Raw genomic sequence first — 144,179 nt, forward strand, 5'->3', positions numbered from 1 at the left:
ACTGTACTCTCTCTATTTCCACCAAATCCACAGACAGACACACTGCCATAATCTCAATCCAACATTGTGAGCAGTAGATTGCTCACAGCGTGTGGTGGATGAATGCACTGGAACACTCTTGTGGAAACAGAAAACATAGCATCGATCATATTCCCTGTGCGTGAATGTGTGGGCGTGTGTTTGTATGAAACTTCTTGTAAGAGCTACGGTATCTGCTTTGCATCAGCGAGCGGCCTATTCATTTCTTTCACACCTCGTTCTTTATCAGTTGAAGAGAAGCGGCAATGAAGTGCTTTTAAAGACGGTAATGTGTCTTCTTCCCCAGCCTCGCATTGAAAGGACTTCATTCCAAGTCGCTGTGCATAATGGCGTCAACTAAATGGCCGAAACATAATGTAAAACCTGCCGGTCACATGACTATAGCCATCCACGGTCCCGTAATTCATCCTCGGGATGATGGGTCGTCAATATTGATTCATGAGCGTAATGGTCATGGACTGATAGAAGGGTGGGATGGGGGAAGATGAGTTAAGAGAAGATGGAGAGAAAGAGATAGAGGAGGATAAAGGAGGTGCAGAGGTGAAGGTGGACGCAGATTGCTTGCAGAGAAGGAGAAGGAGGAAAAGGATGGCATATCCCTAACAAAGACTCCAGGTTCCTGGGAGATGGTTAGCTGCAGGTACCTGTTATTACAGTTAGGCCTATTAAAAAGAATATTCAGTGATATTTTGCATTACAAGTGTCCTTGCACCTATTACAGGTGTAATTAATTATACAAAAACAGTGATAGTGGAAAGCAGCGGTGCAGTTTACATGTTGTCCATTAGTATTGCTTAGTATTACTGACATACTGCTCTTGTTCAGATTGAATACCGAATTAAAGGGTAAGTTCACCCAAAAATGGAAATTATGTCATTAATGACTCACCCTCATGTCGTTCCAAACCCGTAAGACCTCCGTTCATCTTTGGAACTCAATTTAAGATATTTTAGATTTAGTCTGAGAGCTTTCTGTTCCTCCATTGAGAATGTATGTACGGTATACTGTCCACGTCCAGAAAGGTAATAAAAACATCATCAAAACAGTCCATGTGACATCAGAGGGTCCGTTAGAATTTGTTGAAGCATCGAAAATACATTTTGGTCCAAAAATAACAAAAATTATGATTTTATTCAGCATTGTCTTCTCTTCCGGGTCTGTTGTGAGTGCGTTCACAGTATACTGTACATACATTTTCAATGGAGGGTCAGAAAGCTCTCAGACTAAATCTAAAATATCTTAAACTGTGTTCCGAAGATGAACGGAGGTCTTACGACATGAGGGTGAGTCATTAATGACATAATTTCCATTTTTGGGTGAACTATCCCTTTAAATATGATCTAAAAAACCTTTTGAGCTACACTAAATAATGATATAACGTTGTTTAAATCTACACGTTAAAGTTGACAAGCGACGGCTGAATCTAACTTATTCATGCTCATTTAGTCATATAAAATAATTAGTTTGACTGAGGCGAATTTCTGTTGCCTGCAACGACCTTGAAAGAGCTTTAACCTGACCAACATTTCTACATTCCCTTTAACCTACCACAGGTCAAAATATATTCAAAGGAAGCATCCCTCATAAGCGGGTTAACAACCTCCGGGGAACCCACTGCTATTACATAAGAGCTCTGAAGGACTCTTAAAGGGTATTTTAATAGGAGCTGTGACCTTTCACCTTCCAGCACTGACATTAAGCTCCTGACCCCACTGACACTACCATCACTTCAGTTCCTTCCTGCTGTCCATCGTTCTCTCCATCTCATTAAAACAGCCTTGTTTACGGCTTATTAGGCGCTTGTCTGTTAGCCCAGTTTCTGTTGGTTAATATTTGATTCTTTTTATGTATTATTTTTAACATATGAATACACATTTATATAAAAGAGCGCAAAACTTTCATAAACAATGTTTTGATAATAATAATAAGATATTTTAAAATGTTGAATTGTGTTAATACCCACATTATTTTGCAACTGCAGAAGTAAGAAGTAAGAAATTTAATACGAATGTGCGATACCTATTCATAGCGTAGCCCAGTGGTTCCCAATCCTGGTCCTGGAGAGCCCCCAACACAGCACGTTTTTGGTGTATATCTCTTATCTAACACACTTCCACTCATCAGCTCGTTAGCAGAGACTGCAAGAACTAAATTGGGTGTGTCTGGGGGTCCTCCAGGACAGGTTTGGGAAGCACTGTCTTGGAGTCTTTGCTTATGAGCTGAATCAGGTGTGTTTGAATAGTGAGACATCTAAAAGGTGCAGTGTTGGGGGTCCTCCAGGACCAGGATTGGGAACCTCTGGTGTAGCGTATAGACAAGGATAGGCTAAAAAAGTGGAGTAAATGGTAACACTATTTGCGCTTGTGTTTATGATTATGATAATAAATGAAAACAATATTGTAGCAAATAGCAGTTTGCAACATAAAGCAAAATAACGGACGGCTTTTATACAGGTAAAATAACTGGAAGCATATGACACCGGAAGACGCGCGCATTCAAGGCGCTCATAAACAGTCTGAAGAGGTAACCATAGCAACAGTTCGCTGTTACCGTAACGTCTACAACACAGGACGCGCCAACGCGACCGTTGAAAATCATTTGAAATTTGTGTCAGTAAAAAGTTTAACGTTGGGAATTTGTCCCCCGCGCCGTGCCGCGTCCAGTGTAAGTTAGACAGTATTTTGTGCGTCGCGCCGCTCGCGTCCGGTGTAGACACGGTGCGAGTCTGAAATACAAAACTAAACGGCTTGATTATATTTTTAAATATCTCAAATAACGTCATAAAAATGGTCTTCTTTAAGACATTTGATTGGGTTCTGTGGCGGGAAAACACGTTTTGTTTTCGTGAGAGGAGCGTCGATCTTAAATGCGCCCTGAAAATTACTGACATATAAAAAAAACATTTTTTAAAGTCGATCACCTTTGTATAATTTACACGCGGACTCACCTTTAATTGGGCTTTTCTGAAGAATGAATCCGTAAAGACGCTGCCTTCAAGCAAAGATTCTGTTCGTCATTGGCTACAACATGTCACGTCACAAAAAAAAAAGAAAAAAAAATCGGAAGTTTTAATTATTTTTCAATGTTTTAGATCACTGTCATTTCTGTCTCTTATATACCTAATCATTTCTGCATTTAAAGCATAGGTTTTTTTGTTGCCATATCACATTGATATGTCACAACTGGCCAACATTGTTTTTCATAATACCAGAATCATTTGCGCATGCTCATTGCATTCAACACGTCAGCTTGCTCAGGAAATAGATCTTTGAGATAAATTAACATAGAACACATTAAATTGGACTAAATATAGCATTATAAGTTTACTGGCAAAAAAAATGAACACAATGCTTTTCTTTGCTTGCAGTTTATTGTACAAACTTGTAGGCCTTTTACTTAAATTTATTTGCATTTAATAGAACAATTATTAGGACATTACCTTTTTATAGTATTTTTAAAAAATGGACTTCTACCTGCACAGCTGCATGGAGAACAAGTCTGTGAGGAGCTGTTTGGCTTTGTGCAGTAGAAGAAAACACGGTTAGTTATACCATTACAACTGACAGAGGTTAAGAGATGTCAAGACTCTTGTAGAGGAAAGGAGGACTCTCCAGCACTAGGATTAACACCCTACAGGACCTCTTGGCTGATTAGCTGCAATCACACACATTTAGCACAATGACAATAAGACATGTCGTGGCACACAAGAGTCCTTTTCTCGAGATGTTGCGATACAACGCTGCGACACCTCTGCTTCTTGTTCTTCCTCACTCTGTCGGGAAAGCTGTGACCGTAACAGCCAATGTCCACTCTCTCACATGAGCAAGCAATACCATGGGGTGTTCAGCTGAAGGTATGGATCTCATACACTATTACCCGAGGTGTGAGGAGCCCAGTGGTCTCTCATAGGAAGGCCTGGCGCTACAGAAATGGATTTCTCACACTTCAGATAAGTGATGGGCATATGGACAACAAGGTGTCAGCTCATGTACAGCTGTGTCTTACAATGTGCGAGTGACACAATATGCTTTCATCTAGCGGTTTTCTAAAATACATATATTATAAAACATTACACACACATACAGAATATACAAGTCAGTCACAGACTAACACTAATAACCCATTTGTATTGTCTTTATATACATTTTTAACTAATTTTATGTTAATGTTTATGTTTTTTTTTTAAATGATGCATTTTTTTTTAGGTAAAATGTCACTAAACATGGCCAATTTGAATATAGTTATAGTTAAGTTAAATGGATTGTTAAATGGATGAAAACCATAATTTCTTCAAATAATGTGTTCTTTCAAGGTTAAAACAAAAATGTAAAAGCTTTGAAAACCCTTGTGTCAAATATCATTGCAGATTATGTGGCCTTTACGGATCCATGTAGCCAATTATTCCATAAGGTCAACATCTATGTCCTTCCAGGTCAGAAGCAGGAAGCCAAGACATTATAATGTATTGAGATATTGGTACTTTCATCTTTTGGCAGATACTTCAAACACTGTGCTGGCTACATCCTTGAAGCTTCCTCAAACTGAGACTAATGACTGGGTAAGTACCAACCATGGAGGAGAGAAAAGCTTGCAAACAAAACTTTCATATCTGTATCTCCAGGATTTTTGATTTAATTTTCTAATCGATGAGTCCCGCAGGCCAAAACAAAAAGGGAGAGAGATTAAAGACCTGCAAAAAGTAGACCCGCAATATTTATCAATCCTTCTTCCTCTGGGCTGTGATGTAGAAAATGCGAGGATGCAGGGAATGGCTGACAGTGATAAAGAGAGGAAGGAACAGATAGGGTTGTTGGGGTGTGGATGACGGTTCTCCACACCTTCGCTCGGTTCCTTCGCTTTCCCTCTCTCGAAAATGTTTTTATTAGCCCCGTCAGGTTGCAATTTGCCTAACTGCAAATACACATAGCAGGCTTAATAAAGAATTTTTGACCAGGGAGACTGTCAAGTCCGGAAACATTAAGGAGATGAAACCAGGTGTCGTAAAGATAGATGGACACAAAAATGGAAGGATGAGGGATGAGGAGAACAGAAAGAAGGGAGGGGGAGGAGTGCTCGTGGAGTACAACAACGTGGTATTCTTCTGTTGCTCTGGGCGTCCAATTGAGATGGGGAGGAAAACATAGGGGACAAACGATTTTTTATGCATTAACAGCCTGCCGGTGGAGAGCAATAACAAGGACGAGATCGGCACTAAAATGTTTGACATCCTGCATAGAGATCAATGCAAGTCCAGCTTCACGCATTAACACACCATACACACGTATCACCACACATCCGCCTGCAATACCGGCCCAGATAACATAGCCTGCACCCCAAACACTGCAAAGTGCAGGCCAGTCGGCCTCAAGGATGGATCAATTGGAACTCCCTATCAAATGCTGAGATAAAGGTGTGATAGTACTTGTAATTTTGTATTTCATGCAAGTTTTTGTAGAGTTAACTGGTGAGGTGGACAATATGTTGAAAAACTGTTTGTATCCATAAAATGATATTTTGTGTGGTCAAAGACAACATTGGACCCCACTGAGTACCACAGAAGAAGGAAAGTCAGACAGACAGTGATTAAAGTTCACATAATGTGTTTTGGCAACACAGTTAAAGGAGGCGAACTATGCCCCATGAGTCACCCAATCCCACAATGCACCAGAACTGTTTCAAAACAGGCAAGTATGAGGAGACAAACAAGATCACCTGCTTCCAGTAGGAGCATTCATCTTCTAAACAGAAGATTTCAAAAGCCTGCATTTCACAGTCAGCCCCCACCGCCTCTCTCTTTCTTCCTCGTTCGCTTTCTCTCAATTCCCCCAACTCCATCCAATGAAAATCAATAACCTATTGATCAGTTCCCTCCATTTCCATTATGCCCCGACGACAAAAGAGCCTGCGATTGCTGCGGCAAAATTATATGCTTTTCATCCATTTTGCAAATGACTAACTTGCAAAATTCATAGTGTACTTGAATGGGATTGTCTGGTAAAAGTTAAGCATGTCAAATCACTCCAAGGAATTGAGGATGCGTTGAGGACCAAAGCTGATGAAGATGATTGTGTGGTGTCTGGCGATTCAAGGATTTTATTAAAAATGGAAAAAACAGTATTTGAACCCGTTTTCTGCTTTAATGTTGGCACCCCCCCCCCTTACCCCCATAAAACACATCCAAAGACTCACTCACTCTCACACACACACACACACACACACCACAGACAATGCTACAGGCAAAATCAATATTTCGAGAAAGAAAGGGAATATTTTTAGCCGTGTTTGATACAAAATGTTTGGATAAATCATGACTGTGGTAAACGAAGGGAATCTGAAGTGGAAAAAAATAAAGGATGCAAAACAAAGAGACAGAGAGCATCTAAAAGATCCCTAGAATAGAAACTGGAGATTTCAGCAGGTCAGCATTGAGGGTCAGTGGGACATTATGCAGGACGCAGCTCTATTATGCACAATATGTAGATGTACAGACCTTAGTCGGGGGAAACGGCCTGTTTAAACTGTTTAAATTGATGCCAATGAGAACAAGGCAAAACAAAATGTTGGAAATATTTATTTTCAAGAGAATTCAAGTGGCAAAAAAAGAAGATAATATTGGTTATATAAAAAAAAGAAAGAAAAATACTATTTTAACAATGTCCTTACTACCTTTCTGCCTTGAACGTGGTAGTTGCATTGCGGTCTGTGCAGGGTCAAGAAAGCTCTCAGATTTCATCAAAAAACATATTAATTTTTGTTCCGAAGATGAACAAAGATCTTACAGGTTTCGAATGACAGGGTGGGTAATTAATGACAGAATTTGCATTTTTGGGTGAACTATCCCTGTAAGTATAAGACACAAAGATGACACAGAAAAAGCATAGACTATGCCTTGGGTATTCCCATGAAATTTTTAGACCCCATTGACTTACAACAACATATAGACAAAACCACAGACACTTTAAGCTATATAACTTCTTTTGTGTTCAAGAACAAAAACCATGGATGGAACTAAATGAGGGTGTATGATGATGACAGATTATTCATTTTGTGTTAACTGTTGTGTTAATTTTAATTTAATTTAATTTAATTTAATTTTAAATTTAATTTAATTTTAAATTTAACTGTACATTTCAAGTGGAAAAAAAAGATTGAGGCAAATAATAGGCCTTAAAAATAACAAATTTCCATTTGTACTAACATTGAATGTCTTAACGCTGTATGTTGTACATCTTTTCTTCTAACTTGTGGATGTAGCTTGTGGCGAGGAAGAGTATTTTGGGCGTTAAGTCCAACTCCCTTGCCAATGCCAGTTTGATTGACTTCATCCAACACTGAGCGCTGTCAGTCAGCGCCCCGTCCACCTCCTATTGGCTGAGGAGGTCCATTGATCCAATGACACCTGCTCTGATTGGACAAATATATGGAGGGGGTGAGGACATTGATTTATCTGTGGTATTAGGAGATCAATTAATCCCCATTGTGTGTGCCAGCACAGATAGAAACCAGCGTCTTATTGCTTATGGCTTGTTTCTGCATGGCGAATAAGGATCCCACATCGCTTTCCAACTCAAACTCAACTCCGATCTGACTGAAACACATAGCTATTTCGATGCTACCACAAGAGCAACATGTAGAGCTATCAAAAACAGCCGCAAATAAGAAAGAAAGAAAGAAAGAAAGAAAGAAAGAAAGAAAGAAAGAAAGAAAGAAAGAAAGAAAGAAAGAAAGAAAGAAAAAGAACGGTCAAAAAGCAGGTTGGTTGGTTGGTTGGTTGGGGGGGTGTTGATTCCTACTTTTCAGTTTAAATAAAGATTGGCGCTGGATAAGGGCCATTAATGGAGGAATCAGACAGGCCTTGCAATGTAGGACAAGAGCTGACTGCAGGGAGGTGAGTGGAAGGATCAATACACAGTCGATACACTCAACACTGCTCTGTGCAGACACACACTGAGGGGTGTGAGCGCGCGCGCGTGCGTGTGTGTGTGTGTGTGTGGCTTGCAGAGGGGGGGTGGAGGGGCATCTGCTCGGATCTGTTCAACCGGGCTGTGAATTGTGAATTGCACGTTTTCAAAAATCCCCCATCAGTTGGGACGTATTCGAGGCAGGTTTTGGGGACAGTTTTGAGGTCACTCGGAAAATTGCGGCGGTAAATGTTTTAGCCGTAACGGATGCTGGTCTACAGAAGGACGGTTTTTAACTGATCTCGAAGATTGCAGTATGATTTTGGCCGCGCTCTCTTTCTGTGGGTCACTCTCTCCTCTTTCCCCTCACTCTCTCCGGAATTGATCGAGTATGCCTTTTCAATCCATCTCTCCTTCGCCTGTCGCCTAGCAACCGGTGCTTTCTCGGCTGTGGAGGCTGGGAAGGTTTTTTTCCTCTATTTCTCTCCCAGTCTCAAGCCTCGTATTGAAAGCCGAAGGTGCGCGCATACACACACGTACACAGATATCGATGACTCTAAATTCACTGCTCTGTCAGGAGTTATTACATGCTATAAATGAATACAATTTGCAACATATACAGTGTGTTGACTTGGCATAATAGTATAATGCTGAATATGATTATTTTAAGACCACAAAACTATATACATGTTCTTTTTACATGTTCTCAATCCAAAATTCAGTTTGGCTGTTTTATTATTATTATTATTATTATTCTTTTTAAATTATGAAATAGTTACAAAGTTACCTACATGTCTAACAAAGAATATCGCAAAGTAGAATAGGCTACATTTCAAAAACAAGATATTACATTTTAAATCTTAAAACATAATATGTGAACTAATAATATCTAGAAGAACAAAAAATAATAAAACATACCAATCCGACTATCAGTGCGGTTTCAATAAATTACAATAAAAACTATTATGATCGACCACTGATAATATCGCATCATTATTAATTCGCTTGATGTTATTATTACAGTGTAAATGATATTAAAATAAGGGAAAAGCAGCACTCTCAGAAAAAAAGTTACAAAAGCTGTCACTAGGGCGGTACTTTTTCAAAAGGGATACTTTTGTACCTTTTAGGTACTAATATGTACACTTTAGGTACTTATAGCCTATGTATCAATATGTAGGCTACATTTTAGGTACAAAGGTGTGCCTTTTGAAAAGGTACCGCCCCAGTGACAGCTTTTGTACCTTTTTTTTCTTAGTGAAATTGGACAAATTACATATAAAGAAGATATTTTTCTTTCATGGCTTTAGTTGCAAAAGTCTAATACTAAACGCTATCAGCCTACATGTCAACGCACCTTATTGAGGTAAAACTTAAAGAAATAGTTTGTAATTTAAGAAATTACTGGAAATAATATATTGGGCTAAATATTAATATACAGCAGGACATAGGCTACCTGACAAAGAGATGTTGCATGATGATCTCATATTTTTGTTGCTGCGTTTCACATACTTCCAGTCTAACAGCAACGTAAACATAATTTTCATTCGGAGAAATAAGAGGTCAGATAAAAAAGGAAAGCATGTGACATCTGTGAAACACAATAATCGATTCAATCGACCATATTTTAATGATGATGCTGGCTATCCGTAGGACTGAGAAGGATGAGACTTTTCTGGGTGTTTAAAAATATTTATTATTCGGAGTGCAGCTGTGCATTAAGAAAAAAAAGGAGATATTAGATATGAAAATAGTAGCCTATAGCTGGGCTACATACAGTGGGAAAAGAACATGCGATATAAAAACTCAAAAAAATAATGAAAGCTGTAGCATATGTCTGTTAATTTGGAAAATATTAAATAAGCGCAAATTGAGGGTAAAATAAGGGGAACGCCTAAATTTATTTTGATTTTATATGAGAAAAAGAAAAATAGCAAAAGTCTAATAATGTATTAATCGTTTATCAGCGTTAGGCCTACAACTGTATTTTTAAGATACATTGACATTTATGAAACAGGAACAAAGACAAAACGTAGCCTATGATAGGATTTTTTTTTAAATACTCAAAACTATTTGATACATTTATTAGACTGTTATTTAAAGTATTACAAACAAAATTGCAGAACGCACATTTCTAACAAGATTTAAAATGCTGACTAAAACACATCTTGATTTTTTTTTCTTCTAAACAAATAGTTTTAAATGCCGCGTTTGGCTAAAATTGGTAATTTTCTGATGGAAAGCTTTATACGGGTCCCTGAGATTTCTGCCATACCAATCGATCAGAATGCGGATATATCGATCAGAGACAGAGCCATAGATCACATGCTCTCTTTCGCAGAGCACTTTCAAACACACAGGTCTCTAAATACACGGAACACACTGACAATTCGGTTGGGCTCAGTCTAATGAGATGATATTATCATCGCAAGATACTTTAACCATAGAGTTTAATAAACAATAACTGAAAGTGGTTCACAGACTGAATGTATTTAACGTTCAAAGGTTCGTTTATAATTCTTAACAAAAGGAAACATGAATTGCCGAACAACAAGAACTTTCAAATATCCAAACAACCACAGCAGCTCAAAAATATAAAAGTAATTATTAATATATTTTTCAACCCTTTTGCTGTGTAGAACATAATTTTTATTTTATTTTAAATAAGGTATTCGATATATTAAACTTCTTAATATATCGTGCCAAGAGCTCTATAATACCTACATCGTATGAATACCTGCACGTTGTTCAGTAATCTCCAAAACAGAAATTATTGTTTTAGGAATAAATAAAACTTTTCGAGTTACTACAAGAAAATCCAAAGATCTTGTTTATAATTTAAGTTAAAACGACACTGCAACAAAATATTTTGTCAGAGAGTTCTACTTTTTGCTCCACGTTTTAATTTAAGTATTAAGGTACAAGATACAAGTGTTTGTTTAACAACTATAGGCCTACAATAATAGACTATCAAAACGTCGGTGATTAAAGTTTTAAGGTGGAATGAGGTGTTACAGATCCAAAGACATTATTGTCCGAAAAGAAAATAAATTTCAAGTCTCACCTAACTCCATTCTGCAATGGTCAGTTTCAACAGGACTGCTTGACTTCTGCCAATAAACCGATTCAAGTAAATTTACTTTAGGGTGTGATCGATCAGCCAAGTGATACTACTAATGCAGTCAAGCAAATTTGAGTCTATCTTTGTCACACTTTGTGATAGAAAGTGATCAAACCCATAGAAAGAATGCTTGGACTTTTAAAGCACACTAAACACAAACCTTTTTATCAGCAGTACAACACTTTTAAATGAACAGCTTCCCATATTCGATTGACAGGATTAAAATGCAATAACTAGGGAAATAAATTGATTAAATTATTAAATATATAAGAAATACATTTAAATAAAATATTAGATTTAAAAAAAAAAAAGAAAGAAATTCAGGTGGGAAAAAAAACTTAAAAGGTTCGTTTGAAGTTCGGCAAGTTAACATTGTTGTTGTCTTTTATTTGTTATTGTACTCTGAATATTTCAGGGTAATTCGTTTCCAAAAATATCGATTATTGATTATTGGAAGGCCTAATGCAATTTAAAATAATCATTTGTCATTATGGCTGAGATCAATTTTCAAGAGATTATTTCTGACAAAAAATTCTCTATCTAAAGTGCAAATGGCTATTTTATTAAAATATAGGCCTACAGATACATAATTATAATGCAACCGGTGCACACTCTTATTAAGCAATTGTGTTTTTCGACTCACACTCTTAGAAATGCAAAAATAAAATATCGAGTCTCTATGGCTTTCCTAGTCTCTATTTGGATATCGACAGCTTTAATATTTCATACTATGTGAGCCACAGGGTACGTCTAGCTCATTTGAATATTCGAGCGAAAATTAAATCAGGGTCTGCTCTCTTATAATTTATGCAAGCAAGTACAATGTTACATTATAGGCTCCTAGACATTATTCAGAGAATCAAAACACTGTTATTATAAAACAGTACAAAACTGTACCCCCTAAAGATTTTCAATAGTAGATTTTAAATATTCAAAAATACACAACCACCAAACCCACAAACCACCAAACAAAAAACAAAAAAATAAAAAAAAAAAGTATAAAACTAGTTTCACCATTTGCAGCAAAAACACAAAACATTTTTACAATTTAAACAGGCCACTTCCTCAAATCTCACTAAAATACTTTTTCCCCCTTATATTTATATATATAAAAAAAGTTTGATTCAAATTATCAAAAGTATGTATAATCTCATTCACCATGTGTTCGGCACGTTTATATAATTTAATACGATAAACCATTGACATTCTTTCCTAACTTTATTATTTATCGCCTTTTTTTATCTTATGTTTACATTTAGCAAATATAATAACTCGTAAATATATCGACAGGTAGGTAAAGGCACTGTAGAGGATGAAATGTCAATATCATAAATGTAACGATATGCAGAAAAATACTTATCATAAAACTGCATGATGTCCTCACCAGCAAACGCATCAGCTGTTACCGTTCATCTCCACATGAAACCGCATTCAATTATCCTATCATAGCAAAGCATGGTTTTGTAAATAGCACGTAACAAATCAATGCAATAATCAATTGTGGTTGTGTCCAGTTATATGAGCCAGAAATATTTGAACCCTTTTTGTCGTGTATAGCTATAGCACACACGGCCGCAACATAACATTATCGCATCACTGACCCTTAAGTTCATTTAGATGTTTGGAATTAATATAGCATTCAAAAATAGCCTACAATAAACATTGGAGTTAAGGATTATGTTGCATATGGTCAAACACCAACTAGTTACTTCACAACTACTTAAAATCTAAAGAAAAATCACATTTTAAGTGTACGAGGATAGAAATTATGGCACCACGAGTAAAAATCTGCAAGGCTGCAGCAAACAGATTTGTGAGCGGCCTAATTTATTTTCAATAACACTGATTGCAAGGATCAATAAGAAAACAGCAATCCCAAAGGACAAGGCTGGTTTTTCTAATGTCATGGTCCTATTCATCATTATAATAAAATTATAATTTCCTATCTGGATATTTGCAGTGAGACTAAATGGTGAAGGTAAGCTAATTGCTGCATTGGGTCTTTTAAACACACAAAGATAACTGTTTTGCTGTTCCTCCTCCAGCGATTAAGATCAAATGAAATTCGACAGAAAAGAAAGTAGTCTTTTTCTGTATATAGATGTTTTTCTTCCATTTTATTTATTGACAGAAATAAATATAGTCAAATAAATGAGTGGGCCTATGATAGACAGTGACAATGGGGATTCACCCTTCGCGAGTCCATTCTTAGAGAAAACAAATATATTACATTCATTGCCCATCCCATTCTAAATGATCAATGTATTGATCGATGACTGAGTGCATTAATAATAGGCGTGTACCGGAAGCGATCATCTGGGGAAAAAACAATAACGGTTAAGCACTGTCCTATTCATTTCATCAAATTAATTTTAGCAGTGTTAACTATTATCTTATAAAACTATTATCCTATAACTATTATCTTATAACATTTTAAATACATAGGCTGTAATCTCACTACTTTTGGAGTAAGCATATATAGAGTGTTTTTTTAAACAGGCCTACTAATAAGTAGCCGAGCTGAAAACTGAAGACCAGTGAAACACAAAGCCAGGCCTATATGCAAATGTAATAACTACGTAAAGAAATCAATGTTATACATTTGCATGTTATCCTTATCCATACAGCATCATGGAAATACAAAACAGAAATATCTCGTTGAAACTTGTCTAATGAAATTGCAGCCTAAAACTTAAGTGAATGTGAAGTTTGACTTTCCCCCCTTTTTTTGCCTCACTTTCTTTCTCTGTTTTAATACGTTTGTTTATTTTATTTATTTCTTCGGCTATTCAACTTGTCAATAATTACATCACATGAGTTTCTGCCACAACATAAATCCTTGTAAAGCTGCAAATAGCCCATTTGGTTGATAATGAAATTTCGTTCAACTTTCAAACACAAATATGATATGATCAATCACGTGATCTCATGTCGTTCAAAAGGAATTTGACTATCTTATCTACTGTGGGTTTGGGAAATCCATTAATATTTAACCATTAAGATGTTGCGCGCTGGCGCCAAGTTAAGCAACTTTATCAGGAGAAACCGATGAATCATGTCCATAAAGGAATCCCCAATAATTTAAAACAACACCGCTAGTGTTGAAGTGTGCAGATGTCACGCCATATAAGTAAAAAAAAAAAAACTCGCTTTCGCTCTCTAATTTAACGACAGGAGAGGGACGAATTGTGAGAGTATAAGTGAATCACCCATATTGGGTGTCTCTCGTCTGTAGCTACAACAGACAGTGCTGGTGACGTCAGCCCAGGTCTGAAGCAGAGTGAGGGTACACCCTTTAAAAAGGCTTTTACACCTTGATGAAGTTTCACAAGGATATCTTTATCCTTTAGTTATTTAGAAAACGTCTACTTGCGCTTTAAACAAACCAGAAACCAATAGGCTCAAGAACTTGTATAATGAAACATTAAGACTTTTTTGAGCTACAAAACTACCTCAAGATTTCCACATAACCATTTGTTTCTGACTAGAAAAAAAAGCTTTTTGGTGAACCTAAGAATCGCCGAAGAACCTTTATTTTGTGCGGTGCGCGCCCCCGTGCACACAGGCACAGCACATCTTAAATATATTGCGCGGTCACGAGGCAGACACTCTCCCTCGGTCAGCTTCGACTGTCTTTAGTAAGACGCGCGCCACGGCGATAGATACAAGCGTTTAGACACCAGGCGTACGTACATGTGCGCGGTGAAATGCTGGATTGACTAACACTGAAGATCGCGGGGATCAATGGCGCGCGGCTTTGAGATCGTTTAAAATTTATTGGAAGGGAGAGTGTGAGAGAGAAAGGGAAGAGAGAGAGAGAGAGAGAGAGAGAGAGAAGAAAACAGTGTCTTCCAACAATGGAACTTACAATGGAAAACATTGGCAATCTGCACGGCGTGTCACACTCCCATCAAACGGGGGACTTGATGAACTCTCCACACGCGCGACAGTCGGCGACACATAGGAACTTGGTGTCATCGCATGGGAGGTCAGCGATGGTGTCCAGCATGGCCTCGATACTGGACGGGGCTGGGGAGTATCGCACGGACCATTCGCTGTCCGGTCCTCTGCATCCAGCGATGACCATGTCGTGCGATTCGAGCATGAGCCTGAGCAGCACTTACACCACCCTTACGCCGCTGCAGCACCATCTGCCTCCCATATCCAACGTCTCAGAGAAATTTCACCACCACCCGCACCCTCACGCTCATCACCATCCCGCGCACCAGCGTCTCGCCGCCGGGAACGTCAGCGGCAGCTTCACGCTGATGCGGGATGACCGGGGCCTCGCGTCTATGAGTAACCTATACGGCCACTACTCCAAAGACTTGTCCGGGATGGGACCACCTTTATCGCCTCTTTCTAACGGCCTTGGGTCTTTGCACAACTCTCAACAGACTCTGAGCGCGTACGGTCCGACTGCTTACCTGGGGAACGACAAGATGATTTCTACGGGAGGCTTCGAGACTCACGCTGCGATGCTCGGCCGCGGTGAGGAGCACCTGGCGCGGGGTTTAGGGGGCCACGGGGCGGGCATCATGTCTTCTCTCAACGGCATCAACCACCACCACCACCACCACCACAGTCACTCACACTCTCAGGCGAACGGGTCGGTGCTGTCGGAGCGGGACAGGCAGGCAGCAGGAGGCGGCGGACAGGGTGGTGGGTCAGGGCAGGTGGAGGAGATCAACACTAAAGAGGTGGCTCAGCGGATAACGGCAGAGTTAAAGAGGTACAGCATCCCACAGGCCATCTTTGCCCAGAGGATCTTGTGTCGCTCTCAAGGAACTCTCTCGGACCTCCTGCGGAATCCCAAACCCTGGAGTAAACTCAAGTCAGGTCGGGAGACGTTCAGACGGATGTGGAAGTGGCTGCAGGAACCCGAGTTCCAGCGCATGTCGGCCCTGAGGCTTGCAGGTGAGTGAGGGTCACTTCCTCATGCAAAAGAGGAAATCAAAACAATTACTCAAAATCTATATGTTTTACTCTTATCTCCTTCCATACTCTTCAATAAGGTAATCAATCCACTGTACATGGACCCACGAATACTCTTTGTTCTTAATAGTTGTCCTTGACTTCTCACAGTTCACCTAAAGGCGTCTGTTCCTATTCAGAAAGACAATTAAATTACAGATGACAATGATTAAAACGTTTAGAAAGCAGACAAACAAGCCGTGTACCCTAAAATTAAATAAGTATTTTAGCGACATCTAAAATTATTCAACTGACTATATTTGCTGATAATATATTTGCTGAGCAAATATAGGTGATTAATTATAGCCACTGTCAAATTATTAGAATGTGTTTAAGACTGAGGGCAGGAGAAATTAGTTAGTCTGTGTTAAAAACTAAAAATAAAAACACACCATCTGTGGCCTATATTGTAGGTGTTTAGGTTTGTTGAAAGGCCTAATGTATCATTTAGTGACTTGCAGGTCAATACTGTAAAATTAAAAACTGAAAAATTTTATTCTAAAAAAAAAATATTACTTCAAAACTAAAAAATATTATTCCACCAACCTCAAAAGTCAAAATTCAAACTAAAATCAGTTTTACACCAACCCATAACAAATAACAACTCAAACCAAAAAATTTTCTTACTAAAAATTAAATTAGTAAAACTTAATAAAAAGGTGTGTGTAGGCTACTGGACATTAAAAACTCAAAAAAAACGCTTACCCAAAAACTGAATAAAAAGGTGTGTGTAGGCTACTGGACATTAACTTGGCAGAGGGGCCGCTGACCCGTCCAAACCTATCACCTCACGTCGTATTTCAGTTGTGGGTTCAATTAACCAGGATATAGTGGCTTATTTTAGTTCCAGTCAATGCCCCGTTGAAAAGCACTTAATGGAATGTAAATGGTTCCTTTGCGCATTTAAAGTTCTGGTAAATAAAGATTTAAACGCTATGTGCCGTTCCACTTAAATCCAATTGCTCAAAAAGATAATTTTCCACCAAAACCTATTAAAACTTCCAAACCACACTAAAAGAAAAACAAACTAAACGAAAGACAAACTCTATACTGCTACAGGTAGTAACTTAACTGTGTCTTTCGGGCAACTTAACTTTACACTTTACAATGCGTCCATATAAACAACGATTCATGATGCTATCATTACACAAGCACTTTAAAGTGTGAGACTTTAAATATATATATATATATATATATTATATATATAAATATCACATGTATAAATTATTTTAAAACGTCTTACATTGTAGCTTTTAGTAGACGTGCTGTTGTTTAGGTGTATTAACTATTGTTAAAATTGTAATTTGACAAACCCCAGCATTCTTTTAATCTAAAATAATACATTTTATAAAATAAAAGCCCTTGCACGTCCCGGATCTATAGTAAATTCAGCTCAATGAGGAATTACTATGGTATGCAAATAACAAAAGCAAGTGCATTTAAACGAGCCATTATGCACTGAGCGCATATAGAAGTTGGGGGGTTGTGTTTCATAGAGAGTCTGGGAATACTCGTTCACTACATCAATCAATAAATTCAAATTACTATTCCAAATTCATCACAGTCACAAAAATCAATGCAGTTGCACTGCTTGGCTAATGTGAAAATGCCTGTGTCTGTGGGATCATTTGGTAGTGTTCTTCTGGGCCGCTAAAGCGTCCTTTTTTTGGACAGTAATGCTAGTTTAAAAAAAAAAACACACAAATAATATTTTAGATTAAAAAAAACGATAAATTAGGCGGCGTATATATGGCAAATCAGACATGCCACGCATAAATCTGACTGGAAAATTGCAACCCTCAAATACTGCGCAATGCGCAGTGTTTAAAGATTGCATTAACGATGAAAAACAATTCGTCTCAGCATCTGTGCTGTATTCCACACTCCATCTCAATGTATTTGGCCCAATCAATACAGCGATCAATAAAGATAGCCACTACATCTATCAATTATACCGGCTCAGCACTCTCTCCCATTGGACTCTGGACTTACCTACTGTTTCGTTTAGCAGGAAGGATGCAGATTTTACTGTGTATCATATGGAGTCTCCATACTAAACATAACACCAAGAGAACAAAAATTTGCCATTTTTTCTCTTATATATAAATTTAAACTAAATTTAATTCAAAGCATCCTCACTAAATTTTCTCTTATATATAAATTTAAACTAAATGTAATTTAAGGCCTTTTCTCTAAATTGCTTGCATAGCATCCTTATGGGAATTCTACCCACCACCTTGCCCTTCTGTGTTTTTTTTTTTTTTACTTGACAATTTCTTTTAAACTACACAGATAAGAACTAGTCTCTCGCATGAAATTGAGCCCAATCAATCCATTTAAGATTGGTACTACATGTTATATCCTAAATACACACTTTAACACTTTGAAGTGAAGTGTTTGCTTTTCACTCAACATCATCATCCTCCTCCTCCTCATCAAAATGACTTCCAGTCTCGCTTCCAGTTCCCAGCCCACGAGGATGGACGCAATTGATTTAGGATTAGCGAATCGAGGCATTTTCAGGGGAGACGGGTTTTTGCAGGCCAAGAAAATGATCGATGTTAACCTTAATAATTGATAGAGCCAGAAGTGAAAAATGAAGATGCGGTCACCTGTTTGGTAAACACATGCATGTAAGCCGTTTTTAAATATGATTATTTCAGGATGTTCGAAGATAATCTTTTACTGTAAAGCAAATTCCATGACCAAGATAATTCCACGATCTTTAGATCCAAGGGTTGTATATGCCATATGTGACTTAAACGGTCTCGCATTATAGTTTGGGTCTATTTAACAAGCAGTGAATTTGTATTGATTTCCATTGCTTGGTGTGCCATTTCAGTAGCTTGAGTTGAACCGAATGGGAGAAACTTCACTTTCGTCCCCTCCCCCTTTGGCCTACTGCCTTATTCTAATTTTAAAGATAGGGGTTTCCTCCATTATGCGCATCTTTAATGACTACAGGGAGTCGACTTTTAAATGTATTTTTCATATCTAATGTTCTGTTGAGGTTCGTCTTGCGTGAACCCAATTTGTTTTCTACTACTAGCTAAAGGTCATCTATTTGAAAATCATAAAAGGAAAATCTATAACAATGACGTTTTACCTGATATGTTTGGTGTAAAAAAAAAAAAAAAAACAAACAAAACAAAAACGCGTGTATAGTAAAAAAAAAATAAAGTGATAAATAATGACAGTAATTTTGTTCTGACATTGCACTTCAAAGGGAAAGGGCCCTAACCGCGAACTGTTGCTATGGTAACCTCAGTATGCGAAAGCTACTTTCCTTCGTAGGCGTCAATTTAGTGAATTCCGACTTATCTGTAATCACAACTTTTGTTGTTACTTAAACGCTGCTCACCAATCTATGCGTACCTGTATATAAAACAACACACGAATATAAGATTTTATTATTCGCAGACAATGTGGATTTCCGCATACCCATTGCTAAAGATACATGCGTTATTGCATCTAATAATGTCCAAATATGACAGATGTTTATTCTACTTTACATCGTGATGTTAACCTTATATTGCAACCTAACATATGTCCTAACATATGTACACGCCACCATAAGATCAAACACTGTTGCTCTATAATGCGTGCAGTACTGTCTCCGCGAGCTTAGATTTTCATGATCAATCTCTGTGCTCGCCCGCCAAAATGGATCGATAGGACAGAGTGACCTTTAAATCAAATTGCTAAAAGACCATGCCGCCTAGGAGGAGAGCATCAAAGGGTTAAATTGCATTGCGTCACCACTAATTCTTACCAAGAGGGGGTTTTAATAATTTTATCATAGCTGATATTACAGAACAACGCCTCCAACTCGACTGAGTCACGGCACAAAGCACTTGGGCATGAAGTAAACTTCACTTTCTGTCTTATCTGATTCATCCTCGAGTGACCTGAAAGCTAGTTCCGCTATAAGCACAAATGTTATTTTTCTTACATTCCCTGTTAGAATAATTTATTTGGTCGCATCATATTAAAGAACTCCTGTAAATCTTTCTCGTGCAATATAATTTAAATTATTAAATTAATTTCCATTTACAATTAGACACTATGCAATACATGCCAACTGTCTATCATAATGGCAGACATATAAGAACATAATTCCAAAAAATAATTTTCTTAAATAATTTAAATTATATAATCAATGCACAGCCTTTTATTTGTAGAAACAACAACAACAAAACCTAACCCTATAGTAGGCCTACATTAACAAAAAAAAAAACACATTCAAACTGGTCAGAAACCACATGTTCCCTCCAGAGGCTGAGAGACTGGCTGATTACTGACACATCTTGAGGCATCAAGGGCCATTTAACAATTCAGTGACTCCATTGGTGTGCCATTACACCATTTACAGACGCATTGAGCCCACAACATGCTAATAGTCAATCAAACCAACTTGTAACAGCTGTGAAACCCAGAGCCCAACAACGTTTAGTGGCACAGCATTCAAGAGTTTTAGTTTAGTTTTAGTCAACATTTTAAAGTGTTCCTTGAAATAAATCTTACAAATAAAGATTGTAATAATGGTCCTTTAGGTTACCCAACGGTTTTTACTGGAATCTTTATTTATTTTATTTTATTATTTTTTCTGTACAGTGTAGCTGAGCATGTTCAATGACAGCTTGAGTCCACAAAATAAATAAAACCTATTGATCAATCCTGTGGTATTTTCAGAGGTTTCAAATGTTCTTTCAAGACTTTGTAGAGAGTGTTTGGTCCCTCAACCCTTCAGACCTCTTAAACTCACTCCACTGTAATTGCAGGTAAAGCAGTCTTTACAACCAAACACATGCCAATGTGTCGATATGCCTACAGAGAGGATGTTTAACTTAAACAACAGTTTTATTAGACCATTCAATTATTGATCTCACCACAATAGTCCTGTGTTATGATCCTGTCAACATTAATGAGAAGAGTAAGAAATGCTTAGATCTTAAAACAAATTATTTGAGTACTAACTTGTACAGTAGTTTACTCATAGGTTTGTCCCTTTACTTGCCCATCACCCTCTTTAACGGTTAACTCAGCAGAATCGGCCCCTGTCAAAACATCGACCTTTGAGATGATTAGCACCAAGTTACACTGATAAAACCAGTGGACATCCAATAAATCAAATCAGAGAGAAAGATAAAATCAATCCATGATAAGTCCTAAAGAAATGGTAGCCTACCAGTGGGTTGTTTTAAAGGTGAGAGACTTTTAAAAGTCATGTGCTTGTTTAGTCAGGCCATTGACAGAGAGAACTGGAAAAAAGCGGAAAAAGCTGTAACCTCGTTAGTAACCTCACCCACATCATACTAACCCCACCAGCTGTTTACATTAGTGTTTCACAACACACAACTTCCAACAGATAATCCATTGTAAATTCAGATTTCCATACTTATTTGCACTGATGTTAAATATATTTAGACTGTACACAAGCATACTCATGCAAAACACACCCCAGTTGCTGATGAAAGCAATTCATATTCATACAAGGGCAATTTCATGACACACTGACTTCTTAACCACCGTTTTCTGCTACCAATTTCAGCTCAGCCACACTCTATGCATCGATCCTAGGCAGACTGGTCGGCTGAGCGGCGCGGCCAGTCATTGATCCTTGCACTCCCTCAGTCCTCCCACTTGAAATCCAAGAGAGTTCACATACACCTCCAGCTTTGACAGAAGACACCATTTATTTATTTATTTAGACTTTGTGAAGTCGTGAACCCTTGGATTGAACCCTTGGAGTTTGGTTATTATACTAGTTCCAATTAGACATGATGATGAACCCACGTTTAACCCTCAAAGACAAGAACCTGTCATCGGCCTTTAAAGTGAAATGTAGTCCTAACATGTATGTACATGCCTTTGATGGGTAGTGCATTTGTTTGCCCTTTACATTTCACTGTACCTTCAAAGACACACACTGTATTCTGCAATATCAATAATTTATTATATGGCAACGATTCATATTATAAGCTTTAAGATAACCATCTAAAACGTAGAACATAGTTTGCTGGTTTAAACACTGCACTCAGGGTGCAACAATTAAGGTCATTAAGGCAACAAAGGTCAAAAAGTCTGTTGTTCTTTTAATATAACTTTAAATTTCCAGTCATCACAAAAGTTACCATAGCAATAGAACGTTGATCGAATGCATTCCATTGGAATCGGTATCGGACGTTATGTCGACCAACATAGAAATAGCCCTCCGCTCCTATTAATCATTGTGGGCCATAATCCGCACGCACACCGACATTACGCTTTACTAAATGTGTAGCCTAAACGACATATTTGTGTCGCAGTTAATAACATTTTATAAATGCGGCTTGGATTTTCCTTGTTTCAATAATGTCCTTAATATCCTCTTCGTCAACGCAATGATTCTGACTTAAGTTCATGGCTAATGATCTGCGATAATGTGTTGGCTTCAATAACTAACCGACTTCTCTTAACAGGTTGACTTGTTATTTCAATTTACTTGAACATTAGCATACTGATCTTTCCTTATTGCATTACACTAAATTTAGTCGAGTATTTAGAAAGCCTTAAGCACAATCTTGTTTACAAGAAGAGCACACCAATTAACACAACTATTCTAGCAAATAAATAAATAAATAATAATAAAACTATTTGGCAAAAAAAAAAAAAAAAAAAAAAAAGGAACAGCAAGAAACGGACGCATAAAGGCCTGTTTTTATATTTCAAACAGTGGTCTCGTTATTTTACTTTTTTTTTTTCAATTATTCAAATAAGCCTATTTTAGACGGAATGTTTATACGATTTATATAAACTTGTTCGAATCATAGTTAATGGACATGATGAACATTATAGGCTAATCCACTGGGTCATACAAATAAAAAGGCATTTTAAAAAATAAAATGCTAAAAGAAAGATTAGAAATGCTTAAATCTAAGTGCTCTCATTACAAAACGCACTTGAACATAGCCGAATAGATTAAGTCTCATAAAAAAAAAAAGCGTTAGGCATACATTTGCGGTAAATATGAGTAATTTAAAGACGTACCTGCGGTTAGCATATGTTCCACATTGAGACTAATTAACACTATCATAGGCCATACATAAATTAGGTTTTCTGGACGCTTGTAGCTGTGTTTTTTAGTCATTATTCAGAATCATACTGCAGTGTGTCCTCATTTGTCATTCCCCACACTGCACAGCACGCAGTGCTATTAAATTGGTATTATTTCGAATTGAGTCTCAGAGCCCCATTGGTACAAGGCAGGCCTAACATAGTTCCAATTTTCATGGAACTATAATTAATTAGATTAAATGAATTTCAAAAACGAATTATATACGGATTTATCGACCGGTATTGAACACCACAGGACTACCCCGCTATCACTGGTGTGTTGCAAGGCAAGTCAGAAACTGCCCTGCTGGAGAACATAAACAGCCGTAGAAAAGTTCGGAGAATGTTTTTACTTAACCATTTTAGAAATTTGCCATGAACATCTTGAGAGTCATTTTCACGAAAAGGGTGTCCATTTTACGTGTAAACAATGAAAAGCTTAAGTACTATGTGTATCATACAAAATAAATAAATAATTTGCATTTTTTCTTACTATTATCATTATTAAATAATGTACAATTCCATCCTATGCGTAACAATATGAACAAGAACAAGGGTCTTCTCGTTTTATCGCTTTGTAATATTTTTGGTCAGCAGTCAACTCTATTATCATGACACTGTAAAATTAACTACTTATTATTTAAAAATTGATAGGCCTATTTACAAATATAAGATTTAAATTATTTTTCAAATGAACACACTGACCTTGAATACAAGTCTAGCAATGGCTAAACGAAATTTAACTGTAAAACTGTCAACTCTGTTACCGTCAAATGTTCATTGTTAAAGACAGCTATATAGCAACATATATTGTTACATTTAACTTAAGAAGGCACAACACAATTTATTCATATTTAAAGGCATTCCTCTGTATAACAGAATGTAAAAAATCTTAAAGAAATTTGCATCTTAAAATATCACCTTTTCAAAACGAAAATGCACCTATTTTGTGCAACGACCTGTAACCTGCAACAGCAGAGGTGCCAGGTGAAAACCATTCAATATTTTGTTTTGTGTAATAAATTCAAATAACTTTAAAATGACGTTTGTATAATGTTGTATAGCTAATCATAGGCAGCAGAACAAGATTCTGCCAGTACATCATTGATCATATTGAATCTTTATAGATCGCTAATGAGAGAAAGAATGAAAGAAAGAAAGCCTACAGTCAGTCTTGTTTTATTTATAATTTGTTAAATTTATCAAACGTGCTAGCCTAATGAGCGAGTAGAAACTGTCAAAATCCCATCTGAGTGTTTCAATTCACTCTGTCACTCATTAACTTATTTTATTTATTTATTTATTTATTTGTTTATTATTTTCTGTAGCCTACAATATATTTCTGCTTCTGTGCCACTCTCTGCTCACTGTAGCTCTAAAGTCTGCTGCTATCGATTTTTTCCTTTTCTACGCCGAGCCTGGTTCAGTAATCAGGGCCCCCTTCCCAACCGATCGATCAATATTGATTACAAAATCTTACGCCTGTAAACCGTTTACACCAGGGAATAGCGCCAGACACACCTGCAGATATAAACAAAAAACACACACAATCTATTTTTGTATAAAAAAAATTAAAAGAAATCTGTAGTGTTTGAGTACTGAAAACCACTGTCAAAAGGCAAATGACGTTCAAAAAAACGTCAGTCAGAAATGCTGAGGTCTTTTTCAGGCGTGGTTATTTCAGTCAAGAAACACAAGACGATTTACAATTTAAAAGGCTTTAAAGCTGCATCATTCACTTAAGACTCAGCACTCCGAGACACCTTTATGCGATAGGAGTAATGTTATGCGAAAACAAATATTACAGTCACGTTAAAGTACCGTAAATGGTACACTTCAAGCAGTAGCCCCTCACTGCAGAACACAAGATCCAGGGGGCATGGTTGAATCCACATCTAGGGGGTGGAGATTGGTAGGTTTATAAGTGGGTTTAGGGATCAGGGGGTAGAGACGGGTAGGTTTAGGTATATGTAAGGTGGGAGGAGTCGGATCTGGATGCAACCACGCTCCCTGGATTTTGTGTTCTGTAGTCTTGCGTAGCCAGACCTTCAGACAGATGGCTGAAGGTCTGGAATTCATGGTAGCTTTCTTTGGCCAAGGCCCGCCCATGAGGCCGTTTGACAGACATGTCAAACAACCAATCACAGTTTGTTTCATTCAGCGGCACATTTCGGGGTGTGGAAATGTTGCCACAATAACAGACCGGTGTGTAAAACTCTCAGACGTATTTTAAGGATTATGTGCCGCGAACTTTAAACATTTTACATACTTTTGAGAATCCAGCATTTGGTTGATCCTGATAAGTGCTCAGCATCACAGTTGTAAACACGACGGCTTTCTTCTTTCGTGAGGGGGTTTGGTGCCACGGTATCTTTGTTTCCAGGTGGAACATTAAAGAACGCAACACACACATCTCCCAGAAATCCTGTATAATTAAACCAATCCGATGATGACTTCAAAACTCCTGAAGTGTTTCCACTTTAGTGTGCTGTATGCATCAGAATGACGTCTGAGACTATGTGTTCTGTAGTGAGGACCATCTCACTTCAAGTGTACAATGCATTTAATAGTGTGTGCGCGCCCGCCTGTGTAAACGCAGAGTGGCTGATATGGAATCTGAATATGATGGATGCGGTCCAGGCAGTTAGACGCCTGTAATAAACAGATTTGACTGCGAGAGGTGACGTGATCAATGGGCCTCAGCTCAGTGTAATTAGATACATGGCACCACAGTTTGGCTCCAGTCACTCCACAAACCCACACAGACAGAAAAAATCTAAGTAATACGCAAAGAGCTGCTGCTTTTACAGGCTAAGAAATGAATGATCCATTCACAAAAAAACGCTGAGAGAAGCAAAAGGTCTGTGAGTGCATTGGAAAACAAACCAATAATAAAACATCTAAATGTTTGCTATATTTAGATATATCTGGATATATATATATATATATATATATATAATAATATAAATATATATATATATATATATATATATATATATATATATCTATCTGGGAAAAAAGGCATTTGATTTCCTTTGCACATAATAAAATTATTTGTACGTGTGAGCTGAAAACGAACCAAAACATTTCTTGGCATACTCATGTTTCCTAACACTTTGGAACAACACTCGCGGTGTTTACTGCCCTCAAGTAGGCAGCCAGAATCTCTCTCTGCATTGCCAGGACATAAACATATACAGGGAGGTGGTGGTGTGAGTTAAAGGCAGTTCGAAAATACTCTGCCTCTCTTAGGTCCGTGCCCTCCAGTGGCCCCTGTTTGAAGTCGCAGACTACAGACCTGCTGGAGGGGCATTCAGACCAAAGTCTCTGCGGACAACCCCACCTCCAAAAACAGACACATACAAAAAAAAATAAGACAATACAACACCCCCCTCTCTTCCTTCCTTATTTTTCTTTTTTTCTTTTCTTTTAATTTCTCTATCTTTCTTTCTTTTCTCTCTCTCACACAAAGACCTCTACTTTTGTATACCAGTCCCTCGCTCTCCTACTGTGAGCCCAAACTGCATTAATATTGAATCAAACAGCAGTGTCTCCAACGACCAGGCTGAGGTACTCACCGCTGGCCTGCTCTGTCTGCTCTCTTTAAAGGAATGATTTTTGACCACCAGGGAGATAGAATAGATTTGTCTTAAATCACTATTAATCCACAGCCAAACAGGAGAGTCTGAAAATTTAGACTCCCTGCAAATCCGTTCATCTGTGGAATTTGCTCTGAAACAGGGCATTTCAGTATGCAGAGCAAACACAAGACTAATGAATTTTTTTCTTCCCCATTTTCTTTGTCTACTTCCCTTTCCCTGATCTTTCTTGTTCATCCTAATGATCCCCACAGCTTGCAAACGTAAGGAACAGGAGCAGCACAAGGAACGCAATATGGCACCCAAGAAGCAGCGTTTGGTCTTCACTGACCTGCAGCGCCGCACACTCATCGCCATTTTCAAGGAGAACAAGCGGCCCTCGAAGGAAATGCAGCTGACCATCTCACAGCAGCTTGGACTGGAACTAAACACCGTCAGCAACTTCTTCATGAACGCACGTCGCCGCTGCGTTGACCGCTGGCATGAGGAACACCATCACGGCCATGTAGCCAGTCCCGGCCAGCCAGGCACCTCCGCCACCACCTTCTCCAAAGCTTAAATCTAAATCCCTTTTACCCTGGGCGACTGAGACTGGATCAGTCCAACCTCACAGTCACCCGTTGCGTGCCAATCAATCCCACTGCTGCCAAAAAAAATGGCGATGTTTCATGTTAAATGCAACCTTTTACTTTGTGACTGTTATGAAATCAAGCCAAACATCTCCACATGGAAAAGCACCACATTATATTAAAATAAACCACAACAAAGTGAGCTGAAATGGTCTGTTCGTGCGGCTGAGGACAAACGAGCACTTTCACAGCTCACAGCACAGAAGGCTTGTTACTCAAGCAAGGTTGTCAAAGAAAGCCACCACCTGCATCATCACTCTCAGGCCCACGGCGGCACAATTCCCTAATGGCCAGTTGTTTCACTGAGGCTCTCAGATCATATGCTAAGCTAATGAATTGAGAGACTAATCGATACGGACAGAAAAGCGAAGGACGCCGACCTCTACTGAAGGTGAAATGGAACGAGCTCCCTCAACAAGGACTCGCACATTCGCCCACTATGGCTCTCCTTACGGTTTATTTTGCACAGATGGAAATGTTTCATGGCACTTGTGGTTAACACGTGTTCTTATAATCCAAACTGTCCGTAATGCAACAAGCAAACCAGTTGACAACAGTCTTCAAGTCTGAGGACAAAATACTGGACCATTTTTAGCAAAATGTGCACCATTTTTGATCTTGACAGACTGCAACCTATGACATTTCAACTATGAATAGAATATTTTTCATTCCATATAGATACACAATAGGCAAATGTCAAGACAGGTACAGCCAAACACAACGAGGCACATTTTAAACACGTATGGAAATATTTGTTACAAAATGCTACATCCACACGCAACTGAAATCTTACTGACAAATCAAATATTTTCTTTATTCTGCAAAGTGGACAAGGGGTAAACACAGTTCAAAATGTTACACTAAATCTAGTGCCAATAATGTTTGCCTTAATATAATATAAAAGTTCACATACCCTCAGCCAGAGTCCACTCCCAAACCGGCATTATGTGCCATAGCAACCAACAATCATCTTTTAAAAAGAATCAGAATCTTTTTTAAAACAAAAATATGAAAATAATCAATGCTTTAAATGATTCAGTACAGCTAGTATGATAAAACCAAATAAAAAGGTAGAAATATCTCTACAGCAACACAACAGAAAAACTAAAAAATATCTCTACAGCAACACAAGAAAAACACTTTCTCCTCCTCTTTAACCCCTATTTTTCTTTTGATTTCTCTCCCACTTGCTTTCTCTTCATAATATTAAAGCGGGTAATTGATACAAAATATTTCTATTTCTTATTAAACTTGTGATCTGTGCATATGTAAGGCACCTTGTTGATCATTTGAAAAATCCATTAAAACAAGGACTTTCTAAAAGAATAACCAAACTTGGGAGGACTGCAGATGGACATCTCTGCATTGCATGTGAAATATCACAGGTCATAACGGAAGGAACTTTCACTGACTGTAAAAGAGATATCGCTCTCTCTTGGCTCTGTTAAAAAGTAAAAAAAAATAAAAAAACATGAATTCCACCCGAAAAGTCTCCCAAAATCCTCAAAAAACCCTGCCAAATGGGTGTGAAACAAGGGCACAACCTTACCTCCATGGCGAGATGTTCAAAATCGAAGAGGAGTCTTTTTTTAGTGTCTTTGAATGCAAAAGTAGCATTTCTGGAAATGTTGCAGGACTTGCTGAACAGATAAAAGTGAGCACTGTTAATGCAATGATGCTCTGAGCAATGATTTATAAGCAGGCCCAGATGGAATCTGCAAAAATTTCAGGAGAAAAATCAGCGGAATTAAATTCAAACATGGCGCAATGTGTAGCTGAAAGCATAATCAAATTAGCCAAAGTATTTAATAAATGAACATTCAGTGGCCAGCAGATGTGCAGAATTTTGTAAATGACAGACTATGGAAATCTGCATAAATCGTATACATAGATTCCATGTGGGCCTGATTATGAGCATTCAGAGAGAGCAGATTTGTGCTACACAAATCAGCGGCATCAATATGTACATTAGCTGATAAAACGGACCTTTTGTTTGTAGTGAGAACCAGTGTGGCTACCTCACTGAGCTGGGTGGTTTGTGAAACAGCCACTGATACCAAAGATTCTTTGACCTGCCAGTCCTGTGCTGCCAAAGGGAGGAATACACACCAAATACCAAAAGCCCAATAGCATAACCAAAGCTGTTACAGTTGTAAACACATATACAAATGAGTTTTCACATTTAAGGTTACATATAAGTGCAGTCAGACTGCAAAGCACCACACGGAGGGATGCGGCTGCTATGCAGATTGAGTTGAGTGCCTTTTTCCTTCAACAACGGGTGGGACTGCTCTGATATACACAAACTGAAGCACACACACTTGGTCAGTTTACACACAGAACGTGTTTTTTCTTCGTTTTTCTATGTAAAGACGCGCTACACTGGCGTTTTGACCGTTGATTCACATCTCGCGCCATTTTCAGTGTCTCGCGCGGGACGGGCGTCATTTAAAGGCGCAGTGCCTAGTTTTAAAAACGCCTCTGGAGATCGTGCGCTATTTTCCACTCCTAAGCGCGGAGTCTCGCGTTTTTAGCGCGTTCTGTGTGAACGGCACCTTGCACAATCTAATATACAAATGTACAGTATAAATGAATATAAACATTAAATCAATGGATAAACTTATTTTTAAACAAACCATAATGCCAACAAAACACTTTATAATGCCAACTTTATTTATCGTATTTCCAGTATCACTTAACTGTAATTATTTGTGCTAAGAGCCCTTTAAAATGGCCAGCTTCATTTTGCATTATGCTTGTCTTGAGAGTAAGGCCAGTTCATTTTATTTGCACTGGCAGATATTCGCAAAATATCTTTCAATGTTCATACTTTCACCCTGATTTCACTTAATAACCCAAAATAAAACAACAACATAATCTACACATATGGCCTATTTTCAGGAGCACTTTCTAATTTAAATCAAGATATATCATAAAATCAAAAAATACCAGACAGGACTTTAATCTGAACAATTTGATTCTCTACAGCTAACATTTCAGTCCAGAACAAGTTTAGAATAAAACCCTTTTTTTTACAATTTGATTATCAAAGATTTAAATTAGGGCTGTCAAATGATTAATCACGATTAATCACATCCAAAATAAAAGTTTTGTTTACATAATATATGTATGTGTACAGGGTATATTTATTATGTATATATAAATACACACACATAAATGATATATTTAGAAAACATTTACATGTATATACATTTATATATTTATATTCTTATATTTTATATTATATATAAATATATTTAATATATAAACATAACATATTCTTCTTAAATATATACATGCATGTGTCTGTATTTATATATACATAATAAATATACACAGTATACACACATATATTATGTAAACAAAACTTTTATTTTGGCTGTGATTAATCGTGATTAATCATTTGACAGCCCTAATTTAAATACCTGCAAGTGATTCAGGGGAAGAGGTCATTTTAAGAGAAAAACTGAACCAGTTCCCTCATATATTTCTCCCATTGGAAACCACACGCACTTGGCAGGAAGGTGTTGACAATTGATTCTGAAATACCTCAAATGTTTTGTGTAAAGTTTATGTAATTCAGATTAAACTAATGCTAATTACAATGAGTACACTAACACTACTAAGACTAATAATAGTTAGTTTTTGAACTTGTGACTTGAAGCTTTATACTGTTAAATTGTTTTTGTTAGTGTTGTTTGGTTGACTCATTTGCCAATTGTTTATCATTATTACTACTATTATTATTTTGTTTGATTGTGGTAAATAATTCTTTATAAAAGAAAGACATTTGAATGTTTAGACATGACAAAAAGGAAATGGATTCGAGAGTGGAAGAAAGATAAAAAACAAAAAAATTTAAAGACGACGACAGAAAAGAGCAAAATCACAAATAAGCTGAATTTCCAATATATGCATCAAGTTTCTAATAATTTCAGTTTCAGCATTATTCAAATGTTAATTTCTTTTTTCTTTATTTAAAGGTCGATTGTGTTAAGTGCTCCGAGCATTAATAAAAAAAAAGAAGAAGAAAAAACAACCTATGAAAAAACAAACTCCTCCCATTTGAAGTGGTGGAGACACCTTTTTTCTGCATGACTATTGTATACTGTATAGAGTAAAGCTGGATTGACCTGGAATTTGGTGGGAGCGACTAGGATGAATAGACCCTGGCGAAAGTTGGACATGGGTGGGAAGGGTGGTAAAAGTGTTGGAGGGGTCTTTGTTTTGTAGAGTTTTCTGTCACTGTTGTTTTTTACTGGTTGTGTGCATGTATTGTTACAGCCCTCTCTGCCCTCCTTGTATTTCTTTTATGTATATAACTCTTTAAAGTAGGGCATGACCATGTATCCTGGGCAATTGAACTTGGTCATGGACCCCTATGTACACACGTCTCCTCTTCTGAAATGTAATCTTGTGTACATTTGTTTACATGTGGCGTGTTTCTCGAATTGGGTTGCACACCATTTCATGTGAAACTGGAATGCTACTGGACAGTTTTTTTTTTTTTTTTTGCAAAAGACCCCTCCAACCAGAAATGATCTTTCATTGACTGTAAAACAGCATCACGTACATCATGTTTCTCTCTGGGTCTGTGTGCAGATCCAACCCCCCAATCACACTGTGCTCTTCCTCTTCTGTTACCTGTCAATCAATCAGAACCAAGTGTCTTTGTGATGGTAGAAGACAATCAGTTTCAAAACAAGGAGAAAAAATGGTAGAGAGAAGACAGGCTGAGAGGAGGAGAAGAGGAGAAAGGAAAGAGGTTCTTACTGGTTGCAAGTAGGTGACCACTGCCCTATTTAGCTGTAATGCATAGCAAAAATTTAAGTCTTTCAAGATTTAACGATAATCTTAACCCTCAAAACCTTCAAGTCTTGAAGGAATCTTAAGAAAAAAAATGTAACATTGCATAAGTAATGCATAGCAAAAATTTAAATCTCACAATAATTAACATCAAAAAAAATAGACAATCAAAATATAAATTAAACAAATAAAAGGTTAACAAAAAAAAAAAATAAAAATAATATAGCTCACAATGTTCACCATATCAACTAGCTTCATTTTTCTCTCACCTATCATGTTTGCACTTATGGGAGGGACAGAGAGCTCTAAGATTTCATCATTTTTCTCTGGACTTACTCCCACACACCTGAACCTAAAACAAAAAAATCCAACACCATCAACTTGAAAAGAATAAAGCAAACAAGTGCAAACACTAAAAATAAAAAGATTTAATTCCAGCAGTGTGTACTGAAAAGAGCTATTGGAGACAAGTGCTAACATTGCTCCTAATAACCACAAACCAGTCAATAAAGAGCTGCTGAGGCTGGTTGTTTTTGCAGAGAGAACTATGCACAAATACAAAGAAAAGAAAAGCCTTTACCTCAATCTTAATCGATATGGCTGGTTCAGGCTCTTTTCCAGTTCCTCAAAATCCACTTTAGTCACCAGGATGATATTCAGGAATACCTGCACCAATTATAGATCAGAATACTTGAACTTTTACCTGCTAAGCAAACTTTCTGTAACCAGCCTTTACTTGACTGGGATTAGCAAATCTTGTTTGTTGGTTTTTATAAATGTCTTAGGCACTTGGCAGGCTGAATGACCAACTAGATGATAAGCTAACCTATTTTAAGACCAGCAAAACATCTTGTGCTTGTGTTTAAGTGTTTAAGCAGGGAATTTAGCAGTGGAGCAAATTAGCCCAGATTATTTTATACACAAACACAGAATATACTGAAGAGTGTGTGCAAAGTAAAAAGCTCTAAATGTAAACAATGACATGCACATAAACTCTCCTTAGAGCACATCTACCCAAGCCAAAGACTGATCCAAGGGTAAAGACAATACACCAAAAAAAAAAAAAAAAAAAAAAAAAACAATCAGTGTGTGTTTCTGAAGTCATTGTGATGCCCTTGCTGACTATATTTGATAGGTGCAAGGATTTCCCTTTCATGAATTTTAGTATTCAAGTTCAGTGTCAAGATCTAGTACTGGAAATATTAAGGAGAAAACACCTGTCTGCGTTTAAAATCTTCTGCACAAAATTTTCTGCACCATTTTCACACACGAACTTGTTCTCAGGCAGCTGTTAAAGGTTAAAGGGCATGTTATTATGGTGAGCCTCATTCCTCCTTCCAGTCCTACAGGGGAAGCCAGAGAGCCTGTTGAGCACTTTTCATTCAGTGCAAGAAAGAGACAAATTGGAGTAATAACTGTTACAGTAAAAAAAGGTAATATGGGTAAATTGCGTGTTTTGAAATAAAATAAAACCATTGTTGAACATTTTCATGCTATTGTCTTCTGTTTGTTTATTTATTTAGTCTGGATTTGATTGCAGCAATAAAGAGAAAAATAATATATTTTCCATTAAATATATTTATTAGTAAAATTTTATACAAAAATACAAGTATATTTAAAAGCTCTAATATTACAAACTAAAGATGATGGGATTTACCTTTTATCAACTATTTGGCCCTATGAAAACAAATCTCAAATCTAAAACTTACAACTTTTTTGGCATTTTAAAATGTACAAACTTTTGCCCCAATATCAAACACTAGCAAAATGGACAACATAAATTATAATATAAAAAATCTTAACTTTTAAAACAACACACCTCCACTATTAATATATTTGCTACTCACATATCTTACATTTTCAGTGTATGAAAAACACACACACACACACACACACACTGAAGATGCTAGCATAACACATCGCCACTATTCATTTCTATACGTGAACCCTGTGGAGATTCTTTCTTCAGACCGTCTGCTGTAACCCTCCTATCCTGTGGGGGCACCGCAAAAACAAAACAAACTCTTATACCCAACACCATAAAAAAAAGACTCCAGCTCAACATACACGTGTATAAACAAAGAAAAAAAACAAAAGAATCAAAAACAACAACTCCACGTCTAAAAGCTTATTCGAGCTGTGGATCTGCATGTGGAAAAAGGACAATACGGTGAGCAAAAGACAATAACACAACATGTCTTATATGCTAATTGTGACAAAAGGATTTGTGATAGGAAAGTGGAGATCAACCTTATGTTTGTTGGGGTTTGTTAGTACAACACCTAAGGCCCGTATGGTTATTGAGGGAAGGACAGCAATACAGGTGGTCAAACATATGGTCAGCCAAACCTCAGGGGTACTGTAAGCATTTGGTGATGCTCCTGAAATTACAAGATTCAGATAATCAACAGCATTTCAACATTAAGGGAATCTGCTTGAAATCCATATAAAGTTTCTGCATTCTTATATTTCACAGCTAAACAGTCTTTTAACACTGCCTCCTGGTGGTGTGTATAAATACAGAGAGTCTCAAAAATTCAGATTGTGAAAACATGAAAGGTTCACATGTTCATGCTCACATATATATATATATATATATATATATACACATACACACATACACCCACACAGTTGTGTGCAAAATTTTACATACACTTTGCAGTATCTGGAAAATATTATTTTACCAAAATAAGAGGGTTCATACAAAAATCATGTTATTTCATTTTCCAGCATCTTTTGCGTCTTTGAACCCTTTCCAGCAGTGACTGTATGATTTTGAGATCCATCTTTTCACACTGAGGACAACTGAGGGACTTATATGCAACTATAATAAAAGGTTTAAACACTCACTGATGCTCCAGAAGGAAACACGATGCATTAAAGGGATACTCCACCCCAAAATGAAAATTTTGTCATTAATCACTTACCCCCATGTCGTTCCAAACCCGTAAAAGCTCTGTTCGTCTTCGGAACACAATTTAAGATATTTTGGATGAAAACCGGGAGGCTTGAGACTGTCCCACAGACTGCCAAGTAAATAACAGTGTCAAGGTCCATAAAAGGTATGAAAGTCGTTATCAGAATATTCCATCTGCCATCAGACATGCAATCTGGGTTATATGAAGCAACGGGAACACTTTTTGTAAGCAAAGAAAACAAAAATAATGACTTTATTCAACAATTCCTTTGTCAACAGTCTCCTCTGTGTCTCTCATTATCACCGTATGCTGTGTATGCTCTTCGTTATCATCCGCGCCACAAGGATGCGCTGTTTTAGAAACAGCGCATCCTTGTGGTGCGGATGATACAAAAGGTGTAAACTTTTGAACAGAATAAAGATGTGTAAATTTTTCTTATTTTGCCAAAATATCATATTTAGTACTGCCCTTCAGAAGCTACAAAAAATACTTACATGTTTCACAGAAGACAAAATGAGTTCAGTTTACCCTGATCTTCAAATGCAAAAAGTTTTCACCTCCAGGCTATTAATGTATCAAGATTCCTTCTGGAGCATCAGAGAGCATTTGAACCTAGTTGCATATGAGTCCCTCAGTTGTCCTCAGTGTGAAAAGATGGATCTCAAAATCATACAGTAATTGTTGGAAAGGGTTCAAATATGCAAAAGATGATGGAAAACCAAATAATCTGTGGGACCTGAAGGATTTTTCTGAGGTACAGTGGGCAGTTTAACTGTTCAGGACAAACAAGGGATTCATAATCAACTGATACAAAACAACATAGACAAAAAAAAAAACATGCAGTGGATCGTCCAGGTAACAACACAGTATTAAGAATCAAGTGTAAACTTTTGAATGGGGTAATTTTTATAAATTCAGCTATTATTTTCTCTTGTGGACTATATGTAAGTGTTTTTTATGTGATTATTCAGGTCTATCTTATTCAGGTCAGTACTCAATAAAAAAATAACATGCATTTTATACAATCCCTCTTATTTTGGTAAAATAATTAACATTTTGCAGATACTGCAAAGTGTATGCAAAATTTTAACCACACAGAGTAAATATATAAAACTAAATCTATAAAACTGAAAATGAATGACAAATAATTTTTTTTTTTTCTAATATTCATTCTATATTGTAAAAATATTTACCAATTTAAATTATTAATTGTACACTTTTTTTAAATATTCATTTTCATTTAAAAAAGAATATAAATATATATAAATATAATCAGCTAAAATTATTTCTAAAAGTCTGACATTTAAAAACAAATGTAATGTAATTATAAACATTTACTCTCAGTTATAAAATATTTACTTGGTTCATGTTAATTTTTAAGTCTATAACATTACTTTGAAAAACGCATATAATTATACATAAGATTAAAATGCATTTTGTTATATCCACAAACTCAAAAATCAGTTATTTACTTTTAAAATCTTTTTTTTTTCTTTAAGTAATTTGTGATTCTTGGATAAATCATGCAAACCATTACAATCATAAATATATATTTCATATATATCATATATTTATAAAATATAATAAATAAAACTAGCACCTAAAATTACTTTTTAGAAGTGCACTTTCTATAAAATTGGAGCCCTGGTAGGGTGATATAGAAAGTTTAGTTCTTGATTAAATGCATCTCTTCTTTCGGGGATATGTTTTTTACATGAACAATGATTAATCTGCAGACATGAATACCCAGAAAAAAGTAGTCTTTGGGTGAGGCAGTGAAGAGCCGAGTGCTATGGAGAGCCAGTGTGGACAGAAAGAAGGCCACCAAACTAAAAACAACAGCTGCAACACTGTACTTGGTCCAGAATTTTGTATGTAGAATAACCTAAAACGGACAGGCAGAAACAAAATTATACTTTTATTTAATCATATTTTTATGAAATATTATCATAGCCTTTGTTGATGCCATCTAGTTACCTCAACAGTGATGGTGAGCACTACAGATGTTTCAACCATTACAGCTAAAGTCTGATAATCAAAAGCAGAGTACTGCAATATTCCCATAGGGATGAAGAACAGGATGATGGAGGTGTAGAACGAGTAGAGGAGCGTGATGGCCAGAACAAAAGGATTGAAAAGCTGCTCCTTCTGTCCAATTGAGTAGATCTCAGGCCAACACAGACAGCTCTTGGTGCTCACATCCTATCATTGAGTTAATGTAAACAGTAAGACTTCCAGATGAACCAATCAGATGTTAGATTTCTTGTGATCTGTTTGTATTTAGCTTACCTGTTCAAAGAAACCCACACACTGTATAGGAAGGGATGTGTACATTGTTGTGTAGAGGCTAATAAACCAGCTCTCATACATAGGCTGGAAAAGAAGGAAAAAAATGCACCAAAATAAGCTGCTCATGTCATTGCTTAGAGAAACAATACCGCATGTTGTTTTGACTGATATTTTTGCAGTGTGGTTGGAGTTGGAGGGTGTAAAGTGGATTAAGTGACCTAGTTGCTCTACCTGAGCACTAAAGCCATTGTAGAAACTATACCAAATGTGCACCAGACCAAAAACAGTGGTTTTGTAGAGGAAATAGTGCAGAAAGATGCAGATGCGGTACTATGACTAGTGCCCGTGTACCAGCAGCAGCCTGCGAAGAAAGCTGAACTGTGCCAGAGCGAAAGCTGCATTCTGCACCGCCTGACTGCCCTCCACACCACAAAGACCAACACCTATATGTGCCGCTGGTAAATATACGAGAGATTAGTTGATTAGCAATGTGAGAGAAATTTACTAGAAAAATAACAAATAATGCGTTTAAAGGGTTAGTTCACCCAAAAATGAAAATTAGGACATAAATTACTCATCGTCAAGGCATCCTAGGTGTATATGACTTTCTTCTTTCAGACGAATTTAGATGGAGTTATATTAAAAATCATCTTTGATCTTTCAATCGGTTTAATGGCACTCAGCGGGTGCTGCATTGCTTCAGTCCAAAAGAAGTGAAATAAAAAGCGCACATCCATAATAAAGTGTCTCACACAGCTCCGGGGCGTGAACAAAAGCCTCCCGTAGCAAAACGATGCGTTTTTGTAAGAAAAATATCCATATTTAAAACGCAATAATCACTTTAATTTAGCTTGCACCAACAGTTGTACACGGAAGCAGCTCCAGGAGTATGACGTATGAGGTCAGTGTTGCGCATGCGCCGGTGAGTCTTGTGAAAACCAGCGTTTGTTAACAGGAGCAAAGGATGCAAAGTTTCCTTACTTTAGCAAAGGAAAACCAGTCTCCTCTTTCGAAATCCTCAGACTTTCTACTTTACAAATCCTCGTTTTGTACTTCTAATTAGTGACCGTTGTTTTGTTTTGATCTCTCTGCTGCGTTTCTGCATTTGTCACTTCTGAGCGGCGCATGCACAAAGCTGCACCTCATACGTCATCCGCCCAGAACTGCTTCCGTGTACAACAGTGAGCACAAGCTACATTAAAGTGATTATTACATTTTAAATATGGTTATTTTTCTTACAAAAACGCATCGATTCACTACAGGAGGCCTTTTTTCACCCCCTGGAGCCGTGTGAGACATTTTTTTTTTAATGGATAGGTGCTTTTTAATTAACTTCTTTTGGACTGAAGCACTGCAACACCCGCTGAGTGCCATTAAACAGCTTGAAAGATCAAAGACAATTTTTAACATAACTCCGACTTGATTCGTCTGAAAGAAGAAAGTCATACACACTTAGGATGTCTTGGGGGTGAATAATTTATGGCCTGATTTTCATTTTTGGGTGAACTAACCCTTTAAACAGTTGCTGTTTTGATCAAACAAGAAATTTCTCACTCTTGATCATGTTGACATCGTTGGCACCATCGCCTATCGCCATTGTAATCGAAGTCGAATGCTTCCTGACCATCTCCACCACTTCTGCTTTTTGTGCCGGTGTGACACGACAGCACAATACAGACTGGCACTGATCAGACAGAGCAACAAACTTTGCCCCCCATTCTGGCGCTTTGGTCATTTCTGCCTGTAATGTTCAGAAAATAAACAATAACACATATTAATACATCTTATATATGGTCAAAAATTATTGCAATTTAAAATAACTGGTTTGTATTGTAATATATTCTAAAATGTAATTTATTCCTGTGATGCAAAGCTGAATTTTCAGCATCATTACTCCAGTCTTCAGAGTCACATGATCCTTCAGAAATCATTCTAATATACTGATTTGCTGCTCAAGAAACATTTCTTATTATTATCAACACTGAATACAGTTGTGCTGCTTAATATTTTTGTGGAAATGTTTTTTTAAAGAATAGCATTTATTAGAAATAGAAATCTTCTGTAACATTACAAATGATTTGACTGTCACTTTTGATCAACTGAATTCATCCTTCCTGAATAAAAGTATTACTTTCTATTAGTGTACTGTATATATTATATTCTAAAATGTTCAGATTTAAAAGCGTAAACCTTTGGCTTTACATACTCACCAGTTCAGGACCCGAAACAACTAGCGCTGCTTTGCTCTTCACTGCTCTCCTGTCTGTGATCCAAACCTCCGGCTCTTTAGACATGACATGAACATCTGGAGAAGGAGACTCTAGAAGCTGCCTGGAGATGTTGACATCAGTCAAGTTGCATTATATTACATGTGAATGTGTATTTGTATAAGAGGTGCAATAAAAAAAATTCCAGAATCAAGTAATTTTTCTGTTCTCACAAATTCACAACCTGTTAGAAAACATTTGATGCATAACATACAGCTATATAGATAGGATAATTGACCAATTAAATCTCATTGTGGGTGTGGCTATATAGCATGATGTGATAATAGAAACAAAGCAAAATGACCAACTAGTTGCAACCATACTTCTATATGCTTCAAATGGTGACAGGAGGTACATACAGTCTGAGGCTGCATCCGAAATCCCATACTTCCCTACTACATAGTCGGCAAAAAACTGTTTTTTTGTTTGTTTGTTTTTTACATTATTTACTATGGGTAGTTTGCAAATTGGGTGCTTTTCACAGTAACAACTGATTCAAATTATCTCAGATTGTAGAAATGTTAATGATATGCCTGTATTTTCTGACCTAAGCTCCTCCCCTTGAATAAGGATCGTGTCTGGATCCATAAGTTTGCAGGCATATCCCACATTCACAGCCGTTTCTGTTGGGAAGAAGTAGCAAACAGCATAAATTCGTTTTAATTTACTGCTTTAGGTTCTTGAAACCAGCTTACACATATGTTGAAACAGCACCTGTTTTGTCTCCCGTCAGCACCCACACCTTCAGTCCCGCCCTCCGCAGGGTGGCGATGGTCTCGGGGACACCTTCTTGGAGACGATCCTCAATGGCAGTCACGCCCAACAGCTACACAAACAGGACTGTTTAATAACAGAATGCTACATGCTTTCGATAATCTGCCATCCTAAAGTTGACTCCAGAGACAATTAATGTTTCATAATAACTCCCTTTGAGTACCGTTAAGTCTTTTTCCATTTGATCATATATCTCTTCGAGCACGGTCTCCTGGTTTCCCGTCGATGTGCCCGCCTGACTGAGGGTGCGGCTCCACTCCGTCCACAGGGCTTCAGGAACCGAGCGCACCGCCACACACAGAGTCCTCAGACAGCCCTGAGCAAACAGCTGCCAACCGCACACACACACACATCCAAAGACATCAACAAATGCCTCATACGTAAACTCTTAACTCAACCACTTTCCTTTTACACCAAGAATGATAACTATGAAGATAATTATATTAGCATATACACACAAACAGACAAAAATGTTTTTTTTAATTCATGTTAAGCATGATGAAGTTATATCAGCTGCTACTTTAAAGGAGTCATGAACTGAGAAACCAAAATTCCCTTGATATTTTGAAGTCATTGTACTATAAAAAAACATCCTTTAAGTTTCAGAACTCAAAACTTTCTCGTTAGTCTAAAAACAGCTTATACTGAAGACAGTCTGCCAAAATAACAGTTTGTGGAATGTATGACAATGATGTAATATTGTGGTTAAACACTGCTTCCGAAGAAGATCACTGCCTGTTTAGCCCCGTCCCACGATTCACAGATGTAGTGTAAATAACAAGGCGAAAGCATAGGTCTATGCAGAAACCAAACGATAAAGATGGCTCTGAAGACAAGACGATGCTGTGCAGTGCCAAGTTATGGAAAACGGCCATTGAATTGTCTTCCTTGAAGAGTGGGTTAAGTTTATTTTAAGTGAAGATCCAGACCACGTCTTGTCCTTGGTCCTTTGTTCACTTCATTTTAACGCAGATTCGTTTACAAACAAGGCACAATTCGACACTGGATTTTCAAAAAGATTGAAACAAAGATCATGCTGTGCCAACTATATTGGATCCAACAGTAATGTCTCAACACAAGTGTGAGTAACTGTTTTTATTACGTGATCTTTATTATATTTATAAAATTATAAGGGGACCTCAGAGAACATTTCACGATCCCTTTAAATGCTCTCAAGCTCTTTAAAGTGGAATGGATTCTGATTAGCTGTCAATAACTAATTTTCCATCCAATGTTGTGAATTTATTTTGTGCAGAAAATTTTAATATTACATAAAACACCTGCGAATAAAGTACGGTTTCCATCCATTGTGTTCAAGAGAACAAAATTGCCACTTCCTGGTGCTAATTATTGATAATAAAAATTAAAGTTGCTGCAACAAGGAAGCCTCTGGCTCTTTTTCCTACATAATAAATGACTTGCGCCTTAGAGTGAAAGCAGATGATGTTTGGGAAAGTAATCTTGTGAGACCAAATCATATTGATGATGGACTTTGATGACATTTCAGAATGATTATAACAATGGATGGGCCTTTAAGTTCACCTCACCTCTAGAGCTCTCTCGGTGCTCTCCTGAAGTGGCCAGTCCCTTTGAAGCCTTTCCAGAACAACAATATCTGCACCTTTACAGTACAGCTTCAACTGTCCTCCAGGGTCTCGCACTACACAAACCCATACATTAACCCATATGTTAATATGGTTTTTACACACATCCTATGTGCCTTGCACAGAATGAATTTAATCATCAACATAGTACATTCATACTGTATGTGAACAGCTTGACTTCACTCAGTTCACATACGCACCTTTGAAAGCCTATGTGTTTGGCTGTACGCAAACTCTTAAGTGTTCACGGCAGAACTGAAGCATGCTTTGGGCTTCAAATTTGAAAACAACAAACCCAAAATGTAACAGTGATGTTTTTTTGCCAACACAGTTGAAGTCAGTTGGGTCCAGTCATTATACAGACAAAAACATTCTTTAATATATCATCTTTTGTGTTTCACAGAAGAAAATAAGTCTAACAAGTTTGGAATGGCATGAGTAAATGATAACAGAATTCTCATTTTTGGGTGAACTTTAGGGAGCAGTTGATGCAACTCACCCAGTACTGACATGCGTCTCCTCTTGCTGGTGAAGTCCAGGAGGGCCAGGAGCTGATAGTTTCGTGTGAGGCCCATCTCACTGATGGTGAGGGTTTCTCGTGTACGGGAGAGAAACACCCAGCCGAGCTCCCGCGCTGCACACACCAGAGCTTCCTCATCCGGAGAGGCAGCCTGGTAATGAGGCAAACCTGTATTAAAAAAAAATAAATGAAATAAAAAAGTAAAATATACTTTCCTATGATTTTGCCTGGTCTCCATTTTATGGTGCAGTATTCCATCCGGCATCCATTCTTTGATGGATAAACCATCAAAAATTTGTAGGCACTTTTTTTTTTTTACTTTTCTTCTGGCTCATGTCAAAAAGGAAGATCTAACTTCACTATGAGCATTTTATTAAAATTCTTAAAGCCTTTCGAGCCTTCTAGCACTACCAAGAGCTTAAAAGTTGCGTTTACACTACTGTTTAAAGGTTTGAGGTTAGAATGAGTTATGAAGGGACACTGAAGACTGAGTAATGATGCTGAAAATTCAGCTTTGCATCACAGGAATAAATTACATTTTAACATTTTTTTTTTAAAATAGAAAACAGTTATTTTAAACTGTAATAACATTTCACAATATTACTGTTTTTACTGTATTTTTCCTTTTATAAATGGAGCCACGGTGAGCTTTTCCTGACCCAAAACCTTAGTGTAGGTTTTTGTTGACAACATTTAACCTGTGTTATAAACTTTTAAACAATTTTTTTAATGAAGCTGTGAATGTGTGATGCTTTTATATTGGGACCACTGTCCTCCTTAGGGTCCCAAAAAAAAAAAACTGTGGGGCCCCCTGCTGGTCAAAAGTTGTAAATGCTATAATTTATGGCCCTGTAATTGCATTTTGCAGCTGTATTTTCATCATTCCCCTTCCTTATGTCCCAACAATTACAATAATGCCAGAATTGAATAAATATGATTTCTACTAACCATCCCTCCACTCGCTCATGACAGTGTGGCAAAGGGCCAGAGCTGTGAAGAACTCTTGGCACTCAGGGCTGCTCCGTTCACGCAGCTTGTCAACCAACCGCTGGTCGGAAAACTTCAGTCCACCACAGGAAAACCGGTTCCAGCTTAAGTCTAGCGGCTTGTTGAAATCAAAAAATTAAATGTATCAACTTTGACTAGGTCTGTACATTAGAACAGTAATGAATGATTGTATTACTTCTTACCTTTAGTTCCTTTGACATGTCACCTGAACAAACAGACACTTGTCATTAGTGACATTATAAAATACAGAAGGCTGAAAAGAGCATCAAAGAAATTAACAGACCATAAATGTGTCCGGCAATGAAGCACTGACGAAAAAGCAGGCGGTTTTGTGTTAGAGTGCCGGTCTTGTCGCTGAGCAGGTGGCCCACCTGACCCAATTCCTCATTCAGGGTGGTTGTACGGGCCTGAGCGGGGCTGTTATTGTCCTCCCAGTACATCTCAATATCCCATCCAATCAGGAGACAGTGCACCATGTGGATCACTTCAAATCTAGTACGAGACAAGGAAACGGTGAGCTAAATATTAAAAGATAAACTAAATGTTAAAAAAGGCACAATCAGAATATGGAGAGCTGGTGTTACGTTATATAAAGAGACATGGGCATAGAAGGACTAAGCAAAATGATGTAGCCCCAGAAGGTGATGAAGCCCAGGTAGGGAGGAGACGAATCACGCTGCCAGTTACTGAGGGGAACCCTATACTCAAAAAGACCAGCGCCCACAGCCAGGAGAAGAGCTGTTGTTATCATGAACAGCAGAATCTGAAACATGATAAAAACAGAGTAAGATGGGGAACATTTTCAGACAGATTCATAAGAAACATTCATAAAGACAAGGGTTAATACATAAAGAAGATGTAAATATACAGCTAAGAAGGTCAACGAGTGATTGCGCAATCAATGCATTTAAAAAAGCTACTATTCAGGCCATTCATGTTCATTTTAAAATAATAGTTGATGCAAAGAGTTTCTTTCTCTCTCTCACCACCAACACAGTTTTGTTTAGTAGCATTTCCACTTGAGTATTCTTCAGTTTCAGTTTTCCACAGTTTTGCAGAATTTTACTATCCGAGCCTATTATGATCAAAGAAAAACAATACATTTTTCATCCATCAACCAAAGCCAATAGGTCTGCACAGGACTGGTAGTGGTAGATTTTATTTACCTGTGTATATAGCCAGTCCATAGGCTATGTCTGTATTTCGCAGCACAGATCCTCGGAGGAGCAGGTGGCCTGTGTACAGAAGGTGTCGCTCTCCTTTCCAAAGGAACTCACCCTTGAAGGAATGCAAGTTACAATTTGGTTCTTTTCTCACCACAAAACAATGACTACGAGTCCAGAAAAACAATAAAAAAAAGCAAAAGATGCCAAAAGAAATGAATAGAAAGCTTATCTTTTTGTCACTACGAATGAATGACTCCAATGTTTGCGAGTCCATACAAACAATCAAAAGCTGCCAGGTTTTGCTTAACCGAATCTCCATTCAGCTCAGTATGAGTGGCACTCAGAGCCTGGCGAAACTTCAAGTTGGTTTCTCTGCAAACAGCAGAGTAAGAACAATGCAAACATGCTACATTAGCACTGAAACTAATTTTCCACAACATGGTATATTTGGTGTATTTAGAGATGGTTCTTTAAAGTTTCTTCACACATAGTAACAGTTCTATTTAGAACCATATGAGCCTGAAGAATCCTTTTTGTTGTTGTTGTTGTTAAAATAGTTTAAGGTTCTTTATTCCCGCCTTTTTGTTTTTCAAATCTGTAATTGTCAAAGCCACCTCATCTAACTACACAGACTGTCAACACACTCTTAACAGGTAAATTTCTTTCTTTAAATGTCTATGAATTTAAAATTGTAATTGGTTTCCTAACAATAAAGTCTTTTGTTATTTTTAGTTTAACCGAACGTGTAAATGTGACCAGCTCTGTTTGGTCTATATAGCACTTTCAAATCTTTCATATCTGCTGTGGGAAAGCTGGTCAGTCATTTCTGCTGTGTGTCCAGAGGGAGCTGCTCTTACCCATCGATGTCTGCGGTTTCTACGTAGCAAAGGCTGTGTGGCTCAGTGCTGCAAAGGAGGAGCAAATCTGCCTGGGATAAACAACATAACAAACTTTAAGGTTGTTAGCATTAGATAAACTTGTTTGCAGTTAATCCTAAGTGGGGAAATAACGTAATAGCGCCACTAAAAGTCACCAAAAATGGGATCAGAAAGTTTGGTATTGTTATCAAATACAATGAAATTTATATTTAAGTGTGACTTGTGTGTCCAAATACATTTTTGGCTGCTGAGGTTAGAAACACAGATACACACACACTCACAGGTATGACCTGGTCCTTATGAACCTGGAGAATGTCACCAACACGGACATCTTTCCACTTAACAGTTTTGAAGCTGCAAGGGAGATATTAAAGAGGAAGGCTTTTTAAGTGAGAGATTCTCTGTATAACTAAATTCGGTTGATGATGATGTGTTTGTTTTGTTTCTGCGCTTTCCAGGCCCCTGACAGCATTACTCACCCCTCAGGAGTAAGAATGTCACATGGGCGCCGGTTAATTTGTCCATCACTACGTCGTCGGCCCTGTGAGACGTGGGAGCAGAGGGAGCATGATAGATAGAAGTGGGAGTGAGGGGAAAATGGCTGAAAACTGAGATATGGCTGGTCTTCAGACTTCTATGTAAGTGAAAGGAGTTTAAAAGAATCGATTGAGAGAATGACAAGAATGATAGACTCACCAAGTCTGTGGCTAGATCTTTACACCCACGCACAAGCAGAACAAACAGCAAAGGAAGCATAGTGCTGTACCAAGGGATGGTGGCAATTATAGGAACACACTGTAAATGAAATATGCACATAACAGCTAAATTTCCACCTAAATAGTTAAAAATGTATATAGATAAAAAGTAAATGGTCTGTATAAAGCCAATTCCTAATCCCAGCTGAACACCTCTGGTGTGACTTTAAATGCAGACCTTGTATTTCCATCTCTGTTGCAATAGTTTTGGAAGTGTCTAAAATTACAGTCATTGGTGTCTGGTGATGAGTTTTTGCTCAAGGTCTGCATTTAAAAGTCACACCAGAGGTGTTCAACTGGGATTAGGACTTGGCTTTCTGCAGACCAGGTAAAGTTCTTACACACTGACTAAATCAATCATTTCTTTTTGAACCTTGCCTTAAATAAAAAAAATATTTAACATTCTGCACCATTTCCAATCAACTCAATGAAGAACTGTGGATCTTTTCATATATATGATCACATAGCTTAAGATCTTTATAAAATATACTTTATAGCAAGCATTTGCACATTTACACAATATGGCCAGATTATACTTGAACATTTAAGATATATATACTATAGAGCCAATTTATTATGCCATTTCCAGTACAGACTCAAATGGGGTCAAGAATAAACATTATCAATAAAAATATAAACTAAAAAAACCAAATAATTATTAAAAGAAACTCAAATATTTACCCTATACAACCTAACTGATGTTTCTATGATTTCTCATTTATCTAATTTATTGTAACAGAGGGTGTTTTTAGCCATGTCTATGTAAAAGTCTTTTTCAAACAGCAGGTGTTTTGACTCACTGTTTGCAAATGAGCATGCTTCATTCATCATGAGTTCAAGGTGGCCACTCTTGTTCAGTATTCATAGGAACAATGTGCCAGTCAAATAACTGGGTTTGGCATTTAAATGTGAATTAGTGGCGTGAATCTTTCTGCAACAGAAATGGGAAACAAGACCCACGAACCTGCAATACCACAATAAGTAGGAAGAAAAGATTCGCCACTCGCTGGAACTGTTCATACAGGTTAAGAGGCAAAAATGTCAGAGGAGTGTATTTGTAGCTCCGCACCACATTGTCCTGGAAACAAAGCCCATTAGGAAAGTGTTAAACAACAAATAAAACTGGGTACTTGCTGTCACACCACTGGAAACATCAACATATGTGTGGCAGCCCAAAGGTATCAAATGTTGTTTAATGCTTCCATAACTACTTCTCTCCAGACAATATGAATCAAAACGTTTCTCACGTACAGCATAACGCCCCCAGCGGAAACACAGGAAAGACTTGCGGCGACAGGACTGATGAAAATAATGGTCGTTGGCACGAACCTCCCATTTGACTCCTGAGAAAAGATCATAGAACATCATCTCATCCAAAACTTTCAGAGATAGAAGTGAATCATTTTACAAGAATGGAAACTCTGAGCCACATCTTATCATAAGTGACAATTACACCCAATATATGTTTTTAAATTGTGTGCCTGAAATATTACTGCTTTTTCTTTTCTGTCAGTACTAAACACACAACCCCAAATCTAGTTCATCTTCAGCCTTGAGATGGAAAACTTCACAAATAAATGTATTGCTAAATAAATGAATAAATTAAAATATAATTAGTATATAATATAATATATAATTATAATAACTAAAATAATTAAATATACAAAACCATCCCTAAAACAAAAAAATAGTTGTTGGTTAAATTGCTTTGGACCCAGCGGGATCACTGCACATAAGGGATATGAATTTACTAAAATAATTTAATATACAACATGCTGCCTGAAAGAAAAAAGCATGTCATTAATACAAACCTCTTTCTGTCTTGCTGTCGGCCATGACGGAGTAATGCACAGAGATGGTCTGTTCTGGAAATGAAGGATATTAACAGAGGTCACTTGGCAGTGACCAGTCTTGAAGCACTTGCATGAAATCTGTCATTCATTATACTGTTACCATGTTTACCTGAAACAAAAAGACAGTGAGTCTTCACAACTGGCAGATTATATATTATAACATATGTAAATGTCATAATATATAATTTAATTGTATTTTTAAAAGAACAAAATACACTGATGATATGAAAAAAAAAAACAGACTATATAGTTGTTTATAAATATAGATTAAAATATTTTTAAAGTATTAATCAAATGGCATGCGATATAAATACATTTATGAATAAATTAATATATTTTAACAGAACAATTTATTACCTGGTGCATTAAAAAATTGAACCACAGCGCTTTTTCCTGGATGACATCGTAAATGCACACGATGAAATATATAAAATAAGTGTGCGCACACTGAGGAATATCTATATTAGCATCACCTGTCCTATTCCGGTGCTTGGGAACGACACATTCCAGCCAGAGAAAGAGACACAGTAACACTCAGTGCCATGTTAGATTAATAAAACAAAGTGCTAAACTGTGAACACTTGGGAGTTTCACCTACAAACCTGCTTACTTGTTTTTGTTCCTTGATAGCAGCTCCCACAGGGCTCACTCTCCGCGCTCTTCTCCCCAGCGTCTCATCCAGGTAAATCACAGCAGGTGTATCAACTCCCAAAAAAACCCATTATCTCCATCTATATCTCCTCCCATTTGTTGAATCATGTCTCTCTTTCTCGCGCTTCTGTTTACCTCTGGATGTTGTGTTTAAGGATAAACTCCTCACAAACCTCATTCTCTCCTGCTCTATCTCCTCCCTCTCCCGATCTCCTCCCTCTCAAAAGCGCGGCTGGGGAATTTGTGCAAATTCGCTCCGCGTAAAGGAGGGGGCTGGAACTCGATATGCAGCAGCACAGGTGGGAAAATAAGAGGAGGAGAGAGAAACGTCGGAAGTAATGTGAGAGAACAGGACAGGAAAGGAAAAGCAGTTTGTGTTTTATGTATCTATGAAAAAACAATAGGCCTAATATCTAGGCCCCATTAGATCCCATTCGAGAACCAAAGTCTGTGGTGTAAATTAAGGCCAATTAGGCTATTACGATAAATTTAAGAGAGTGCCACACAACTATGGACATGCATAAGATGGATAACGCTGGAAACACTTTCTCTGTGAATGATAAGAACATCGACAGCCAATCAGAATCCACCCGACTTTACTGCAGCGCGTACAATAAACAGAACAATTGACGTGGACGCTAATATCGTTATCAACTAACAACATACATATTCCTCATCCACACACAAAATATTTCCAAACGTGTAAAACTGTATATCTGATATAGGCTTATGTTTTATTTATTTTTTCCTTTTTATTCAAAATATTTCCAAACGTGTTAACTATATTAGGAAATGTCTTTATTCTCAAATATGTGTAGCATAAGTAAATGCGTTTTGCACCTTTATAGATTGTAATTTGATTAATCCTGTGACCCAGTCTTCCATTGATTGTGTTAAATAGCTGTGTCCCAAAGTTGAGTGTGCACACTTCGAAGGCCACGGACTTCGAAGACCAGACCTCCGAAGTGCACGAAGGGTGCTCCGAAGTGCGTGAGATGCTCCGCCTTCACAGGATTTCCTAATTCCGCCACCAGGTGTTTCCGATTAGCGCTCTGTCGCATAGCAACGGTGCGAGAAGAGCTCAGGCGAGAGGACAGTCCTGCCAGGACAGGACAGGTGGAGCCAGAACTGCTCGTTTTTGTTTTTATGATTTACTCATAATGGAGGAGACGGTGATGAACCTCAGGCTTAGCCAAGACCGAGGCCAGGTAAACTACACTGGTTTGCTGCGATCTTCGTCGGATTACAACTTTAAATGCAGGTACTGGCTTGAGTTTACTTGAATAATGTAATGATAGATACGAAAAACTACAAAATACACACATAGCTGTTCAAATTTGACTGATATCTTACAAAGGTGCAATTTTATTTAGTTTATTGTCTTGACCATATGTAGACAGGTTTGCAACCCGTATTTTTTTAGGCAGTTAACCATAAAAATAAAAACCGTATTTAAAATAAAAAAATAGAGCATAGTACAGCTTAATGTCCAGCAGCTTTAAATTTAATAACCTTGAACATATTTAGAAGTAAACTGCAACATACACAGAAGTGCAGCAGTATTATTAATGTAAAACAATCCTGACAAATTATTTTTTTCAAGACAATACTGCACATACCTTTACTTTTACTCTCAATACCTTAAGTATATTAGAGTATGCAAGATAATACTTTTACTTAAAGGATAGTTCAGCCAAAAATGAAAATCCTGTAATCATTTACTCACCCTTCAGTTGCTCCAGGTTTGTAATTTATATTTTTGGGTGAACATCCCTTCAGCTAAAGTTTTAAATATGAGTAATAGTTTTTTCCCCAATATGGTATTGGTAGTTACTAAAAGTAGTTTACTAAAGTATGTCAATATTTCTTCTACTAATTATTTTGTCATAGCTCTAGATTTCTCTTTCCCTTCTTTCCTTAAATCAGACCAGACCCCTGTACTGCAGGATAGAGCTGAATGTGGCAGCACTGGACAGGTGTTTAATGGTTTGTTCTGAGCAGGGAGACCCTGACTGTGCTGCTGGATCTACTGGGAAGTGAACGGCAACAGTGATGGTGTGCCTGGTGTTTCTCTTCTGTCTGCCAGCGGTACATCATACAGATGGTCTCCAGAGTGTTTGACATGTCGCTCGCTCCACTGTCACCGCATCGTCCTCCGATTCTCTGAGGAGGTGCTGGCCATTCACCAAGAGATTCACCTCCTGAAGACCCCAGAACACACGGAGGCAGGGCCGGACTCAAACTGATGCTGTTTTCTGATGTTAAACCTAAGCTATGTTGTAAATGGTTGTAAAAAGTACTTTCTATTATGTATAGAACAATTTGTTTTTAATGTGTAAAAAAGTATTTACAGGACAAACAAATAAACATATAAAAGAAAAAAAAAAGAAAAAAAAAAAATAAGCTACATTAAAAAAAATTAACAATGTACAAAAGCACTTCTCTTTTATTTACACGTGAATATGCAAAACAAAAATACAAAATGTACAGAAAGTACTCAGGGTTATTTAGCAATAAATTACACACAAAAAATAAATAATGTATACAATTTATGCATTTCATTTTTAACTTGCGTCACAAAAATAAACTACAGAAATTAGGTTGTTTCATTGACAATATGACATTTTAAAAATATTGGAAAAACTGTAATGTACTCATATTTTTCCCACAGTTTACTCTTGGCTAATGAAGAATGTATTTGTTTGAGTTTGATGTCCTCCCTGTCCACTCGCTCCCTCACCTGTCTCAGGACACTTCACAAATAAACCATGCCTGTTAACAACAAAAACACATGCTCACTTTCTCCAGAATAGTATTAAAACAAAAGAAAATGGAAACACTTATGAAAAAAGACAGGTTTGCAATCTTAACATTAGAAAATATGACACAGCAGGACATGCATACAAAATACTGAAGTTTGGTTAAAACATTTGTAGACATCTCTTGCCATGACTGCACTACAGAAACACAACAAAGGGAAAGACCATTGCCTTATATAGTAGCTGTCTTATTGTTTGTGGGCTTTATGTTTAAAAAAAAAACCTGCCTTTAAACACTTTTGCTAGGTATTTGAGTAAATGAAAACACAATACTTACATTTCAATGTGAAGTCCTCCACAGAACACTCACCTGCCTCTGAATATAAACACCTTCTTCCTATGCGCGCAAGTGATTCTGGGATATGGTAGGGTGCGAAGTGTCTTTAAGATGTACCCTTCATTTTCATGGGAAATGAAGGGCGCATTTGAAGTCGCTTTCGAAACTCGTCAGCCTTCGTCGCGCCGCGGTGACGCATTCGCACTTCAAATGCGGTCTTCGAAGTGCGCATTCTGACTTTGGGACAGCTTACGTCGTGACGGTGTGACGCAATCGCATTTCACATCCGCACTTCTGAGTCCACGCACTTCAGTTTGGGACACCCTTCGTCGCGCCACTGTGACGCATTCGCACTTCAAATGCTCACTACCTACTTCATAAAATAATCCATGCGACCTTCAATATGTGTGTTTTGGCCCCTGTGACCCAGTCTTCCATTGATTGTGTTAATTCGATCCCAGGTGTGTCTAGTTTCTTCCCCATGTGTTCCATGTCCCCGTTAATTTAGTCATTCCATACACCTGTGTTTCCCTAATTATTCATGCCTTTAAAAACCCTATTCTAGTCAGTTCTTGTTTGTCAGGTCTACCAGTTATGTACTTGTGTCTTCCTCCATGGTCTCCGTGTTGGCTTAAAAAAGACTCTTTTGATTATCTATGGCTCTGTGTTCCTTCCGGCAGCGTAGTGGGACACAAAGTTGACTAATAGTGTAATCTAAGCACACACAAAACCCCTACATTTTACTTAAGATATGGGTGCCATAAAATATTTTTAATACACCTGACTTTGCATTTTATGTGAATTTAATAACAATATTGTAAGTAACTAATAATAACACTTTCTAAAATAACACTATCTGCCATGTGCCTTGCATGTGCCTTGCGCTGCTTTTATTTAACCTTATTTTTATTTTATTTTTTCTATTTTGTCTTTTTTACATTCCCTTATTGTATAGTTTTATCTTATATTTTATATTTGATCTAGATTTTTAGGCTCTACCGTTATCTGTATGCACCGGGGGTCTGAGAGTAACGCAATTTCGATTCTCTGTATGTATGTACTGTACATGTGGAAGAATTGACAATAAAGCGGACTTGACTTGACTTGACTTAAGAGTAGGCTAAAGAAAATGTACATTATCAAATAACATTTTCATTCAATCTTGCCAGAATTCAGGCACTCTCAAACTCCCGTTATAATCACTGAAGCTGTTTACACTGTGAAATGAATATCTTACTTTCGTACGCACATCTGCACTTTGTTTTCAGCAAACAAGTGAACAAAACCCCGCGTTTCAGCGATGACTCATCTGAACGTCTCTGATTGGTCATTGCATTCATAAGCTCAACAGAATCGTGTGTGATTGGTTATAATGCAGCGCTGTACAAACGCGTCTGTCTCTGGCTCAGCGCCAGTCAAAGCGCGAACGCAGATTTTAGGTGCGTTCGACTTCATGAAGCGCTGCGCAAACCGATCGGAATCTGACTTGAAGCAGTGCATGCGGGTTAGAAATTTTGTCCGACTTGAGACGGCGCCAACGCCACATGACTGTCACGTGTGTCATCAAAGTACTGCGAGAGCGTTTCGAGAGCAGCCGGCTGACTCAGCCGCCGCAGTTTCTCCAGAGCGACTGCACGAGCGCTGATGACGACACAGCTGCTTCACGATTGGCCCGATTCACCGCATGACAAAGATAAAGTGCAGGGCCGGCGCGTGCCTATAGGCGAACTAGGCAGCCGCCTAGGGCGGCAGCTCAGCCAGGGCGGCAAGAGAGAGAGAGAGAAGGGAGAGAGCGAAAGCGAGAGAGAGAGAGAGAGAGAATTATTAATTTATTTGTTTGTTTTAGCCTACTTTAAGATACAATTATCGCACTTATATCAACAGCATTTTTTCCCCACTCCATTAGTATAAATTTAAATTAAATTTAAATTTAGAATAAAAATTCCCGCCCGGGCGCGCCCTTTCCCCAGCGGCATCAATTAGGCTAATATATGCGTGCAAAATACTTTAATGTATATTCAAAAATTAACATTGACATTCCACATGCAACAGAACAGCTGAACGCGACAAAGCAATTCCTTGTGGAATACCGCACAGACAGTAATTTTGACAGAGTGCTGTCCAGCGCAAGACAATTAGCTGATGAGTTGGAAACAGAGGCCGTCTTCCCTCAACAAAGTGCAGCGCGACAACGAAAAAGAAAAAAAATGTTTCCTTATGAAGGAGATGACACAGCTGTCATGGACACAAAACAAAACTACAGGGTGGGCTTCTTTAACCAAGTGCTCGACTGTTCCATCCGTTCCGTGGAAGAGCGCTTTTCGATGCTTCGAGACCATGGGCGCAGTTTCTCAAAGCTTAAACTGATTTAAAATTATCTCCGAAGTACAATGATACAAGACGGACTTAATGGATTAGCAACAATTGCAATTGAGCACGAACTTGCTGAAAAAGTTACACTCGAGGACGCAATCAAAGCATTTGCCGCCTCGAAAGCCCGACGCGCATGCTTCTGAAATGTAGGCTATTAGTTGTGTGAATTTGTGTTTGTGTGTATCAGTCAAGAAAAAATTGAAACCTCCAGTAGCTAAAAAGTTGTGTGCATATGTTTAGTTTTATTCTGTACACTATTATAAAACAGAAATTATATGCAGCTGTTGCATTATGTACTTTTTCACGTTGCAGAATGAAAAAAAAAATCTTAAAACATGCTTGCACGTTTTTATTTTAGTGTAATATTATAGATAAAGAAAATATTGTTTACATGCATCTTAAGGATACCTAATTGTGAGTGTGAGGTGGGGGCGGCACGATCGTGCTCTGCCTAGAGCGGCATTTGAGCTTGCCAGCAGGCTGATCACGTGTGTTATATTTTTTGAACGGTAAAAGCTTTTTTACTGTAGTCGCACTGTTGTATTGAGTAACGTTTATCATACAACACTGATAAAAGCATATATACACTCACTTTATTAGTATTTAAATAGTATATGATAATGTTGAACTTTATTCTTGAAAAAATCACGCTGTATTAAGCAGTATGTAAAAACTGTTTCTGTTGATCATGAAAACGTTTCTAAAACGTCTGTGTATTTGACAAATATTGCATTTAATTTACTTCATCTGTGATAAAGTATGCAAACACCACGTGAGTGTCACTAACGGGAGCAGAAAGTGTCCGGCTTGACTTGTCGGTTTTCAACTCCGCCCCCAACTTAAAAAAACAACTACATATTATCTCCGACATCACCCATACATCAATTAAAACGCACCTTTTAATTTAGCAGCTGACGCTGTGCCGCACTGAACGATCTAATCACACCGGTGTGATTGTATCAAATATAACAATTATTATTCTGCTATTTTTTGTCTTCTGTTAGCTGCATTCAAAATCCACTTGGCTCAGAAATCTGAGGGGGGGGCACATACCAACACACTATCAATCGAAGAGAATAAACAGACGATAATAGACATAGGCTAGTTGTAAAAATCGTTCTCAATATTAAAGGATAGCAGAGTCTTCATCACTATAACGATAAATGCACAGAGAAAACGATATCGTTCTTTTTTTTTTTTTTCAGTTGATTAACGATAAAAAATATTGACAGCCAAGACGAGCACGCGAAGATAACAAAAAAACTAATATGAGTAGACGAGCACGCGAAGAGAATAAACAGACGACAGCGGACGCTAATATTTATCTTTATAGTTATCTTTATAGTTATCGTTCTTGGTGTGAAAGGGCCTTTGTAGTAAAGTGGCGCTAGTTTCAGTTACCTGGATGAGCGAATCGACAAATATTAGTTGGGATAATCAGCCGGTTGTGCAGATTGTTACAAAAAGTAAATAAAAGTAAATAATTAGAATCAAAACTTTGCTCAACGACAATGGAGTGTATGATACAGACATAATTACTAACAGTCGAAAGATGACTGAATGAGCGTTTTATCATTATCAGGGAATAACACACCTCGGAATCGTCAGTGACTAGCAAAATCAAGTATTCCAGAGAGCTTTAATAATTAATTTTGAAAGAAAAACAGTTTATTGAGGTATTTAAATTCCCAGACACAGGCCAAGATCTGTATGTTAATGTGTAATTTTACTGGTTGTTATAGGAAATAACACATCTCGGAATCGTCAGTTGACTATCAAGATTTCAGAGAGCTGCCTAATAGTTTGAAAGAAACCAGTTTAGTAAGGTAATTACTAGTAAATCTAAGATTAAATAAATAATGAAAATACAATTACAATAGCAACAGATTTTTATGTTTTACCCAGCTAACAGGAAACTTTCTCAGAACTTTGGCTAACATTCTTCCAGTAATTTTGACAGAACGTTTGTTCTGTTCATTTGTATCTTTAACAATGTTTTAAAACATTAGCAATCACGAAAAGTTTTTTTTCTAAAACATTTTAGCTGGAAGCTCATTTAAAGTTTTTTTGAAAGAATATTCAAAGAACATTCAAAAGTAAATTGATAACAATGATAAACAACAATGTCACCATAACATATAATTTTTACAACATTTTAAAAGTGGACATCTTCAATGTTCAGGGAACAGAAAAACAACATTTTCATAACTTAGTGGGAATGTTAGCAAAACATAAAAAAATTCTCACTGGAAAATATTATGTAAATGTATGACTAAATAAAACAATCTGTTTTTCATGAAAACATCCTGCAGGAGAGGAGTCATTTATTGTCAAAACAGCATAAAGGGTGTGCTTTTATTGAATCAGAGGGGTGTTCTATAGTTCATGGAAAGAGCATGACTTCAGAATAGCATTCCTATTATATTGCAGTGTAAACACTGTCCAAAGTAAGCAAATATTCTGCATACATGGATTTGCCTTACATTTACATTTAATCATTTAGCAGATGCTTTTATCCAAAGCGACTTAATGTGCAGTAAGGAACAATCACTGTGAGGAATACTATATTCCACAATGCAACATCCTTGGCTTGACCTTTAACCATGTAACATGAGTTTGCAAAATCAGAAATTATCAATACAAATTAATAATACCACCATTTCTCTTCTTCTTTCTTCAGACAATCTGCTGTAACTCTCCTGTCCTTTGGGGGCTCTGCAGGGGAACCCAACTCTTGGCGATTACCTTTCTAAAACCTTTCCCTTGAGAAAGTTAAAGCTGTATTAATGCCATTTTATTGCAGATTTGGCAAAATATCCAATCCTCATTATAACAAAGTGTTAACAATGTAAATAAGAGATTCGTTGTGCAGTATAGAGAACTTTATTGATAACGTATCTTTGTGATATCATGATGTGAGTGACAGCTTTTTAGTGATTATGAACGGAACACTCTTTGCGCCACAGCAATGGACGCCACTAATATATATATATATATATATATATATATATATATATATATATATATATATATATATATATATATATATAAAAGTGCTGTAAGGAAAAGATGTTTGGTGGGGAAGCAAACATGAGTGAGTATGGATAGAAAGAACTACACTAAACTAATGATGCTACAATGCTACAATATACATGGTCTTGTAACCTAGAAAAGACAGGAGAAACCAGAAACTGAAATTCCACACTGGGATGAGTTTCTTGAATCAGTTTTTGCATAGATGCTTCATGTCATCTAAAGTAAATTCTGTCGCCATCGATCATGCTCACTAAAGTATACAATCAAATGAGTTTGTGAATCAAGTTACTTTGACAGTGGAAATTACCAGACACAGGCGAAGATCTGTATGTTAATGTGTAGAGGCTAGTAAACCATCTCTCACATATAGACTGGGGAAAAGACAAAAGGACAAAAATTGTGTCAGAACATGTTATGTGCAAACAAAACACCACTTAGTCTTACTGAGAATTATAGGGACAATGACATATAGGAACACGATAAGGAATTTTGTTTATAATATAGTTTAACGTGGCTTTGACCTTTTGACCTTTACCCCTCCCCTGCCCATGTGGCTTTGACCTTTTGACCTTTTAACGGTCGCAGCTGTTGTTACGACATGTGATTTGACATCTGTTTGTAATAAATGATGCTTATATGTCATCAGCCATGAAATTACTCAATATTTACGACATCCGTGAATGATCGGCAGCTGTGATATGGCATCTGTGTTGTAATATATCATGTCATTAGGTATTAATTTTAAAATACACGTTATTCTTTTACGGAGGATTGAAACGTCAACATGTTCGAGCTCATGAAAAAAGTTTATTACAACCCTTCCAACCCAGGGTCTTTAGGGGGTAAAAAACGATTAAAAGACGCCGTCTTAAGGATACTGGAGTCCGTCTGAGCGATAACCAGGTCTCAGACTGGCTGGCCGGGGAGGATGCATATACATTACACAGAACAGCTCCTATAAACTACAAATGCAATAGAGTAGTGGTGTATGGGATGGATACACAGTTCCAATCAGATCTAGTCAACATGTCGGCTTTTACCAAGGAGAATGATAATAATAAATAAATGCTGACCTGTATCGATGTATGTAGTAAGTACGCTGGGCTAGAACACTAAAGAACAAGAGCGGGGCAGAAGTTACTTAAGCGTTTGAGTCTATACTCAAAGACGCACGTGTTCCAAAGAAACTAAAAACATTTTTAAGATTTGATGAAAAAACACGATGTACATCATTTTGCTACGGCTACTGATTTGAAAGCCAGTGTTGTGGAGCGTTTTAATAGAACGTTAAAAAGTCATATGTGAAGATTTTTAACTGCCACAAATTCACAGAGATACATTTTGCACTAGTGAGATCAATTCAAAATACTGTTACGAAAACCTCCTTTTGGGAAATAGGAATCCTTTTGCTAGTCAATGACTTTTCTATACACTAGTGTAAAGAGATCTTACAATAAATGAAAAGCACTATGTAAGAAGCACTAGAAGAGAAAAGTTCAAAGACCAAACAACTGAATATACGGTAAACACACGTTGGGATATACTGTCAGTTAAATATATTGTTTTAAATAAAGAAAATAATATCGTTTTTGAAATATTTAAATGATAGATGATATGAATAGTAAAGATACTTTTAACATAAAATATATAAAATATAATTACAGCCGTTTTGCTTTTAAATAGAGGTATTTTTGAACAGCTAAACAGAGGCCCTGCAAAATGTCTTTTCCGCTCTGTGTCTGAAAATGGCATAGATATGTGTAAGGTTTCCGACTATAGCAAAAGTCAAATAATTACAATTTCACAGCTAGATTTGGTCCATAAGTGAAAACACCATTTGTGTTAACACACACTTTTTAAATGAATCATAACATACAGTAGCCTAATGGCAGTAAAAGGGCTCAGTTCTCAAATTACATACATACATTACATAAGTGTGTGAATCATCTCTAGGATGCATGGGTCCGCAGAGGCATCTGCCCGAACCATCTTTAATGACTGAATACAATCAAGGGTCTTTCTCTGAAAATATTTTTCTAAAAGATACATTAACTTCATCTAAACTTCACAGCCACGTCTGTGCTGTGACAAACAAACAAACTCCTTCGCATCAGTTTAAAGCAAAAGAAATATATTTAGTTTTATTTTTAAACATACAGAAAGACTTTGGCAACATGTTTCATTTTGTACGTGTGTGTGTGCGTGTGTGTGTGTGTGTGTGTGTGTGTGTGTGAGAGAGATAGAGGGAAGGTATTAAAATTTTGAAGATTGTGCTTAAAATAAGAACTTTAAAGAATGTAAAATGTTTAATGCGTAATAAATCTAATATTATATAATAATATATATAATATTATATAAATTATTATATATTATATAATATTATATAAATATGATACGTAATATAAATGAACATTTTGTTGAAATTTAAGAATCACCGGACATCAGATATAGGGGTACTGTTTATTTAAACTTTACATTAATGTCATGCTTTGAAATAATGTACCCCATTTACTTAGATCATGCGGTCTGGAACTCCTCCCTCGTGCGAGGGGTCTGTACAGCAGCCCCTCAGTTTCACATACAGGCGAAAACCTCTACGAGGACCTGTGAGATTTTGTTTATGATTCAACTTAAAACATTTTTTATTTTTTTTTATTTTATTATTTTATTTTGGGGACATTTCATTCATGTTTGGACATACTTTGCGTAACTCTGTCTATCTCTTAGCAGTCTAAAAAATGTAATGCATCTTTTTTTATATTTATCGTCAGAAATGTTTATTTTATATAGTATGTTATATATAATCACATTTTATGTATTACCATCTTTTTTAAAAGAAGAGAATGGCGTGTTTTATAAGTTCGATAAACTTAAATGTTGAATACATTTTTAAAATGAATGAATTGCTTTAGTAGCATGATAGTAACATGATGTCATATATAATTATTTATTTCCATATTCTTTAACCCCCGGAGTCTGAGTGGGTTTTGGGGCACTGTAGATATTTCGGCATCCCCCGACATTTGTGTTTTTTCAGTATATTAAAATGTATTAATGGCTAAAGTCTGAATATTCTGTGTTCGGCACTAACAGGGCTACAAAAATATGTGAGCAGCATGAATATACATGTCTGTGATTTTGAGAAAGCAGCGTTTATGTGTGGTTAGTGAAAAACTAAAATTAAAATGTGTTTTATAATTTCAATAAACATAAATAAATGTTGAATAATGATTAAAATGTATGATAAATGATTTGCTTTGGTTTAGTAAGATGTTTGTTACTACAATGTGTTTTATAAGTTGAATGGTGAATGGTGAATACTTTTTCTTTAGTAGCATGATAGTAACATGCTGTCATATATAATTATATATTTTATTTATTTATTTTCATATTCTTTAAAATAGAGATAAGTCTCTTTTTAACTTGATATGTTTATGTACTGTATATGTGTGCTTGTTTATATGATTTATCAGAATAAAAATTATAACAGCATCAATAATACAACAATAAAACAACAAAAATGTGGTTTATTATGACAACACTTCATTAGTCATAATAAATAACACCTAAAAAAAAAAAAAAATAAAAAAAAACTAACAACAAGAATAATATTGATTGTGTGGTGGTAGGTGTACAGTAAAAAATAAATAATTATACAGCTTTTGAAAAAGATCAATTATACATGATCATGACACACATGATCTTTAGAATGTTTACTGTGATGGTAGGTTTAGGGGGTGATACTGTATAAAAATCATTAATATGATGTAAATATGAAAAAAAAAAATTCAAAACAAAACAAATTTAAATGTATAGAAAATTCAATTCAATTCAATTCAAGTTTATTTGTATAGCGCTTTTTACGATACAAATCATTACAAAGCAACTTTACAGAAAATTAAGTTTCTACAATATTTAGTAGTAGCTTATCAGTGGTGACTGTCAGTTCATGTGCATACGGCAGAAATGTTCAGAAAAATCAATAAAAAAACGTAAACAAACAGACGATTAACACTATTAACAGCAATTATGCAATCAAACTTATAGCAAAATGTGGTAGTTCTGTATGTTGTCTCTGGGTTAGCATCATCTGAGGTCCTCTGAGGGGCTGGCCTCATCATCTCTTCTCAGGTGTTCTGGATCCAGACTGGAGCTTGTGTAAAATCCTAGTTACAGAGAAACAAATAGAGACATAATTAGCGTAGCTGCTGTTCCAGCCAAGTAAAATTAATTCGTTTAACCCAAGCTAAAGAATAATAATGCACATTTGATCAGATATAACTGCAGTCCAAGATTACGAGATGCATTATTTGATGCAAAAAGATGTGTCTTTTATTTAGATTTAAACAAAGAGAGTGTGTCTGAACCCCGAACATTATCAGGAAGGCTATTCCAGAGTTTGGGAGCCAAATGTGAAAAAGCTCTACCTCCTTTAGTGGACTTTGCTATCCTAGGTACTATCAAAAGTCCAGCGTTTTGTGACCTTAGGGAGCGTGATGGGTTGTAGCGTGGTAGAAGACTAGTTAGGTACGCAGGAGCTAAGCCATTAAGGGCCTTATAAGTAAGTAATAATATTATGTAAACTGATACGGAACTTAATAAGTAGCCACTGCAAAGACTGTAGTATTGGGGTAATATAATCATATTTTTTGACCTGGTAAGGACTCTAGCCGCTGCATTTTGGACTACCTGTAGCTTGTTTATTGAGGATGCAGGACAACCACCTAGCAGTGCATTACAATAGTCCAGTCTAGAGGTCATGAACGCATGAACTAGCTTTTCTGCATCAGAAACAGGTAAACATGTTTTGTAGCTTGGCAATGTTTCTAAGATGGAAGAATGCTGTTTTTGTAACATGGGAAATATGATTTTCAAAAGACAAGTTACTGTCTAATATAACACCCAGATTTTTTACAGTAGAGGAAGTAACAGTACATCCGTCTTGTTGCAAATTTTAATCTACGAGATTCTGTGTAATGTTTTCTGGTCCAATAAGTAATATCTCTGTCTTATCTGAATTTAATAGGAGAAAAATTATTGGTCATCCAATCTTTTACATTTTTAACACACTCTGTTAGCTTAGATAATTTAGAAGTTTCACCTGGTCTTGTTGAGATATATAGTTGAGTATCATCAGCATAACAGTGGAAACTAATCCCGTATTTTCTAATGATATTACCAAGGGGCAACATGTATATTGAAAACAGCATACTACCCAGTATATAAAATTAAAAAAATCCATATTTTACTGGTGATAAATGAGATGACTCCCCATTTAGATAAACAAAGTGGTAGCGATCGGACAGGTAGGATCTAAACCATCTTAAAGCCTGCCCTTGTACCTGTATAGTTTTTGTAACCTATCTATGAGTATGTCGTGATCTATGGTGTCGAACAGCCCATATCGTTCGCCTGTTAAATTATATATGAATTGAATTGAATTGAATTGTGCCTATGGAAAGTCTGCATAAAACATGTCAATGACATGTCCGGACATGTTGGGGCCCCCGATAGCCCATATCGTTCGCCTGTTAAATTATATATTTTTTCCTGATCCTGGTAAAATTTACATTTTTATATTTTTAGTGATGACTAAAACTACTGTTCGCATAATTTATTTATTTTCATTCAAAAGAAGAAAATAAGACTTGGAGCCGACTGAATGTGTACACGTGCTTGTGAGAGCGTGAGAGCCCTTGTTCCTGTAGTCTTGTATAGTCTGTTGGTGAAACGAGAGAGAGAGAGAGAGAGAGAGTGGTGAAACGAGAGTGAGAGAGAGAGAGAGAGAGAGAGAGAGAGAGAGAGAGAGAGAGAGAGAGAGAAAGAGAGAGAGAGCCCTTGTTCCTGTAGTCTTGTATAGTCTGTCTGTGTGCTTGTGTGTGTGTGAGAGAGAGAGAGTAAAGTTTTCCTAAAGTAAACGTAAAAACTCAGGGGGTCCCCTCTCAGTCTGCCTGTCTGCTGTTCTGCTCCCCCTCCCATCTCTCATCTCACTGAGGAGGTGAAACTCTCTGCACTGTGAATTCAGCTTAAACTATCAACCAGCATTGTGTAAGACATAATATCCATACCAACCCCTGAAAAATGTAAGACATTTTTCATTAAACTCAAAGTTTCTTATTTTTATCGAATTATTTATATTTATTCATCAAGCTAAACATTTTTATTTCGTTATTTTCAATTCGATATACAACGTTATGCATTTTAATTAAATACTTTTATACAACCAACAGATTATATGTGTCAATAGGGTAAAAGCTACATGGGTGGGGGAGGGGTAAAGGTCAAAAGGTCAAAGTCATCAATCAAATGTTGACGTTTGGTGTAGTATATTTCTCTCTCTCTGCTGCACTTTTTGATATGTTTTTAAATAAATTAATAGATCATCATATCATTGAAACTATAACTTACCAAATCAAATCATCTTTTTATGTCCACAAAACATACAATTAAACAAATTTGCCTAAGACATAATTGCGAATGGCTTATCTGGTCTCAGTCATCGCGCTTGAATTTCAGTCTTGATTACTGATAATGATCTGACTTTCTTCAAACATGTTACAGTACATCTCAAACATATCTCAGTTGGACTGTAATGACTGATATTTTTGCAGTGTGGTTGGAGTTGGAGGGTGTAAAGTGGATTAAGTGACCTAGTTGCTCTACCTGAGCACTGATGTTTTTATAGAGGAAATAACACAGAAGGATCCCAGATAAAGCAGTGGTTTTGTAGAGGAAGTAGCGCAGAAGGATGCAGATGCGGTAGTATGACCAGTGCCCGTGTACCAGCAGCAGCCTGCGAAGGAAGCTGAACTGAGCCAGAGAGAAATCTGCACTGTGGAAATTTTAAATTAAAAATATGAGAATATTAGATTAGTCTTTGCTTACCCATGTTTCTCAGATGGATCTCCATTCAGCTCAGAATTGGCCTGACAGAACTTGGCGTCTCTGCAGTTTGAAGAATGATAATAATGCTGAGACATTAGACAGTCATCATGAGGCAATTAGACAATAATCTTTCCACAGTTTTCTCTAATGACTGAAATTATAATTATATAATTATATATTATAAGTATATAATAAAAATACTTTTTAAATATATTAATCATAAAACTGCACAACATTTTGTTTTTCTTAAATATCTAATCATCCATAATGTAAGATGCATTTATTTTATTTTGTTTTATTAGTTAAATATATTTTATTAAAAATTTCTGCACTTGGAATAAAAAAAAAAAAAAATTAACCTAAAAAAAAACTGTGTAAGCAACTTTATGTAGTTTTGTATATGTTTTGCAACTTTGGACCCACTTACAGTTAAATGACTGTCTTAAAGGGATAGTACACCAAAAATGAAAATTACCCCATGAGTTACTCGCCCTCAAACCATCCTAGGTGTACTGTATATGACCTTCTTCTTTCAGATGAATACAGTCAGAGTTATATTAAAAATGTCTTGGCTCTTCCAAGCTTTATAATGGCATTGAATGGGTGTCAAGATTTTGAAGCAAAACAAATGCATTGATTCACTTCGGAAGGCCTGTATTAACCCCCCGGAGCCATGTGAAGCACTTTTTATGATGGTTGGATGCACTTTCTTAGGCTTCAAAATCTCAACACCCATTCACTGCCATTATAAAACTCGGAAGAGCCAGGACATATTAGTAAGACTCTGATTGTATTCGTCTGAAATAAGAAAGTTATATAGACCTAGGATGGCTTGAGGGTGAGTAAATCATGGAAAATTTTTCATTTTTGGGTGAACTCCTTTTTTAAGCCTTGGACACACCAAGCCAATTGTCAGGCAATGTCGGGTGGTTTTTAAACGTTGGTCGGTTTTTTCAGAGTTTTCTGCACTGTTGGCTCTAGTAGGACGCCGTCAGCTGTTTTCTGGCCAGTTCTTCATGCTGAACTGGTGGCAAAGCTTGTTGACATGAAACAGAACTCCGATTGGATATTCAGCTTAGTGAATGAGCGCAAAAGAAAAAACAGAACTGATGAAAGCAAACCAATGATGGAGTAAAGAGGGAACACAAAGTCACTTGTTGTCATTCTATTCGCTGCTTGCTGTTCTAGCTTTTTTGGTTTCCCTGTTTGAAAGCCGAATGCAGACTACTGCCACCTGATGGTATGGGAGAGTTATGTTCTCGCACGCAAGTACAAAGTGTACACGTTAGTTGGCTGTCGTCTGTCCGGTGTGTTCTATTGCAACTTTTTTTGCTTCGACAGAGGCGACATAAGGTAACGCAAGGTAACGCCACACTCGGCTATCCTCAGCACTAGTTCTTTTTGTGATGGTTTGGTGTGTCCCTACTCTTAAATATACCACTGTCCTAATTACAGTGGATAGCTGTACACTTAGATATTATATACATAGATTCCTCATTAACATCTGTTTCTACTGGTGACTATACATAAGTCATCCTCCAATATCCTCCAAGGCGTATACGTCTGAAATCGCACAGGTACTTTTTTGAACAATTAATTACTTTACGACTGCAAACATAGTATGTTCTATTAAGTATATAATCACCTGACCTAGCAGCGTCAGTTTGTGTTGTGTCACTGCCATTCACAACCCCCTCCTGTGGCCTCATGGGATAGTGTAGTGTCCATCGTATGCACACTTCAGAATCTTTCCAGAAGTAGTACGTCATCCGGGTACTTTTTGCCTACTCTTTTAGGAGTACTGTGAATTCTGACATGCTTCTTTTGTGACATACTGTTTTTTCACCTACTATATAATAGGGAAGTATGCCATTTCGGATGCAGCCTAAGTGTTCCGAACACGTCCTGAAAAGTGAAGATAAAATATTTTGATCGCCATCTGGTGGCTTGCTGCAGTATAGGTCATTAACTCCGCCCTCGCCATGTAAACGAATGGGATGTGAGCCAAACTAAACAATCAAATTACACTTCAAATTGATTTCAAAATGATGTTTTCCATCATTTTAGGTAGTTCATATCACGCTGATGTATGTTCAAGTGTTATTTTTTTAATAACTCAAATTTACTTATTTGATGCTATAAAAACAGGGTGTGGTGTCATGATTATGGGGCCAATAACTGGACAGGACTTTGATAGCATGGCTCCTCCTTGTAGAGTTGACTGTGCCCCTGCAACCATAGTTATATGCATGTATGAATATCATATCGGCAACAGACTTCAGCAGTGATTTTGCTAAATTAACACAATGCAATGAGACGAAGGCGTTAGCTATCATGTCATCAACAAGTTACAATAGTTTATCAGACATTTAAACTGAAATGTATCATTTCAGGCTGTTAAGATATTTATTTAAAAAAGAAAATGCATATATATTTTTGTGGCATCATTGTTTATTTGTACTTGCATTCAATTCTGTGTGAAGGATCAGTCAGATGAAATCAATCAGTTATAGTCTATGTCCAGAGGGAGATGCTCTTACCCACAAATGTTTCTACATAGTAAAGACTGTGTGGTTCACTGACAGAACAACATTGTAGCTCTATCTGAAAATAGTGTTGGTTGAGATTGTGACTGATGAAAGTTCTCCAATTCCACTCACTACATCAACGGCCAAATTTCTAAACCCACGTACAAACAGAACATTCAGGAGGAGCACAATTATGATAAACTAAAGCAAATAAAAAAACAGACAGAATGAAACACACATGATGCACAAACCAGCATATTTTCACACCCCCAGTAACCTTACTCTAACCACTAGGCACTACACAAATGATTCATAAGGACAAACTCGGTTTTAATTTGCCATTAGTGTGTGGTGACATGCCGTGCCATGGTGGTTGGTGGATAGAAAGTAGTCTGTTGACTAAAAGTTTCCTTTGTATTTGTAATCAATGCCTAATGTATGCATGTGAACATCTGAGAAAAAAGGCATTTTTACTTTTTTAATTTTATAAATGATAATAGTAATGTCATTTTTTTGTCTTCAAAGAAACAGCGTGGTTTGCAAAATATGTTGTTGTTTTTTTACATATTAGTTGACATGTCCACTAGTATGACATGCTATACTATAATATTGGTGAATCCAAACTGACATCATGAAAACAACATTATAGGAAACATATGCTGTCATAATTCTCATATAGACATGTAAATGTGTAAAACCTTTTATCACAGTTAAAGGAAAATTAAACCCTCAAACCTGCATGACCACAACGTTTGCCGCTTACTGAAACTGTTAACAGGTTATGGGGAAGAAAGTTCAGGGGGTATTTTTGTATCTCTACACCATGGCAACAACCCTTCAGAAACAGTATTTTTTAATAAATATTATTTAGTGACTTTCACAGGGCAGTATGACCTAAAAAAAAAAAAAAAAAAAGTTATACCATAATTAACGGCTCCGGTGCAAACACTGGAAAGATTTGCAGCACGACTACTCATCAAAGCGGCCTTTGAGCTGAACTTCCCAACTGAAATCATCTGAAGGGTTAAACACAAGCGCTCATGATATTCAAAAGTTTCATTTTCCACATGATGCTTGTTTATATGATTCATATTTTTGACTCACAATCTCATATGCTGTTTGTGAACTAAAAAAAGAGTTTATACCGAATATATATTTTACTTGGACTATTCAGATGTGTTAACACTTTCAAGTAGACTATGTATTATTGTTTTTTTTGGTGCAACCTCTTTCTTCTTTCATATTTTCACAAAATCTGTGTCTGTCTGAATCTGATACACAAAAGGCCACGTCAAATATTTATCATAAACAGTGACAAATCTAGTCTCCACTAGTCACAAATAATAAAAAAAAACAAAAAGTTTTTTTTAATTGACTCCATCTCTCCTATTGAAAATAATGAAATAACAGACTATTGAAATAATAACGCTATTGGTGCTGACAAATTCATATTTTTCGCTATATATGTATGTACTGCAATTATGCATTTGCATTAGAGGTAGTAAAACATTACTAAAGGTCTAGTGTTGAATGAGCAGTGCAAAATGTACGTCACCTGCTTACTGCAGCATTTCATTTTTACTTCCTTGATAGCAGACCCATGGTTCACATCCCATCCTCCTCTTCTCACCCCAGGTAAAGTACAGTTCTCATTCATGTTACCTGTAATCCATGCGTATCATATCATTAACCCTGTCTCTTCCATTAACCCTTCTGCAATATGAAAGAGGCAAAAAATATTCAGATGAAAAGGTTATTTTGCACATTTATTATTGTTTTTGTGATTAATAAACATGGTTGATATTATTTATAATTTGTTTATCACACTGCAAATGAAAGGTCAAGTTAAGAGCATTGCATCATTAAGCTTTCAGTTCTGACTCCGGTTGTTTTTCTAACCAATCATACTGTTTTTTGCTTTGCGGATGATCAAAAAATCCCTAAAATCCCACAAAAGTTTTCTGACTGTAACTCCTCCTCAAATATATTTACACAAACACCCCCATACAAATTTTTATTAACACTACATACCTTTTAATCCAACCCCACATCATTCTATACAAACACATTGTTCTTTGTGGTTTACACACATTTTAAAAATTATCCATTACACTTACTTAATTTAGTTGAAAAGGGTTTAATTAAACACACCCACTGCTGTGTGTGCACTTGGATATGTTAAATGCAGAGCACAGATCCTGAGTATAGGTTACTAAACTTTAACGCAAATTAAGTAAACTTCAACTTTGAGGTAGTGTGAACAAAATGAAATGAGCAAAGACCCGCCCCCATTCGTTACTGTTGCAGTGAGCCATGATGGCCCACTGACACAACACCGTAAATACCGTTTTGTGGCCCTTTAACGTGTCGCGACAGATCACTGTAGCACCTCAGTTCAAGCAGCTCAAGAACCAACCATCTTTTTATATTTACTAGTTAAAGCACAATATAAACATGAATGAACATCAGAAGTTATCTTGTTTCAATCAAGTTCAAGAAAACTGACTTTAATCTCCTCTCTGATTTGTTTGTCTGACAAAATGACAGATTCTGTATTATTATTGGTCAGATCGTCTGTCAATCAAACTCCCTGCGATGGGTCGATTAAGTGGCAACAAAATTTTCAATAATCATGTTATTCAGCTCATTTTAATTCATTCAGCCGAACAAGATTAAAATGGTCCTGCTTAACGTCAAAATTTAGGCTTAAAGACAAACTTTTACTTATTGCGTAACTGCTTGAAATAACATGAGAAGTAAGGGAAAAAATAATAGAAGGTGCTTTCCTTAAACAAAAATTAAATATAAACGCACAATTCCAAAAGGGATTTCCCTCAGATTTTCCCCTAAGACAAGAGACAATGAGGAGTGTCATAAATCAAATAGCCTAGTACATTTAAAGTATATAGCATACCCACACACACACACACACACACACACACACACACACACACACACACACAAGTGAAATGCATAAGTATGCACAATTTCTATGACTATAACAAAATATTTAAACATAAATCATGAGGCAGAAATTACAATGTAGTGTCTAAACTGTTAACTGGTGCTTTAATTATTTTTTATACAAAGAATACTAAATTTTAATAATCACAATAATGTTATGTAATATATTATAGTATCTGTGGTCCCTGATACAGCTCAGCAGGTGGCAGAAATGCACTAACTTTGTAGACAGTCCTTAAAAGAGAGAACGATAAGCATTGCCAACTTCAAGTCAGATGTCTGAAAAAGGGTAAAATATATATATATATTATATATTTGATCATATATTTTATATTGTATTATATAATTCTATTTTTTTATTATTATCATTATTTTTTTTTAGTTTTTTCAAAATATAGTCATCGTGTGTTTTCTACAGGCCGATACTTTTCGAGCCTGTGTGCATGTTTATATTGAAGCATCTTCAAACATGAAGGTTTCTTCACAGCGGACTGAAAAGTTGAGAAGATGTTGTTTTATTATGCCTTAATCTTGTTGTCTTTGCTGTCATCTATCGTTTTCACTTCTCCTTTTTGCTTCATGGAAACAGATATAACTTTACACATCAGCGACATGCCACAACAATCTAACTTAAGCCAGGAAGTTTACTAGTGCTAAAAGTGTCTGAGAACAGCAATAGGTGTGAAGAAGACTGGCCCGTCGGCCTGTACAAGGTGCAAATGAAGACATATCTCTCAGATAACTACAGTGAGGACATTTTTTGTGATATATAATGTTTATTATTTATTTATTTTAATTGGATCGCTAACACACATGCTCCTGTTTCAATGCTCCTCGACTAGCGCTCCATCTAGTGGCAGACAAAGACACTGCAGCTTAATTAGCTTCCTTAAATTCACTTTCTGCAAGACCATATCAATGCCCAAAGATGGGTCAATCTTCTTTATTTCATATCATGGCCTCTTTAAGGTCTCAAATCAAAGGATTCCACGTATGACTGCACATGCATTTATGCCAACAAAACGCGGTTCGCTGCACTTAACACGTGCACCAACTACACATACATGTGTGTGCGTGAGATAACGCGTCTCAAGTACTATCAAGCTCATCTATTTTTACACATGGCCTCTCTCAGATGCAGAGTGGTTTGCGAGATGAGAAGAGACCCAGACCTGCAGGGCCATTGTGACCAGTTGACCAGGTTGCTATTGGCAATGCTCCATTACAGTTTAACTGTTGCCCCAAACCTGTCAAACCGCAACGAGTGCTCATATCTCGCTCTGAAAGCCTCACCGCATGCGGTTCTTCAGGTGCTGATGGAGGCCTAATGAAGGGTCTGCCGATGGCCAGGACCTTGCGATCAAACAGTAGCAGTGATCTCAAATCAATCAGTACAAAGTGGATATATTTAATTGCATGAAAAGACAAAACCGCAGGTTGCATATTGTAAACACACGTATATGGCCTTCTTGAGAGCAAAGAATGGTATTGTAGTCACTGTGTGTTATATTTCTATTTGAGTACACAAATAGAGTGCTATTTGAGTGCACAACATGGAGAAAAAATACTTTATTTTGGCAGTTATGTACACTTAACCAGTCTACAAACAAATGGTGCATATTTATCATTTTCTTTACAAAACTGCAATTTTAATTCAAAAGTATCCCAGAATGCACCTCAAGCTTAGTTAGAGAATGAACAGAGTGTGCGGTGATGAAATCTAAAAAGGTTGTCCACTATGCAAGTTCAAATGTTAAATATTATTATTATTGATACAGTATATTGCCTTAAAATATATATTTTTAATTAAAAGTTATATATATATATATATATATATATATATATATATATATATATATATTTTACATTTTTTTGTTGTGACATAATTTCCAGATTTTCTTTAGCATGATGTTATAGTTTTGATAATTTTACTATTTTAAGAAAAAACAGTAGTAAAACTAAAAATAAATCAGTATGTGTTCACATTAACAAAAACCCATCGAGACATTATGTATCACATTTATATGGCTTATGCAACCTTTGAGCATTTTGTTTTGATAGATACTCAGAGAAAAGCTGAAAATTTTCTCAATCACTCTTAGAGGTCAAAGGTCAAAAGATACCATTTCAAACCTTTGGATTAGTAACATTTGTTAATGTTCTTTGAGTCACTTATTCTTGCCTAGGCTGCATTTATTTAATCAAAAATGCAGAAAAAATGGCAATATTGTGAAATATTAGTACATTTTTAATAACTTTTCTATTTGAAAAGATTTAAAATGTAATTTATTTATATAGCTGAATTTTCAGCATCATTACTCCAGTCTTAAGTGTCACATGATCCTTCAGAAATCATTTTAATATGCTCATTTGCTGCTCAAGAAACCTTATTATTATTATTAATGTTAAAAACAACTATGCTGCTTAATATTTTAGTGGAAAATGTTACACAATAGAACAAATTTGTAAATATGTCTTAAGTGTGGCTGAATGAAAGTATTAATTTCTTGAAAGTATAAATATTTCAGAAGCTCTAATATTACCGTAGCATTGAATTCATCACATAAACATCTATACTGGACACATTTCTTGCAAAATGCCGCATCTCTTACTTGAACAAGTCAACACCATTTCCTCGGCCTTTCTATCCCTCCTTGCCATCCTAAACAACGATTTGCTTACGATTTCAACATCCCTTATGAGTTTGACTTAATACACCAATGAATGAAAGGCGTGCAGATAACGTCATGGCATCAGTGCTCCAAAAACCCAACATCTAATGTAAAATATCAGCAAAATCATTTGTTTTCTGGGAAGTGAGTAGGTGGCCTCGAATGAGGTTTTTTGGGTATACCCCTGTCTGCTGCTCTGCAATCGCTGCTTTAGTTTCTGTTCCGACGAACGAGTCAAAAATGGGAGAGGGGCTAGTTAAAATGAGGTCGATGTGTGGAGATACACTGACAACTCAGAGACAGGAAGTGGTTTGAATTCACTTGAGAAAGAAACACAGGGGGTGATTGGAGTTAAACTACATACAAAAAAGGTGAGGCGTGAAAGTACAAAAAACAATATGCGCCAAATTCCAAAATCCAACATCCTCAATCCACCCACGACAATACATCTTAATTTCACCCACGCCAATACACGTACTCTGTTTTATCTACATGTTTAACAAATACAATACGACTGATTACCTGGTTAAGCCCGAACTGTGTTTGCGCATGTGAATGTGCGCACCACGTGAGGGGGCTGTGTGCGGTAACCAAAACGGTACATCTGAACTACAGGTTATGTCCCACGTTAAAACATTTGAGTTCTGTGGAGCTTTGAGGTGGCGTTATGAGTCACCGAGTATAAGAAGAAGAAGAAAAAAACAAATCACAGAGGGATCCAACAGCTATTCGATGAGTCACCAGTAAACACCAACAGGTATGCCGCCCCACCATCACTCTTCGCGACCATCGCGACCCCAAGCCTGAGATATGATCCAACACCTGTTGAACACCAATAACATATTGTGTTTATTTAGCGAACGATACATGGCCCATTTTTATCTTGCAGTCTTAACATGTCAAGTGTGGCTAATTCTTCAGAGTTTTGAAACCACAGGTGAAGCACAGCATTACTCTCATAAATGAGGTGAAGGCAACGACATCACATTCATCAGATTATATTTTTCCTGCATCATGCATTTAATAGTCAAGATTTAAGCTTATTTTTTACTCTTTTTTTTTTTTTTTTTGTGGTTGGCAGTGGAACTGCCACAAGTCGAACTTCAATAAGTTTGTGTAACACATGTGCAAGCTACGCACCTGCATTATGTTTCACAGCGACACAGATTTAGTCATAATCTATAAAACCAAAAAAAAAAACTCTTAAATTAAACTCTAAAAACAAAAATGATATGCGTAAACCCTGCAAAAACCTCTATTTTTTTTTTCATGAAAGTCATTCTTAGTAATCTATTCTTTTTAGCCACAGTTGCATGTTTGTTTTACACGATCTGATCGTAACCATCTTCAGTTCCGGTGTTTACTGAGCTCCAACTTCTTATAATTGGTTGAATGACATACTAGCGCTTTCTAAAGAATTTGGTTTACTAGGAAATGATGAATAATTACGTTCAATTATGCTGTTTTACACATTATAATCAAAGTTTAGTACAATTCAAAGCAGAACGTAATAAATAAAACACATACGCCCATACTAGCATACGCTATTTGAATAATGGCCAAACCTCATTGTGAACATACAACCACACTGATGGGCCTCAGTGCTGTATGTTTGGCTAATTTAATTTATGTGCTAGGTTTGGTTGAAGCGTGGGATTGTTACTTCACAGGGCATCCAAGACATTAATAATAAATCTATAAATAAAATGTACATTTAAAAAAAATGTCATGAATGGATAATGGTGTGTGAAATTCAATAAACAAAACATTTCAGTTTTGGTTTAGAAGTAAAATGAAGAGCTAATGGCATGGATAACCACTGGATGCGTAAACAAAAATGAAAACAAAACACCAAGATGCTGAGTGCGCCAGCAATTATTTATTTTATTCATTTTTTTAAAAGTAGAACAAACAAAAAAGTGAGTCATAACTCAAACCACTGGTTTGAGATACTTGTTTGCAAAGTCTCCGCCTCCATATCTAAGGAAGGAAGATGTGGTCCTCACCTACTACAGCTCCTTCATGCAATAGGCATATTTGTGCATATCACATGTGCCAGCTTGACTGCCATTGGTTTACAGAGTGTCTTTGCATGTTTCCAGCCAAAGAGTTTTAGTTTTAAGCTGATGTCCTTTAATTCATCTTCACTTTCTGGCATCATTCCTGTGACAGCACCGTAAGGTAAGGTGAAGCCATTTTTTCTTGCAACGGTTCTCCCCAGTTAAGACTTTGCAAAGTAGTACTTATACATAATACTTAGTATTCTGTATGCAAACTTTAAAATACTGAATTCATTAAATAAAAATCAAACAGTACAGTAACTCAACACTAGATTCTAAGCAATTTTCAAAATCAACAAAAAATAATGCTTTTGGAGAAAAACGAATAGTTGATGTTATGTCAATTTTGCACATGCAGAGGTATCACATGACCTTCAAATTGTCTTGCTTTTAGCAAGCGAAGAACTAAGATCTTTATTCATGGTTGACCTCAAAAATTTATCTTATCATGATATCAAACAAAAAACACAATAAAACACCATCTCTAATTTATCATGTAAAATATCTAATAACTACAACATTATTTTACACATTTAAAATTACGATTTGCCCACTACATTTCCTTGTTAGGCTGACATGTCTCGTGTCTATTTTTACCCTCATTTTGACAGGAAACTGCAGTATGAACACTAATAAGTGGTAATGAATTTGTTGCATTTAATAGTGCAGGCGTCTTATAACACGCAAGAGGAAAAATTCCTGATATCAGCATCACACCAAAAAAATACTAATACCACCATTACAAAAAAAAAAAATGATAACTGCCTTAATCAAACCAAAAATTTATACTACGTTATAAACAAATTATTCTTTCCAAGAACTGATCTAGTCCATCCCAGAACAATGAGTACCATGAGAAGTCCCAAGCATCTAGCAGATGCTTGTCTTCCCTCCTCCACGGGAGAGATCTTGACAAGCAAAGACGACCCTGGAAGCTTAAGAGGGCTTCTGCCACTCACCGGCTCATCTGTACTGGCACAGCGACTGTTCCACCTCCAGTCATACCGCAACCCGCTCAGACCCAATAGACGACGCAAACGTGAGATGACTCCCACTGAGAAAAAGGATGCTTCGTATTGGGTTAAACGGAAGAAAAACAACGAGGCCGCCAAGCGTTCTAGAGAGAAGCGGCGACTCAACGACTTCATGCTGGAGGGGCAACTTCTGGCACTGAGCGAGGAGAATGCCCAGCTCCGGGCCGAGGTGCTGAGTTTGCATTATCACATGGGGACTGGGCGAGGGCTGGATGTCACTCATCCCATTGTGCCCTTCCACTATCCCACTGCATCCCATCTCAAGCCTTCCATGTGGGGTTTGCCTACTGGTACTGCTCCTCTTCCAGCAGAAGCTCCAGAGCTGTACCACTCTTGGCATGGTTCATCTCCATTCATCTCGCCCCTGAGGGTGCCTCTTAAAAGTGCCAACCTACCATCACAGATTAGCCATTTGGACAACAATGCTGACCCAGTAGAGGCAGACACAGCATCTCACCCACAGGTCTCTTCCAGCAACGACCCACCAAGCCACCCACAACTGTTTCCGGCCCACAGAGCATCTGCGGCCTCACCACCCCCTCCTCAGATGCTGCCTGGGCTGAGCCAGCCTCCCAACCAGCACAGCAACCAGATGCTACCTTGGGGCTCATCATCTTTGCGTCCATCTCCCCTTCACCCCAGCTGGCCACTGTCCTTTCCTATGTCACTACGAGAGACAGACGGATCTCATAATGGCGTAAGGTCCCTCTGGAACTTCAACAGCAGGTACAACATGCTGTCAGCTGAGATCTCAGGACAGCTCAGAAGAATATTTTGCCCGGAGAACTCTTAACCAGCAATAATGCTGCCTGAACAGTTTTACATTGTGATAGTAATCTGCTAAAAGGGATGGTTCACCCAAAAATGAACTGTAGATTTACTCACCCTCATGTTGTTCCAAACACGCTTTGTGTTTTTGTCCATATTTTCAAATCAACTCATTATTTTGGACCCCATTGATCACTGTATAGACAAAAATTAACTGGTGGTTTTGGACCCCATTGATCACTGTATAGACAAAAATACAGTAGTTCTTCAAAATATCTTCTGCTGAAGAAAGAATGGGAAAGACATGGGTGAACTATTTCTTAGCTGTGCTTAATGTAGTGATGTGCAAGCCAATCTCTCCATACAGCCTAAATGATAGATAAACCATAACTTGGATAATACAATGTTTATTCTTGCAAATATGTGGCCACTTGCAATAAAAGTAGTTAATCGTTGTACTCTCATTTCCCTTATTTGCTTATTGCATATAAACCTGATTCAAGTTTGGGAATCTATACACTACGTATTCTCACACAGGCATCCATCCATTCAAATAAATATTAATAATCACCCTCCTTGTTTGAAATAAATACTCTAACTAACTAAGAAACATAAAAAAAAACCTCACAAGTCAGTGACGCTGTTATGAGTTCGTAATGTTCCATGTAAAGGAAAAACAGAAGAATAAGAAAAAAAATGATGTGGCTGCTGAAACACACACACAACGTAACAACAAAACTAAAAAACAGAAACAAAAAAAACAAAAATCGCGTCATTTGCTCTGGATCAATGGAATCTGACTTCATCGTTATTTTGTACATTGAATGTTTAATGAAAACAACTGTGCTAGTAATTGTGTAGATGTATTCGTAAATGAGTCCCTCCATATATATGGGGTATTCGTAAAGTGAATTATTAAAGTGCTCATGATTAAATATGAAAGATGATCACAATGAGGATGGTTTCAGGCTGGGGTAAATTTGTCTGATATCTGATTGAACTCAGGCTTGTCAAACCACATGTTCACACTTATGGTGTGTGGATGTACATGTAGTCGAGTGTGTGAAGTAGAATATAGACAAATTTAGAGGTGTAAATAGACCAGTTCAGCTCAACAGTACTAAAGGCTATATAATTTAATTGCTTTATAATTAAGTCTATCTTTTTTCATTCTAATAATGGAAACTGATTTAAGAAGAAGTAAAAAAAAGTGAGAACTTCTAAGCACCATTTTGAAGACAGTAAATCAAAAAAAGGCTTGATACACATAACAAAAAATAAGTATAAACCCTAATCATTCTACAAACGCCAACACAGTACTAAAACCTCGAAAAAAAAAATTAATCCTTACACGCCAACAAAGACATAACATCTAACACAAATAAGAAAACTAAAAAAAAAAACAAAAAAAACAATAAATACATACCAAAAAAAAAATCTCAAATAAAAATATGAAGGCCGCATCTATGTTTCTACGCAAATAAGTGTTAACAGAGCTAATTAACACACACTCACACACACTCACACACTAACAGCCGTCGATGTAGCGTCGTCCTTACCTGAAAATTAGACCTTAAAAAAAAAATAAATCGTATAAAAAAAAACATAAAATCATATTTTAAAATAATTCCATATCCAACACCATTGATAATATAAAAAATAAATTATTAATCTTTAAAGTAACTGCACTATAGCTTCTTTATCGGTAAAAATATAAAAATATAAAATATATAACGTACCTTCTACTAAAATTCAGATGGATGTAATGTTGACAGGTATAAGAATAACCAGCAGCTACTAAAATTCAGATGGATGTAATGTTGACAGGTATAAGAATAACCAGCAGGGGGCGCGCTGTCCTTGACAATAACAGGCTACACATAAAACGCACACGAGTCACATCCCTTCACATTAGCCGTCAGACAAAGCTAATATATGTATTATGTTCTAGTTATATGAGCAAATATAGCATTTTTTATTGTTAAATATGTGGTAACAAAACGAAAATGTCAAGCTAAGTAGCAAAACAGAATTATGACTTTTATGTAGTTACAAAAATGAAACAATATACATATTGCAATAATGTGACAACAATAATATAAGGACTTAAAAATCTTAAAAAACTTAAGAATCTGTCACTGAAAATCCATATTGATTGACCATTATTTAATATTAAATTATGGTGGTTACATCATTGGGAATGAGTGCCTATTTTGAATGTGATCAAGGATTGTATGTATTTCCAAAACAGCACAGACTTCTGTGATTCCTTAAACTTTAAAATTTAGAGCCTTCATAACACTAGTTAATGGCTGAAGATGTAGCTGAGCAGCAAAGACCCAGTCAAGGGTGAGAGCAGATTAGTATCTGGCCATCAGAAATGCTTATCAGAACAATCAATGAGAGTGGCTTTCCATATCTGACCTTTTTTTATATATATATAAATGCACTCACACCCACTGATACACGTATGTGAGGGACATGTGGGCCATGGTGTAGGGACATCAGCGCTAAAGAAGTAGACACAGACAGGGGCTTGTGGGCTGATCTCATAAAGAGGTGAACAGGCAGCCTCTAACTTTTAATCACACTTCACACCAAAGAGAAGCCACGAGTCAGAGAGGAGATCGTTTAATCAGCGCTGCGTGGCAGGTGAGGCACTCTGGTCACATACAGACAAGACAAGTGTTTGAAGTGTGGAGAGCCGGCTGGTTCCAGTAATGGGGAGAATCCTTGGAGATGTCAACGCTGGGTGACCCAACAAGGCTTCGGGAACTGTGAGAAGCTGTGAAGGTAAGAAACGGGGGGGGTTCTGTGTGTCCATCAGTGGTCAGCTTTTAACACATTTATGAAAAGGTGATGTAATGACAAAAAATAAGCAAACGTCCTCTGACTTTCTTTAGAATTTGAGATGTCACACCATCAAGCAAAATAAAAAAACACGACATTGGTCTTACTTTAACAAACATTGTGCAATCTTAAAAGATTCCCTAAATTAATTTTGCATTAAAAGGAGAACTAAAAAATAACACATCAGATATGCAGATGTCCGTAGTTTGAGGTGCAAATGCTTCATGGCGCTTGAATGCAGTAGACGATGTGCAAATCTACATATAACTAAATCTCATTTCAAATGTAACCTTTGGTTTACTGACAAAGCAAGCATCACAATCTCAGAATGAAACAAGTATATTATATAAACCAGTACACATATTAAGCAGTCTAATTTTAGGTTAATGTGGTCAATTTTGCATATATAACCCTTTAAATAGGGTTGAATGAAACCGTAATATTTCATATCATGTAACATTTAATATTTAAAGCCGCTGTATTTGTCCTTATTGTCATACAAGCGTATATAGGATTAAACTGCATTTGATTTGTTTCAAATTGCATCTGGAAATGTAAATTTCCCTGCAAACTCTCCAAATATTGAGAAATTCAGCTTTTGAAAGCTTCAAAATTGAGTGAAGGATCTTGCAAAGGCTGGTAAATGTGGGTAATTTTAAAAGCGTGTGTGTGGTGTGGTATCCTGACGATCTAAATGATTTCAAAGGAAGATTAGAGAAGACAATTGCTGCAAAATAGTTTCAAAGTCGTAAATGGCATCTCTGATGTAACTGCGGCTTGAATTATACATCTTTCTCTGTGCATCCCATGCTAAAGAGATTTAATTGCTATTCCCATCCAACAAACAATGGTCCAAAAGTCTGACTACCCCACTTGTGAAAACGATAATATTTAGCATTTTTTTATTACAAAATGTTGAATTGCAAATTATATTGCAAGCATAACCACGCATGAACTTCACAAGTTTGTATAAAACTTGGTGATCATGTTCTTCAGCATGATTTGAGATCCAAAGATTGTCCGTTCAAATGTGTTCTCGAGATTAATGCCATAAATGTAATTATTTTATTAGAAAAAAATGCATCATCTTACACATTATTACATATTATATTTCTTTTTCTTTTTTTTTTTAGAAAACCTAAAATGTTACCAGGTTTAAATTAGATTTTGAATCCCAGATTTTCAACATGTTCTTAGACTTTTGGTCCCCACAGTATTGAAAAAAAAAGAAAAGAAAAAAATTATATAAAACGGGAATAAATTAACATTGCACATATGCAATACAGCCGTATACTTTCAAGGAAAAACTTATGGTAACAAAAAAACAAAAAAAAAATACAAGTAGTCGTTATTTTCTATGAAAACATCTGAGCCTCTTGTTTAAAAAAAAAAAAAAAAAAAAAAAAAGAGGAAAAAAAACATAAAATATAAAAACTATAGACCAGGAAACAAAGATGTACAGAGCAGCAGGTGGTGAGGGCAGAAAGCCAACAGATATGTTGTTAAAAAGGAGAAGTTTTTAAGAAACAAACAAAGAGAAGTTTGTTACTGAAAAGCACCATCTAAACTTAGAGCGTCAGTAAGCAGCAGGTGCAGGTCTCACTGAGGCCTCTGGGGGCCTTGAGACCATCATACGACTACGGTAATCGAAAGCTGTATTTGATACCCATTAAACAAAAAAACACTGTTGTTTCCTGGGAAAAAAAGGTTTCGTGACAACATGCCCCAATAGGTTCATACTATTTGGAGGAAGTCATTGACACCATTGAATGGTCTGTGATAGGCCTAGGAGATATATATATATTTCTTATGTTTTTATGTTCATGCAAGCTACACTGTGAGGCATCTAGAACTTCAATACCTTTCCTACTAACCTCACTAAATTCTATACACAATCAACCCTACTCAACACAGGAAGGGGATAAGCATGTGAACAACCTCTTTTGACTTTCTCTTTGTGTTTGTTTGTGTGTTTGTGTGTGTGTGTGTGTGTGTGTGTGTGTGTGTGTGTGTGTGTGTGTGTGTGTGTGTGTGTGTGTGTGTGTGTGTGTGTGTGTGTGTGTGTGTGTGTGTGTGTGTGTGTGTGTGAGTGTGCGTGTGCGTATATTTGTGGCACAGCAACAAAGCAGGCTCAGGGTATATTTAGCTACACAGCGTGTGTCACTATCACCGCAACTAAACTGCTAGCATATCCTATGAGTGCATGTCCACATTAGCAGGTTGGCAGACAACGGAAACCTCTCACAATTAGCCAGCAATGCCTAAAACAAATTTACATTCCCCCAAAATCTGTTCTGAAAATATCAAAAAAAATAATCAACAGAAACAACTAGCCAAAACTCAATCCGAAAATCAAAACCAGACAAGTTAGCAACTTATGTAAAATGTACAACAGTTTCGCATTCCGGTGACAGGCTAAAAAAATAAACAGGTAGTATTACTGGCTACAATAATCATAAACAGATGTCTTAGATGGCATCAGTAGAGTTATAGTGATGAAACCAAACCAAATATCGGAAACAAAAGGTGAGAATTTTGACTGCAACTTGATGCTATATGTTTACAGGACAGCAGCAAAGCTGCCGATGTCGAAAGGCTCATGTGAGCACCATTCAAATTGCAACACTAATAACCCACCACCCCTTTTAACACACTGACACCTTAAAGTCTTTTATTTTGACACATCACTAAGAAATGTTGACTGATAAAGAGAAGGTTAGTCTTGGAGAAGAACCGCATGTCACTGTGGTTAGCATACCACTATTGCCCACACAATTATATAAAAAAAGAGCTTGTTTGCGAGCTAACACTAGTTATAAGGATAATAGGTGCAACAATTTGTATTTTTGGGTAAGAATGTGAAATGGCATCCGGTACTTAGAGTTTTTGTATCCAACATAAGAAAACATTTCTGGAAAAAAAATCTGAAAAAAGCTGTATTTACACAGTTTAATCTCAGAGGGGACATGATTGCATTAAACGTGCAGATTCAGATTATAAATAGGGCCTCTTCGTTTTGTTTTTAACATAAAACAATATTTGAATACTGATATTTGAAATAATTTAAAACATGACAAAAAAAAACAAACCTAAACGTGGCTATGAAAAATGCAAGCACAATAAGTAAACTTAATGAGTCACTGAGATTCAACTGATTCATTCAAACGGCTGATTCATTCAGAAACTAAAAGCATTTGACTGTGTTAATGAGTGAATCATTTATTCAACAGATTCGTTCAAAAAGCTGATTCTTTCAATAAGTAAACACACCGCCATTTTCAGAGACGCAAAACAGGGCTGTGATCTTTGTTTGGAACTATTTTCATTAGCAAAACTGAGCAAAAATCTCGATATTATGTCTACCACAAGTCCTTAATGCCTAACTTGTATAAAAAGATTATTAAATGCGTTCATGCATCTGCAGAAAAACTGTACTCTTTGTGTGATTAAAAGGCCTACATTAAATTATATAAATATAAAAAGCATACAGAAGCATTTTTGCCATCTACAATTTAGAATGCCTGGAATTTTGAGTTTTAATAGACTACAAAATCATGTGCGTGCACTCTGTGTGTGATTTGGTGATATAGCCCGAACTTATCTTGAACTTCTATGTTTTGAATTTAAACTTATACTGACACCTAGTGGTGTGGAAGAAACATCACGCAACAGCAAAGGTTAACAGTTAGCGATTTTGGAAGAAACATCACGCAACAGCAAAGGTTAACAGTTAGCGATTTATTGATTAATTTATATAGCCATTTTGTAAAAAACAAAGTACCCAAAACAAAACAAATTCAAAACAAAATAGAATCCCACCAGATCATAGAAACCCACCATGACACAACAATCAAAAATAAAAATAAAACAACAATAACAATCTCACATTTAAAATGTGATTTTGAGACTACAACAAAGTCCCTTTTCAGGAAAGTTAGATAACTGGCCGGTCATATTTGCAATTGCTTTCCACTCTCTCACATTTATGTGTCATATTTCAAACCAGCATCAAAATCTCACATGATCTGCCCATAATGTTTCTTATACTCAAATAGTATTTTAAAAGCTCATATTTCAGGCTTGGTCAGCCAACGTGAAGTCCTACACTCTTAAAAATAAAAGGTGCTTCAAAAGGTTTTTCAAGCGATGCCATAGAAGAACCATTTTTGGTTCCACAAAGAACCATTGAGTCAAAGGTTCTTTAAAGAACCATCTCTTTCTTACGTTTTTGTAATCTGAAGAACCTTCTTTGGCCACAAAGAACCTTTTGTGAAACAGAAAGGTTCTTCAGATGTTAAAGGTTCTTTATGGAACCATTTAGACAAAAAAGGTTCTTCTATGGCATCATGAAGCACCGTTTTTTTTTTAAAGTGTAAACATGCGTCTCTGAGCACTGACTGGCAACAGGAACTTCAATCGGCGACTGCTGAGACATGATCATTTTACCAACTGGCAATTGGCCCTTTTTATTTAGAAGGCAGGATTTATTGTGTCATGTTAAACGTTGGACTTTCACCCATTCATAACAGAAATATGAGTGCACCATCTATGCATATCTAAAGGCTTTGGCAGAAATTATTTTAAACATATATTTAACATGATGCTTTTCATTAATTTTTATATAAGCTATATAAGATAACGACGCTGTGCTTGCAAGCACTGGTTTTTCCATCTGGAAATGCAAATCTAGTTTATGTTTGTCAAATCGGTTTGCACATTATAGAACTTACTGCGCACAAACACAAACGCTAACACTGGTCAGCTTCGCACCGCATTGCAGGCGTGGTCTCATAGCTGTGGTTTGAGCGAGCATCCACAATTCATCCCCTCCACACCAAGACCATGCTCTTCTTTCGCTCTGTTCATGTTTCATTGGCTCGTGGCTTGGCCTAACAGTCTGTTTGTTTTGCTCTGTGGTAAGCATACACACACCTCGCTGTCACGCTCAAGAGCCCAGATTTCCAGCTCATAAAAAGGCATAACAGATAAAAGAAAGGGATGAACAGGATGTGGTTAGCCTACATGAAAACCTACACACTCCGTTAACTTGGAGAAAGGTTCTGAAGAGAGAAAAAAAGAAACCACAGTGAGCGTGGGGTTAGATGTACAAGATGCAAGGTGCACAAAACTAGAAGATCTGTGTGTACCCTGATGCTACTGTTGAAATTTTGATCATATGCATTCAGTGGATGCTAAATTATTTAAAAAGTTGATCTACACTTTAAAAAATGTATGAATTTTGCATTACATATAGCAGGGTTATTATAGTTACCTAAAATTAAAAGCATGAATACATTTTGGTACTTGGTACTAAAATAAACATTACCTGAAATATATAAGTAAACTTTTTCTAGTTGCAAAATAACTAACACTAAAGCTGAAATAAAAGTGCATAAAAAAAGAATAAAAACTCAAAACTAAATGACTTAACTTAAACTAAAATGGAAATGAAAGCAAATATAAAAATAAAAACTTAAGAAAAACTATATAATTTTAATTGAAACTACTAACAAAAATAAGTTGATAAGGTTAAAGTTACTACATAATCAATACATCTAAGGTTTCTGTTTTAAAAAATAACTTTATTTTTTATTTATTTTTCAAAACAGAATGTGAACCCTAGATTGTGAACTTTGGTTTACTGTATATATACGTGTGTGTGTGTGTGTGTGTGTTGCAGACGACACTCACTTTGATATTATGTTATCTAATGCAATGGCATTCAGACTTTTGTCATTGTAAATGTGACTCAGTCTTCAAAAAACTAATACAAAATAACCAATTACAACTTTCAATTAAATCATTATACAACTAACACATTATCTGCATATGATCGTGTGGAAGGAAATTATGTTTTATCTGACCTTTTGTCTGGAAAGGAAGCTAAAATTACCAGTTATAAAAGTGTCAGTGTAGAGACAGAATACAATGGGTCAATGACATCAGAGGGGAAGTAGGTCTGTACAGTTGTCAACATAGCGTTTGGTCTCACTAGATCTCTCTCTGTCCTTCACGATTAACCATTCTTCCACTGGTAACCCACAAAACGACAGCCCATCAGTCAGTGTGGGGGTTTTTGGAACCCCCGTTGGGAAGACTTGGGTCTCTGAATCACCCCAGTGGTTGTATTCATGTCCAGGATGCTCACACGCCTCCAGTATTGATTAACACTATATAGTCACTTCAAAAAGGTTGCTCCTATTAGCATTGCTCAAGCATTTTTGAACTATCAACAGAATTGGCAAGCATAGAAGCATAGAGCTGGAAGAAAGCCTTTGATGTAGAGTCTCTAAAGGTATTAGTATTAATCTTTAACAATTGTTAATACTTTTTAATGTTAGTTAGAACAATAGTGTAGCTGTTTAACTGACTAGCGCAACTGCAACAACAACAACAACAACAGTCACCACAAGGGGATTTTTTGATGCATTACCTCATCTACACCCTTAATGACAAGAACATTACAGAGTTTTAGGTTCAGACGTGAGGCACCTGTAACCAAGCCGGTACCTAGCAGGCAAAGGTCAACATGTTCAGCAGAAATTAATACACCATAAACAACATAACACACCAACAAACAAACAAGACCACCTAAAAACTAAAAAACCAACAAAGACCACCTGCAAAGGAAATAACTGTGCTCTTTCATTCTAGGTAAAGCTCCTGGTGACAGCATGACTGAGAAGAGGCACTAACATCTGAGTAACTCCAGACACCACACACAGAAAGAGAACAGGTGCATCTAGAGCGAAACCAATCAGAAAAGTCACACCTGGTGAAAATGGAGTCTGCTTTCTCACGGGTGATTTGGGAACCTGAGGGAGAAGCCGAAGAGCTCTCTCCAAGAAGTCTGGGATCACGTCGCAAACGGGAATTCATACCCGAAGACAAGAAAGACGCAAACTACTGGGAGAAACGCCGCAAGAACAATGAAGCGGCGAAGCGCTCACGAGAGAAACGAAGGGTGAGTGACTATGTTTTGGAGACTCGATTGGTTTCGTTGAGCGAGGAAAACGCTCGTCTGCGAGCTGAGCTCTTGGCTCTGAAGCTTCGATACGGTTTGCTTAACCCTGGGACGCCCTATACCCCATCTCAAAGGGCTCTGTCTCATCTTCACTCTTTGGCACCACAACCCTTGGTTTCTTGCCCAGACAAAGACCTCTACTGGGGTAGACGGCAAGATAGGGAGGCTTCTAATCTAATGGGGAACCAACAAGCACCCGTCTGTCTTGGCACCCACCCCGGGTCGGCATTCCTGCCAACGCATCCTATGGCCATACGAAGAAATCACCCATATCTCCTAGACTTCCCCAGTCTCCATTCTTCCACAGCTGCACCTTTACTCTTTCCTCCATGCCTCACCCCATCAGCAGCATCTTGGGCAGGACGGCCCCTGCTGTCCCAGCCTGGGAATCAGAGGATCTTGTCGGACGAGGAGGGCGAGCAGCAGGTGCCAGCGGATTCCAGCACCGCCCTGCCCCATAAACTACGACTGAAGACGCAAAACTCTCAGCGCAAAGATAGCAGAGCTAAATCTGCATCTCCAAATCCAACATACATATCAGATTGAAATCTAGCTTTGACTCAGTAGTTATGAGTCATCCTACTCATTATTGATAACTGAACATTGGCTACATTCCAGGAAGTTTGTTGCAAACCATCATGATAAAAAAAAAAAAACAATTTCTTTGATCAAAAGGTCACACATTCAGATAAACTTTCCGAGATACATTTAAAGAGTCAATATTTCCATCACTGAGGTTTAAAGTGGCAAATTTAAATTGGGATGAAGATGCACATGTGTTTACTCATTTTTGTTTTACCTTTAATATAGACAGGAAAGTAGGGAGTGAAAGAGAACAGGATTTTTGTGATAGACCAAAGTTGGACTAGAACCATTCACTCTGCCATATCTTTCACAATCACTTCTTTTGTGAATGCATTTATGTATGCATTTACATTTATGTATTTGGCAGATGCTTTCATTCACAAGCGACTTACATTTCATTCACATTTCATCATTCATGCATTCCCTGGAAATTGAAGCTTGGTGTTGCTATTGTCACGATCCACTGTTTGATCTAAAGGAATGCTACCTCCTTGTTTAATTCAGAATATAACCGATGTCTGATTTAATTCCGCCTCTGGAGTCAGACTGACATTTACACACTTGACAGATGCTTTAAGCAACTTACATTGCAAACAAACTATACATTTGATCATTTCATGCATTCCCTATTAATAATGCATTGTATTACTGATTTGGGCTACGGAATGGTTACTTCTGAGTCCTCATAGCAGCTATTAACAAAATTAATTAAAAACAAAACAAAAGGCAGAACTGAAAAAGAAGCTGCACATGCTAAAATATTGTGTGTTATAATCCAAAAGAACACTGCAAACTAATACTGATGCCATCTCTTTGCAGTTACTTTCAAAATGTGAATATGTGTGTCTGAGAAGCCAAAGACAGTAACTTGTTAACCAGCAATCAGATGCATGCAAATGAGAACAAATGAGTTTTTAGGGAAAATCACCTCACCTCAAAAAGTCTGAAGAGGATATTTCTGGAATCCCTTGATCCAGCTGGTGAAGGTAGCATATTTGTACTTTTATTTGACTTCCATTTTGTCTTGTCATGTGACATCTCAGTCATGTGACTAGCACCATACATCACAAATGTTTTCAAACACAAAAATACACAAATTAAAACAATCTATGACAACAGTTGCTTGCTACTCAAAAGCTACAGCTGTGATCACACAATAAGTGGCCTGTTTTTTCTGATTTGTTTCTGAATTGTTTTTAAAAGACCTTTCAAGAAATTCAAACTGTATATGAACCGGTGCAACACATGAACATACAGTGCCTTTGCAGACTATACCTGCTGTAAACTAGTTTTAATTCAATCTCATGTTTTATTTTTAACTGCACAATATGTTTTTTGAAAGAATTACACAGCGCTGATCTTTGATGATGATGAACTCATGTTCAATGTATAGCATACGGTTTTCGACAAATGCACAATCAAGGTCCGCTTTTAGAGACAAGTATCAAAAATCAGCTCAACAAAAACAACATCCACATCTCAGGAATTTAGCTTTTTTTTTGCATTTATGCATTTAGCAGACACTTTTTTTTGTACCTTTTTGTCATGTATTATTGAACTTGTGATTATGGTGTTGCTAGTGTCACAGCTAAGCTACACGAGTACTTAAATGACATGTATTTTCTCTGTTTTAACGAAGATTTACTTTTATTTCAGTCTTTTGTTCATCTGCATTAAGTTGTATGATCTTCAGAATGTTATCATTTTTACAATAAAGTGCGAATGAAAATCTCAGCTTTTTGACTTTGTCCTTTTATTGTTTACAACATAGCACAGTTCAGTCATACAGAACACAGAGATTATTATCATACTGTGCAGTATTACTTTTATCTTGAAAGTGTTTTCACCTCCACTTTACGGCAGTGAGACTGGAAGTGTGTGAGTTGTTCTGCTTGCTTCTGGTGACCGGTTGAAGGATTCCACGGGGCTGTTGTGGTTTGTAAGTGTGAAAGGGGGCTGCAAACAAAGTTTCTGTGGCATGTAGGGGTGGGAAAGGTGGAGTGGGGGTTTCTCAGCACTCATTAGTCACCGTTCATGATCAATCGCGATGATACACCACAAACACAATGCACAAAGTAAGGAGACCAAGCAACAATCTGCTAGTTACCACTAAAGGCAAGCGAGTGATTCAGTGACTTGCATAACAAGCCTAACTCAAAAAAAGCTTGCATAACTATGAAAATGCTTCCTTAATCAAAGTTGCTTTTAGCATTCTTGTTGTTGAAAACTGGATTAGCATACATTTGGCTCTGGCTTTAGTGTTAAAAGTTGTTCATTTCTTCTTTTTCCTGCTGTAACTACCTGAGAGACGAAGGGTGAGAAGTACAACAAAGAAATAGGAAGTTAAAAGTATATTGTCTTTGTCTTTTACATCTGTAAACCACATCCTCTAGCACAAGATCTAGTTGTTTTCTTGTGTTTATCATTTTTGAAAATCTATTTTAGCCAGTTCTTTGAGCCAATATGATCTTCTGGTGTTAGCAGAAGCTACAAGCTAACAGACTTGCTAATCATGCTAATCGTAACAAATTACATGACACAGCTTTATAAGTTTGGATTCTGACTGGTTAAATATTTTGCTAAGCTATATATATATCCTGTGCAACCAATAGCAATGCTAATAGTCTCTTAGCACCTTTTCTTTTCACATATTAAAAACCCACATTTTAGTCTTTATCACTCTTTCCTATCATTCATCAAAGATATACACGTCATATTGTAGCCTATAAACAGACTAGTTTAAAGAAACTTATCCTAGCTATGTTAAACTAACAGAAGTTACGCTGCATTCTTCAACACAGTCTCTATTCTGTCATTCACCAAAATATAAACAGTTTTATGTCATTCATCAAAGATATAAACAGTGGCATTGTTATATTTTATCCAGACTGATTTAAAGAAACTTAGCCTAGCAATGCCAGCTCTAACAGAAGAAATGATTGCTTAAAAAAATATACGCCACATTCTTAAACATCCTTCCTTAATGACAACCTTGATTCATCAATCACACTTTTTTTTTTCAGTTTGAGTCATTGCTTGTCATATGCACAGGCTCTGTGAAGTGATATCATAGGTTAGCAAAAGCGCAATGATGAGTGAAAAGGATGGATATTCCAGACAGCAACACTACTAGACAATTTGTAGGCGTAACAGTGATTCAGTACTTCCATCACAAATCCATCAATCACACAACAACAATGTGCAGTGCATATTAAAAATGGACACCCAATGGAAAAGACTTTGTAAACACAATACCTGCACAGATCATTATCTGGTTTGTACAGAGTGCTAATCTCTATAATTGGTTAATGCATATTAATATTGCATTGATAGAGATCGTGCTTCTTTGGTGTGAAAGTGAAACACGACACTTCTCTTTTTCAGTTTATTCATAGACTGTTTGGAACAAAATACCTGGCCACAGGCAACTAGATCTGTAACATCATCAAGACATCAAAACCACTCCCATATTTTTTGTTACGATTACACTTATTTTCTTTTTGTTTTAATGAAAATAAGAGGGTTGTTGTATGAAAATACTGTACTTACCTATGATATTGTTCATTTAGAGGCAAGGTCAAAAGGTCATTTGATTAAATATATTATATTCGTCACCATTATTTGCCTTCATGTCTGTGCTTTTTACATCCTGCAGGAAACACAACTTTGTTTTGTTTTATAAAGCAGATGTTATGAGTGGAAAAATGTCATGACAAGAAAATAATTGACATTTTCTTGTGCACACATGACTGTACCAGATGCTCATGGCCAACAGTTTATCAGCTGTCATTTCAATTAAAGTTTTTGGGAACAAACCGAAGTATGCTGACAAGCAGTTGTCTATATTGAAACTTTTTAGGAAAAAATAGTCAAAACTGTTTTTAGAATCAGGGCTGGTGTTTGTAAGTTGGTTGGTACCTATGTAAACCTGAAGATGAATGTTCATCTGACATTATTCGCCTTCTGTTCTCCTCTGATTGGGTTTTACTGTTCTGGTTTTAAAAATAAAAAATAAACAGGTCAGTTTTTCAAAAAAAAAAAAAAAAAAAAAAATGCTGTGAAATGTTTATTTTGAACATCATCTTGGCATTTGCAAAAATAAAAATAAAAAAAGTTGAGAACCATTGAAGGTTATACAGTATATGCATTGCATTACATAAATCATCAGTCAAAAACAATCATATATAATATTACTTTATGATGACACAAAAATCAGAAAAAGAAGAAATTCCAACACAGGGACTTAGATACATGCTTTTAAAAACAACATTTTTTTTTTCAATGGTACAATATAAGAACAATATTCTTAACATATTTATGAATAAAACTATCTAGAACATAAAAATGTTGTGGATCCCCATTTATTTAATTTATATTAAATAAAACTGTAAAATGACTTTTACAAAAATATCAAAAAGCTTCTTTTAATCAGTTTTACAGTATTGACAAATCCTGGCAGTTTGCAGTGTACATACAATACTGCTTAAAATAAGACAGTACAGGGCGCTATTGATCTGTTCAAACAAAACAGCTCATAATCTAATTAATTTACATTTTTAGAGATTGACTGGTAGAAGGCAGAAAGGTTGTGACTGATACCCTGTGCTCTTTAAACTGTCGTATTTTAACATTAGGGGGCAGCAGAACAGCTTTGTAAAGTGCCTTCCTGTTTCATTTTAAGCGGCAGCACTTGAGCAAGGTCTAACTCATCATAAATGCTATTTATAAACAGACAATGCAAGCATAAGAACTCTTGGATGGATCAAGGGATCAGTGGCCTGTGCACAAAAAGCTATCTTTGACTGTATACTCATGCAAATTAACATAAAATAAGGTACGAGACTGACATTCCCTTTTAAACACACTTACACTTACACAGAAGAGGCGTAAAAACATACAACAGCTGAAAGTCACCTGTAATAAAATGCTTTGAAAGTTTTTTAAAGCAGTAACTCTTTAAGAGTTTTCACACATTATCTTTCATTAATTAAGAACATTTTATATTGAATAAAAGTATTTCACATTAATTTACTTAACATGAAAACAGGGCACCAAAATGAACACACAAAACAGCCATATATACAATAAAATACAAAATGTCTTAAACTCAGTCTAGATACTGAGGCTATTGGTATTTAGCTGATAAATATATAATGTTTTTATAAAGACAATGTGCTTTTAAACTGTTACTTTAGTACCTTTGTGTGTGTGTGTGTGTGTGTGTGTGTGTGTGTGTGTGTGTGTGTGTGTGTGTGTGTGTGTGTGTGTGTGTGTGTGTGTGTGTGTGTGTGTGTAACTTTATGCAGGCATGACTCAGAAGTAGGTGGCAGTGTAATATAGAAGCACTCGGTAGCCTTATTATCCATAGCAAACTATATCAACTAACTTTTTAAGTAAGAAATAATTAAACAGTTTTAACTTTTTAAACAGTCTTCTAGCATCTCCTGTTTCCAACAAAGTGGTTCACAGGCTTAGATTTGGGGCTAATCCAACAACAAATCCTTGTTAAATTGGCAGTGTGAAGTGTATGCCCGCTTTATTGCCTACAAACTATTGAGCATATAAATTAAATTGCCTTGCAAAATGTAATAATGTACAATTTTTTAACTTTTGAGGGCATTGGCAATTTCTTGGCAAGCAGAAAGCAACTCTTTAAATAATTATAATCTACATCATTCGGGACTTTTCTCACAACAACCTCTATAATATTAAGAGCATAATTAAACTTTCATTTTAGAATGACATGTTCTGTAGGAAATTGCATGGGAGTATTTTTAATGGTCATTATATATCCCTACAAGCTTGGCCTTCTCACATGAGAAAGTTTAAAACGGGTACCTAATGCCAGCTGGAAGTATGTAATTCATCATAAATGTCTTAATAAATATGTAAAATATCCCAAGACACCAAAAGTAAGGTTAGATTATAAATAGCTGCTGATGGAAAGCACCCCTCAGCAAATACATTATTCATTGCTCCCATTAAAACCCTCTGTGTCTTAAAATCCAAACCCATAGTCATATGCAGGACTGGTATTAGAAATGTATTTCAGTTTGAAATAACAATAATGTGCGTTTAACTCCTTTAAACTGACAGTATGCCCATTTTATATCATCTTCATGTTGAACTTTCGTGCCCCTCCTTGACCCCCGCTGGCAGCGGGACCATCTACCTTTCTGAATGAATACTCAACTGAGAAATTATTCTTATGCTGACCTCGCCCTCGACTCCACACAAACAAGAGAATGAAACAGAAAAGCACAACACCCAAAAACATGATGCAGCCCATTGCTGTGGACACCAGGATGGTCTTGAGGTCCAATGTGAATTTTAGGAAGACACGTGTGTCGTTTAAATTCGTGTCATTAAGATCACCCACATAATAGGTGCGATTGGCTGCCAAAGCACCATCCAATGGCAATCCACTGACTGTTAGGGTGGCAAAGTAGGTATCGTTGCCACCAGCATTGCTTGCAATGCAGATATAAGTCCCGCTGTCTGTTACCTGGGCATAACGGATCTCCAGAGTACCTTCAGGTAGGACAATCACTCGCCCAGTACTTTTGGTGGTGATACGTCGGCGCTGAGGTGAAATCCAAAAGATGACCGGAGTTGGGTCTCCTTCCGCTCGACATACAAATGACACCACCTGGCCTTCACGTGCTGTCAGCTGCTGCAGTTTGCGGTTGCGAATTTTAGGCCGCTGACAGATGAAATGGTCAAAGAGTGCAGAGTCCGAGAAGGTACTGAGTGCTTTTCCTCGCAGTTCCATGGGTGTGGCGCAAACAGGTGACTTTTTGTCAAAGTTGAGGGTCTTCCGGCGCTGCAGGATCCACAGTAGGCGGCAATCACAGGACAAAGGGTTTCCATCTACACACAACGTCTCCAGCGTGTTGACCGAGTGGAAGGATCCTTCCTCCAGGGTCACTAATCCATTGTTTGACAAGTTGAGCAATCGTATCTGTTGCAGGCCTCCAAGACCGTACGGTTGTACTAATATCAGGTTTGTACCAACTAGGTGCAGTTCCTTCAAGCGGACAAGATCCCGCAAGGCCCAGGACTCGAGAACTGAAATGGGGTTGTAAGACAGATTGAGGCTAGCCAAGTGAATTAGGTTGCGAAGAGCACCCGTAGGCACGGTGGAAATGTTGGTGTTGGTAATCGAGAGCCAAGAAAGGTTGAGACCTTGGAAGCTATGAGGAGAGATGTACTCAAGGAACGGCCAGTGGTCAATCTCAAGACCCCGCAGTCCACCAAGTTTGCGGAAGTTCTGCTCTTCCAATGAAGCGATACTGAGGTAGCGTAATCGAAGGGTCACCAAGCTGCGAAGGTAGGAAAGAGACTGTCCAGTTATAGAGGTCAGATTGCACCTCTCAATGGTAAGCTCCCGGAGCCCCACCAATCCTATGAAAGCCTTGTTTGAAATGTACACCAGGTCATTATCACCGACCTCCAAATTGCGGAGGTTCTTCAAGTCCTGGAAGGTGAAGTCTAACAGGATGACCAGTTTATTCCCACTTAGGTCCAGAGTGGTGAGGTTGCTGAGACGTGAAAAGGCACCCATGGGCACGAGTTTAAGCTGGTTGGCTCGCAGACGCAACACTCTCAGGTTAAGCAAGCTGGAGAAAGCATTAGGCTCCAACACACTGATGAGATTCTCGCTCAAGTCTAGCTCCTCAAGTCTCGACAGAGTCGCCAAGTCATTGTATTCCACCCAGCGCAAACTGTTGCAGCTCAGATCCAGCAGCCGTGTGTCAGTAGGGATGCCTCCAGGAATAGAGCCAATACGCTTGTTCTGGCACATCACGGCTCTCTGATGAGGGATACAGTCACAGCGCTGTGGGCAGGTTTGGCCATGTGTTAGGGATGCAGCGATTAGGAGCACAAACAGCCCTGGTAAGCTCAGGCTTGGACAACCCGCCATGCCCCTTACACACATAAAAAAAAACAAACAAACACACAAAAAAACTAAATAAAAAAAAAAACACAAACACAAAAAAACTAAAACAACAACCACAACTTATCCTTGCTGTCTATGGGAGGGTCAGAGAGCTCTTGGAATTCATTAAACGAAAAATGACCCAAAAATGAACAAAGGTCTTACAGGTTTGGAATGACATGAGGTAGAGTAATTAATGACAGTATTTTCATTTTGGGGTGAACTATCCCTTTAATATGTCATAAACACTTTACACATGAACAGGCTGAAATCTCAGATGACGTAATGCCCTCTTTAAGATCTTGATTTCTTTATCTTTATAAGCCAAGGAATAAATTAACTGTATCGAGCTTTGAGCTAGGCAAAAATTATTTAAGATCATGGTTGATTTATGTTAGTTAGCATTTTATCAAAAGACTGAAAAAAAAACCTTAGATAAAATATACATTAATGTTAACATCGTCTTTACAAATGTGCAATGGAAGACATCCCAGTCAGTGCATTTTTACATTAATATTCAGACCCACCCTGGTGCTACAGTTAAACATAGTGAGACTTAACTATGGAACAGAAGTTTAATAGTCCAATCCCAGAGTAACAGGTTGTTATTGAAAAGTGACATGTCAAATGTACCCCCCGCACAACCCTTCTTCTCCCTCCCCCATCACCTCTGGTAACCCAAACGCATGACCAGCCCCTGGTTCAAGCCCATATCAGTTGACACTATGAAGCTGTCCAATCAGCACAGACCACTACTTCAAACAACAAACAGAGTGCACAGGATCACTATAAGACAATCAACAGCGTGAGGTGAATAGAAAACTACACCTGACTATGACTCAGGTTTCAAAGCTTGTGTCATAGGTCATTATGTCAGAAAATCATGAATACTAATAATAGGCAATGATTAATACCCTGCCAGTTTTCTTTCCACCCCTGTCTCTCGCCCTCATGAGATGTCAACAAAGCATACAGTATTTCAACTGCTCATTAAATTTAATTGTCTTCAGGAAAGTGTTCTCATATGAATATATATGTCCATGCAGATGTGAAATAACTCCAAACTGTGCATAGTTACACATACATTTCAAAAGATATTACCCCCTTAATGGGCTGTTTTACCCAGAAATGGCAATTCTGCAATTATTTACTCACCCTCATTTCAGTTTAAACTGTTTTTGTCCACATAATCAAAGTAAATGGGGTCCAAAACATTGGTCTCAACTGACTTACATTGTATGGACAGAAAAAAATAAAAGAATATCAAAAATAAAAATAAATTATAATAAGGCAAGACATGTCATAGGATTTTGGAGTGATATGAGGGTGAGTAAAATCATCTTTAAAATAAATTTAACTCCAAATTGAGCTTCCCCTGCATTGGAATTTTATAGGAGCTGACCTCGACCTGAAAGTTGTCAGGGGTAAATGAGAGACACGGCTACCTCTTTGCTCTGTTGTTCACCTCAGCAAGGCAGCATGTCACCTGAGAATTACATAACAGCTGTTAGTAGATACGTGAAGGGCAAATCAAGCAATTAGTGTTTATTTTCCAGTAACAGCTGTTGAAAGGCTGGTTAAACATAAAATATCAATACAAAATAAGATTAATGTTCTAAAAACAGATTGAGAAAAGAAAAAAACAAGGGCGTTCCCTCCAAGGAGGCAAGGGAGGCAGTGTCTCCTAAAAAAATGGATGACAAAAGAATCGATATTACAAACATCGCAAAGATTACTAAATATGGCATTAAAGTCTAAAAGTCACTTGTTTTTATAAAGTACAGTATTGAACACACCACTTTCTTATTTTGAATTATACTGTAACTCTGTCCAACAGTGACACCCACAGGTAAAGTTAAAGTGGAGGCTTGCCTCCCTTCAGTCCATAGACTTTCAGCAGAGACCCCTTAGCGTGCCTTGACTTTTCTGGGTTGTATTGAGAATGAATGGGGGAAAGTCACGTGAGAGGAGGCAACGCCTCCATCACGCTATAATTGGATGTGATCGGTTAAAGGTGCTGTATGTAAGATTGTATTGCAGTCCAAATTCAAAATAGAGGGTTTTTTTCACCCGGCCCCTCCTCCTCAGACTTGATGCACACACAGGTTGCCAGATTGATGACAACAACAGGAAAGAGTGCACTTGACGATGAAAGAAATTAAATACGCTGTGTTTTCCGCCAACTGGCAACCCGGGGTGCCAAAATACAATTGGGTAAACTGGCAGTGGGCGGGTTTCACAAACCAAAACAAAGGCCGATATTCCAGCCCGGAACGCACATTTTCAAAGGAGAATAAATGACTGTAGCATTGTTTTTCAAAGAAACAAGTATGAATAACTTAGCATGTTTCTTAAATATCTGCAAACATATTATGGTATTTTCATGCTTTAGTAGAATCAAAATCTTACATACTGCACCTTTAAGGTTGAATGTGATTGGTTTGTGTGATAAATTGTGTGAGCTCTCGGTCTGAAATGAAGAAAAAGATGGCATTATTGACTGATTATAAAGTAAGTAAACAAACTCTCCCGCTTAGATATCACTGTTTTGTGTCACGTCAAAATAAAACTTGAAATGGTCTGAAAATGTGATTACTGTGTCAGTTTTTAGATAAAAATAATAATGATTAAAATGAAAGATATATCTTTATGTCTGTGGCAGTGTTTACAGAGCTTTTATGTCGATAACCTGAAAATAAGTTGACTATTAAAAAGAACAGCTGAACATCAGTTCACTAATAAAAAATATTGGTAACATTTATAAGGTGTCATTTAATAAGGTGTCATTTAATGTGTTAGCTAACATGAACAAACAATGAACATTTATTACAGTATTTATTAATCTTTTTAATAATACAAATACTGTTGTTCATTGTTAGTTCATGTTAGTTCACAGTGCATAAACTAATGTTAACACACACAACTTTAGAGTTTAATAATGCATTAGTAAATGTTGCTGTAGAAGTAGATTATTGTTTATTCTTAGTTCATGTTAACTAATGAAACCTTATTGTAAATTTTTTTTCCAAAAATGGTTACTACCTTTAGTTACTATTTTGGAATAAATATAAAAATGCATAAAATCGCTATGAAATTTATAATTAGTATTAAAAATATTAAATAAAATAAAAAATAATATTAATAAAATACAAAGTAGAATTATATTTGTTCTCTTTTTTATGTAATATTTATTTAAGTAGGAAGATGTGACAACATTATGTGTAACAATATAACAATATACTATACTATACAATAACATTAGAAATACTATGATAATTTATAAATAATACTAGTTTGCTATTTTCACAACACAACACTAAAAACAATTATAAACACAGTTAATACATTATAACACTTAGCAATTCATTGTTACACTATGTATTTAAAAATAAATTATAAATAAACTGTTACCTATATACATAATTATGAATAATTACAATGCATTATAACCTTTGATGGCCCTTTATAACGCGTTATACATAAAGGCTTTATAAACTGTTACCTATATTTTGTCATAATGCAATGGCATTCATACATTTTTAAGTGTGACTTTTTTTAAGTGTCGCTTAACATTTTGTCAACTTAGCCATTTATAGTGTTAGTCATATTATGCAATCATAAGATGCCTAAAATATATGCCTCCTGGAATCATACTATTTAGAGCATGCCGGAGTGAAAAGGAAATCAAAAACGTTCAACTTTTTTGAAGCAGTGCTTGTTTTGAGTGTGAAAAACACTTAACTAGGTGGTGCTTGATGTTTCTGTCAAATCCGGGATATTGTCCTACACAAACAAGAACAGGTTTAATGATGAGAATGGAAAAAAAAACAGCAGCATAAGCACAGACTGATATCGCACAAACATCAGAGAGAAAAGTCTATCTGGGTTGGAAAAAAAGAACAACAAAAAAACCCCTCTTAAACAGATGATACAGACCGGGAGCAATTAGGGCAAGCTAGTACCTTAATTAGAGAGAAAGCACATTAAAAGGAATAATGAACACACACTGGAAGGGAAAAAAATATTCTAGGGCAGGTGCAAGAACTCATGGAGGAGGCCATGAGCTGAAGGGAAGTGTGTGGAGGCGTCAACTTTCCCATATATCACCGCTGGATCTGCACTAGTTTAGTGCTGCTGATGGCACTCTTCAACTCACATCGATTTCAAATGCTGCCCACACATCTCTTTACATAACCGTACGTATCCTCCTCATTCTGTCTCCTGCTGCTCCGCAAGCCCAACTATCATCTGCAGCTCGAGGAAACCCGACAGTGGCCCGCGAGGAGACAGGATGAAGCGGACCGAGGATGAGAAAGGGGCAAATGACGGATGCTCAGGGTGAATGTCGACTCCCTGGAGGTGACGTCTCAAGGGGACCTCGTACTTCACAGAGGCAACTGTAACCTTGGCCAAACAAAAGCCGACAAGGGCATCAGCGTGTTGCTGGAGAACAGAAGCCATCTGAGACCAGAGACGTTCTCGGATTCGGCAGACGTTTGGGAGTTCAAGGAGATGACGAACAAGAAGCAGGGACTGCAAAATGCTGACTTTGTACATGCTGACTGAGTGAAGAACAAACGATCATGTCTTTTTTAAAGAGTATACAAGCCATTCTGAGAAACGTAAAGGGACAAATTTGACCAGAAATGACCCTCATGTTGTTCCAAACCTGAACAACTTTCATACATCTGAGGAACATAAAATTCTAGATTTTGAAAAAGTCTTACTGTGTTGTTGTTGTTTTTTTATCCCATTGACTTAAATTTGATTTTAAAAAACATTCTTCAAAATGTCTTCTTTTTTGTTCCCCAGAAGAAATAAAGTCATACATACAGGCTTGTAAACATAAATAAGACCAGATCAAAAAGTCATTTACAGTCATAAAGTAAGATTATAACGTAATTAAATTAAATAAAGGCTGAAAATGTACACTCTAAACAATACATCAAAATCACAATATGTTTTAGTGCGATTATTAAATCACAAAGGCTGTGCACACTGCCTGTTTCAGTTTTAACATTTTAAAATGAAGAAATTAAGACAGCTTTACTGTAATATACTGTTATATGTATGTGTGTGTGTGTATATATATATATATATATATATATATATATATAGGTTTTTTTATTTTACAGTGAAATATAACAATATTTCTTATTTGTTTAAAAATTTAATTCAATAACAGTAATTACATTTTAATAAAAAATACTTTATTTTTTTCACTTGAATTTTTATCAGAGAAATATTACAATAGTATTAATAGTTTAATATTTTTATTCAATAACAGTAATTGATTTGTTTATTTTACAGCAAAATATTAGAACAGTAATATTAATATTTTATTCACAAATTTTTATTTTACAGTAAAATATTACAGTTTTATTTTTTTCTTAACTTTCTTTTTTTTAATGGTCACCTAGAAATAATAAGGTTCTATATGACTTTTTTTTTTTGTCAAAATTGAGTTATTCACATGTTCTTAGTCTACATTATGTGACTTATTTACTTACGTGATTTTTTTATGTTGTGTAGCCTACATTTTTGGACTTTTATTTAAAACAAACAAACAAACAAAAAGGTTCTATCTATTTAAAAACTTTGAAGCTCATCTCAAAACCACTCAGAATGCTCATAGAAATGTATCATTTAAAGGTGGTGAAATAGCAATTGCACATTTTGTCAGTAAAATTAAGATTTGCCCCCAAATTGTGCAGTCCTACTTCTAGTTCTAGTTCTCTCGCACTTTAACAAGAAAATCCTATCACCTTTAATAAAAGAAGGTTAAAAACATTCATGAAGCTTCACCTGATCTGGTTCATGAACAGGCATGCTAATTAGCTAAAAGCTAATGAGAGATGGCATGCTACTGTAGGAGCGGTGCAGGACAATCACACATGACTCTTGAGGGGATAGAGTGTCAATTGTGTTTCAGGGAAGAAAGACAATGGCTCAGCGCAGCCTGCATAGGAACATGACTTGTTTAACATGCATATTTGATCCAGGTGAGAACAGAAAGACCCTCTATGCTAGCAACAATTAGCATTGCTCTGTTTCCTGATGCGATGAATTATTCAGATTATCATGGTCCATGAACATGAGCGACTATCACAAAGAGACTGACCACGGCTCCCTGATGGACCAACTCCAACAAGAATAGTGATGTAGAGTATTGAACATTCGCTCTTTTATTGGCTCACAATCCTGTGAATAAATTGACTGATGCTGTACTTGACAGCTGCTTGGCACGGCGCTTAATGCAGGTTTTATCTTCGCTCAGAGAGTCGGGTTGGATGACCTGATCCTTGGCTCCAGCTATGGTGAGGGAACTAGATAATTAGGTCAAAAGACAGGCTTGGTACTAACTAAATGTAGCGATCAAGACAGGAAAACGTAAACAGGCAACCACTGCTGGCATCGTCTTCATGGTGTCGTTTTCTCTAATCAAAGCTACTTTGAATTGACGTAGCCAGGCCAAGGATGGATTACCACCCACATTCATTTTTTTCTTATTTAAACTATATTATTAGTATTAAGATATACATATTTCAAATAGCTTTTCGTTTTCAGATTCCATATTCTTAAGGCCACAAAGAGGATTTTTGCGTATGTGGTTTGTGTTGGTTCTAAATTTCATTCTATTTTAAGTATGCGGTGAAGGCCAAAGTGCCTTGACCTTGAAAAACATCCAGCTTTCTTGGAAGAAGCCATTTGGTTTCATTACTAATCAACAAACGCTATTTACAGCCAATTTCCATCGACATATGGAGAGCACAGTTTCTCCACAGGATGTTGATAATGACATTGAAAACAATGGCTGTTGGCCAAAAAAAGTCACATGAATGTGACTGAGGAGAGAAACCAATGGCGTAAGGCTCACCGTGCTCACAGTTCTGTCTGACTCACAGCCCCTCGGGCCACGTCTGACTCATTTACACAATTATAATTCAAAGTCTTCAATATGCAGCAGTACTAAAGTTCAACTTTGAGACGGAGTCTAACGATTTTGTCATTAAAGGGCCATTTGCATGTACTATTAGCGATTAAATTGGCCTTTAATCACAATCGCAATTATATTTATTTTGCTGTTCATATTAAAAGGTCAGGTTTAAAAACACATTAATTTAGGATTTTTGCTGCATGGCAGAAACAAAAAGAACTGAGAGATGTAACCTCAGAATTCTAAGGAAAAAATCTAAATTGTGAGATGAAAATAGAATTGTGAGATCTAAACTCCAAATTCTGAGGAAAAAAAATATTGTGAGATATAAACTAAGAATCATAAGATGTAAACAAATTACAAAATAAACAAGTTTATATCTTGCAATTCGGACTTGAAATTGTGATATATTAGACATTAACTTGCAATTATTAGAAAAAAAAGTCCATATTGTGAAGTCTGAGTCATGGGGAAAAAAAAGAATTGCTATATGTAAACTAAATAAATTGTAGAATTACAATATGTAAACAAAGAAAATCTCACAATTCTGATTTTTTTTTCCCTGATAATTGAGTTTATATCTTACAATTCTGAGTTTATATTTCACAAATCTGTTTATATTACAATTTTGTCAGAATTGCAAGAAAAAAAATTCTGAACTGTGCAATAAAAAGTATTTTATTTCTAACTCCATTGCAAGTATGAATCTCCCTTACATTCATTATCATCAAAATCACTGTCACGGTGTCTGTTCTGTGTCTCCCTGGGTGGCCACTAGAGGTCTCACTTCCCCTTATTGTCATCTTCGTCAGAACTTCATTTCCCACTAGCCTAAGCTGCTCATCACTGTTCATTGTATTCAGCTGTCACCACTTACCTTGTTTGCACCTGTCTTTAAATACCCTGGTTGTTCTGTCTTTGTTACGGAGTCCTTGTTGAATGTCACCCTGCTTTTTCCTGGTTCCCTCGTGAGTGTTTGTGTTTCGTGTTTTGGACGGTTTATGTTTGGTTTTGACCCCTGCCTGGCTGGATTTATGATTTTGGATTGCCCCTAATAAAGACTTACTGCAATTGGATCTACCTGTCTGTGTGCGTATCGTGACAGAAGGACTCCGTCATGCCTAGATCCAGCGGTGTGGGATTTCGAATCGGTTCCCCAGCCACCATGGAGGAACGGAGGGGGAAATTCCGGAACTTAACCACCCTTCGTCAAAGGGGGAGTGAGGTGGGTGGCCTGGCGCAATTGTTTTGGACCATGGCGCGGTCGGGATGGGTTATAATGATGCAGCACTGAAGGACTTTTTTAACAACTGTCTGGATGACCCTTTACCTCAATGGGAGATGAAGGGGCTGGAGATCCTAGACTTTTGGGGGTTTACCCATTACCTGTGCCATCGTGCTCAATGGGATACTTCGACCACACCTGTGTCTCCAGAGAAGAGGGCCGCCAGCCCAGCGCCACAGCACAAGATGGCCGCCAACCCAGCGCCACAGCACAAGATGGCCGCCAGCCCGGCGCCACAGCACAAGATGGCCGCCAGTTCAGCACCACAGCACAAGATGCCCGCCAGCCCAGCGCCACAGCACAAGATGGCCGCCAGCCCAGCACCACAGCACGAGATGACCACCAGCCCAGCACCACTGCACAGGAGGGTCGAATCTACACCTGTGTTGGCAGACAAGATGGTTGACTCAACGCCTGAGTCTTCCGTCAAGGAGCCACCGGCACGTCATCATAGAGGCCGCAGGAGGAGGAGACAGGCGTCAGCCGTTCCTCAAAGCCCGGAGGACGTTCCCGAGCAGGCCGCTGCCGTCCAGGAGGACGTTCCCGAGCAGGCCGCTGCCGTCCAGGAGGACGTTCCCGAGCAGGCCGCTGCCGTCCAGGAGGACGTTCCCGAGCAGGCCGCTGCCGTCCAGGTGGAGGTGTCCAAGGTTCCCGAGGCGGTGCCCGATGCCGAGGCCGTTCCCGAGGCGGTGCCCGATGCCGAGCCCGAGGCGGTTCCCGATGCAAGGCCCGAGGCCGAGAAAGAAGCGGTTCCCGATGCTATGCACGAGGCCGAGGCGGTGCCCGAGGCGGTGCCCGATGCCGAGGCGGTGCCCGATGCCGAGGCGGTGCTCGATGCCAGGGCGGTGGCCGAGGCGGTCCCCGATGCCAGGGCGGTGCCCGAGGCGGTGCCCGATGCCGAGGCGGTGCCCAATGCCGAGGCGGTGCCCGATGCCGAGGCGGTGCCCGAGGCGGTCCCCGATGCTATGTCCGATGCCGAGGTGGTTCCCGATGCAATGTCCGATGCCGAGGCGGTGCCCGATGCCGAGGCGGTGCCCGATGCCGAGGCGGTCCCCGATGCCGAGGCGGTGCCCGAGGCGGTGCCCGATGCCGAGGCGGTTCCCGATGCGGTGCCCGATGCCGAGGCGGTGCCCGATGCGGTGCCCGATGCGGTGCCCGATGCGGTGCCCGATGCCGAGGCGGTGCCCGATGCGGTGGCCGAGGCGGTGCCCGATGCCGAGGCGGTGCCCGATGCCGAGGCGGTGCCCGAGGCCGAGGCGGTGCCCGATGCCGAGGCGGTGCCCGATGCCGAGGCGGTGCCCGATGCCGAGGCGGTGCCCGATGCCGAGGCGGTGCCCGATGCCGAGGCGGTGCCAGAGACGGTTCCCGATGTAATGCCCGAGACCGATGCTGTTCCGGAGGTCGAGGCGGTGCCCGATGTTGTTCCCGATGCCGAGGCGGTGCCCGATGTTGTTTCCGATGCCGAGGCTGTGCCCGATGCCGAGGCGGTGACCGATGCTGTTCCGCAGGTCGAGGCGGTGCCCGAGGCTGTGCCCAATGCCGAAGCGGTGCCCGATGCTGTTCCGGAGGCCGAGGCGGTGCCCGATGCGCAGGCCGAGGTCGTTCCCGAGGCGGTGTCCTTGTCCAAGGCCGTTCCCGAGGCCGTTCCCGAGGCGGGGCCCGATGCCGAGACCGTTCCCGAGGCGGTGCCCGATGCCGAGGCCGTTGCCGAGGCGGTGTCCTTGTCCGAGGTCAAGCCCGAGGCCGTTCCCGAGGCGGAGCCCGAGGTCGTGCCCGAGGCCGTTCCCGAGGCGGTGTCCTTGTCCAATGCCGTTCCTGAGGCCGTTCCTGAGACCGTTCCCGAGGCGGTGCCCGATGCCGAGGTCGTTCCCGAGGCGGTGTCCTTGTCCGATGCCGTTCCGGAGGCCATTCCCGAGGCGGTGCCCGATGCCGAGGTCGTTCCCGAGGCGGTGTCCTTGTCCGATGCCGTTCCTGAGACCGTTCCCGAGGCGGTGTCCTTGTCCGATGCCGTTCCTGAGGCCATTCCCAAGGCGGTGCCCGATGCCAAGGTCGTTCCCGAGGCGGTGTCCTTGTCCGATGTCGAGCCCGAGGCTGTTCCCGAGGCGGAGCCCGAGGTCGTGCCCGAGGCCGTTCCCGAGGCGGTGTCCTTGTCCAATGCCGTTCCTGAGGCCATTCCCGAGGCGGTGCCCCGATGCCGAGGTCGTTCCCGAGGCGGGGTCCTTGTCCAATGCCGTTCCTGAGGCCATTCCTGAGGCCGTTCCTGAGACCGTTCCCGAGGCGGTGCCCGATGCCGAGGTCGTTCCCGAGGCGGTGTCCTTGTCCGATGTCGAGCCCGAGGCTGTTCCCAAGGCGGAGCCCGAGGTCGTGCCCGAGGCCGTTCCCGAGGCGGTGGCCTTGTCCAATGCCGTTCCTGAGGCCGTTCCTGAGACCGTTCCCGAGGCGGTGCCCGATGCCGAGGCCGTTCCCGAGGCGGGGTCCTTGTCCAATGCCGTTCCTGAGGCCATTCCTGAGGCCGTTCCTGAGACCGTTCCCGAGGCGGTGCCCGATGCCGAGGTCGTTCCCGAGGCGGTGTCCTTGTCCGATGCCGTTCCTGAGGCCATTCCCGAGGCGGTGCCCGATGCTGTTCCAGAGGCCGATGCGGGGCCCGAGATGGTTCCGGAGGCGATACCCGTGTCCAAGGCCGTTCCCGAGGCGGTGCCCTTGTCTGAGGCCGTTCCCGATGCCGTTCCCAATGCCGTGACCTGGCCATCGCCACAGCCTGCTCCTTACTGGCTCCCCGATTGGCAGGTTCCGTTCGGGCCACTCAAATGGCGAATTCCTCCCTGGCCGTCTGCACAACGAGAATGGACTGATCCACCGTGGCCACCTGAACTGCCGGGCCCCTCGTGGTCCCCTGAACTTTCGGGTCCACCGTGGCCACCTGAACTGCCTGGTCCCTCGTGGTCCCCCCTGAACTTTCGGGTCCACCATGGCCCCTGATCTGACCGAGCCACCTGGGCTACCAGGGGAGCCATCTCTGCCGGTCCCAGTTCCCCTACACGGGCCTGGCCCGCCATCCCTCCCCCTGTTCTGCCTCCACCAGTCCACCTCCCTCCTGGTCTCTTTGTTTTGTGTTTATTTGGTTCTGAGGAGCATCTGGAAGCTGCTCCTTAGAGGAGGGGTAGTGTCACGGTGTCTGTTCTGTGTCTCCCTGGGTGGCCACTAGAGGTCTCACTTCCCCTTATTGTCATCTTCGTCAGAACTTCATTTCCCACTAGCCTAAGCTGCTCATCACTGTTCATTGTATTCAGCTGTCACCACTTACCTTGTTTGCACCTGTCTTTAAATACCCTGGTTGTTCTGTCTTTGTTACGGAGTCCTTGTTGAATGTCACCCTGCTTTTTCCTGGTTCCCTCGTGAGTGTTTGTGTTTCGTGTTTTGGACGGTTTATGTTTGGTTTTGACCCCTGCCTGGCTGGATTTATGATTTTGGATTGCCCCTAATAAAGACTTACTGCAATTGGATCTACAATCACTTAATCATACACTAAAAACAACAACTTTCTTTGGTGTGTGAATCACTGAATCATTCACTAAAACCAATTCCTTGAACGCTGATTTATTTAGGAACTAATCAAGTGGTTGTCTTAATTAATGAATCATTGAATTACTCAGTGGATTCATTCAAAAACACAATCACATTAGGTTCATTACGGAACAGAATACAACTGTGGTGCATTGTTTGGAGATGCGTGACTATTGATTTTTCTATGGCTTCATGTGGAAAAACAGATGAAGTAATAGGAATTATTTTGTCTAAAATGTAAGTTATTCAGTACTAATGTCATGGAATTTTTTTTTTTTTACTATTGTATCACTCCAGCAAGTCGAACTGTTGTACAAATATTGCTTAACTGTTATCAAAGAAAACATTGAATATACTAAGGTTTTAATAGTCACTGGATAAAGTAGCTTAGATTACAATGAATTGGATGTCATACTCCATTATGGCATGACTCATCAGATTTAACACTGAGAGCTGATTTAACACATCCTGGAGAGCTCAAATATTGAAGCATCTCCCGATTTATTCTCTCCAGCAAATAAAATAATGAGTGCCTATGGTATCATCTTTAAAATGTCAAAATGCACACCTTACATTATTTTTCACCAAACATAAATTACCTTCCCCTGCTTCGGTATTTCACAAGATCAGTTCCTCTTGTAGTTACACAGCAGCTAATGAGTTCCACTAGGTAGTCCAGGTCCTAGCAGGACTGCAGTCAGCATGCATGTGGATAGGGCAATAGTAAAGTAGGTCAGCCATGTGCGGCACCCCTGGCATTTGGGCACAGCCAGCAGTACCCGTAAATTAACATCCTCTCTGTAAGCCCCTCCAAATTGAGACACGACACTGACATGAGTGCTGCCAGTCACTGGATCCTAATAGCTGAGGAAATAAATCAAGAGGATTACAGAAGTGGCACGAAGATTGTGATTACATACAAGTGCGGAGTCATAAACTGCAAACGTTTATTACCATGACTCCATGATGCTATGCATTTAACCACTAGCTTGAAACAAAGTCTTGCGAGTAAGCTATAAAGTTAATAAAACTAAGCTTAAAAGTGGACAAATACACTCACCAGCCATTTTATTTGGTTCACCTGCTAGTATAGAGTTAGACCTGGCTTAATTCTTGATGGCAAAGATTCAACAAGGTGCTGGAAACGTTCCTCTGAGCTTTTGGTTTGGGATCTGGTGACTGTGGAGGCCATTTGAGTATACAGTGAACTCATTTTATGTTCAGGAACCCAGTTTGAGATGATTTGAGGTTTGTGACATTACGCGTTAGAAATGGTCAGCAACAATATTTAGGTAGCCTGTGGTGTTTAAATGATGCTCAGTTGGTACTGAGCCGCCTAAAGTGTGCCAGAAAAATATCCCTCACACCATACACCACCAGCGCCAGCTTGAAACATTATTACAAGGCGGGATTATCCATGCTTTTATGTTGATTACACCAAATTCTGACCCTACCATCCGAATGTCACAGCAGAAATCAGGACTACCCTTACCAAAAAGTTGTATACTTCAAGTTTATTTTGTTAAGTATACTTAAGTAAAGTTCAAGTATATTTTTAAGTATACTTAATGTAGCAAGTATACAAATATCAGTGTTCTAGTAGTATACTTGTAAGTGTACTGTTTTAATACTCCTTGGGACTAAATTGCCCCACTTTCTAGTGTATAAAAGTATACTTTTAAGTATACTTAACAGTAGCAAACTTTGAGTACACAACTAGTTTACCTCTATGTTTGTAGTTTGTAATGCAATTATACCAAAAGTGAACTTAAAGGTATACTGATAGTTTAATAATTAAATATTTTGTACACTTTGAAGTATAGTCTTAGTAAACTACTAGTTTAGTAGTTTTATACTGCAAGTATACTCATAAGTTTTCTTTAAGTGACCTTTACGTCATACTTTAAGTATACTACTGTGTCCCTATTTAGGTTTTAATTTGTATCTGCTTGTAATCAAAAAACATTTTATTCTAGCTTTGTGCATTCTTTTTTTAAACACTTTAATGTGGGTAAGTTTCATAAAAAAAAATAAATAAAGAAATAACATTTTGAACAAAAAGCTGAAAAAAGACTTGACTGTAATTATTACCACTTCATCAGTCGACATTTTATTCCATAACATTACAGTTTTGATTATGTTTCATGTCAGATGATCATGTTAGATTACCTGTTAGTATCTGTTGTTTCTTTTTCTTCTTCACTTGTGTTTTTTTTTGGAAATTCTGTACAGAAGATGTGTACTAGTGCCCTCTACTGTATAATAATGAATACACAGATTCTAGGAGCACAAGTATAGTTCAAATGTATTAAGACTTTTTGTAAGTATAAGTCAAGTATACTTAAATGTCATTTTAAGTATTTTTCTGAGGAGTACATAAAGCCCATTTCTGAGAAGTACATAAAAAGTAAACTAAAAGCATACTTTTCTATTTTTAGTTCAAAAGAAGTATACTAATAGCACACTTGAATAAACTTCTTTTTCGTACGGGTAATCAGACCAGGCAACCTATTTCCAATCTTCTATTGTCCAATTTTGGTGAGCCTGAGTGAATTGTAGCCTCAGTATAGTATACATTTTTACTTAAAATGAGAAACCCTTTCAAACTAAACATACAATAATTATATTTTAATCACATTAAAAAAAAAAAATAAAAATCAAGAAACAAAAAAAACATCTAAATAAAATACCAAAAAACCATACTCATGCAACAAAGGACACATCTAATTATGATGCCTTCCACTGTTACCCCTTGAGATGCTTAGATACTTATCTTAACTGCCAATTTATTGGCACAACTGACTCTTGGGGCCAATTACACGTAAACACAGAGCGATAAAATTACAAGGCATTCCATTAGAATATAAAACTGAAGTTGCATAAGCTTTTAATTAGAAAGACGACAGAGCTGAAGAAAGGCAAGCATCAAGCCTGGTATTGCATGAGAAATGTCTTCGGGCAGTGTCGGAGAAGGCCACGACCTAGCTAGGTCGCATGGCGGAGGTTGGACGCCGTCCTGTGGTCATCTCTTTGGCTTGAATGGATTAGAAGACACCCTTCACTGGCTGGCATTCTAACCCTGTCAAAACGAATCACTTCAGACTGCCTGGCCACTGCCTAGCGGGTTAACCTAGCCTTCCGTGAGACTGGATATGGATGTATATCACGTGATTTCAGAATCAGTCACACAAAAAAACACATACATTTACATATTCTGCTGATTTTTTTGAAGTATGACTTTGGTCCTGTTTAGTAAGTCCAGAATGGATTAGCATTTATGCTGCAAATACAAACAGCTACTTTTTTTTTGACTACCCCACAAAACATTTGGATCACTTTTTCTCCTGTGGGACCATCTGAAACATATTTTTCTTACACAGGTTCTTTGTACACCGCTATGCTAATGTGCTAATAGATATGCTAGTTGCTCATACAGTCAGAGTGTGACCTTTGGTTGAGATTGGCAATCCTTTGCTAATCTATTGCTAGCTGCAGCAGCTGCAATGACAATCAGACCCTCCAGTTGTTGGCAACCCGTCTGCTGCCTCTTCACAACATCGTCACCTTTAATCAATGTTCTTGCTGCTTACAAATCAGTGAGAGCAATTAGGCACTATTAGATTAGAGTCATCAAGCACCGATGAGAGCTGTTTCTTATTCTCCTGCTGTGTGAAAGCTAAAGCTCATTCTTTACCTCAGTAATTTACCCCGTTCCTCCCAATTATAAAACCCACAAATTCTCCTCTGACATAGTAGCTCTGATAGGCAAAATAACAACCTTCATACAAATTCATAATCCAATCATTAATACAACACTAAATATGAAAAAACACAAAAAAAATAAATACTCAAAAAAAATGTAAAACATAATCACACAGAATAATGCGACATGTTATTAGTTAGAATGTTGCTAAGCTAACAGCATAATATAAGCATAAAATGTACATTCGAGCTAACATAAATGAGGTAAAATCAAGTTTTAATTACACTTAAGAATTTTGACATCAACACTTTTTTCAATGAATGCAATACAATAACTTATAAACAACATTTACTATCATTCACCATCATTTTAAGTAAGCTTGTACGCAAAGCATTAGCAGTATCTTTAAAAAAAGGCACTATAACTTAGTTGTCTACCTGAACACTTGGAAGAGCCTGTGTTCCCCTAAAATACTACCTCTGTAGACAGCTTACTGTGTTTTATATGGAGCATCAACCAAAAAAGTCTAGGAATCCATAAACTGTCAGTGAGAATAGAAAGACATTTATAAAATTGCAGTTTCAAGGGTCTTGAGAGTTTCGAGGTTTCGCTGTTGAAATGTCTGTCAAAGAATAAACTGCTTTTAAAGTGTCTCAAAATCAATGGTTGCTCTAATCTCTGTCTGACACTAGTGGAGTTCATCTTCCTTGAGAGGTTTGAACTCTAGAGCTGAATGGCAAAGATACAGCCTGAAAAGTGCACATTGATCAAATCAAACCCACAAACTCTTGGCTCACTTGAGTGAATTAAAAATAGAGGATGTAATTTCTCTTTGACTAGTTTTTATGCTCTTCTCATGGAAATTTTGCTTTTGATAGAGTATTTACAAATACTAGCACATGACTCCATTACATTCATCACTGCATTCAGTTGGCTTGAATAAATTTGAGAACACAGTGACAATCATTTGACACCAGGTCACCACTGACCCCAGCAGCTGTTGCGGGATAATGAGCCTGAGGTTAAGTTTGGAGTGACTTGAGCAAAATACAGGTCCATATAGGCTCCATATGCCTCAGCTTGAGTTACAGACAAAACATGGGACACCCATTATGACACGCAAGTGGAAAAAGCCCTCAAGGAAAAACAATCCAGTCAGGCTTTTGACTGCTGATGATTAATGGAAATCAGTTTCCACCTTAAAGGGAACAATAAAAGATAACTGATACTGGAGATACTGTCACATTAGGACTGTGCGATATAAAGTCCTAATTATAAGAAAAGGTTACGACTGTAAGATATAAAGTTCCAATTACAAAAAAAAAAAAAAAAACACACCTGTGAGATTAAGTTGCAATGACAAGAAATGCAATGATAGGAAATAAAGTTGCAAATTTGAGAACGTCACCGTTAGATTAAAAAAAAATACATTTACAAGAAAGAAACCTGCAATTATGATATAAAGACATAATTGTCAGCAGCAACTACAAGAAAACAAGTCACAATTATGAAACTGAATTTTGCAACTATGAGAAATTGTGAGAAAGTTGCAATTGTGAATTGTGAATGCCACATTGTAAGACATAATTGCAATTACAAAAAAAAAATTGCTGTTATAAACAAGTTATCTCACACTGTAAGATATAATTGTCTAAATACAAAAACAGTTGCAATTACAAGATAAAGATGCAATTTATGAGTCACGTTGCGAGATATGAAAGACTAATTACAAAAAAGCTGCAATTACAAAAAAACAAAGCTACAATTTATGATATATACTCACACAGTGAGATATAAAAGTCCCAATTACAAGAAAAAGTTGTAATTACAAAAAATAAAGCTGCTATTTATGATACACTGTCACATTGTGAGATATAAAAGTCCCAATTACAAGAAAAAAGTTGCAATTATAAAAAATAAAGCTGCAATGTATGCTATATAGTCAAAAAGTGAGATATAAAAGTCCCAAATTACAAGAAAAAGTTTTAATTACAAAAATAAAGCTGTAATTTATTATATATAGTCACACAGTGAGATATAAAAGTCCCAAATTACAAGAAAAAGTTTTAATTACAAAAATAAAGCTGTAATTTACAACATATAGTCACACAGTGATATATTTAAGATCCAATTACAAGAAAAAGTTGCAATTTCAAAAAATAAAGCTGAAATTTATGAGATAGTTGCAAAGTGAGATATAAAAGTTCCAATTGCAAGAAAAAGTTTCAATTACCAAAAATAAAGCTGCAGTGTATGATATATATTGACACTGTGAGATACAAAAGTCCCAATAAGAAGACAAAAGTTGTATTTGCAAAAAATAAAGCTGCAATTTATGACACAGTCACATTGTGGGATATAAAAGTCTCAATTACAAGAAAAAAAATTACAATTACAAAAGTTGCAATTTTTAGAAATAGTCACATAGTTTCAAGAAAAAGTATAAAGTTGCAACTATGAAAAAAAGTGTCACAGTTGTGAGTAATATCAATTACCTTTGATTTTTTTGGGAAACAGTCTTCATTAGTGAATTATCTGCAGAGCCTTCAACAAATAGGCATCTCAAGCAATAAGTGCTTGATTTTATTAAAGAAGAAATAAGGTAATTCAATCCTAAATTAGATTCCCTAAGCTTGCAGGATAATAATCCCAGCATCTAGTATCTCATTGTAAGACTGATTGAAACACCAGCAGCATCCAAAAGTAATGATGTTTACCACCCACTCTGTGTCAAACTAGAATTATGAATAAAAGTTCTTATAAAAAGAAAAACCACAGAGCATACACTTGTTTTTGTCCCCTTTGGTCACAACAGCAGCATGCCACATGAAGTCCAACCTAGCCAGAAATATGACACGCATGTGCCGGCGTAAAATAGAAGGATTAACCATTATTACACAGGGCAATGTTCTGGGACAGTGGCCCCCGTATTTTTGTTCTGGATGTGAGCCTGGCCTACTTCAGCGTCTTCTTTAATCCTGTGGCACACCGCCTGCTTTTGCTGTTTCCAATAACCAGCTCTAATCTCTGCAATGGCTAGACAACAGTGGCCTAGCACTGACAGCTGGCAGATTTACACTGTCTCTAGGAAAGAGACCACACGACAGCGGGCTAACCAGCAGCAGAGGAGGCCTCGCGTAAAACCTGCTGCATCGCTAATGTTTTCACGCTTTGTGGGATTTATCGCCTTTCTGCTATTGTCAATCCCTTCTGGCCCAGAAAACACATCAGGAGGTGTTTTGCTGCAGTTCTCTAACACCCACAATACTGAACTAGTTTATCTTGTGGCTAGAAATGGTTTGGATTTTGTCTGTTTAATCCATAGGTTGCTATTTATTGTATGAATGTCTATACAAATTTCAATTTCAAGTAAATAACTCCAAAATTTTAGGATCTTAAATGAGCCCTCTAGTAAATAATGCTGAAAAATAACCAAAGAAACACAGATTCTACAGTAGAATATAGTATAAAATGTTTCAAAGATTAAATTATGATGTAAAGCAGTTAAAACACACTGTGAGATATGTCTAATTTACAAAAAAGGTTGTATTTACAAAAAAAAAAATAATATTATATCAAAATACAATATTTACAAAAAAAAAAATAATAATAAAGCTGCATGCAAAATTCTTATGATTTTAAATGAGCTCTCTAGTAGTAAATAATGCTAAACAAAATAACCATAGAAATGCAAATTTCACATTAGAATGTGAGTTGCGATGACAAACTCCCAACTGCAATAAAAAAGATGCAATTACATACAAATAAAAACATGCTTAAATGAGCGTTCTAGGAAATAATGCTCAGTAACAATATTATATCAATACTGTTCATTCGCATTCACCTTCTTCCCAGCATGCAACGGGGCATGAATGATTAATGAGGTTACAACTGATGTGACACTGTCATTGTGTGACATTGAGAATGATCTGCATATTCAATCCAGTGATTCAAATTTTTTGAGTTTTGAATGAGTCATTGGATCATTATGAGTAAATCATTGAATGACTCACTCAACCAATTCGGTATAAAAGTCAGCTAAAACAAATTTTTACAAAAATTTTGGGAATATTATTATAAGAAATAGCTACTAATCTAGTAAGAAACTCTAGAAAGAATAGATTCTAGATTCTTTGCTTGAATGCTATAGGCTCATGATATAGTGAACGAAAAATTGGTGCATGGAGGTGAACAAGAATGATTCGTTCCCTTACAACATCTGGGGAAACTACACTCAGAGAGATTATACAGCATGACATAACCCGGCTTGAGGAAAGATGGGAAGAAAGAGGGGATTCGGGGAGAGAGGAATTTCAGAAAGCCTTCGACACAGTGGGAACTTGACGGGTGCTCCCTTCTTACTCCCCGAGAGCTCAAACTTGGTGTTTTGGCTGTCACCATACAAATCCTGTGGGTGTGAGCACCGTCACTGCCCCGGCGTTCGGGTGGAATTAACGCTGAGCCACTGCAAATGACTGACAATCCTAAGGTCTCTTTGAGAACAGGCTTAAGAGGGAAGAAAGGAAGAGGATGAAATGAGATATGAAGTACGAAGAAAGTACAGAGGAATATCCAACGTGCAGCTTTTTTCCAGCAAGCTCTGCAAATTCAAAAGGACTGCAGTCTCTTTTTCATTATTTCTGAACATGACACTCTTTATGAGGACCTGTTATCTAATTGCAAAAATCACAAAAATGTAACTGCAGATTTGTTAAATACTAAATAACTGAGAAGCTAATAACAATTAAGCTATACTAATAACCATAGACAAAAAAAATGCTCTGCTGGAATGCATTGTAAATAAATAGTTTGACATTATTGCAGCTTCAAATGTTCAAGTACACTCACCTCTGAAGCAGTGAATATTCATATTTCACAACTGAAGTGTCTGCAAAGGTATTAAGCCCATCACTACAATATAAAATATATAGCATTGGATTACAGAATAATATAATAATAATAATAATAATAATAATAATAATAATTAACAGGGCATTTCATTTCTATTTTAATATCTAGGGGATTTTTGTCACTTTCAGTGGCATTTTTGCCACAAGCCCTGCTTAATTTCTCATCCTGATGACCTTCAATGATGCATATAATAAGTGAAAATAATAATTCTTTATTTTTATATGCATTTAGTAAGTATATATGATTTTTTAAAAATAATTATAAACTAAAAAAATAAAATAATTATTATTAAAATTCCATTATAGATGGTTACCAGGGTCAGAAAATAAACAATATTTGGGGAAAATATAAAAAGAATATTTTGCTAAAAATATATACAGATTTAATTACATTTTATATTATCATTTTATGTATTACAATAAAAAAAAAATTAACACCACAAAGTAAATATTATTAATATTTCAGAAAAAAAGCTTAATCATCTCTGTATATAATATATACAAAAAAAATCGAATACAATAAATATAGTAAAAAATAATTAATTTAATAAATATATAAAACATACAAAAAAGAATAATTTGAATACAATAAATATAGATAGTTATACATTTCATTAATATTAAATCAATAAAAAAAAAAATAACAAATATTTCCTTTCATTAAAAGCAGACAACAAACTGCACAGATGGACTTACTTAAGAAATGACATGAATGTAACAAAAAAGATGGATTACCCAATCACAACTCTTGCTTCCTTTCTTGAGAGACAGTTTTGAGTTCTGACAGTATTGCAATTTTACGTTACCCTGATCGAACACAGACAATGAAGAACCTGATTTTGTCCTTGACAAATTTCCCCACAATGACAAAGTCAAAATAACATAAAAAAAAACACTCCACAAAGCACGGCCACGCCAATATAGCCAAGCCAGTGTGAGAGGAAAAAAGTGAAAGCTTAAAAGAAAGGAGGAGACGGAGACAGAAACAAAGTGAGAATTTGTAGTTGCTGCTTGAGATGGCTACATGTGGCTCTATGATCACAGTGTGTTTTCCATTACAGCTGAATAATTCATCAATGCCTGGCAACAGGCTTAAGACGTTCAAGCTTGCCTGTACTTTCTATTTTAAGTCACATGAGAAATTCATGGCAGGTCCTCAGAGGACCCAAGGTCCCATCAGCACTGTCTATTCTGAATTCGGCCTTGCCTAGATGAATGCATTTTCATGGGGGTCATTATATTGCCTCCTCAAATGCCCAGCTGAATGACAAACTAAAAACTGAAACTAAAAGCAAACTTCAAAAAATTAAAAATCAATATTCTCAATTATCAATCATAGAACAAACAATAACCTCCAATGAACACTTAAACTGTACAAAAGTACAAAAAAAAGTGGAAGAAGCTTCTTTAGATTGTTTACATTTACTTCACACTAAAAAAAAAAAAAGTTCTATAAAAAAACTGTTTGCTAAGACGTTCATTCAGTGAACAATTTTTGGGAAACCAAAAATGGTTTATCTATGGCATCACACAGAAAAGTTAAACTCTGTTGCATGTATGTAACATTTAGAGATAAAATAGTAAACATATTTTGAGAATAAAGTGAAAAGCATGAGAATAAAGTACTGATATTTTAAGAAAAGTAGCAATATTTTGTGAATAGTCAAAATTATGAAAAAGTATATTTTGAGAATAGCAGTAATATTTTGTGTATAAAGTTAAAATTACGAGATATTTTGAGAAAAGTAATATTTTGTGAATAGTCAAATTATGAAAACGCAGTAATAGTTTGAGAATAGTAGTTATATTTTGTAAATAAATGAATAAAAAATGTAATATATATATATATATATATATATATATATATATATATATATATATATATATATATTTGAGAAAAATAGTAATATCTTGTAGAGCCAAAATTCTAAAATATAAATTAGTAATATTTTGACGATAGTAATATTTTGCGAATAAAAATAAAATTATGAGACTAAAGAAGTGATATTTACGAAAATTATAGTGGCTAATATTTTATAATAAAAGTGAAAATCATAAGAATAAAGGAGTAGCCTAATATTTTGAGAATAAAGTCCAAATTAAGGGATTGACAGCAATATCCTCTTTTAGGAAAAATCAATTATGAGAAGATTGATTATGAGAAAACTAGCAATACATTAACAATAGTCAAAATAATAAGATACATTTCAAGAATGTTTCAAAGTGACATTACCATCTGATCGAACACAGAAGCACCTGATTGTGCTCTTAACAACAATCCTTTCAGCCCACTTACTGTTGCTCAGGTCAGATAAGCTTTACAGAACGTCCCATAGGAATGACCTGGAACTCTGTAGCTCAACAAGGCATCCTGTCCATCAACAAAAACAAAAATCAATCACCTTTAGTTGTTCTTTCTACATCATTCTTCCATTTGACAACTACACAGACAAGTAACACAACATCTGGCAAACCCTCCACGGAGCAGATCCATTTCCACAAAGCGCAGGTGAATCATTTTTTGGATGCCGCCCCAGAACCGCATGCTGAACGCCGGGGTGAAGACACCACAATATACTGCATAAACAAACTCTCTTTTGCTGATTCCACTTTGGTGTGTGGAATTGGAGCATCATTACAAAATCCATTTGATGAGATGATCCAGGTCTTTCTGACAGCTTCCTCAGGAGACTGGAAGTAAAGGGGTGTGGGTTTAAACTGATCTCTCTCTCACCATCTGTCACCATATTGTCAAGAAAGATCCAATAAAGGAATATGAACAATTAAACCATCCTTGGGGAACAGGCTGTTTTGCTTATGATCCACATCAAAGCCTCTTCAAGTCCAAAAGTTTCTGGAATAAATCTGGCATAGTTTCGTTTACAGAAAAACCGAAAATATCAACCAACCCTCTGCAAGGGAGGCAGTGCAGAATAAAAAAAATATATATATATATATATAAAATACTACTACATAACTGATGAAATTGTGTCCAAACTGTTAAAAGTTTCTAAAATAGCACTGTCCAACAGCAACACTAGCAGAACATTTTCAAAGAGCGACAGCAACTCAGCGTTAGCAAAAAATTATGAGTGGCAGCAATATTTTAAGAAAATTAACAATGCATTAGTCAAAATTACCTAAATAGAAAAAAAAAAACGTAATTAGTCATTTTGATTTCATTCTAAAAATAAAAAACGTAATTAGTCATTTTGATTTCATTCTCAAAACATTTCTAATTCAATCTCGCAATTCCTGAAACTTTGTAAAAGTTGACGTCCAAACACAAACGCTGCTTCATATGCTTTTATCCCAGAAACCATGTGATGACCAACCGAATGACCCTTCTTTTCTTACACACACACACAAAAAAAGAAAACGAAAGCACTACAAATTCATTTCCTGTCATTATCGCACTCATTCCTCCGCTGAACTGATACGAATTATATGTTGAAGCGACACCAGGCTTAATGGCTTTCTCTGCTTCCGTCTCGGCCAGTAAAATTGCTTGATGAAATGAGTCATGACTTTAATGCAGAACAGAGGGGAGATAGAAGTCTTTAAATTGACACTGTGTTTCTCATGCGTGAAAATGAGTGGAATAGAGCTATTAGTCTCTATACACCATTACCATTCATAGCGCCGGATGTTGATGGGCTGAAAGTTTGAGGCGGATTCAAAACGTGGCCTTAATATGTCATCTCTCGAGTTGTATCAGACATGGTTAATTGTAGAGTGCAATGAATAATTGAATTAATGTCAACATCAGCATGGCAGCAGTCAGGAAACGTCTATTAATGCCGTCTAGCGTGAGATATCTGCCTCTTGTGTAACCTGTGTGTGGACTCAGAGGAGCTATTTTGGGGACTAACATTTAAAAAATTAATCAACCTCCATCTGCCAGCAACCGATGAGTGGATATTAAGGGGATGGGTTATCAAATACCTTCCCATCAAATCAATCTCATCTTGATAGAAGAGGACAAACAGCTTTAGGGCTTGTTTGATGCGTAGGTTGTTAATCCAATTACATAATTAAAGAGCTGGCAGAAATGAAGGCCCAACGCAGGGCGAAGACATGCAACCTGAGCCACGCAACGAACATTAGAAAGTATCCAAGGATGGTGAAAAGGTAATTCTAGTCCATGACTGAGCAGAGGAAAAGCACTATACGCCGTCCTCTGAACCCGGTGGAAGAAAGTCGGATGTCAAGGGCTGGAAGAATCTGTCACATTTAAAGTGAAGTTATTGGGAAAAGCATTCCGTGCATCACATTTCCCCACGGTGCGTTTAGGCAGCACAGGCTGACCTGCCTCAAGCAATAACAGCAACTACAACTACAAAAAAAACGACAATTTAAGGTGAACACTGCCAGTACAGAGTGAACCAGGGACTATTGTTATACCCTAGTATTCTTTGAAGTACCATGTAAATACTACAGTACATGTATTAAGCACCACAGTACTCTTTCTTCTGTGAAATATAGGAGATTTCTGATGAATTGAACTGGTCTTCTTTTCATTAATTTCACATCAGCTTCACAAAAGCACAAAATGCATTCTAAAAGTGGTCCATACAACTAAAGCTCTACATTACAAGACTTCTGAAGCCATATAACTGGATTTCGTCAAATAGCTCAACATTCGCTCTCATTCGCTCTTTACTTTTATATTTCTAGTATAGTAAGTTTAAGTAATTTTGTTGTGTTTTTGTCAGCTGTATACATTTTTGGGGTTAACTATGCCTATATGTTTTGTGTGTGTGTGAGAGAGTTATTTTAGTCCTGAGAAATGTTGCCTCACCCACAAGCTAAAATAAGTTTACATTTTTATTTTATTTCAGTTCATGTTTATTTCAAAGAATTACATTTTTTTATGGTTTTAGGCTCTGTGCATTCATGAGCTAAAATTAGTTTTTTTTTTTTTCAACGACTTTACTTATAAGTTATATTTTTGGCAACTGTAAAGGCTCTTTCACACCAAAAGTGAAATGAATAAGCCTCAGGCTAAAGGCAGTACCTCTGCAACTTACTCCCAATTTCTCTTAACACTTCTCCATTTATGAATCATTATGAATAAATAAATAATAAAATAATAAATAATGATATTACTGATAATAATAATACTTTGAGAATGAAGTGAAAAGTGTCCAATTTAAAAATAATAATACATTGAGAATAAAATAATTATGATTTTTTTTTGTCTTATTATAGTTAAAATATCTACAAGAAAACATTTGTACAATCTATAAATTACCTTAATATCTTGTGCAGTGTCACTTTCATGTTGAAGGATTTTTAGATATTTTAAACAGAAAATAAGTATTTAAAGAAAAGTTAAAGTCTAAAGTCTCACCAAGTAGTTTTTGTAGTGAAGCTGTAAAAACAGAAGAGTGAAACAGAAAATGATCAATAAATAGCAATGAAATATTATGAATAAGTCATATGGACTAGTTTTGTGTCCTCATCCATTGTAACTGCACGGAAAAGAGCAACCAGAACATTCTTCAAAACATCTCTTTTTGTGCTACTCAGAAGAAATAAAGTCCTACGGGTTTGGAATGCCATGAGGATGAATAAATGAGTGAGAAATTATGAACCAATCCTTTAATCTGGAGGCTGAGTTTGCAATCCTCACATACAGTGATATTTGACCAGCAATTTATATCCAAACCACAAACATAACATACTCGTCATACGTGCTGAATGCCAAATCTCTTGTTTTGTTGTACTCCATCGGGAGCCTCAGATATGCAAAATAAAGCCTTGTTCCGAGGCAATGAATAAAACATTAACGATTGGCTCAAAACTGCTTTTGTACCCTTTTCATGATGTTTTAAAGTGTCCAATTACTGTACTTCGACTTGGAGGAGACCCAGTCCTGCGATGATACAGAGGGATCTCAAGCTAAATCATTAAACGTGATACCAAAGAAACACAGCAGCAGTTTACAAGGGCTCAATCGAGAACACAAGACTAGAAAAATAACATTAATGGAGACTTCAGTAAAGGCACAGACATTTTACATGTAATATTAAAAAATGGACTATAAGCAATAAAATAAAAACACAATAAAAATTCAAAAAATGTAAATAAAATATAATAATCAAAATTGAAAATAAAATAAATCACATGCAATAAAAAAGTAAACAGGGTAAATTCTGATTCCATGTCGACTCTCATCTAAAATGAAACTCTAGCATTAAACATAAGAAAGATCAACCATACAAACAAGCTTTTAAAGACGCAATTTAAAAACAGAACATTCCTTGTTCTTCTCGTAAGCTGAATGGATCAAGGTGGGCAGGAAGGTGATTATTCTTTCCCAGCTGTAAGCCTGATCTTTATAGTCTGTACTGATCTGAACACAAGAGCCGCAATGTCTTTCCCTCCTCCTCCACTGCCCACATACGGAGTGATCCTCTCCACTCATCATCCTTTAATAAAGACCTCTACTTACCCTAACATTAACATGAAGCCAAAAAACAAATCTCAATAATCCCATCCAATAAACACTGTGATTGTCTCTTACAGTAAGTGGGGGCTGAAGGACCCATTTCAATAATGCCCTCAAGACCAGCAATGACTAAATTAAATTGCCTCACATCTGTTTTATTGCCATCAAAATTTGTGTTCAATATGGTTTTGATGTATGACCTTTGAGAATGGACACTGTAATAAAATTCTGAATAGTTGGCGAAAAACAGTAATCTAGTTCTCAAGATGAGAATAAGGACACATGTCACATCAGGAAGATCATATTTATGAGCTCAATGCACATGAATGTCACCACAATGTGGTAATTATTCAGAGTTTCCCAGTTGGGAACGTTTCAGTGAGAAAACATGGCAGATGCAGCATCTGTAGTTGGCAGCAAATTTGTTAATATATTAAATCATTGGTTTTTTTTTTGTTTTTTTTTTATTAATAATAATGAGTAATCTGATCATACCCCTAACACTGGTTTTATGTGATGAAAGATCCAAATTTCCAACACTGATATTCAAACTGGCATGCAATTTTTGGTTGCGACACGTGCAAACCAGTAAGTTTTGGCATCAATGGCGTTAAATCTTGCACAATGCCTTGACATGCTATTTCAAATCTGACAACGAACCTGAACATCAATTTTTTTAGTGAACACCTCAAAACGTTTATTTTTCCCCCTAATTCACTGCCCTGCATCATGTGTTTTTTTGTGCGTTGTGTGAATCAACCCTTGTGGCTTTTTGTCCCATTTGGACAGATGTGGTCACTATAAAATTATCTCTCAAATTAAACTTAATTCAACTTTTTTGAAAAATCGTGTTTCAAGAAGTGTTGCACCATTCTTCGCCGTGCATCATGTGTTTTTAAATGCATTCTGTATTAATAAACCCTTCCGTTTTTTGTCCTTTTTGGACAGATGTGATTACTATAAACTTTTCTTACAGAAAAGACCTGCAAAGAATCTTCAGAATTTCTCCTGTTGTCCAATTCCATGAAAAATGTCAATCATACAGGTTAAGAAGCAGCATGAGAGTGAGTAAGAGATGACAAAATCTCATGTTTTAGTTGAATGATCCCTTTAAAACCACTTTGAAGAGGACATCCACTGAAGACAGACCAACGGTGTTTAAATGATGAGGCTCGTTGTTTGCATGCATGAACACCGCAGTGGTAGTTAAGCTCTTGTTAGTGGGCATATGCAGCATTGTTGCATTACATTGGATATAAATGCTTTTGAAGCTCTTAAAGCAATAGGAACTGAATGAAATTAAAAATACTGTATCCTCCGAGCCCATGTCAAACCAACAGAAAAGATGACAAGTTAAAGATCTGACTTCCCCAAACCTATATTTAAGCCCTAATTACAGGTGGGACACTGCCAATTTGCCACACTAAACAGCCACTTTTCTGAAGAAGATGAAAGTGCTCACCCAGGGCTAGAACTTGACAGGTGGTACGTCCACATCAGCCAGCCCTGTCAGCTCGGCGTACGCGTCTATCCTCGGTTTGGCTGTCCCTCTCAGCTTCTGCGTGTAGGCTGTGCACAGCTGCTCGGGTTGAGTCGCCCAATTAAACCTGCAGATGCTCCTGGCTGCAGCATCGGCTTCCAAGATCCCAACCGGATCGTCCCTCTTCCCGCCGTTGGATCGTTCTTTTGTTTTCTATTTTCACCAGCCAGTAGTCATCAGGTTCTCTGTATACATTGTCCCAGTGACAGGAGGGTTAATGTGTGGCTTTCGGCACAAGTGTGTGAGGGAAATGAGAGAGCAGGCAAGATAAGTCGTACTCTGTGAAGCGGTGATATGAGAGCCAGCCTGTCTCTCTTCTACTCTCCACTACGGCTGTATGGCTTCAAAACTCACACTGCCAGCTAACTGAACACTTAGGGAGCGTCTCGAAAGTGCAAACTGACTCAAAACAACCAAGAGCCATTCACTAGGAGCCAATCCACTTGGCGTCCCCAAGGTGACACCTAAAGGACTCAGTGGTTCTTACAAAAAGTTCAATGGGAATTGACTCTTCTGTATTGGTTAGTTGTGTTTGTAGTATTTTCATACTCACCGCTGACTTCACAAACCAGTCCCTCACTGAAAGCTCTCCAGGTCCATGAGGGGTTGAATACCAAGCAAAGACCAGCAGCTGGAATCGTGTAATTTTAGCAGACATGTGAGCCTCTTAATGCACAATCCTTTTATGTTTTATCCCGTTTTCAGTTTTTTTCATCTGTTTTCCTCCAGAATTCCCCAGCAGGAGGATAGCGGGTGCTGAGTTACAGAGAGAGAGAAAGAGAGAGAGAGAGAGAGAGAGAGAGAGAGAGAGAGAGATTATTTCATCATTGTTGAGGAGTAGCTTATGGAAGCTTATATTACATTAGAATTATGACGTCATAATTATAAAGTCATAACTATCACAAAAAAATTTAAATTTACAGCATTTTGAGTTTTTTCTTATTTTAGCATTTCGTTTTTTGAATACATAACTCATAATTATTACTTATTATATCATTTCCTACTTATTTATATCTCATGATTATGACTTCGTATATTAGTTTCGACTTACCTTAGGATGTAGTCATAATCATGAGATAAATCTAAACTACATACTTAGCTTATCAGAATTGATCTCATAATGCTGACATTTTTTCTCATAATTTGGTTTAGCAATGCATGTCTTGTAGCTAGCTATTAATATCAAAGCTGCTAATTATATGCTAATTGTGTATAGGTAGATTGGCCACTATATGGAAACTAGATTGGCCACTACTAATGTAAGCCGTCCCTGTGAACACTCAAGAGCAAGATGCCTGTATAGTTACATACACATATATAAATATCTATACCTGCAATAGACTTAACCAGTTTTATTAAAAACACAAAACAACACAAAGTTTACAACCAGAGGTTGCGTAATGTTGTGGCATCTTGTAATTCGTGTATTTTTATGTCTGATCTAAGACATCAACAAACTTACCTCCCAAAAACACACATACACATCGAAGTGTCTGGTTTAATATGTCACATCCTCTACACAAACATACCAAACATATCTATGGAAGAAAAGCAATAGAGGATTGGAATGACACTAGAAGCATTTATTACAACAGAATGTAAAACAGATAGCAACAGTAAGAGGAGAAGCAGGAAACTGCATCCCTAAAATAACCAGCCGCTGCTGAACAATGGCCATTTCAGCTACATTCATCTGCTTAAGAGTTAAGCCAAAAATCAAAGAACCACACCACTGCAGCTGCTCGCAATAACAGCAAAGTATTTTTATTGGTGTAGGAGTTACACAAGCACTGGACTATAAGTGGGAGAGGACCTTCATCCCTGTTCACATCCTATGTGTCCTACATAGTATCCGAGATGAGAATCATAAATCATAGTACGCTAAATATAGTACGGCAAATGCATGAGTATGGGATTTTTCAAATATATTTGGCTAATATTTTAAAATGTTTAAATGTAAAAATGAAATATGTATATTTGCATAATATATTTGAGCAACAAATCAGCATATTAGAATTATTTTAATATGCTGATTTGTTGCTCAAATATATATTATGCAAATGAAGGATCATGTGACCCTTAAGACTGGAGTAACAATGCTGAAAATTCAGCTTCGCCATCACATGAATAATACACTTAAACAAATTTAAATTGTGATAATATTTCGCAATATTTCTGTTTTTAATGTATTTCTAAGCAAATAAATCTGCCCTGGTGAACATAAGAGACTTCTTTCAAATACATAAAAAAAAAAAAAAAAGAATTACATACCCTCCCAGTTTTGCTGAAGGTGTCCTTTAAAGACAAAGTCACAAAGAGACTAGATAACTAAATTATTATCAGTGTCTGTCCAGAATACTGCATTGAGATACCTTGGAGCATTGAGACCAAATAATATTGCACATTCTCCAAAGAATAACCAAACAACAATAAAAACAAACAGAAAACAATGCACACATCAACATGCAAAATAAAAAGCTGTCTCTGCTCCTAATGGCCTCAGCCAGCCTTAGATGTGGTTGTTTTTTGAAACACACTTCAACACCCTCACACACCTCAGCCTGAGCATTAAAAGCTCTGAGATGGCTTCGTTTGAGTGGCAGCTGTGAAAAATGGTTAGAGAACAGTGAAGAGACAGGGGAATTCTGGGGCAGCAGAAGAAAAACATCCTTTGTCTTCTTTTTCAAGGAAAAAAAGACTGACTGACCTTTCAGAGATGTGAAAGTGCCTGAGTGCGTCACGCTTTATTTGAAGCAACAAACCTTGGTGGAGGGCGGCAAAAGGGCACCTGGACGTGTTTGAGCTCCGTCCGGTGAGACCATCTGCATTACTGAAAACAGTGAGAACAGCTCGCAGCAAAATAAACTCATGATAGGGACACTCTAGCGAAGGCAAGGGTCATCCCATGGCACTTGGAGGAGGTCACCTTGACGCACGTGTGTGTTTTCCCCTCAGGGTGCTAAACCCTGTTAAAATGCTTTCAAGGTGATAAAGTGGCCACAGAAAACTGAGAAGTCATGTTTATGTGCGTTTATCATGCTCAGTGTTGGATGGCTTGTTGCATATGGTGACATGACACTGTTAGGTAATCTGAGTCACTAGGAGGCACTGTGTGTTAATTAACATTAATTATAAAGAGATAATTGTAGCTCCAGTCTGAAGCATCTTTGAAACTGTAGCTAGCCAAGCTACATGCTAATCATAACTTAAAGCAGCTAACAAATGATAGCTAATTACACTGCATTTTTTAAATCAAATGACATTTAGCACAAAAAAAAAGAGAAATTCCACACGGGAGCTAACTTGTTAGCATGTAGCTTGCTACTATGCTTGTCCTTGTCAGGCCACCGTAAAGTCACCATAAAAACACTGGTTCCACTATAGCTGGAGGCTAACCAGCCAGTTTGACAGGTAGTTGTGCAGGAATAAATATGGTTATGTGCACAGCAGGTTGGAGGGTTAACTAGCCTGTTTGCTAATATAATCAAGAATTCAACATCAAGATATGGAATTAAAGATTTAGCAACAAAAAAACTAATATAATCAAGAATGGCACAGCACTGATTAAAACTTTTGAGTACTTATTTATAATCAAAAATAAAAAAACTAAACAAAGTGAAACAGCAACAAAAAAATTTTAAGCTAACCTAAAATTGAATCCAAAAGCTTTTAACACCACCCACAATAAACTTCAAAAGTTTACACCCCCCTTCAGAATCTGCAAAATGTTAATTTACCAAAATAAGAGGGATCATACAAAATTCATTTTTTTATGTAGTACTGACCTGAATATTATATTTCACGTAAAGTTTCCGTATAGTCCACAAGAGAAAATAAAAGTTCAATTTATTATTATTTTTATTATTATTAAATTTGTTAGTGAGAGTTGTCCATGAGTCCCTTGTTTGTCCTGAACAGTTAAACTGCCTGCTGTTTTTCAGAAAAATCCTTCAGGTCCCACAAGTTCTTTGATTTTCCAGCATTTTTGTATATTTGAACCTATTTGAACCCGCCATGTGTATGATTTTGAGATCCATCTGCTTCACACTGAGGACAACTGAGGGACTCATATGCAACTAGGTTCAAACGCTCTCTGATGCTAATACATTAATAGCCTGGAATTAAAAACCTTTAGAATAAGAAAACCATTGTAAATTTAACATAATTTTAAATCTTACTTAAAACGTCTTCTGGGAAACGTAACAACAAATCTTACCCAATGAAAGGAATAAATAAAAGAAAAAAAATATGATATTAAAAAAAATAAAAAAAAACGTACCTACATCCATTCCAAAAAAAAACTGTTTTTATTGGAATCACACTAAAACAAATGTTAATGCTTTGTTTAAAAAAAAAAAAAAAAAAAAAAATTTTATTTATGAAGCCCCTCCCTCAGAAACATGCATTGGGCTCTGATTGGTTAGCTGGGCCAGTGTGTGTGATTCATTATTTATGAAGCAAACCACCCTCACGAAACAAAAATTCCCCCACCACACCTCAGCTGCACCAGCTACTGTTATACATTATTGCGCCAGTGTGCGTGTCTAAACGTCCCGGCATCACAGTCACCTCAAGGGCATGAGCTACATTTGTATTGTAAACAATGACGTTCAGGTATTGCTTATCAATCAATTTGAGCCCGACTGAGACGCAGAGGATATTAATGAAGAGGATCGCGCAGAATCTGTGCAGACCGGCTCTTAATGAGTCTTTGTTTTTTTGTTTGACGTCTCATACTTTTAGGCAGGGCTTAGAGACCAAAAAAGCTTATTTTTTTAATAACCTTTTATCGCATAAGCATTTCAATACAGCCAAATACAACAAAATAATGTCCATGTTTTAGCAACATATCTATGACCCCTTTCGGTCTGTAGTTAACCAACACTGATTCCACTAGGTGGAGGTTAACTAGCCGGTATGCTACTACCATAGGAAATTGTGTTGACTTTAATAACAATTAAATGCCGGTATGCTACTACCAAAGAAAATCTTCTCTAGAAAAAAGTTACAATAAAATGTTTAAACAAAATAATCTAAAGAAGAAACAATCAAAAGTACTGCTGCTTTAGAACACTGATTTTGAAACTTGTCAATCCATAAGAATCGCTAGCAGATAGAATCTCGAGTCATATGAAAAGTTTTCCTGTAGATTTGAGCTAACAAATTACTCCCCAACACATTAATACTTAAAAATAAAAAAAAATTAGAATAGCAACTATCCACAATATAATAAGAAACATAAAAAAAAAATTAATTAATAAAATAAATAATTATAATTAATATTTAGAATTACAATTAAATTAGCTGCCAAATATTAAAAGCAGATATGTTGCACTCTCAGCTTGCAACATTAGCTGCTAACATTAACAAAAGTGAAAACAAATAACGTTTGCAAAAATCATTAAGAATTACAACTGCAAATCTGGAAATATTTAGTGCTGTGTACAAACAGCTGATGGCTTAGCTTCTTTAACATGTCAGCTTTTTACCACAGAAGCTCATAAACCACCCCTGATTCCAGGAGTTTAAAAAAAACTAGCCAATACCAAAGAAAACACTACCAACTTTTATTCAGTTACTCCCCACCACTGATTCCAGTAGTTGGAAGCTAACTAGCCAGTCCCCGTGGTACTACCAAAGGAAACTGTGTAGCGTTTCATGTTTTAACATGTCATAGTTTGGCAGAGATGCATTACACAATAATACAAAGTGACATGCTGCTGTGAAATCAGCATGAGGCAGAAAGGCAGAATTGACTCAAATTTTCGATGTCGCTCAGACCTCAAGTTGACCATGCTGAACTTAGGGTGTTCTTCTCCTTTAGCGGTGAATGACATTGCCAGAGCAAGACCTAATTTGCACCCTTGATATGTGCATGTGTGTGTGTGTGAGAGAGAGAGAGAAAAAAGATAGAAAGAGACAGAGCCTACACCGACCAAAACAACGCAGGAGAGGCAGTCGTGATTGAAGTCATGCAGAGCATAGCTGGAGTCCCACCGGGTCCAAATGGGTCCCTACTGGGAGGCAGTGAAAGAGGAGGAGGAGAGGGAGCAAGAAAGACTGAAATCTAGAGGGCATCCCAATGAGAGAGAACTACCAGTATAGTTTTGTAAACTTAATAGTTTTGTAAACTTAATTTATTACGTTTCAGTCATTCATACTGAGAAATTAAATGTTTTACAAACTACACTCAAATTACACTTCTAATCAATAAAATAAATACTAAACACAAATATCAATAAATTTCGTGAAAGCACTGTAGGAAATGAAACATTTTACCACCAAACAAATCAACAGAAATAAATTATACAAATTTATTGTGTCATTTCAAACATTGGTTATTAATATAAAGTGATGTGAATGCATTTTACCTCATTTAAAGGCTTAGTTAACCCAAAAATGAAAATTAGCCAAAAATAATTTATGGGCTTATTTTAACTAATCCTTTAATTTTCACAGACAGCTCATGATAGACGGTCCCTAGCCTTGCGGAAAGGGTCAATGATGTCCACAAAGCCACGTTTAAATTTATTTCATATCCAATATGCAAGGCTTCAGTGTTCCTGTTTACCATAAACAAAAGAGCACACCAACCTCCCCAACCACACACAAAAATATTTAAATATTCCCTTGAATATTCTGATTGGAGGAACTATAGATGCTCCTTGAACATTAATATTCTAATAACTATAAAATACAGATGCTAATTTATCATTCCAAAGGAGTTCACTTAACAAGAGGAAAAAAGAACACAAATTTCATATCCTTTTTTAAAATCCAATAAGCTACAAGTCATTGCAATTCTGGACTTAAACTGAAAAAAAAAAACTTCAAAAAAAAGGTTGAGATTTGGTTAGATGGGGTTTAACAGTTGGCTCACATAGAACGTGTCCTCATGTGGGGAAGATCATTGATGAAAGAAATCATACAGTAAATGACTTTAGAAAGCTCTCAGAGAGCAATGGTGAGTGGAAATAAACTGACATTGCAGATAAAGGCAGCGTTGGGAATCAGTCACGCAAAACAGCAATAATACCAAAAAATCAGACAAACAGTTTAAAACAAAACTAGAAAGCTCTCAGAGAGCAATGGTGGCAAATAAATTGCAATGGACCAACATATAATCAATGGTTACCGCAAGCTTTGAGTCGCTACATTTCCTCAGTGGTTACCGCAAGCTTTGAGTCGCTACTTTCAAAAAAAACGAATACAATACACACACCACAAAATTAAACAACATAAACACACAACCAACTAATATAAAAATACAACAAAACTATCACAACACAACCACATCACCTTTTGTTCCTTTGTACGAATCTAACAAAACACATCCAAATGCTAACTGCATGCTAATTGCCACAACAATATTAACCAAAGACATTTACCTGTAAACTTTTAAATAACAATATTACATGAAAAATTAAGAATGCATTTTTAGGGAAGAGTTGTACTTGGAAACTTGGGAATACATATGAAAAAATAAAAAAAAAATAATTAATTACAAATTACAAATTTGCTAATGCTACATTGTCTTGGACCCGAAACTAGAACTACAGGTGCCTTCCTTCTGATGTATAGCAGTGAAAACTAAATGAAAACCCTGACTAACCCGATCAAATATTATTAAAACAACCACTTGCATCTCAGCTTAATACGTGCAGGCAACTATAGGTAAGTTCTTTCCAAAAGTGTAAAAACTGTAGAATACTGACTTGCCCGATGCCATAGTATTGGTTCAACCACTATCTGTTCATTTGACCAATGTCACATTTATAAAACACCAATGAAACATGCATGGATATTTTGAGGAAAGTAGTCTTCCTTTTTTAAAATTTTGTTAAAATCTACTTAACAACATAGGCTCATTCGAAATATGTGCCTCTAAATACATTTCTGCAAAACTGAAAAAATGTAACTATACATATGAATCACTGCAGTTTGTATGGGTTTTCATATGTAGTAGGTTTGTTCGGTAGCTCACGCAGTATGGAGTTGCACTTGAGTGGTGAAGAGCTTCGGTATGAATCCTGTGAAACTATGCTTCGATAAAACAGTTCAAATCTGCATATAAGGAAGTTCAAATGGCACGGTTGCATCAACAAATGCATTTTTATATCAGTTTTGCATTTGTTAACACTATCGTGAAGCAATGTAATAAGTTTGATGTAGGGGATATTTCCAACATGGTAGATCATTTAGCGACACTCCCCGGATATTTGAATTATGAACCGCCGCAATCGTGCCTGAAGCAATGTAATAAAAACAGCAATACATGCCTATAAAAATATACAAAAAAAAACTCACTTATTTAACCCATTGAACCAGCGCCACAGCGCCACTCACTGGACAATTCACTTTGAAACTGCCGCGAAAGGTGCAGTAAGGTGTTGCAGAAATGTATTTAGAGGCACGCATTTCAAAAGAGCCTGGGATGCTACTTAATCAACATATACCAATGCTACACTGTTTGGAGCCAAAACTGGAACTAAATTACCTCAAAAAAGTAATTATGGAAACATACTGACCTTCTTGATGCTCCATTATTAGCTCAACCAATGGCATGAGTTTAGGGACGGGGCTATCTGTGCATGTAGCCAATTGCAGATGGAGGGAATGTTCAAGGAAACCTACATAGAAATAATCATTATTTTCATGTGGTGGCACTAGTAGCAGAGAAGTTAAGCAGAAATAAATGCACATTTACATAATAGGCAATCTACAAGAACCTGGCTCACACAGCCAGATTTGATTTGTAACCACGACTGACATTCAGCATGACGCTGGGACTTCATTAAGCACTTCATTAAAAGCTTACACATCCTGGGGTTCCAGAGCACACAACATGCCATCTCTCCAGAGTCAAGATGAATTAATATCCACTTGTTCATGCTAAAAAAAAAAATAAAAAAAATTCTTTTAAAAATAAATAACCCAAGCGGCCACACTGCAAAGATATTTCGGAGACTCACTTTGATGCCTTTCTGCAAACACATCATTTTATTCATACAGATGAATATATTAACCCTAAAAAGGTTTAAGATTAAGGTTTAAGTGTGCACCTGGACAAAGTTGTGAAGTTGAGCACTAAGATTGGTTCAACAAGCAGCTAAATATACAGTATACACATTAATAAGTGAAGTTAAATTATGTAGATATTTTTCATGTGTATTTTCCTTTAGTTTTGATATTTTTAGTGACTGTTCGCTAATTAGCATCTTGTGCTTTAGCTGTTAGCACAGACCAAAGCTTCTCTGGAAAGTTGTCTATGAGTCATTCCCTTTAAAGCCCTGTCGCTATGTTAAACAAGTAGGCAAGCAATACTTTTTCTACCCCATAAGGCCACATGAGCTGAGGAGATGACAGATTGGAAAAGTCAAGGGGAAAAATGGCACAGAACTGCTAGCCATTGTGCAACATTCTACCTTCTTCCATGACTGATCAAAAAGAGTGTCATTACAAAACCTTGTTTGAACTTATCAAAACAGCTATTCTTAAACAACTGTCATTATAATAAAGCCTCATTTCCACCAAGCAGAACAGTACAGTAAAATTTGGGACGGTACAAAAGAACCTTTACTTGATAGGCATGGTTTATGCCAGAAAGTAGCGATCAATGTCATTCTCACGCGAAGAAGAAAGTGCAACATCGTCTGTGTGTACTGTATGTGTGTGAAAATATAAAATTACAAATCACACTGTTATATCTTTTGTGTTTGCACACTCTGATGTAAACAAGCCCAAGATGCATGAGCAGCATGGCGGAATGAGTGAAGGAGACGCTTCATTCTCCTCATGTTGTCATTCCCCTTGTAGCACGCGAAAGTGACAATTCTGTCAACCAATCAATGTTCTGTAGTGTCTAGCTCCACCCTTTTAGGTTACAGACCTCTGTGCTAGGTACCCCAACAGAAGGGTCCCAAAAAAGAGGTACGGTACGATTCACAACTTCTGACAATGAAAAAGTAAGTAACCGCGTACTGTACTGAACCATACCACTCGGTGGAAACGAGTCTTAGGTTTATATGCTAAGCCCTTAGTTTTGAGCATTAGCAGCTATGGTAATGTTACTGATATTTTCAACAATGGTGCTTCAGTTAGCATGCTTTATCTGTTAGCACAGTAAATACTTCCTGGGTAAGTGGTCTCCAAGTCAAATATCTCTTTTTAAATTTATTTTTGCCATTTTCATCTTTATTATGATAGGACAGATCAGAGCTGACAGGAAGCAAAGTGGGAGAGAGATGGGGGTCAGGATTGGGAAAGGTCCTCGAGTCAGGATTCAAACTCAGAACAACTCTATCGCAACCGAACAATATATCCATTCACTGCCCACAAGGCTACCTGTACCAACATAAGTCAAATCTCTTTAAAATACGGTTGCTATGTTAAACAGCTAGGCTATCAAAACCTTTTCTATTCTAAGGTGTAGAAAATTTGACGTAGCACTGCTAGCCGCCCTTACCTGATCAAAGACATAGCTTGTTATTGCGAAATCTTGTTCAAGCAAATCAAAAGAGCCATTCTTAACCAGTTAACACTATGCTAAGCCAGCAGCTTGCTACTGAGGAATAACTTGGAAAAAAGTGTGAATTAGCAGTTTCAGTAATACAACTGATAATTTTTTATTTAGCATGCGGCATTAACTGTAGGCATAGTGACTCTCTCTTGTGAACATATATTTAAATCATCCTATTTAAACCACTGCTACTACAACCATTCAGATTCACATTTATAATGTTTTTCAAGGCCCCTACTTTTATTCCTATGCTAAGATTAGAGAATTTTGAATGCACAAACAACCATATAAATCCCTCCCTAATAATATGTCCAATCTAGAACCAAATGAACCCCAAACCAGGCAAATTGTACAAGGCTTCCTTAAGACCAAGTAGTCGATTTAAAAAAATAGGCAGTTCTGCACATCCCTACTCTCAACACACTGAATTAATGACTTGCTATCAGCAAGTGGGTCTTAAGACTGCATGCTAGCTACGAGAGACATGCGAGCAGTCACCGTGCATTGTGTGTGGGGGGGAGGGGGGTCTCCCTGCTGTCGGCTGCGTCTGCCTTTGTTTGTATCTTTGGGTTGGCCTGTTTGCCTCTGGGAATGTAATGAGCAATTCAGAACACAGCCAAGCATTCTGCCACGCGATACATGCCAGAGTAACGCTGGGAGAGTCGCCAGAGAAAAAGAAGCCATCACTATTACAGAATCCAGACTACGGCAACAGGGTGCCATCAGCCAAAAGCGCCATGTGTTTCCACAAGGGGCCGTCTGTCTGCTTCATGACTGGCTCATATTCTGTAATCAAGCTTTCGGGATGCTCTCGGTCCAACATGACAACAACAAAATCCAGCTGTCTCATAAAAATGTCCCTTAGGCATGAGGAAATTGCAGTCTGCATTGCACAGCGAGTACCTTGACTGTGCTTCTTTTGTGCTGTTGTCTTCAGAGAGCAACTAAAAAAGAAACTAATCTCCTAATCATGTTCCCAGTGGCACCGTGAGCAGTGTCGCATCGGTTCAAATGAAGACACACAGTGCAATATTTACAGAGGAGCTCAACACCATCAGGGCAGGGAGGAATTGCCTGGCAAAAGCAAACAATATGAAAGAGGCCCCATTTCTTACCTTTTTTCCCCTCAACATGATGGCGGAATGAGTCAGCACTGAACCAAACCAAAATTTCAAACCCAAGCAAAAGCACTAAACAACCACTTTCAGATGAGGCCTAGGGATTGTAAACAGGGTCAAAACAGTGTCATGCATTTGCACAGAACTTGATTACGCACAGTCGGAATGAACAGCAAAAGCCTGGGTAGACGGGAGTCTATACCAGTTACGGTCATGGACCCCAATTTTCAAGCTGTCACAAATAAATAAACGCCCCTCTGGTAAAAAGCAGATAAGGCAGATGTGGTGCACTGAACAGGAACACTGGGAAACGAGATGAAACCAGTGGCACAAAAGGAGACGTTAACTTTCCTTGGAAACATACTTTTTAACAAGAGGACCACCTCTGCCACCTAATATACTGCTGGACATGGAATGGAAAAAGCAGCTAAGCATGTTTAATAAGTAGGCGTACAAAATACGGATGACCAATCACATCTGCTGAGACTCAAGTGCGCAATCAGTGGACACTTTGCTATCCTTTAAGGCCACAGGAACTAAGTAGATGTCAGATTCTGTTGTGAATCGAAGTAGATAAAAAAAAAAATGCTGTTGGGCGAGAGCCAATCCCCCATCCTCAATGCAAGAACAAAAACATAGCGTGCTATCGCAATATCTTGTTCTAGTTAACCAAAAGAGTTTATTTGCATACCCAATTGTGTATTATATACCATGTACTCTGCTATGTCATCTATGAATTTTAGAAGGTTAGTGTGGTCTCAAAACACTTAAGGGCCATTCACCAAATATGATAAATATGATTTCATTGGAATAACTTTATTGTTTTTCTCCAGCTGATGAACAATAAAAACAATGACAGCCAATCAGAATTTGTTTCATTGTACAGAGCTTGAGCATTTAAACATTTATAATAAAATGTCATTGTGTGTCTGTTTGGATGCTAGTATAGTTATTACATTACAGGGGGAGTCGTGGCCTAATGGATAAAGAGTAGGACTTGTTGTAAGTGGGGGGAATGAATAACACAGTTTTAACAATGTCCTTACTATCTGGGCTTTGAACATGGTAGTTGCATTGCTGTCTTTGCAGGGCCAGAAATCTCTCAAATTTCATTAAAATATCTTAATTTGCATTCCGAAGATGAACGAAAGCTAAATGAAACCATTTAGAGGGTTGCTTAACTGAAAACTGAAGGCTAACTGAGAACAAAGACTAAGAAATCTGCAGCTTGACCATTTTAGCTTCATTAATATGTGTTACGTAGAAGACGAACATTCTCACGATTAAGCATAAATACAGCTTAAAACATTTTTCTTTCAGGTGTAAAAGTTACAGCTACCAAGAAAGTTGTTCCACAACAACACCCAAGTAAATTGTCAACTTAAAAGTTAAACAAGGGAGACTGAATAGTTAAGTTTAAGTTTGCTGCAAAAATGTTGTCCATCCTCATTGTTAGCTAGCAGGCCAAGCTAACATAGATGAAATTAGTCAACACGGTACTAAAACTGTTACCATTATTTGAACTTTGAAGTTCTGTTCTCTCTTTCTCATTAGCATTTAAAAGGTTAAAAATAAAAAACAATCAAACACCATCAAGATGGTGGATGTAGTATGTCCAAGAATGCTGCAAGCTGGCAGGCCGAACTAATGATGCATACTACACACCTGTATACTTACCAAATTCAGCACATACTATGAAAGGCCTATGAAAGTCCATGTGTGAAAATTTAAAGGCCAGAAAGTAACCAACACATTTATTTGGCTGTTGGAGCCCAGCAGGAACGTAATGAGATGGGAGGTTTTTGATAGGCCTAATGGTTAGAGAGTCGGACTCCCAATCGAAGGGTTGTGAGTTCGAGTCTCGGGCCGGCAGGAATTGGGGGTGGGGGGAGTGAATGTACAGCGCTCTCTCCACACCCTCAATACCACGACTTAGGTGCCCTTGAGCAAGGCACTGAACCCCAACTGCTCCCCGGGCGCCGCAGCATAAATGGCTGCCCACTGCTCCGGGTGTGTGTTCACAGTGTGTACCACTGCTCTGTGTGTGTGCACTTCGGATGGGTTAAATGCAGAAATGCGCAACATAGCCATTCCAACACATTTATTTGGCTGTTGGAGCCCAGCAGGAACGTAATGAGATGGGAGGTTTTTGATAAAGGGCCTAAGCAATTACCTTTGCCTCCATCCCTCATGATACAGCAACATCGCCAGGCCATCTCCCAGTGTTTACTTACGGAATGATAGGATGATACACAATTGCGGAGAGCGCTGAAAGCAATCAGAGGGAACAATTGCCATGGAGGAGTGTAATATCAGCTTATAAAGAATGACACACCACAGCCTGTCCAAGAATAGCAATGGATTTATTGTTCTCCATATACTCATATCAGCACAGGCTTTGGGCACCTAGCCTTCTGAATGCTCAGACACAAAAAACAAGATGTTCAATACCATACAGTATATCTGGGAAAACGAAACGATTGAAAATTTAAATCTTTACATTTACATGTACAGCATATATATATATATATATATATATATACTGTATAGCAGTGTGTGGTGGTGTTCTGAAACAAGGAGGCAAAGTCCCACGTATTTTTTTTTTTTTTTTTTAATCAAATGTAAATCCATGTCCCAGTCACATATTCTTGGCTAAATAAACATTGCTTACACTATTAGAAAAAGAAAGAAAAATTATATCTTATATTTTTACATTAACAATTTGATTAATGTTCTATTTATTAAAGTCATGTATGAATCTCATCAAGCATTTTTCATTTATTCCAAAATAATAACTCAAGGCAGTAACAATTTAAACAATATAATTTATTTGTGATCGTATGTTCAGCTTTTCTTTTTAATAGTTAACTTTTAACCATTTTTGAATTTTTCGGATGATCAAAGCTCAGGAAATATTTACTTCAAATTTCACCAAGCTGATTACTCCCTAAAAACTCCCACAGACTATGTTTTCAGGCCATTTCAAGTCTTATTTTTGATGTAACAAAGTGGTTACATCTAAGTGTGTGAGGTGTTTATTTGCTTTTTAAAATTAGTCTTCCCATCAACTGCATTATACTGTTCATTCAGACTGATTTGAACCAATGACAGCCGAACATAACCAGTCATGTCCAATCATATCGCGATGAATGCATTGCCTCCTCTTATGTGACTTTCTCCTATTTATTCTCAGTTCCACCCCAACAAACTCAACGCACACTTTAGGGGGTCTGTTAAAAGTCAATGGGCTCAGGGGAGACCAGAGAGACACAGACTAGACAAATAACCTTTAAAACAATCCTCATCCGCATGACAATATTTTACACACATATATTCATTTTATTATACTTCCAATCCAATATTTAAGTTACACACTGAAGATTTATACAGTTCTTTTGGACAGTGGGCAAGAATAAAAGCTAGTACATTTGAGTCACTCATAGTGTCAAGATGTCCTGATTGCATTAACATAAACAAGACAGTGCAGCCATAAACATTTCACGAAGAAAGCTTTGCTGCATATGCCACACAAATGTGCGTTTTTATGCAGATGGAAAGGGCAGCGGTGAGTCTAATGGGGCTATTTACATGGACTGAACAGAGGCCACACAATAGCCTCCTACGCGGTATGCAGATTCAGACAGTGAAGAGCCTGTCGTGGGTGGCTTAATGGCATGAGCATGTTCAGAACGATTGAAATGCACGGTTAGGCTTCATTCTACAAGTTTTCCCAACCAGTTTTGTTCGGATTGACACTACATCTCCTGTAGACTTTCTTTTAAGTAAACACTACATAAAAAAATAAAAAAAATGAAAGAGAGGTAAAAAGTTATAAAAATAAGCTATTTCAAGAAGCCTCCAGCCTATGCAATTGGATTTATTTTATTTTATTATTTTACCTCAGGCTCTCCCGCCACACACAGACTCCTCACTCCGTACACCTGGGAGGGTCAATACCACTCAACTTACATAATAAACTATCAACAGACTGCACACGGCATGATTCATGAACACAATGTGACTGGAGGAACCATAACCCCACTGCAGACACAATGGGTTATTTTGGTTTAATTTAAGGAACAGTTCATCCAAAAATGAAAACGTTGTTATTTACTCACCCTCATGTTGTTCCAAACCTCAAAGGCTTCCTTATATCTGTAAAATACACAAGGAGAATTTTAGCAAAATGTCCAGGCTGCTCCTGTCCAGGCTTTTAAGCTTTAAAAGTAAACTTCCAGACGAGTTTATTAAAGGGACAGTTTACCAAAAAAAATAAAAAAAATAAATAAAAAAAATAAAGATTATTCTGTCATTTTACTCACCCTCATGTTGTCTCAAAACCGCAGGACTTTATTCATTCTACGGAACATCAAAGGAGATATTCTGAAGAATGTTTCAGCTGTTTTTGTCCATATAATAAAAATCATTGACTTTCAATGAATGGACAAAATAAAGACATTCGAAATTATCAAGGCAGTTTTGGGGGTGAACTGTGGCTTTTATTAAGTAAATATTTTATTTAATCAAAAAGCTTTAATTCCTCATTTGAATGTAAATCAGATTGTTTCAGTCTTGTTATTATTCAAGGAACAGTTATCTACTCACCCTCATGTCATTTCAACACTCTATGACTTTCTTGAAAAGGAGCATTTTAGCAAAATGTCCAGGCTACTCCTTTCCAGGCTTTTACGCTTCAAAAAAAGACCCAAAAGTAAACTTCTAGGTGAGATATTCATTAAAGGAACAGTAAACAAAAAAAACCCTCATGTTGTACCAAAAACTGCATGACTATTAATTTTGTTTTTGACCAGTCAATTAAAGTCAGTGGAGTTTAAGGCGAATTAAGTCAATAAAAATTTCACCTAAACAAAAAAATACACAATTCTTAATATTCAACAGATTTTTCAAATCTTGTTAAAAACTTTCACCCTGTTATACGTGCTTACCCATGGGTTAAGAGTCCAGAGTGGTTTCAGATATAACTGTAATTAGTTTCTAAAAAAATTTCAACTTTGCATCCACAAGGGATACAGACACTCCTAATTAAGAAGTGCGCAAAAAACTCACTGTGATTCTGTCAAAAAATCTTGGCCTCCTGCAAGTCACTTAGGGAGCCATGCGTGCTTTTATTAATTTGTCAAAACATTGTCAGCATGAAAGGAATTGGGTAGAGAACGCTATGGTCTCTTGATGGGAACACAGAGGGAGTCTATTTCAGCTGAACACTATATCAGGGGTTCGAGTAGTAAAACAAAAATAGGGCTTATTTGGGAATTGCTACTCCAAATTGAAATGGTTGATTGTATTTTTTCTTTGACAAGTGCATCACGAGCGAGCCAAATTATTACTTCAACTTGAACTCTTCAACTTGGTTATGAAACCACTGCGTGTGCAAGCAATTTTATGCTCTAATAAAGCGAGATAAATAATATAGTCAGTTAGACTGCTGCATGGCTTGAGAAACCAGAAAATGTGGCCTAAAATGAACCAATCTGACTGAAAACTACAGAGCATTTATTATGAAGTTTAACATTTTCCAAGATATCGCAGCGTGATTAACTGAAATCTGAGTCAGTCAAAAAATGTTGTTACCTCAAAAGGAAAATACACTGAAATATATTTGTTTACATCAAACATCTCTGCACAGTAAACTAAAATCCATTTATCAATAACATTTGTTTCGACAGATAAACGGTTCAGGATATTTCCATCACAATTCTTGAAGGGTCTTGGATGCTTTTAGAAGAGAAGCCAACTGTCAGTTTTAATACACTGAAAGTTTTGTGATCAAAGAGATATTAAACACCGTTTTATTTCATTAGAAATGACTTGTGGCGAATGGACACTAATTTGAAGTGACAGCTTTGTGCTGTTTTTATTAACAAATCTTGAAGATTGACAAGTCTGATCATGACAAGCACACGCAGCAGAGGGACAAGACAGAAATTAATTATTGATTACTTTGAAGAATTTAAATGCTATGGGGGGGAAGCCCAAAAAATTACTTTGGGGCAAAAATAAATGCCAAAAGAGCCAATATTTTTTGAGGGAAGGCATGGTTCATCATCTAGTATAATGTAGCAAAAAACAAACAAACAACAACAAAAAAACACTTGAGAGAGAGAATGCATCACAGTGATTTTAAAACATTCTTAGACGAAAGACCCTAAAATGGCCTTAAACATTTTAAAATCTGTAGCTCACTGCCTTGAAGGAAAAGTTCACCCAAGACATATAATTTGCTGAAAATGTACTCACCCTCAGGCCATGCAAGATGTAGATGAGTTTTTCATCTGAGCAGAGTTGGGTACATCACTTGCTCACCAATGAATGTGAATGGGTGCCGTCAGAATGAGAGTTCAAACAGCTGATAAAAACATCACAATAATCCACAAGTAATCAGTTCATAACGTGAACTTGTGAAGTGAAGACAAAACCACACAAAAAATTCAAAAGAATATTTAAAAAAAAAATGCATAAAAACTGTTAAGACATTTACAGAACAAACTGTAGATTCTACAGTATAAAACTAATTTACAAACAAGAAAATCTGAATGTAAACCAGTAAACCCAAACAACACACACTGCTATGAAAATCTGTCATGTACCTTTAACATATACAGACAACCACCCTAATAATGCAGGTGGTAAAAGAAAAACACATGAAGAATCAAAGTTCAGCACAAGTAGCTTTTCCACAAGCTGAACTGAAGTATATACTAATATACAAAAGATCATTCACGCAAACACAAAACACCATCATAGTAACACACAGCAGCTGAATAATGTTAGAAACATTCAATAAACAACAGAAGATAACAAAACCCAGATGTGTATAACTGATAACAAAAACTATTAATAAACATGATTATTTAAAATACTTTCAACTGTGCAGTCATGCAGGGAATTCTGGGAATATCAGTTTACAGGTTTGAACTGTACAATTAATAGCATTTTACTGTAACCTTGTCTGTGAAATGTGAAATATCTGGTAAGATATCTGTATTTTACAGTTCAAATAAACTCTTTTTTTTTTACATTGCGTTCAAGACGTTTTAATTTCTAACAGTTGCTTCTAGCCAACATACGAATCCAAAAATAATGACATTGTCTTCTCCAGTGAAGAAGTTGTTCCTCGGTTGTGCTTATGCTTGAACTGTGCATATTTCTCTCCTAATTCAGATGAGATTACTTTTTACTGCAGAAATCAACATATTGCACTGCAGAGGATCCATTGGTGAGCAAGTGATGTAAAGCTAAATTTCTCCAAATCTGTTCAGATGAAGAATCTTAATTGACCTGACGGTGAGTAAACGTTCAGCAAAGTTTCGACTGTAAACACAACACTGAAAGACACAGATGCTCAATTAAACACATCAATTATTGAAGTAAGCAATTCTTCCACTAAGTAATATAGTTCATTAGCCTAATTATAGACCGTTGCCAAGAAACACATAAGCAGCAAATTCAAATGTGTTCAACTGCACAGGCACAAAATGTAGGCCAAAAACTCACAAAGCAGCTGTTTAGTCCATCACTAAATATCTTTGTGTTGTAGTAGACTATCTTTGTTAAACAGCAAGGTCCTTTCATGTAGTGTGGTAGCAATGAGAGGCCCTTTAATTAAAGCTTCAGTCTGAATACTAACAATTCTGGCACCGCATCTTCTCTCCCTGAGCTCAAACCTATCGATTGAACAATTTGCAGTAGAATTGCAGAGTACTCTCTGTGGTGCTCATGTAAGGTAATTACCTCTGGGATACGAGGGGGAAACAGCTGCTGAGAGTGATGCTGGAAAACCGTAGCGTCACGGTATCGTCAAAAAGTAGAACGATGTGACAGCCGTGTCATGTGCAGCTAAATCTTTCTGCGACTATACGTTAAACAATGCAGCAGTTTAGAGGCCCCTTGTGAATGTGTAAAAATCAGCTGGAGAAACCCTTGACTTGATGTGAAGTAACAGCTGTAATGCTCGAGGGAGAGTAAAGCTAAAGACACATCTGATCTGATCTGCCAAGAAAAACTACAAACGCATGCATCTGATTTGAACAACTTGGAGTAAACAGCAAAATAAAATGCATGTTTTTCTGCTGGATGGCACACACTCTTGTTTGTGGCCCAAGACGCTGATGAAAAGTGATACTGAATGCAGTGTTGAGAGATATCAGGCTGCATGCGCATATGAGAGATGAACTGATATTAAAACTCTGTATCATAAATTGAGTTAGTCTTACATATATATATATATATATATATATATATATATATATATATATAGCTGTATAAATGTAGTGTTAAAAGTGATAAAAAAAACAGTTTAAAACACTATACATTTCGACACATATACATAAAATGTAGCAGATATTTTGAGTATAAATCAAAAGTATCTGTTACAAAAGTATTTTTTTTTAAAGTAATATTTTTAGAGTTATATAGAAACAGTTTTACAGCAATGTTAACTTTTTAGGTGTTTAATCTTCAATAGTTTTTAATAATAGGAATTTACTAGTTATAACGTAAACATAATATAAAATTATAAAATACATTCATATAGGCTACATTTATATAATTATGAATTAGAAATGATAACAAAACCTAAAAATTGTATATTTTAAATATACATTATATCAGAATTGTAACAATATTTAACTATATATAAATTATGCAACAATTAATAATTATATATATGTAAATGTATTCTATATATTAAGATGTATTATAATTATGATTTATATATAAAATCATAATCAAATGGTTTATATTTATATTATGTTGCAGATTTTAAATGCATATAGTATATAGTATAGTATATATAATATTATATAAATATACGTTTTGTTCAATATTAAATATTCTAAATTTATATACACACACTAATTAGCTGATAAAAGATATACTGCATATACCCACTTTAAAAAGTACAAACCAAAATAAATAGTAAAATAAAATAAAATAAAATGGTGTTGTAAGAACATTCTGTAAATCACCTCAGACATCCTAACACACAAATACAAAATGGATTTCTCTGGACAGTATGCTTATGCTCAATATGAACATAAAATTAACAATACACTGACTCCTGAAGCTGCTTTTTATATTGACTACTCAATGTTTTTGTCTGCCACAATAAAATGTCTTCATTTGGGGGCTTTTCTCAACAAATACTACAATATGCCATTAACTAATCTAATTAAACACCATACCATGTGATTAATTCAATTAAAAATGCACTGACAGCCCTACATTAAACAAATGGAATCATATTACAAACACAGTCAGGGAGTATGAGATAATCTATCTTAATAGCATTCAGGTCAGACAACGCACTCTCGCCGACACCGTTGTCATTCAAACAAGGTGACAATGAGCCCGTGTCAGAATGTGCTGAGGGAAGTGGTTTTGTGTGCCAATTCGCAGCAGGGCATCTGCGTATCTCGACACCTCGCCTGAGGTTACCCCGAGGACAAGCATGAAAACCGAAGGCATGA

At 37.2% G+C, this 144,179-nt stretch overlaps 7 protein-coding genes and 3 long non-coding RNA genes across 11 annotated transcripts; 3 read left to right on the plus strand and 7 right to left on the minus strand.

The window, feature by feature from the left end:
- Positions 1-14,347: 14,347 nt before the first annotated feature.
- On the plus strand, positions 14,348-28,661 carry onecut3a (one cut homeobox 3a). The gene is made up of 2 exons (XM_042749452.1): positions 14,348-15,978; positions 26,984-28,661. Exons 1-2 carry the CDS (start codon positions 14,919-14,921, stop codon positions 27,286-27,288), a joined length of 1,365 nt encoding a protein of 454 aa, XP_042605386.1. The 5' UTR covers positions 14,348-14,918; the 3' UTR covers positions 27,289-28,661.
- Positions 28,662-34,129: 5,468 nt separating this feature from the next.
- LOC122141644 (phospholipid-transporting ATPase ID-like) lies at positions 34,130-37,416 on the minus strand. The gene is made up of 6 exons (XM_042749548.1): positions 37,372-37,416; positions 37,060-37,284; positions 36,829-36,967; positions 34,415-34,545; positions 34,257-34,309; positions 34,130-34,157 (listed from the first exon to the last, which is right to left on the minus strand). The coding sequence occupies exons 1-6, from the start codon at positions 37,414-37,416 to the stop codon at positions 34,130-34,132; spliced, it is 621 nt and encodes a 206-aa protein (XP_042605482.1).
- On the minus strand, positions 37,366-46,534 carry atp8b3 (ATPase phospholipid transporting 8B3). Its single transcript, XM_042749549.1, has 20 exons — positions 46,522-46,534; positions 46,285-46,421; positions 46,068-46,129; positions 45,870-45,942; positions 45,568-45,638; positions 44,991-45,082; positions 44,531-44,619; positions 44,129-44,307; positions 43,828-44,036; positions 43,727-43,749; positions 43,485-43,641; positions 42,516-42,704; positions 41,960-42,072; positions 40,576-40,740; positions 40,353-40,464; positions 40,186-40,261; positions 39,582-39,702; positions 38,926-39,112; positions 37,603-37,826; positions 37,366-37,455 (listed from the first exon to the last, which is right to left on the minus strand). Exons 1-19 carry the CDS (start codon positions 46,532-46,534, stop codon positions 37,708-37,710), a joined length of 2,187 nt encoding a protein of 728 aa, XP_042605483.1. The 3' UTR covers positions 37,366-37,455; positions 37,603-37,707.
- Positions 44,231-44,777, minus strand: LOC122141678. Its single transcript, XR_006157995.1, has 3 exons — positions 44,711-44,777; positions 44,531-44,619; positions 44,231-44,307 (listed from the first exon to the last, which is right to left on the minus strand). It is a non-coding gene; the product is annotated as an uncharacterized LOC122141678 (long non-coding RNA).
- A 111-nt stretch (positions 46,535-46,645) lies between the features above and the next one.
- LOC122141646 (phospholipid-transporting ATPase IC-like) lies at positions 46,646-48,909 on the minus strand. The gene is made up of 5 exons (XM_042749550.1): positions 48,807-48,909; positions 48,155-48,208; positions 47,595-47,686; positions 47,308-47,421; positions 46,646-46,660 (listed from the first exon to the last, which is right to left on the minus strand). The coding sequence occupies exons 2-5, from the start codon at positions 48,177-48,179 to the stop codon at positions 46,646-46,648; spliced, it is 246 nt and encodes an 81-aa protein (XP_042605484.1). The 5' UTR covers positions 48,180-48,208; positions 48,807-48,909.
- Positions 48,910-64,058: 15,149 nt separating this feature from the next.
- LOC122141598 lies at positions 64,059-87,744 on the minus strand. Its single transcript, XR_006157970.1, has 4 exons — positions 87,656-87,744; positions 68,321-68,427; positions 64,238-64,297; positions 64,059-64,145 (listed from the first exon to the last, which is right to left on the minus strand). It is a non-coding gene; the product is annotated as an uncharacterized LOC122141598 (long non-coding RNA).
- Positions 72,872-76,395, plus strand: si:dkey-172o19.2. Of its 2 annotated transcripts, none has more exons than XM_042749479.1 (2): positions 72,872-73,158; positions 75,301-76,395. In XM_042749479.1, exon 2 carries the CDS (start codon positions 75,305-75,307, stop codon positions 76,286-76,288), a length of 984 nt encoding a protein of 327 aa, XP_042605413.1. In that variant the 5' UTR covers positions 72,872-73,158; positions 75,301-75,304; the 3' UTR covers positions 76,289-76,395. The 2 variants fall into 2 exon arrangements, with proteins under 2 accessions (XP_042605413.1, XP_018920058.2); XM_019064513.2 differs by lacking the exon at positions 72,872-73,158 and adding an exon at positions 73,708-74,582.
- On the plus strand, positions 85,780-87,662 carry nfil3-4 (nuclear factor, interleukin 3 regulated, member 4). Its single transcript, XM_042749480.1, has one exon. It carries the CDS (start codon positions 85,895-85,897, stop codon positions 86,681-86,683), a length of 789 nt encoding a protein of 262 aa, XP_042605414.1. The 5' UTR covers positions 85,780-85,894; the 3' UTR covers positions 86,684-87,662.
- A 4,193-nt stretch (positions 87,745-91,937) lies between the features above and the next one.
- lingo3a (leucine rich repeat and Ig domain containing 3a) lies at positions 91,938-94,647 on the minus strand. The gene has a single exon (XM_042749405.1). It carries the CDS (start codon positions 94,644-94,646, stop codon positions 92,829-92,831), a length of 1,818 nt encoding a protein of 605 aa, XP_042605339.1. The 5' UTR covers position 94,647; the 3' UTR covers positions 91,938-92,828.
- Positions 94,648-113,742: 19,095 nt separating this feature from the next.
- On the minus strand, positions 113,743-123,581 carry LOC109046713. The gene is made up of 3 exons (XR_002010590.2): positions 122,977-123,581; positions 114,999-115,061; positions 113,743-114,656 (listed from the first exon to the last, which is right to left on the minus strand). It is a non-coding gene; the product is annotated as an uncharacterized LOC109046713 (long non-coding RNA).
- Between the last annotated feature and the right edge of the window lie 20,598 nt (positions 123,582-144,179).

This window comes from Cyprinus carpio, chromosome B22 (assembly GCF_018340385.1).
Source record: "Cyprinus carpio isolate SPL01 chromosome B22, ASM1834038v1, whole genome shotgun sequence".
Lineage (NCBI taxonomy): Eukaryota > Metazoa > Chordata > Actinopteri > Cypriniformes > Cyprinidae > Cyprinus > Cyprinus carpio.

Bases quoted from the DNA above. Each gene is read 5' to 3' on its own strand.
- onecut3a (XM_042749452.1), top strand. From the start codon at position 14,919: ATGGAACTTACAATGGAAAACATTGGCAATCTGCACGGCGTGTCACAC. The intron at 15,979-26,983 runs GTGAGTGAGGGT...TGATCCCCACAG, and splicing joins GTCGGCCCTGAGGCTTGCAG to CTTGCAAACGTAAGGAACAG.
- LOC122141644 (XM_042749548.1), bottom strand. From the start codon at position 37,416: ATGTACACATCCCTTCCTATACAGTGTGTGGGTTTCTTTGAACAG. The intron at 36,968-37,059 runs GTAACTAGATGG...TGTCCGTTTTAG, and splicing joins TGCTCACCATCACTGTTGAG to GTTATTCTACATACAAAATT. The intron at 34,158-34,256 runs GTTTTTTTTCTT...GTGCCCCCACAG, and splicing joins TTGTTGTTTTTGATTCTTTT to GATAGGAGGGTTACAGCAGA.
- atp8b3 (XM_042749549.1), bottom strand. The intron at 43,750-43,827 runs GTCTGTTAATTT...CTGTTTGTTCAG, and splicing joins CATTGCCGGACACATTTATG to GTGACATGTCAAAGGAACTA. The intron at 37,827-38,925 runs GTGAGAAATTTC...TATATTTACCAG, and splicing joins CGATGTCAACATGATCAAGA to CGGCACATATAGGTGTTGGT.
- LOC122141646 (XM_042749550.1), bottom strand. From the start codon at position 48,179: ATGGCCGACAGCAAGACAGAAAGAG. The intron at 47,687-48,154 runs GTTTGTATTAAT...ATCTTTTCTCAG, and splicing joins CGACAGCAAGACAGAAAGAG to GAGTCAAATGGGAGGTTCGT. The intron at 47,422-47,594 runs GTACGTGAGAAA...CTTTGTTTCCAG, and splicing joins TCCGCTGGGGGCGTTATGCT to GACAATGTGGTGCGGAGCTA.
- si:dkey-172o19.2 (XM_042749479.1), top strand. From the start codon at position 75,305: ATGAGTACCATGAGAAGTCCCAAGCATCTAGCAGATGCTTGTCTTCCC.
- nfil3-4 (XM_042749480.1), top strand. From the start codon at position 85,895: ATGGAGTCTGCTTTCTCACGGGTGATTTGGGAACCTGAGGGAGAAGCC.
- lingo3a (XM_042749405.1), bottom strand. From the start codon at position 94,646: ATGGCGGGTTGTCCAAGCCTGAGCTTACCAGGGCTGTTTGTGCTCCTA.